Source organism: Calliphora vicina, chromosome 3 (assembly GCF_958450345.1).
Source record: "Calliphora vicina chromosome 3, idCalVici1.1, whole genome shotgun sequence".
NCBI lineage: Eukaryota > Metazoa > Arthropoda > Insecta > Diptera > Calliphoridae > Calliphora > Calliphora vicina.
This window is the reverse complement of record NC_088782.1, coordinates 115136865-115281043: the sequence shown is the minus strand read 5'-3', so window position 1 is coordinate 115281043 and position 144179 is coordinate 115136865. Positions and strand designations below refer to the sequence as shown.

Below are 144179 nucleotides of genomic sequence, written 5' to 3'. Positions count from 1 at the left end.
AGTCTAGTCATAGTCTAGTCATAGTCTAGTCATAGTCTAGTCATAGTCTAGTCATAGTCTAGTCATAGTCTAGTCATAGTCTAGTCATAGTCTAGTCATAGTCTAGTCATAGTCTAGTCATAGTCTAGTCATAGTCTAGTCATAGTCTAGTCATAGTCTAGTCATAGTCTAGTCATAGTCTAGTCATAGTCTAGTCATAGTCTAGTCATAGTCTAGTCATAGTCTAGTCATAGTCTAGTCATAGTCTAGTCATAGTCTAGTCATAGTCTAGTCATAGTCTAGTCATAGTCTAGTCATAGTCTAGTCATAGTCTAGTCATAGTCTAGTCATAGTCTAGTCATAGTCTAGTCATAGTCTAGTCATAGTCTAGTCATAGTCTAGTCATAGTCTAGTCATAGTCTAGTCATAGTCTAGTCATAGTCTAGTCATAGTCTAGTCATAGTCTAGTCATAGTCTAGTCATAGTCTAGTCATAGTCTAGTCATAGTCTAGTCATAGTCTAGTCATAGTCTAGTCATAGTCTAGTCATAGTCTAGTCATAGTCTAGTCATAGTCTAGTCATAGTCTAGTCATAGTCTAGTCATAGTCTAGTCATAGTCTAGTCATAGTCTAGTCATAGTCTAGTCATAGTCTAGTCATAGTCTAGTCATAGTCTAGTCATAGTCTAGTCATAGTCTAGTCATAGTCTAGTCATAGTCTAGTCATAGTCTAGTCATAGTCTAGTCATAGTCTAGTCATAGTCTAGTCATAGTCTAGTCATAGTCTAGTCATAGTCTAGTCATAGTCTAGTCATAGTCTAGTCATAGTCTAGTCATAGTCTAGTCATAGTCTAGTCATAGTCTAGTCATAGTCTAGTCATAGTCTAGTCATAGTCTAGTCATAGTCTAGTCATAGTCTAGTCATAGTCTAGTCATAGTCTAGTCATAGTCTAGTCATAGTCTAGTCATAGTCTAGTCATAGTCTAGTCATAGTCTAGTCATAGTCTAGTCATAGTCTAGTCATAGTCTAGTCATAGTCTAGTCATAGTCTAGTCATAGTCTAGTCATAGTCTAGTCATAGTCTAGTCATAGTCTAGTCATAGTCTAGTCATAGTCTAGTCATAGTCTAGTCATAGTCTAGTCATAGTCTAGTCATAGTCTAGTCATAGTCTAGTCATAGTCTAGTCATAGTCTAGTCATAGTCTAGTCATAGTCTAGTCATAGTCTAGTCATAGTCTAGTCATAGTCTAGTCATAGTCTAGTCATAGTCTAGTCATAGTCTAGTCATAGTCTAGTCATAGTCTAGTCATAGTCTAGTCATAGTCTAGTCATAGTCTAGTCATAGTCTAGTCATAGTCTAGTCATAGTCTAGTCATAGTCTAGTCATAGTCTAGTCATAGTCTAGTCATAGTCTAGTCATAGTCTAGTCATAGTCTAGTCATAGTCTAGTCATAGTCTAGTCATAGTCTAGTCATAGTCTAGTCATAGTCTAGTCATAGTCTAGTCATAGTCTAGTCATAGTCTAGTCATAGTCTAGTCATAGTCTAGTCATAGTCTAGTCATAGTCTAGTCATAGTCTAGTCATAGTCTAGTCACAGTCTTCTTGTGTTTGGATAATTTTTCGAGTGTTTAAACTTTATAAAAATATATTTTTTTGTTTATTAAACAGACAACAACAATTTAAAATCTTTTTAAATTACATATATAAACTGCTTTAAAATTTTCACAATTATTTCAATGAAAAACTATATTTTTTTTTGCTTAAAATATGTAACAATCATACATAAGCATATTTATAAGTTTTATAAGTTTGAATAAATATATATTTCGTTTGTTAATAATCAAGAAAAAAATAAATTTTGATTTGCTTTAGTTTTTTCATAAATTTTCTTACGAAAAATACACCAAACTAGCCAAAAAATAGCAACAATTTGATTTAGATTTATATCACCTGGTATGAAAAGCCAGCACCAAAAAAAGTGCGTTTAGTTGCGTGTAGTTTTAGCAAAAAATAAAAAAAAAAACAGAAAAAACCTAAATATTCAATTCAATTTGAATTCAATTTTATTATTACATTTTAAATTTTTTTGCGAGTTTTTCGCAGGGGTCTTATTCAAATACAAGTTATTGATAGTAGTAGGTCTACTTATGTTTGTTTTTGATACAGATACATACGATATTTGAGTTTACTGGTTGGTACTTTTAGATTACTGGTATTTATGTGAATGTTTTCTGTTGAGTTTACAATCGAATATTGATGCAAATAGTAGAAATATTAATAAAAAAAACTGTATTGCATGATTTGATAAAAATAAAATTTGAAGAAAAAAAAAAACTTAAACTAATATTGCAACAATTTTCAATTTGCTTATATCATATTTTGAGTTTTTATTTTTTGTTGGAATTTAATGTTGCATTCTATTAAAAGCCTTGACAAAATTTTTAAACAATACCCTATTTTTGCGTAATGAAAAGGCGTTGTTAATGTGCTGTTGCATGTGTCGGCAATTCTTTTTAATGGCCTTTTAACAAAATAAGCCTTTTTAGCTTTAATACATTCAACCAAATAAAATGGCATATTAACACTTTTTAATGTTTTGCTAACGTGCTAATAATGTGTTAATAAATGTTAACGTTTTGTTGGCCATTGTTTCCTTAAAGACAATAGAAATGTTGGCTGTTTATTTGTTTTCAAAGTAACAGGTACTTTTTATGTATTTTCAAATTTGTATGGACATTTCAGATAATGGTGGCTATTGGAAAATTGCATGTTTTATTTTCGAAATTGACAGCAGAAAAGTATGACATTTGACAGCTTTAGATTTATAGTTTAAAGTCAGTGTTGCTGGCAAAAGTTTACTTAACAAGCCTAATCAAAAACTTGAAATAATCATCTCAACATTGAAATCCTTTTACAAATCAAACATATTATTAATGGTTATTAAAAATAACATAAAATCAAAGTCTATAGCTTAAAATAGGAGGTACATGTATTAATGAGAAGCGCATAGTAAGCACTAATGAATACTACAGTTGATTTGGAGATAATAATTAGTATTTTATTTATTATAGGGTTTATTTTGTATACAAATCTGTATAAAAAAGTCATGTAACTTATGACAAGGCACTAATTACTTAACTTCTTTGCTTCTATTTTTTTCTTAGTTTTCAAAACCATTAAACACAATAAAAACTCATATGCAATGAAAGTGAAAGGTGCGTAATTTAGTTAAATGGTTTCTTGTAATTCAATTTTCAAATTAAAAAAATTAAACAATAGTTAAAGGCATATTTTTCTCTGCAGGCAGTTTACAGCATTTAAATCAACCAATTTTTTATTTTTTTTAATTTCAGTTTAAATATTGTAAAAAAACTCATATATGTAAGTATTTTTGTGTAAATGAAACTTTACAATAACTAATATTAACACCCGATCAAAATGGTCACACGCTTATTTATTTGCAAAATCTAACAACGAAAAACCAATGCAAATCTTTTGAAATAAACTGGAGTAGTAATCCACAGAAATTGTCAAGTTAGTCATTTGAGGAATTATCTAGTTTTCAATACCCCACCAACTGGGCAGCAGGTAAATATAATTAGTTTCTTTAGGTGATTGGTAACGTTGCAATATTAATTGCATAAGAGTTAGTGTAGAGTTAGAGTTGAGTTGGACTGGAGTTAGACTAGAGTAAGACTAAAGTTAGACTAGAGTTAAAATTGAGTTAATTGCTTAAGACTAAGTGTAGAGTTGAGATTGACTGGAGTTAGACTAGAGTTAGACTAGAGTTAGACTAGAGTTAGACTAGAGATAGACTAGAGTTAGACTAGAGTTAGACTAGAGTTAGATTAGAGTTAGATTAGAGTCAGACTAGAGTCGGACTAGAGTTAGACTAAAGTTAGACTAGAGTTAGACTTGAGTTGGACTAGAGTTACAATAGAGTTAGATTAGAGTCAGACTAGAGTCGGACTAGAATTATACTAGAGTAAGACTTGAGTTGGACTAGAGTTGCAATAGAGTTAGACTAGAGTTAGACCTGAGTTAGACTAGAGTTACAATAGAGTTTGATTAGAGTCAGACTAGAGTCGGACAAGAGTTGGACTAGAGTTAGACTAGAGTTAGACTAGAGTTAAACTAGAGTAAGACTTGAGAGTCAGACTAGAATCCGACTAGAGTTAGACTACAGTTAGACTAAAGTTAGACTAAAGTTAGACTAAAGTTAGACTAAAGTTAGACTAGAGTTACAATAGAGTTAGACAAGAGTTAGACTAGAGTTACACTATAGTTAGACCAGAGTTACACTATAGTTAGACCAGAGTTAGACTAGAATTAGACTAGAGTAAAACTAGAGTTAGACTAGATTTGGGCTAAGGTTAGACTAGAGTTAGATTAGAGTTAGACCAGAGTCAGACTAGAGTTAGACTAAAGTTAAACTAGAGTCGGACTAGAGTTAGCCTAGAGTAAGACTAGAGTTAGACTTGAGTTGGACTAGAGTTACAATAGAGTTAGATTAGAGTCAGACTAGAGTCGGACTAGAGTTAGACTAGAGTTAGACTAGAGTTAGACTAGAGTTAGACTAGAGTTAGACTAGAGTTAGACTAGAGTTAGACTAGAGTTAGACTAGAGTTAGACTAGAGTTAGACAAGAGTTAGACTTGAGTTAGACTAGAGTAAGACTAGAGTAAGATTAGAGTTAGGCTAGAGTTAAACTTGAGTTGTGCTAGAGTTACAATAGAGTTAGATTAGAGTCAGACTAGAGTCGGACTAGAGTTAGACTAGAGTTAGACTAGAGTTAGACTAGAGTTAGACTAGAGTTAGACTAGATTTAGACTTGAGTTGGACTAGAGTTGCAATAGAGTTAGATTAGAGTCAGATTAGAGTCAGACAAGAGTAAGACTAGAGTAAGATTAGAGTTATACTAGAGTTAGACCAGAGTTAGACTAGAGTTAGACTAGAGTTAGATTAGAGTCAGACTAGAGTTATATCAGGGTAAAACTAGAGTTAGGCTGGAGTTAGACTAGAGTTGGTCTACAGTTAGACTAGATTTAGATTAGAGTTATCCTAGATTTAGACTGGAGCTAGGCTAGAGTTAAACTAGAGTTGGACTGGAGTTAGACTAGAGTTGGACTAGAGTTATATTAGAATAAGACTAGAGTTAGGCAAGAGTTAGACTAAATTTAGACTAGAGTCAGACTAGAGTTAGATAAGTGACTGGAGCTAGAATAGAGTTAGACTAGAGTTAGCCTAGAGTTAGACTAGAATTAGATTAGAGTTAGACTGGAGTTAGACTAGAGTTGGAATAGAATTAGATTAGAGTTAGACTGGAGTTAGACTAGAGTAAATTGCTTAAGAGTGAGTATAGAGTAAGAGTTGATTTAGGCTAAAGTCAGACTGGAGTTAGACTGAAGTTGGACTAGAGTTAGACTAGAATTATACTGGAATAAGATTGGAGTTAGACTAAAGTTAGACTAGAGCTAAAGGGGTTTTACACAAGATTTAAATTAATGTTTCACTTTCGTTAGCTTTAAATTAGAATTCCATTAGAGCTTCCCAAGGTTACACTTATGAAGATTATAAACATTTTATTCAGGGTGTTGGAAATTCTATTCTGCCTTTACAAATTCTTCTACTAGTTAAAGTTATAAACCAAGATTAGAAACTACTTACTTGGTCAGGGGTGTGTGGTATATTAGTTGTATGTCCTGTCAGCCAAGTGTTTGTAGTTTTATTTTTTCGCAATTTGATTAAATATTTATTTGCTTTTCATACATAAGAGCACATAAAGTCAAATAAAACTAAATTATTTAGATTTGAAAAATTTAAGCAAAATAAAAAAAAAACAAAATAAACCGAATTTATGTAAAATATGCATTGAAACTGATATTTTTTGTCCATACCTAAAACTAATTTTAACCCACTTCTTAAGACAAGTTTTAGTTATTGTATAAACTCTTTTAGGTACAAGTCTATATGTACATATGTATATCTATCTATCTCCACAACAGCCTTTTCATGATTTAATCCAGCACTCGTTAAACTACAGTCAATGTGATTTTGCGTACTCGGAACGTTATGAATTTGTTTTAGTTTTTAGGCCCAGTTGTCACATGCGCGCATGCGTGTGCAACCAATTCAAAATAACGAAAAAAAAAAACAAAAATTGTGGTAATAACAAGGCAACAAACACCAACAAGAAAACTACATCTTTTATTACGTAAGTTCTTTTTGGAATATTTAAAGTTTAATAAATACTCGTATTGGTTTAGTCTTAAGTATAATGGTCAAATCTATTTGACCACTATATACTAGCGATACTTTACTGGCTTTAGTGCAGAGTTAGAGACCAACGGGCAGACAGACAGTTAGACAGATTACCCGTTTGGGCCGCCTGCTTGCTAGCCAGCCAGCCAGCTAGGCTAAGCCTAAATGTGTGGCATGCAACAAACAAAAAAAATAAACAAAATGATGCATAACCGTAAACAACACATTCATGTCGCATATACTTGTACTGTATGCAAAAATTACAACTATAATTTTTAAATTTTTTATCAAATTCACATTTATGTGTATGTGTGTGTTTAAGTATTTGTTGAAATTATTTTTCAAAATTGTACTTTATCATTATTTGTGATACTTTATGATCTTTAGTCCATTTAGAGTGTAATAATCATTATTTTTTAAACTCCAGTAGCGGATCCTTAGAATAGATAAGCAGATTAGTCTGTTCTGTTGGAATACAAAAGCTTTTTTGGGAAATTTTTCGTAGCTAGAAAGCAATTATATCAGAGACTACTTATATCAGAGACTGAACCAGAGATCCAGAGTAGAGAATATACTGGACCATGAGACTAGACTAGAGACTAGACTAGAGACTAGACTAGAGACTAGACTAGAGACTAGACTAGAGACTAGACTAGAGACTAGACTAGAGACTAGACTAGAGACTAGACTAGAGACTAGACTAGAGACTAGACTAGAGACTAGACTAGAGACTAGACTAGAGACTAGACTAGAGACTAGACTAGAGACTAGACTAGAGACTAGACTAGAGACTAGACTAGAGACTAGACTAGAGACTAGACTAGAGACTAGACTAGAGACTAGACTAGAGACTAGACTAGAGACTAGACTAGAGACTAGACTAGAGACTAGACTAGAGACTAGACTAGAGACTAGACTAGAGACTAGACTAGAGACTAGACTAGAGACTAGACTAGATACTAGACTAGAGACTAGAGACTAGAGACTAGACTAGAGACTAGACTAGAGACTAGACTAGAGACTAGACTAGAGACTAGACTAGACTAGAGACTAGACTAGAGACTAGACTAGAGACTAGACTAGAGACTAGACAAGAGACTAGACTAGAGACTAGACTAGAGACTAGACTAGAGACTAGACTAGACTAGAGACTAGACTAGAGACTAGACTAGAGACTAGACTAGAGACTAGACTAGAGACTAGACTAGAGACTAGACTAGATACTAGACTAGAGACTAGACTAGAGACTAGACTAGAGACTAGACTAGAGACTAGACTAGACTAGAGACTAGACTAGAGACTAGACTAGAGACTAGACTAGACTAGAGACTAGACTAGAGACTAGACTAGAGACTAGACTAGAGACTAGACTAGAGACTAGACTAGAGACTAGACTAGAGACTAGACTAGAGACTAGACTAGAGACTAGACTAGAGACTAGACTAGACTAGAGACTAGACTAGAGACTAGACTAGAGACTAGACTAGAGACTAGACTAGAGACTAGACTAGAGACTAGACTAGAGACTAGACTAGAGACTAGACTAGAGACTAGACTAGAGACTAGACTAGACTAGATACTAGACTAGAGACTAGACTAGAGACTAGACTAGAGACTAGACTAGAGACTAGACTAGAGACTAGACTAGAGACTAGACTAGAGACTAGACTAGAGACTAGACTAGAGACTAGACTAGAGACTAGACTAGAGACTAGACTAGAGACTAGACTAGAGACTAGACTAGAGACTAGACTAGAGACTAGACTAGAGACTAGACTAGAGACTAGACTAGAGACTAGACTAGAGACTAGACTAGAGACTAGACTAGAGACTAGACTAGAGACTAGACTAGAGACTAGACTAGAGACTAGACTAGAGACTAGACTAGAGACTAGACTAGAGACTAGACTAGAGACTAGACTAGAGACTAGACTAGAGACTAGACTAGAGACTAGACTAGAGACTAGACTAGAGACTAGACTAGAGACTAGACTAGAGACTAGACTAGAGACTAGACTAGAGACTAGACTAGAGACTAGACTAGAGACTAGACTAGAGACTAGACTAGAGACTAGACTAGAGACTAGACTAGAGACTAGATTAGAAACTAGACTAGAGACTAGATTCAGACTAGAGTTATACTAGAGTTAGTCTAGAGGTAGACTAGAGTTAGACTAAAGTTAGACTAGAGCAAGACTAGAGTTAGACTAGAGTTAAACTAGGATATGTCTAGAGTTAGACTAAATTTAGACTAGAGTCAGACTAGAGTTAGACAAGTGAATGGAGCTAGAATATAGTTGGACTAGAGTTAGACTAGAGCTAGAAGGGAGTTAGATTAAAGTTAGACTAGAGTTAGACTAGAGTTAGACTAGAGTTAGACTAGAGTTAGACTAGAGTAAGATTAGAGTTAGATTAGAGTTGGACTAGATTCGGACTAGAGTTAGACTAGTGTTAGACTAGAGATAGATTAGAGTTAGACTAGAGTTAGACTAGAGTTAGACTAGAGACTAGACTAGAGACTAGACTAGAAACTAGACTAGAGACTAGACTAGAGACTAGTCTAGAGACTAGACTAGAAACTAGACTAGAGACTAGACTAGTAACTAGACTAGAGACTAGACTAGAGACTAGTCTAGAGACTAGACTAGAAACTAGACTAGAGACTAGACTAGAGACTAGACCAGAAACTAGACTAGAAACTAGACTTGAGACTAGACTAGAGACTAGACTAGAGACTACACTAGAGACTAGGAACTAGACTAAAGATTAGACTAGAGACTAGACTAGAGATTTGACTAGAGACTAGACTAGTGAATGGACTAGTGACTAGACTAGGGACTAGACTTGTCTAGAGACTAGGCTAGAGAATAGACTAGAGATTAGACTTGTCTAGAGACTAGATCGGAGCCTAGACCAGACACTATATCAGAGACAAGACACTAGATCAGAGACCTGATCGGAGACTAGAACAGAGCCTAGATCAGAGACAAAACCAGAGCCTAGATCGGAGACTAGACCAGGCACTATTTAAAGAACATAGACTAGACTAGGGGATACCCTCAAGAGGGATGGATAAAGAACCAGAATCTAGATCAGAGACAATATTATGAACTATAACATGGACTAGACTTGATCAGAGACTAGATCAAAGACCAGATCAAAGACTATACTGGAAACTATACCAGATATTAGATCCGAGACTTCACCTGAGTCTAGAGCAGAAACAAGAGACTTGACCTGAGACTAGATCGGACTAGACATTAGACTATATTAAAAACATTTTATAGTATTATTGCATCTCTGCTCCGCTACTGTTTTCAAATTTCCTATTTTATCGCTACTAAATTCATTCATTTTATCACTATCGGAAATTTTTTGTTAATTTTCCGTTAAGATTTTGTCGCAACCATTTGTGGCAGCTGTTTGAGGGGGGTACTTTTTATACATTTAAGAAGTTTAATTTCTAAGTGGCAACTGCAAACATTAATTACAGTCGTTTATATTCATTAACGTTTTAGTGATACAGAAAATGAGTTAGAAAGAAAAAAAAAGAAACGATATAGACAAAACTTTTGGCAACAAAAACAATGTGTGCTGGTATAATTTTATGGCGATGGTTTAATAAAATATAATTTTTAATAAGTCTCATTGATAACAGACAAATTACTAAACAACAAAAAAAAAAAGAATTAAAAGAAATAGAAAAACTAAACAAAATCGAAATAAAAATGAAACTAAAGTACATAATTTCATATTTAGTTGTAAGTATATAATGTTTAGTAGACACGCAACATGTTGATACACTAACAAACAAACAAACACACACATGCACCAGAATGCAGTTTTCATTTTTCAACAGTATTTAGCAATATTTGAATTTTGAATTTAGAATGTAACGTATGTATATCTACGTACCTACATTCATAGGTATTTTATTGATAACTAGTGTTATAATGTTGTACACTGCATTAAGTTGTTGAAATTATTACAATATTTTTTTTTATTTTTTGTTTGTTTACAAATGTACATCTAATTCAATATTTTACATAGATATTTTACATATTATACATGTATGTAGTTGGAATTATGAAAAAATAAAATAAAATTAAATAAAATAATGTAATAAACAACATGATTTTTCCATGTACTCGTAAATATGTGGCTATATGTTGAATTGAAAATAAAAAAACCTTTTGCAACTTTTTTATGATTTATTTGATAATATAGTGCGATTAGTGGTGAACTACATTCTTTGGAGTAGTAAAGGTCAGTTTGGTTTGTAGAAAGTTTAAATGTTTCCTGTTTGGGTTTTGTAGTTTGTAATGAAAATATTTTGCACTTTGTTATATGGGAATTGAAAGCTTATATTAATAAATAATTAAAGCTGAATCTTTATTAGAAGTGTCAAAGACAAATATTGTATTTCGTCTCCTATTTATACAATACACCACCATAGTGGGGAGGGTATTATGCGTTTCTGCAGATGTTTGTAACGCCCAAAAATATTAGTCTAACACCCACCTTAAAGTATACCGATCGACTTAGAATCACTTTCTGAGTCGATTAAGCGGTGTCCGTCCGTCCGTCTGGTCGGCTGGCTGGCTGTCCATGTAAACCTTGTGCGCAGAGTACAGGTCGCAATTTTGAAGATATTTCGATGAAATTTGATACATATTATTTTTTCGGCTCAAGGACCAAGCCTATTGAAACTGGCTGAAATCGGTCCATTATTTCACCTAGCCCCCATACAAATGTCCTCCGAAATTGGACTTTATCGGTCATAAATGTTTAATTTATATATGTTTCTCCACAAATTCCGCTCCAAATAAGTTTTATATACACAAAATTCATGTCACCAAATTTTGTTACGATCGGTCCATAATTAGTCATAGCTCCCATATAGACCTTCTTCCGAAAATCACTTTAACGTGCATAAATCGCTTAAAAATGTTGGTAAACACACAAAATTCAACATAGTTAACTTTAATATAGACATAAATCACACGACCTAATTTCATGGTGATCGGTCCATAATTGGTCATAGCCCCCATATAAATCCACTTCCGAAAATCACTCAAAAATATAAATTATTGAAATTTTAAAAGAAAAATTTTTTTTGCTCTTTTACTTAGTGTAGGGTATTATATACTTTCTTACTTGTTTTTCTATACAACTGTGTGTCGCTTACGATAAAATTTGTTTACTGTAAAATTTAAACATTGACTTACGATAAAATCTTAGCCCCTATAATTTTGAAGTTAATAACAATTTTGATATTCTGAGAACGCTAAACATCAGTCGGTCCATAAAATTTTAATTTTTGCAATAAAAAAAAAATTTAGAAAATGTCCCTTACGATAATTTGGCGCTAAGGGCTCGATATATGTATACTTTGTGGGGTCGCAAATGAAAAATGTAGAAATTACAATCGTAATGACAAACCTATATATACCCTTGTAACTCATGGTGAAGGGTATAATTACAAGGCATACAATAAAATTATATTAAAGAACAAAATAATAGAAAATAAGTAACAAAACTAGAAAGTTATGAGTTAAATATGCTAAACACGTAAAATATTCTGTGCACAAGGTTTACATGGACGGCCAGCCAGCCAGACGGACGGACGGACATCGTTTAATCGACTCAGAAAGTGATTCTAAGTCGATCTAAGTCGATACTTTAAGGTGGGTGTTAGACTAATATTTTTTCGGGCGTCACAAACATCTGCACAAACGCATTATACCCTCCCCACTATGGTGGTGTAGGGTATAAAAATGTCAACATTTTTTTTTATATAGATTGAATCTTCAAATTAATCTGCTTTAAATCTAGTTATATTTTCAATATTTCTTAACAGTTTGTTATGGGAAAACTTTTAATAATTTTAAATTATTTACAGATCATACAATTATCGCTTGTCTATCAACAGCATTGAATTTGGCTTAAAAGTAGAAATCTTAAAGAATTAAACGCTCATTGATAAATTCAATGAGTTTCATAGTAAATTGAACATTAGCTAGAGTTTAAGATTTATCTATTTTTGAAAAATTGCATGACTGCCAATCACTTGACTCGATTTAAACATTCATTTAACATATTGCACTGGATCAAATTTACAAACAAACAAACAACATTGTTAGAATATTGAAAAAAAAGAAACGTTACGTAATTTTGAAAAAAAAAATTGAAACTGTTTAAAACAAATGAAAATGTTGGCATATTTTATAAGACAAGTTTGTTGCACATATTTGAGAAAATAAATAAATTATTCTAGGTGATATTTGTAGCTATTTTTTAAAATTTTTTTCTTAAAGGGGAAACGCCTCTCAATTAAGCTGGTTGACATGTTAAATTGAACAAACACTTGATTTTTGAATACATTTTTTTTGTTGGAAATTTTTTTTCATATTCATAATTTAAGGCAAAAAACTGTGTAAAAGACTTAAAATAAGGCGTGCATGACAAAAGACAAGGTTTCACAAAGACAAACAATTTCAAACCAAATAAAATTTGAAATGATTAAGTGACACAACTGCAACATGTGGGCTTTTAATTACAAACGGATGGATGAGAGTAACAGCACAACAACAAAAAAAAGGTGAGTAATATTAATTATAATGTGTAATTTATTTGATATATTTATACAAAAAAAATCTAACTTTCAAAACTAAGAACATAATAGCTAAGATTTGTTTTATTTTTTTTTTTAGATTTTGTCAAGCTAATCAATTCAAATTTCAGACTTTTTGGGGTTAAATGTAATTAAAAACATGAATTGTTAACTAAATATAAAATCAAAAATAAAAAAAAAGAATTATAAAAATATAACAAATTTTTTTTTTCTTAAATTTAGAGTGGTGGCTGTTTAAAGCATATTTGTCATACGCTTGAATTACGTTCAGCAATTTGAAGGAGAACGACATGCGTGTGGAGTATTTCTACCACTGCTCTAAACTCCACCATTTGTGACACTTTTTTTTGTTTAATGCTGCTGCAATGCGTTCCTTGTGTTTCTGTTTGTCTAATATTAGGTTTTTTTTAAACGAGTATTATTTAATATTAGATAATGCGACTATGACTACTTTTAAATCTAGATAAATTATGTATGAACTAAACAATAATACCGCCATCATATTGTGTATTTTTTAGGCAATAATTCATTGTATCTCTCTGTCTTTCTCTCTTGAAAACCGTAAATAAAAAAAATTAAATAAATTATAAAACAGAAAATTATAGCTGACAAAAAAAAAAACAAAGAAAATGTACAAGATCATTTGGCTGGTGGTCTCAAATGTTATAATTGTATAATTTTAACCAGGCGTCTAACAGTGGGTTGCTGACAGGTCAACATCAATCAAATTTATTAGTGCCTACTTGGGAGCCATGACACAAGATAAATTAAGACATTATAAAGACTACAAAAAGATACATGATAAAAGTTAGTTTGGCTATTAAAATAGCTACAGCTGAATTGAAGCTGAACTTATACTATAAAAATAGCCAAAGTTGAAGCTAAATTATGACTACAAAAACAGCTGAAATGTAAGCTAAACTAAGATTATAAAAAGAGTGAAGATTAAAGTCTCAGTTTAGAGTTTGAATCTAAACTAAGACTATAAAAAGAGCCAGGCTTGTAGCTAAACTAAGCTTTTCTATATCAAATGGTTCCTATTTCATGCTTTTCTATATCAAATGGTTCCTATTTCATGCTATTCTTAACAAATGGTTCCTGTTTCATGCTTTTCTATATCGAATGGTTCCTGTTTAATGCCTTTCTATATCAAATGGTTCCTGATTCATGTTATTCTATATCATACGGTTCCTGTTTCTTGCTTTTCTATATCAAATTGTCCCTGTTTCATGCTATTCTATATCGAATGGTTCCTGTTTCATACTTTCTATATCAAACGGTTCCTGTTTAATGCTTTTCTATATCAAATGGTTCCTATGTCATGCTATTCTTAACAAATGGTTCCTGGTTCATGCTTTTCTATATCAAATGGTTCCTGATTCATGTTATTCTATATCATACGGTTCCTGTTTCATGCTATTCTATATCAAATGGTTCCTGTTTCATGCTATTCTATATCAAACCGTTCCTGTTTCATGCTCTTCTATATCAAATGGTTCATATTTAATGCTTTTCTATATCAAATGGTTCCTGTTTCATGCTTTTCTATATCAAATGGTTCCTGATTCATGCTATTCTTAACAAATGTTTCTTGTTTTATGCTATTCTATATCGAATGGTTCCTGTTTAATGCTTTTCTATATCAAATGGTTCCTGATTCATGCTATTCTATATCAAATGGTTCCTGTTTCATGCTATTCTATATCAAACCGTTCCTGTTTCATGCTCTTCTATATCAAATGGTTCATATTTAATGCTTTTCTATATCAAATGGTTCCTGTTTCATGCTTTTCTATATCAAATGGTTCCTGTTTCATACTTTCTATATCAAACGGTCCCTGTTTAATGCTTTTCTATATCAAATGGTTCCTGTTTCATGCTTTTCTATATCAAATGGTTCCTGTTTAATGCTTTTCTATATCAAACGGTTCCTGTTTCATACTTTCTATATCAAACGGTTCCTGTTTTATGATACTCTATATCAAAAGGTTCCTGTTCATGATATTCTATATCAAACGGTTCCTGATTCATGCTATTATATATCAAACGGTGCATTTTTCATGCTATGCTACATCAAACGGTTCCTGTTTCATGATTTTCTATATCAAATGGTTCCTGTTTCATGCTTTTCTATATCAAATGGTTCCTGTTTCATGCTATTCTATATCGAGTGGTTCCTGTTTCATGCTTTTTTATATTAAATGGTTCCTATTTCATGCTATTCTATATCGAATGGTTCCTGTTTCATGCTATTCTTAACGAATGGTGCCTGTTTCATGCTATTCTATATCAAATGGTTCCTAATTCATGCTATTCTATATCAAATGGTTCCTATTTCATGCTATTCTTAACAAATGGTTCCTGTTTCATGCTATTCTATATCAAATGGTTCCTGTTTCATGCTATTCTATATCAAATGGTTCCTGATTCATGCTATTCTATATCATACGGTTCCTGTTTCATGCTTTTCTATATCAAATTGTCCCTGTTTCATGCTATTCTATATCGAATGGTTCCTGTTTCATGCCTTTCTATATCAAATGGTTCTTGTTTCATGCTATTCTATATCAAATGGTTCCTGTTTCATGCTTTTCTATATCAAATGGTTCCTGTTTAATGATTTTCTATATCAAATTGTCCCTGTTTCATGCTATTCTATATCGAATGGTTCCTGTTTCATGCTATTCTATATCAAACCGTTCCTGTTTAATGCTTTTCTATATCAAATGGTTCCTGTTTCATGCTATTCTATATCAAACGGTTCCTGTTTCATGATTTTCTATATCAAATGGTTTCTGTTTAATGCTTTTCTATATCAAATGGTTCCTGTTTCATGCTATTCTATATCAAACCGTTCCTGTTTAAGGCTTTTCTATATCAAATGATTCCTGTTTCATGCTATTCTGTATCAAATGGTTCTTGTTCCATGCTATTCTATATCGAATGGTTCCTGTTTAATGCTTTTCTATATCAAATGGTTCCTGTTGCATGCAGTCAAATGTAATAAAGAAGTAGAAGTAGTGAAGAGGAAGGAGGTCAGAAGAAGAGAGGAGAACATTATGCACCAGAGACAGCCAATCCGTGCAGAGAGACGGATTGGCTTGATTACCCAATTGCTATTCCTGATAAAGGCATTGCTGCACTCTAACTTCATGTGCGAAAGCTCAGAAATACTATTTTAGGAACGATGCCTTGAGCGTAGATCTCTAAAGAAGACAACTTCCACAGAAGTCGTAATAGGGCAGGCTAAGTCTACTCGCATGGTTGCCAAATATGCACTGTTCGGTACATTATTTAATTGTGAACGCATCAGGCCAAGAAGATATGTTGTCAGCCCTCGGTTTAGTCGTGGCCACATCAATCAGGTTATCGTACAGGTTGGTTCAAATCCCCATCTTGTCTGGGCGAGCTCATAGTAAATTTTACTAATTTGTAGCTTGCAATTAGAAAAATTAATCTCGCATAGGAAGTCTATTGTTTCCGCCAGGCATCATGAAGCTTTTTTTCGCCAAAGCTTCAGCAACACAGTTACCCATAATATCTCCGAGACCACGTCCGCACATGAGTACGACTGTTGAATGTCTCGCCATCCTGTTTAAGGATGCCCGGCATTCCTGGACTTTGATGTCGGAAGTTTGATGTTGTGTACACACCAATCAGATATTTTATTGCTCCCTTACTGTCAGTATATATACGAATATCCCTTCCTGATATCTAGTTATAACTGAGCCAGTTAGCCGCCCTTTTAATGACCGATATTTCAGCTTGAATAATGCTACATTCATTTGGAATTCTAAAAGATAGCCTAATTTTGAATTTTGGAATATAGTCAACTACACCAACTCGATCTACCTTTCTAGAACCGTCTGTATTAACTGAGAGATTCGTTGAGTTATGTAAAGGTCCGTCAATTTGGTCCGCGTTGTTTCGAATTGAGTAATCAAAGTTCCTCGATAGGAAGGGAGATGCATTAATCAATATTATCTGGTAGATTCTGTATACTTCAGTTTATACTGGCGTGGCCATATGGATCATCATTCCATGTACCAATCGCATTCAGCCAGAAGGAGAATGCCATTTTCCTGGCTATTAGATCCACACATATCCAGTTTAATATTTTAAAGAGCGACTTTTTTGCAGTCTTTCTTAAGGCTCCTGTTATCAGTATTGTCATTCTCATTAAAAACCTCTCGACTAGCATACAAATTGAGCCTTTGTCTAGTGCCTTCCACCATACAGAGACTCCATAGAATAAAATCGGCTTAATGATCATATCGACTAGCTCTGGCTCTGGCAAATCTCATATACAATTCATAAAAATATACTTTAGGATAAATAAAGAGTGATTTTTTAAAGCATGATATAACTTATGAAAGCGTTGACTGTTAAACGAACTGTCATGACCTGTTTCATGCTACTCTATATCAAACAGTTCCTGTTTCATGCTATTCTATATTAAATGGTTCCTGTTTTATGCTTGTATATATCAAATGGTTCATATTTCATGCTATTTTATATCTAACCGTTCCTGTTTCATGCTATTATATATCAAATGGTTCCTGTTTCATGCTATTCTATATCAAACGGTTCCTGTTTTATGCTTTTCTATATCAAATGGTTCATATTTCATGCTATTCTTAACAAATGTTTCTTGTTTCATGCTATTCTATATCCAGTGGTTCCTGTTTCATGCTTTTATATAGCAAGTCGTTCTTGTTTCATGCTATTCTATATCAAATGGTTCCTATTTCATGCTATTCTTAACAAATGGTTCCTGTTTCACGCTATTCTATATCAAATTGTCCCTGTTTCATGGTATTCTATATCAAATGGTTCCTGTTTCATGCTATTCTATATCAAACGGTTCCTGTTTCATGCTTTTCTATATTAAGTGGTTCCTCTTTCATGCTATTCTATATCAAATGATTCCTATTTCATGCTATTCTTAACAAATGGTTCTTGTTTCATGCTATTCTTAACAAGTGGTTCTTGATTCATGCTATTCTGTATCAAACGGTTCCTGTTTCATGCTTTTGTATAGCAAATAGTTCCTGTTTCATGGTATTCTATATCAAATGGTTCCTGTTTCATGCTATTCTATATCAAACGGTTCCTGTTTCATGCTTTTATATAGCAAGTCGTTCTTGTTTCATGCTATTCTATATCAAATGGTTTCTATTTCATGCTATTCTTAACAAATGGTTCTTGTTTCATGCTTTTCTTTATCAAATGGTTCCTGTTTCATGCTATTCCATACCAAACCGTTCGTGTTTCATGTTTTTATATATCAAATCGTTCCTGTTTCATGCTATTCTATATCAAATTGTTCCTGTTTCAAGCTATTCTATATCAAACGGTTCCTCTTTCATGCTTTTCTATATCAAATGGTTCATATTTCATGCTATTCTTAACAAGTGGTTCTTGATTCATGCTATTCTGTATCAAACGGTTCCTGTTTCATGCTTTTGTATAGCAAATGGTTTCTGTTTCATGCTATTCTATATCGAATGGTTCTTGTTTCATGCTATTCTTAACAAGTGGTTCTTGATTCATGCTATTCTGTATCAAACGGTTCCTGTTTCATGCTTTTGTATAGCAAATGGTTCCTGTTTCATGGTATTCTATATCAAATGGTTCCTGTTTCATGCTATTCTATATCAAACGGTTCCTGTTTCATGCTTTTATATAGCAAGTCGTTCTTGTTTCATGCTATTCTATATCAAATGGTTTCTATTTTATGCTATTCTTAACAAATGGTTCTTGTTTCATGCTTTTCTTTATCAAATGGTTCCTGTTTCATGCTATTCCATACCAAACCGTTCGTGTTTCATGTTTTTATATATCAAATCGTTCCTGTTTCATGCTTTTCTATATCAAATGGTTTCTATTTCATGCTATTCTATATCAAATTGTTCCTGTTTCAAGCTATTCTATATCAAACGGTTCCTGTTTCATGCTTTTCTATGTCAAGTGGTTCCTGTTTCATTCTATTCTATATCAAATGGTTCCTGTTTCAAGCTATTCTATATCAAAGTGTTCCTGTTTCATGCTATTCCATATCAAACGGTTCCTGTTTCATGCTATTCTATATCAAACGGTTCCTCTTTCATGCTATTCTATATCAAATCGTTCCTGTTTCATGCTATTTTATATCTAATGGTTCCTGTTTCATACCTTTCTATATCAAACGGTTACTGTTTCATGTTTTTATATATAAAAACTGTTCATATATGTTGTTTCATGCTATTCTATATTAAACAGTTCCTTTTTCTATAAAAACAGTTGCCTGTTTCTACAGAAGATGAGAATGATTTAGAAAATCCAAATTTAAAACATATGGTTGGACATAGGTGCAGTATTTTTTTACTGAGAATTCTTCGATGAAGTTCAGATGTTTAATAAAAACATCTTGAAGTTGTTCAAGGAAATACTTACCTTTGCGTCACATTATATATCGTAAATTGTGAGGGGTTCTTTCAATAAATGCACTACGTGCTTAATGGAGATTCCATCTTGAATTCGAATCCAAATGAACGTCACTGTGTTCTACAATACGGTCTAAGAATTATGAGTCGAGTCTTTCCACTAAATTCAGCACAATTAACTGCTACTTTAGAGGTCGATACCCGGGATTATTTAGATAGTCTCTTGTTATGTGGCTGCATAGGAAATGCGAAATAATAATTTCAGAAGAAGTAAACATTAGCAAATACACAATAGAACTGATCTAGGATTTGTTCTAGAATATTCCTAATTCTTTTTAATGGGATATGAGCATTTGATGTTATAATATAATTATTTCGTTGTAAAGCGTCTTCCAATAAGGACTTCCCAACCTTGACAGTTGCTAGCGGTCATACTGTTAAAGCTACATCTGTTGAATTGTCTGTCATTTAATAAATTTGTTTTGTCAAATCACCTGCAACGGATACATCGTTCAACAACACGTGCAAATGATAAAATTGTTTTATCAAAATCCGTGTTCTGTTCGGGCAACGATTTCATTAACATCTTAAGCGAGCCAAAATAAAAATGTTCGAATTTTGGACGATACCAATCCACATGAGCTCCAAGAGCATTCGTCGCATCCTGAAAAAGTCAGTATTTGCTGTGAATTTTGGAATGGCGGCGTCATCGATCCATATTTTCTTAAGAACGGCGTTGGCTATAGCTAGATCATTACCAACTTCTTTTGGCCTGTATTGGATGATATGGACTCCAACGACATGCTATACTACGATTAAAGCTTGACAGAGACTATAGAAATTCCTAGGATTGAAGCAAATCCAAGATTATTTATATCTTTTGGATAGGTTTGATGTTTCTTCTAACACCACTGTACTCCATTAATTATTGTGTACAGGGCATGATTGTGCGTGCCTTTTTAATCCAAAATCTAAACAATTTCATGCTGCCGCAAAAAATACTTTTTTTTAATTTGATATTTTTTTTTCTAATTCTTGTGTTAGAAACATTAGTATCTGCAGATTTGTTTGTTCGTGCTGTGTTGTTTCTAATAACTGGGCTCATGTGTACCATTCCCATAATCAAATTGTTACAATTAAACGCAATTTTCATTTCATACTTGAATTAGTTGTTTTGTGCCTGAATTCATTTGGTGTGATTTTTGTCATTTGCGTTAAATTCAATGGTTTAATCTGCAGTTGTAGTTTTTGGGTGTGTTTTCTCTTTTTTGTTTTTTTTTGTCTAAAGGTTCATTCAATTTGTTTATTCTAATTGGCCGCGGTGTTTTGTGTTGTTAATGTTTTTTTCTAACTTTTATTTTTTTTTTTTGGTGGGATTTATTTAATAAATATGTGTCTGCAACAATTATCACTTAAAAGTGCTGGCTAGTTTGACGAAAAAGGCAAATTTTAGTTGCCAACTAACCGGACCTAAAATTTTCAATTTAATATAAATGTTTATTTCGTTTTTTTTTTTTGCTTTTAAGATACAGATTTTAATGGCTATAGTATGAATGTATTTGTAATTGTTGTTTATTTTTGTGGATTAATTTCATATTTATTTTTGTTGTTTCAATGAAAACCAGACAGACTCACTGTTAGAATTAGCAACGCAGCAGCTTTAACTGATGCAGTAGCTGCCTATAGCAGCTTCAGCAGCTGTTTTAGCAGTGTCAGTTCTCGGCAGTCATAGTTAGTTTGTGTCAATGACTGTGAAGTGTGTGAGTGTGCGCTCATACACACTTCCACTTTATTTGAAGCTAATTGAATAATTATGACTTAAATGGCGTTAAACACAAAAAAACTGGGGGACCCTATAGGAAAATGGAGGTTGGAGATTTTTTTAGAACTTTTAAAAAAAAATTACGATTGAAGATAAACTGGGACTACAACAGGAGCTACAATTGAAGATCAACTACGACTACGAAAGGAGCAATGACTGAAGTTAAATTAGGACTGTAAAAGGAGCCACGACTGAAGCTAAAGTAGGACTATAAAAGGAGCCAAGATTGAAGCTAAACTAGGACTATAAAAGGAGTCACGATTGAAGCTAAATCCGGACTATAAATGGAGCCAAGATTGAGGTTAAATTAGGACTACAAAAGGAGCCATGACTGAAGCTAAACTAGACTATAAAAGTAGCAACGATTGAAGCTAAAGTAGGACTATAAAAGGAGCCACGATTGATGCTAAACTAGGACTATAAAAGGAGCCATGATTGAAGTTAAACTAGAATTATAAATGGAGCCATAATTGAATCTAAACAAGGACTCTAAATGGAGCGAAGACTGAAGCTAAATTAGGACTATAAAAGGAGCCACGATCGAAGCTAATCCAGGACTACAAAAGTAGCCATGACTGAAGCTAAACTAGGACTATAAAAGGAGCAACGATTGAAGCTAAAATAAGAATATAAAGGCGCGATGATTGAAGCTAAACTAGGACTACAGAAGCAGCCACTACTGAAGCCAAACTAGTACTATAAATATTGCCACGATTGAATATAAACTAGGACTATAAATGGAGCCATGATTGAAGATCAACTAGGACTATAAATGGAGCCATGATTGAAGATCAACTAGGACTATAAATGGATCCAGAATTGAAGCTAAATTAGGTCTATAAAAGGAGCCAAGATTGAAGTTAAACTAGGACTATAAAAGGAGTCACTATTGATGCTAAACTAAGATTATAAAAGGAACCACTATTAAAGCTAAAGTAGGACTACAAATGTAGCCACGATTGAAGACAAACTTGGACTATAAATGTAGCCACGATTGAAGACAAACTTGGACTATAAATGGAACTACGATTGAAGCTAAACTAGGACTATAAAAGGAGCCATGATTGAAGCTAAATCCGGACTATAAATGGAGCCAAGATAGAGGCTAAATTAGGTCTTTAAAAGGAGCCACGATTGAAGCTAAACTAAGACTATAAAAGGAGCCACTATTAAAGCTAAACTAGGACTATAGAAGGAGCCACGATTGAAGCTAAACTAGGACTATAAAAGGAGCCATGATTGAAGCTAAATCCGGACTATAAATGCAGCCAAGATAGAAGCTAAATTAGGTCTTTAAAAGGAGCCACGATTGAAGCTAAACTAAGACCATAAAAGGAGCCACTATTAAAGCTAAACTAGGACTATAGAAGGAGCCACGATTGAAGCTAAACTAGGACTATAAAAGGAGCCATGATTGAAGCTAAATCCGGACTATAAATGGAGCCAAGATAGAGGCTAAATTAGGTCTTTAAAAGGAGCCACGATTGAAGCTAAATCCGGACTATAAATGGAGCCAAGATTTAGCATAAATTAGGACTTTAAAAGGAGCCATGATTGAAGTAAAACCATGAGCCACAATTGATCCTAACCTACGATTATAAAAGGAGTCAGGTTTGAAGCTAAACTAGGATTATAAAATAAGCCACGATTGATGCTATATTAGGACTATGAAACAGCCATAATTGAAGCTAATCTAGGACTATAAAAGGAAGCACGATTGAAGCTAAACTATGACTGAAAAAGGAGCCATGATTGAAACTAAACTAGGACTGAAAAAGAAGCTAAGATTGAAGCTAAACTAGGACTATAAAAGGAGCCGCGATTGAAGCTAAACCAGGACTAAAAAAGAAGTTACGACTGAAGCTAAACTAGGACTATAAAAGGAGCCACGATTGAAGCTTAATTAGGACTATAAAAGAAGCCGCGATTGAAGCTAAACTTGGAATATAAGGGTCTACGATTGAAGCTAAAACAGTGTTATAAATCCGGACTATAAATGGAGCCATGATTGAGGCTTTATTAGGACTTTAAAAGGAGTCACGATTGAAGTTGAATTAGTTTTAAATTTTTCCCCCTGGGTCATTTAGAACAATCTCATAGTTTAACTATGCGAGTGAATTAATAACTAAATAATCCCTCCCTGTCACAAAAACTGTATATAAAACATGAATTATATAGTTCAACATTGTCAAAGTATTATTCAGCAATCAGTATTTTTGCCAATTTTTTTTGATTTTGTTGCTAAAGCTTTTCAATCTATCTGTAACTGCTCATGTGAGCTTGTTTGAAATGTTGAGAATGTTTTTGTTTTTGTTGGCTTTTGCTTTTAGCGTTGGAGTTGATTATATTGTGACGTGTGGGAGACAAAACAACAACAACAACAAAAATCCCATATAGACAGAAAAACAAAGCAAACAACAAAAAAAAATCTCTAAATAGATTGAATCACCCATAAACTTTTGTTATTAATCGCAATACATGTTGAACTCGTACAAGAATTTTAAGGTATGAGTTTTTAATGTTTTTTGAATGTTGCACGCAACAAAATTTATGGAAAAGTTGCTTAATAAAGCAGCAAAAAATAAAACGCTTAATGTTTGAACATAAATAAGTGAAAAATTAAGGTGACAATTTGCCAGAATTAATAAAATAAAAATAAGAAAAAAGGTTTATAAAATAATATTAATGTTTAGTTTTTCTAAGTAAAATAAAAAGTCATTTGCTGTTAGAGTTTGGTGTTAGAGAAAAAAAATGCCTTAAAGCAAAAACATTATAATATTTTTTTTACATAAAATTCGATTTTATTTGTCATGTAAATTTTATTTAATATCATTTATTTTATTTATTTTTATCTATACAAATATAACCAAGTCAATGTCATTATAGTTGAAATATTATAAATTACATTTAAATATATGTAGCAGAGAAATAATTAATAATGTAAGACTAATTTGGGACGCTACTGTATTTATAATATTAGTTTGAAAAACTATTGGTTTGAAATAAAATTATTAATTGAATTTTAATTAGTTTAGCAGGCTTTTAAGTAATTTAAGTTCGAAATTTAGCTAGATAGCTGAAAATAAAATATTTATTTTAATATTTAATAACTTTTTGTTTATCAGCTAAAATTTTCAGAAATTTCAAAAACTCGAACTTGAAATTTTTGTAAAATTTCCAAACTATTTTGAAAATAAATGTTCATTATTTCTTAATGTTTTAAATGTTATATTAATAACTTTCTGTTTATCTGCATAAATTTTCAGGAATTTCGAAAATTCGAATTTGAAATTTTCGAAATTATTTAAAATTTTAAAACATTTTTCGAATTTAATGTTTCAAATAAAATTTTCATTATATCTTAAAATTATGTTGAAGTTTTAAATCTTAAATTCAGCTCTAAAATGCTAAATTTTTAATTTCTAATATTTGTTCGAATTCGAGCATAAGTTCGAAATTTTGTACGATGGAAGAAAATAAAATATTTATTTTATATTTAATAACTTAATGTTTATCTGCAATAATTTTCAGGAATTTCGAAAATTCGAATTTCCAAATTTCGAATTTTTTTTTTTCAAATTTTAATTTTTTTTAATTAATAAATTTTTTTGTCTATTTGCAATAATTTTCAGGAATTTGGAAAATTTTAACTGGAAATTTTCTATTTTTTTTTCAAAAAAAAAAAAATTATAATTATATGTAAGTTTTAAATGTTATAATAGAAGTTTCGAAAAGTTAAACTCAATTTCCAAAGTTTTGAATACTAAAAATTTAAAAATTTCTTAAAGTTTTTAACTTTTTTTTTAAGTTTTAATAATAATTGTTCGGTGTATTTCATTGGCTTTTTGAAGTTTTTCTTTAAGTTTAAAAATTCGATCTTAATTTCGAAAATGCTATATTATAAATTTTTTTTTGTTGAATAACTGTTTTTCCTAAAATTTTCATGATTTGTTTTAAGTTTATTCGAAAATTCTTAATTAATTTCGAAAATGCCAAATTATTAAATTTTTTTAAAATTTTGAAAATTCGATATTTATTTTTAATATGTTTAAATACGGAAAATTTCAAAGTTTTTTGTTGAATATTAATTTTTTCTGCATTTTTTATACCCTCCACCACCATAAGTGGTGATGAGGGTATATATAAGTTTGTCATTCCGTGTGTGTTACATTGAGAAATATTCATCTAAGACCCAACAAAGTATATATATTATTGATCCTTATGAAATTCTAAGTCGATTGAGCCATGTCCGTCTGTCTGTCTGCCTGTGTAAAACACGCTCACGTCCAAAGTAGACAAACAAAATTGGTAAACTTGCAAGAAAAATCTTTATTGTTCTCCTAAGCAGTTTGATATTGAAAATCAGCAAAATCGGTTCAGTGGAACCAGAGTTATGAACCAAAATGTGAGACAACCTAAAAAAAAACTTGATAATTTTAACATAGTTTTCGTTATTTGTGCAAATATATTGCAGATAATACCATAAAATTGTGCACACGTTATTTTTATGTTAAAGGGACTAACTCTGGTGAAAATTATAAGAATCGGTCCATGATTGCTCCTAGCCCCCATACAAATTTCTTCCCAAAAAATGGTTATATGGTCTGTAAATGCCTACAAAATTGCAGTATCCACACAAAATTCAGGAAAAATAAGTTTTGTGTCTAAAAAAATTACAACACCAAATTTTTTGTGGATCGGCCCATATTTGACCGTAGCCCCCATATAAAGTTCATTTCCGAAAATCACTTAAATAAGCATAAATGTCTTATAAATATTGCTATTAAGTTAAAATTCGTCATAAATAGTCCCCATATACATATATCAAAATCGCTGTACCTAATTCTATGAAGATCGGCCGATAATTGGTTATAGCTCCCATATAAGGACCACTTCCGAAAAACACATTAATCTACATAAATATCTATAAAATATCAATATCAAAACAAAATTTTACATATATCCATAATTTATATTTAGAAATCATACTACAGGATTCTGTGAATATCGGTCCTTATTTGACCATAGCTCCCATATAAGGTCCACTTCCGAAAATCAGTTAAGTACTCATAAATCTCTTATAAATATCTTTATCATGCTAAAATTCGACAAAAATTATACTCATATATATAGATATCACTGTACCAAATTTTATGCAGATTGGCCGATAATTGGTCATAGCTCCCCTATAAGGCCCATTTCCGAAAAAAGATATTAACCTTAAAAAGTATTAAAAACATATCGATATCAAACTGAAATTACGCACAGATCCAGTAATTTGAATCCAGTAATCATCTTCTCATACTTCTCGATTTTGTGAATATCGGTCCATATTTAACCATAGCTCCCATATAAGGTCCACTCCCGAAAATCACTAATATCCTCATAAATTTCTTACAAATATAGATATCAGGTTGAAATTCAAAACAAATTTATTCAATATATACAAAAATCGATGTACCAAATTTTATGATGATAGGCCCATAATTGGTCATAACCTCCATATAAGAACTACTTCAGGAAAACACATTACATTGCACAAATATCCATAAAAATCTACACTACTACAATATTTTTTAAATATTGGTGCATAATTCGGCATAGCTCCCACATAAGGTCCACTTTTGTTAATAGCGTTGTTTATATGAAATTCTACAAAAATAACCCTTAAATACTTAGGACCATAATAGGTCATAGCATCCATATATTAAACCAAAATAAGGAGTGAGATCGAAAAATTCTTAACATACATATATGTTTATAAAAAAGAAACCACTAAACTTACAGCTTTAATTTTTTTTTTATTTGATTGAAATTATTATTACAATTTACAAAAAAAATTATTTTTATAGTTTTAATCACTAGTGATGAAATTTTGAACCTTTTTCGGAAACCCTTCCATTAACGTTTTTATAGTGCTTTCTGTCACTTTGCTCGAACATGTAGTCCATCTCCGTTTAAAATCTACCACACTTTTGGACACCTTTTTTGTACTCTTCAATTCTCTTTTAACAAGAGCCCAATATCTCTCCACTGGCCTTAGCTCCGGGCAGTTTGGAGGATTTGCCTCTCTTGGTACAAATACCACATTATTGTTCTTGTACCACTCAAGGGCTTGTTTGCCATAGTGACAGGATGCCAAGTCAGGCCAAAAATAAGTGGACACATTATGAAGTCTTATGAATGGAAGCAGCCTTTTTTGTAAACATTCCTTGATGTAAATTTCGGTATTTATAGAGCCCGTTGTAACAAATGAGTGGCTTCTTTTGCCGCAACTGCATATTGCTTGCCATACCAAGAACTTTCTGGGAAATTTTGTCTGCTTTTGGGTCCTAAACTTTTCTTCAACATTCCCTCGAGCATCAGCAACATAAAATTTTTGACCTGGAAGTTGCGAAAAATCTGCCAGAACATACGTTTCGTCATCCATTATGCAGCAAGAATATTTTTTTATAAAACTTGACTTCAATTTCCGTGCTCTGTTTTTGGCCTCTAAATTTTTAGTAGCGTTCCTGTCAGGAACTTTTTGAGCCTTGTATGTTTTTAAACCTGCATTAGCTTTAACTTTTCGTACCAAATAGTCCGAGCACTGAGCTAACCGGGCTGCTTTCCTACCGGATGTGTTGGGAGCTCTTTTGAAAATGCGTTCTATTTTTTTGGCTTTAGAAACATCATGTGGACCATTCCTTCTACCTGAACCAGGTTTTCTATCAACTGACAAGTTCTCCCGGTACTGTTTAATAACATTGGAAACAGTTTGACGGCAGACCTTTGTATGCTTGGCCAACTTTTTGTAAGACCAAGTTGGGTTTTGTTGAAAATATTTAATAATTTCAGTACGCACTTTTTTCTGGTCACTCATTTTAATCAGATTAACAAAAAAATTAATATAATTGACATTACACATAATAACTGACATGTTTTTCAAAGGTAACTTGATCAAAAAAAAATTCAAATAATACTTGGGTTAAAAAATGTAATGAAAAACGTGTGTTAAGAATTTTTCGATCTCACTCCTTAGTACACAGATCAGTAATTTGTATTCAAAAATCATAATACTGAATTTTGTGAATATTAGTCCATAATTGGCCACAGCTCTCATATAAATACATAAAAATCACGTAAAACTATTTTATGACAATCGAATCATAATAGGTCATAGCTCCCGCATAAGTCCCACAACCAGATATTTTGAAATTTGTCTAAATATATTTGTATACCTTTTTTTATACTCTGTTTCTTGTGGTTAAAAGGGAAAAATGTTGATCCAAACGTATTAACTAATTATTAAGTATATAAATTGTTAAATTTCATTTCATGAGGTCCAGACTTAAACTCGACAACACTTCCCCTTTGCGCATGTGAAATTTCATTAAAATCGGACTAAGGGTTTAGAAGTTACATATTTATTTCCCTCTTTTTTTATCATACCACTATGCGCCACTTTGACATTCAGATATTGTAGATCGTTTAACCCAGTTCCAACCAACCTATGTAAGAAAATAATAATTTACACAAAGATTTAGAAAAATTAAATTTAGACGACAATTCCTCAATTAAGAGACAATAATTAACTGTGTCAAACGTTCTAATAGGAATTTCAGTTATAAATTGCTGAATTAGATACAATTTTTTGTACATTTGAAATAAAATATCTTCTGCGTAAACTAGTCTTTCTAACAATTGTTATATTATTTCAGCTTTTATACCATCATATTTAGGTGGAGGGTATTTAAGATTCGGCATGGCCGAATATAGTACTCTTACTTGTTTTTTTTTTAATTTCTAATAATTTTTGTAATGTTCGAAAAATCGATCTTAATTTTTTTTAATTCAAAAAAAAATTCTCTAATTTGCTACATTATTTTGTTGGTTTATGTTCGAACGATCGAATTTATAAAAAATTTTAAAAATTTAAACAAAAAAGTTCGAAAAAGTACCTTTTGTACTGCGGCTCCTCAAATATTTTCTGCAATGTCCCAAAAATTCGAACTTTAAAATTTTGTATTTCGACTTGAAAAAATGTTGATATATTTCATTTGTAATTTTATATAATTTTGCGTTTGTTTAAGTTTTAAAGACAATTTTAGTTGTGTTTCAAAATTCGAATTTAAAATTTTCTCATATTTTGAAAGAATTTTAGGATTTTCCGATCGATAATAGTTTATTTTGAAATTTTTAATATTTCTGGCAATGTTCGAAAAGTCGTAGTTCAAAATATAGAAATTTTTGTAATTTTTCGTTCTTTTATTTAAGTTTAAAACTTAATAAGGTATGTTGAAAAATTCGAATTCAATTTTGACTTTAAAAATTTTATCTAATTTAATAGAAAATTTAAATTTTCTTGAAACACTAATTTGCTTAAATATTAGGAAAAATGTTGGCTATGTTTAAAACTTCGAAATTGAAAATTAATTTTTTTTTTTGAAAAATGTTTATTTTAAAAATATTTTTATAATTTTTAAATTTTGTCTTTAATTTTATAGACATTTAAAATTTTATTGAAACAATAATTTATTTTACATGTTTTAAAAAATTTTTCAAATATTCGAAAACTCGAACTTCAAAATAGTGAAATTTTTATTATTTTTGTTTATTTAAATTTTATGTTCGAAAATTCGAAAAAATATAAAAATTTTAAAAAAATAAAAACTTTATTTAAAATTCCGAATTTCAAAAATAATTTTTTTGAATTTCGAAAATTAACAAATATAATATTAATTTTTATAATTATAAAAATTTAAGATTTTCTTGTAACGTTAGTTTATTTTAATTTCTAATAATTTTTTAAATTTTCGAAAATTCAAAATTCAAAAAAATTATTTTTAAAATTCGGAATTTTAAATAATTTTTTTAATTTTTATAATTTTCGTTTGTTTTTATAAGTTTTAAACTCAATACGATTTGTTGGAAAATTCGAACTAAATTTCGAATTGAAAATTTTTACATATTTTTATAGAAAATTTTAAATTTTCTTGAAATTAAACTTTTTTTACCTGTATATTCAAATATTAATTATATTCAAATTTGAATTAAGATCTAAGTTTCGCTTAATAGTTCTACGAGTTTTCAAACTTGAACTTTCAACACTTTTTGTAAAATTAACAAAATTTCCTTAAAACTATTGTTATCGGTTTTATGTTCACTAAATTCTTCCTTTTGTTTTAATAATGTTTGAAAATTCGAATTTATTTTTGAAATTTCCTTAAATATTAGAAACTTGTTTTGAAAGTATATTTGTAACTTACCTTCAATATTTTCATAATATTTAAATGATTTTCACACCAAAAATTCCTCTTATAACATGATTGACATTCTTCGGCCAAATGAACTCAATTAAATAATGAATTAAATACTGCCAATATCATACTTACCTACTAGTCTAGTGCATTTCACAGCTGCCAAAAGCTAATACACATAAATCACTGATGAGAATAAAATGTAGGGTATGCAAATACTTACATTCATACTAAATACAATTTGTATGTAAATTGTTTTTAATTAGTATTGAATCAGCATCTGTATTTCAATCTATGTATCTATCTATAGATATAAAAGAGTAATGTTACTGAGTGATTGAGTGATTTAACATGAGCCCAGCCAAAGCGCCAAAAAGGTAGAGACATGACAATTGGAATATACGTACCCCTCTCCCTATGTAGATCCACCAAGGAGCTACGATTGGATTTTTGAAAATTCTAAGGGTTAAAGGGTAAATTCGGTAACTTTGGTACTTTTTTGAAATTCGAACACTTTTGGGACAAAAATTTACCAAAAAGAGCCACGATTGAAGCTAAACTAGGACTATAAAAGGAGCCACGATTGAAGCTAAAATCGGATTATAAAAGGAGCCATGATTGGAACTAAACTAGGACTATAAAAGGAGCCACGATTGAAGCTAAACTAGGACTGAAAAAGGAGCCATGATTGAAACTAAACTAGGACTATAAAAAGAGCCACGATTGAAGCTAAAATCGGATTATAAAAGGAGCCACGATTGAAGCTAAACTAGGACTATAAAAGTAGCCATAATTGAAGCTAAACTAGGACTGAAAAGGGAGCCATGACTGAACCTAAACTAGGACTGAAAAGGGAGCCATGATTGAAGCTCAAATAGGACTATAAAAGTAGCCATAATTGAAACTAAACTAGGACTGAAAAAGGAGCCATGGTTGAACCTAAACAAGGACAGAAAAAGGAGCCATGATTGAAACTAAACTAGGACTATAAAAGGAGCCACGATTGAAGCTAAACTAGGACTATAAAAGTAGCCACGATTGAAGCTAAACTAGGACTGAAAAAGGAGCCATGATTGAACCTAAACTAGGACTGAAAAAGGAGCCATGATTGAAACTAAACTAGGACTATAAAAGCAGCCACGATTGAAGCTAAACTAGGACTGAAAAAGGAGCCATGATTGAAACTAAACTAGGACTATAAAAGGAGCCACGATTGAAGCTAAACTAGGACTATAAAAGGAGCCACGAATAAAGCTAAGCTAGGACTATAAAAGGAGCCATGATTGAAACTAAACTAGGACTGAAAAAGGAGCCATGATTGAAACTAAACTAGGACTATAAAAGGAGCCACGATTGAAGCTAAACTAGGACTATAAAAGGAGACACGAATAAAGCTAAACTAGGATAATAAAAGGAGCCATGATTGAAACTAAACTAGGACTATAAAAGGAGCCACGATTGAAGCTAAACTAGGACTATAAAAGTAGCCATAATTGAATCTAAACTAGGACTGAAAAAGGAGCCATGATTGAAACTAAACTAGGACTATAAAAGGAGCCACGATTGAAGCTAAACTAGGATTATAAAAAGAGCCATGATTGAAACTAAACTAGGACTATAAAAGGAGCCATGACTGAACCTAAACTAGGACTGAAAAGGGAGCCATGATTGAAGCTCAAATAGGACTCTAAAAGTAGCCATAATTGAAACTAAACTAGGACTGAAAAAGGAGCCACGAATGAAGCTAAACTAGGACTATAAAAGGAGCCACGATTGAAGCTAAACTAGGACTGAAAAAGGAGCCATGGTTGAACCTAAACAAGGACAGAAAAAGGAGCCATGATTGAAATTAAACTAGGACTATAAAAGGAGCCATGATTGAAGGTAAACTAGGACTGAAAAGGGAGCCACGATTGAAACTAAACTAGGACTATAAAAGTAGCCATAATTGAACCTAAACTAGGACGGAAAAAGGAGCCACGATTGAAGCTAAACTAGGACTATAAAAGGAGTCACGATTGAAGCTCAACTAGAATTATAAAAGGAGCCATGAATGAAACTAAACTAGGATTATAAGAGGAGCCATGATTGAAGCTAAACTAGGACTGAAAAAGGAGCCATGATTGAAACTAAACTAGGACTATAAAAGGAGCCACGATTGAAGCTAAACTAGGACTATAAAAGGAGCCATGATTGAAGCTAAACTAGGACTGAAAAGGGAGCCACGATTGTGATTAAACTAGGACTGAAAAAGGAGCCATGATTGACACTAAACTAAGACTATAAAAGGAGCCACGATTGATGCTAAACTAGGACTATAAAATGATCCTCGATTGAAGCTAAACTGGGACTATAAAAGGAGTCACGAATGAAGCTAAACTAGGACTACAAAAGGAGCCACGAATGAAGCTAAACTAGGTCTGAAAAAGGAGCCACGATTGAAACTAAACTAGGATTATAAAAGGAGTCATGATTGAAACTAAACTAGGATTATAAAAGGAGCCACGATTGAAGCTAAACTAGGTCTGAAAAAGGAGCCATGAATGAAACTAAGCCAGGATTATAAAAGGAGCCACGATTGAAGCTAAACTAGAACTGAAAAAGGAGCCACGATTGAAGCTAAACTAGGACTGAAAAAGAAGCTACTATTGAAGCTAAACAAATACTGAAAAAGGAGCCATGGTTGAAACTAAACTGGGTTATAAAAGGAGCCATGATTGAAACTAAACTAGGACTATAAAAGGAGCCACGATTGAAGTTAAACTAGGATTGTAAAAGGAGTCATGATTGAAACTAAACTAGGACTATAAAAGGAGCCACAATGTAAGCAAAACTAGGACTATAAAATGAGTCACGATTGAAGCTAAATTAGGACTATAAAAGAAGCTAAACCATGACTAAAAAAGTAGTCACGATTTAATCTAAACTAGGACTATAAAAGGAGCCATGATTGAAGCTAAAGTAGGACTATTAAAGGAGTCATGATTGAAGCTAAACTAGGACTATGAAAGGAGCCACGATTGAGTGCAAACTAGGATTATGAAAGCAACAATGATTGAAGCTAAACTAGGGTTATAAAAGCAGCCACGATTGAAGCAGAACTAGAATTATAAAAGGAGCTACGATTGAAGCTAAACTAGGACTATAAAATCAGGCACGATTAGTGCTTTATTATGACTATAAAAGGAACTTCGATTGCAGCTAAACTGGGACTATAAAAGGAGCTAAACTAGGCTTATAAAAGGGGCCACAATTGAAGCTCGGAATCTATATGTTGCCAGAAAGATTTGCAAAGGTCATAGCTAACAATAGCCAATACTTTAAATAAATGCACCCAGAGTCTCTGGCGGGAATCGAACCCACAAAGTCCAGCACACTATCGCCTAGTCTATCTGGGCAGTCATTGGTGAAGCGAAGAGAACCGGGTTCGTTAGTTATAATATATGAGTGTTTGTATGATCATATTTAAGACTATTTCTTAGCTGCTGTGGCAGTAGCACACATACTTTAAGTTGAAGAACAAATTTATAAAAATCAACATAAAAAAATAGTTGATCTTGTTTTGATAAACTTACAGTTTTTTTGCATGTAGTTAGAGGTGTTTTTTGTTACTAGTTTTTTTTGTTTCTAAAAAAAAAACATATTTTAACGATAAAGTAATTAGATTAGTTTTTAGAATTTAACAAAAACAAATATAACCAGCAAATAGCATTCTAAAGGTAACCAAGTTTTTCTAGCACCTTTACTAAGATGTAAAAGATGTTTGTGTTTTTTTGTTCTTTAAAGAAATACTTTAAATTAATTTAAAAAAAAATTCTTAGATTTTAAAAATTCAAATAAATTTATATTTAATATTCAAAATGTTCTAGTTCTAGTTCTAGTTAAAGTTGTTAGTTTGTTCATTCATTGATTGAATCATTTTAGTTGAATTTAAAATTTCTACAGCATGTGGGGTGTTCTTTTTTATTTATGTTCTACAATTAATACAATTAATTAATTATGCATATTCTTTGTGATGCATATTTTTCCCATTAATTTTGTCAGATAAGTTGTCTCTAATGTCATATTTTCCCAGAGTTTACGATTATTATGTGGTGTGGCAGGCAGCATTAGGTTTTGAAGGTCTCTCTCTTTAACTTTTGTGTGTGTGTGTGACAAGGTTGTATGCTGTCACCAGCATCTTTTCATTATTTTCTGGCCTTTGCAGACCTTGTCTCTCTGAGTTTGAATGGCAGCCATGGCTTTGATATGCCGCACTAAATTATTCAATTTATTTTTTTTTTTTTTTTATTTTAATTTTGTTTTCTTAGAAGAAAAAGTTTCCATTAAATTGAACCTTGATCACGCATACGGATTTTGTGTGGAATGATCGTAAAGTGTTTTGATGTTATTTAAAAAAGTGGGAAAATTTGATTTTATGCTCATGATATAAATTCAATGAATTTGGTTTCAAAAATTCTCAATTTGGCTGATAATGGTGGGTAAACCTCCGGCCTCGTGAACTACATAGCTCACAAAGCCTTGGGCAGTCACTCTAAATGACAACCAGATTTTGAGTTCCAAAACTGGTACACTCCCACCATAATTGGGCAGTTCAAATCTTGCACCATATGCAATAGCTTCCCAAAACAAGCTGAGTCACTTAAGGAGATCAATAAGTCTTCCCTAATATGGGGGTAAATAATGGAGAAAAAACTGCTCTCCTCGGCTGACAACGCCTAAATGATAACGTTGGAAGGATACAATACCTGAAACTATCACTACAAAAGTGAGTTTGTTTAAAGAAACAGTGATGGGCCAATGACCAAAATACTTAAAATGAGACTTAGTCTGCTAAAAGTTCTCTAAGAGTTCAAAAAGAGTACCCCGAACTCCCCTTCAATTCTATAATGCCTTATTTGGATTCTACGTCGACCTAGACCTTCAGCCAAATAGGTAGGTGGTGAAAGATTCCAAGGGAGAAAACTTAAAGAAGGATATATGTCAGTCTGAACCAGGTTTCACTGACGTCTCTTAGAGGAAGACGTGGGAAGCTCTACTACGGTCTTGATTTGAACTTTCTATTGGCTCTGAATCGTGATGAATAAGTTCTAATTCATATCACTGCCCTTTGAAGCGACTGTTATTTCGGTGGGCCAAAGTGGGACTCAAAAAATTTCAGAATTGGTTGGTCAATTCATTGATTGACTTTACGAAGCACTAGGATGCTTTCCTTGGCTCTGACCGAGGTGACATTAATGTCATTGTTTAGCATAACAACATTAGAGATGGGAATAGAAACAGGTTAATCTCCATCACACATAAGTAACTACGAATGCCCTACTGTTTTGGTGAGTATTTGTATGGAGTAGCTTGCATTGCTCCAAGATTGACTTAGGTTAGGTTACCAGGTAGCCGTCCAAAGATTTCCGTCTTATGTAGAGCTCACATGGGTCAATTTGATTTTCCATTTGTGTTAACTGAAAAGGAAGAAAATAAAGAACAAAAGAGAGCGAGGAGTTAAAGAAGAGGGAGAGCGATAAGCTAGACAAGAATCGAATTTATAAAAGAAATTGTATGTAGAAGTTAAGGTTTAGAGATATCAGAGGAGAGGAATTCGAAGAGCGAAAACCATCATGCAACGGATAAGGGGTCACTCTGAGGTGCTATTTGCATTTACGGTCTTACAAACCAACTACTTTTCCTAATAAAGGCATCTATGCATCTTAGTTCCTTCCCAAATAATTCGGACAGGGTGCTAAATGGTTGCGTTTCTCTAAATACCTGGAACGCACATCTCCTAGTGCCCAAATTCTAGAATGTAGACACCTCCACCCACTCAGTCCTCTTTTTTTAACCCATCCGTATAGATGGATAACAATCCGCCCAAGGGTGAAACAATCAACTAGTTCCATACTGGACATGATTGAAAAACCGAAGTTCCTCAAGAAAAGTGGTCTAGAATACTTCCAATTATACTAATATGTCCATAGGATCTGTAATTTCATGAGTTAAGCCTAAAGGCCGTGTTCAGTGCCAACTACTTGGTCATTAGATCTACTGGTAATCTCTTAATTCAATAGTGGGAAAAGCGACAATACTCCTGTTATCAAGATTGTCATACTTCTTAATACCTTTGCAAAGAGTATACGGTTAGAGGCCCTGTCCATTGCCCTCCATCAGGCAGAGGCCCCATAGAATAGTATGGGTTTAGTAACCTCGTCGATTAGCCAGTTCACGTTCCAGGGTTTAATACCCCATCTTGCTCTTGCGCCGTATTGAGTTTCCAGGATAATTTCCTATCAAGTACTATGCCCAAGTATTTTGCGCTATCCGAGAACGTCAATTCTATTCAGTTCAGTCGGGGTAGCGGAAAGTTGGGACTCTTAATCTTCAGTACAAGTTCAGTTTAGCTTGGATTTACACTCAATCCACTATAGATGCTCCATCGACTTAGTATTAAGGGTGCCGTCTCCAGTCGTTGCGATATCGTATCCAGATGAATCCCAGAAACTGCCACCACTACGTCATCCATATAGGCGAACGTTTTGTAGTTTGGGAATCTAACTTCCCAAGCAGACTGTTAAAAGCCAAGTTCCACAGGAGTGGAGATAGGACACCTGCCTGAGGAGAGCCTCTTCTGAAAGATCTAGAGATAGTTCAGGATGTACCTAATGAACCTAACAATAAATTGATCAAGTCCTAAATCATATAGGGCTGATACTATGGTTATTATTGTAATTGCTGAATTCGATGGATCTCTCGATCCTGAAGTCCTTTGTCTTACTATGTGAAGCTTTACCTTCTTTCGGATTGAAAGGTTACATTATATGGGATTGATTTCCATTAGATATGGGAGAAGGAAACAATTAGCGACGCAACACGACATTGAGGCTGCAGCAAATGTATTGAGAGATACATTTGAGAATGAAACCTTATTATCATGCAGTCGAACGGTTTGTAGAGGTAGGATGAAACCACAAATGCTGTCGAATAGCAAAGACTTGAAAAGATAAATGTAAACTTTCCCAGGAGGCAAGTACTATAGGAAACTGAATTCCCTATAAGACCTTGTTGCACATGTTCTCTTCTGCAGCTATGCAGAAGGATCTTCTGAGTCTAGATAAAATCCAACCAACTGTATCAAATGTCCCAAGCTACACACTGAAACATTGTGACAGCTGGTTGATATGCAACCATAGAAAATGTTCCTGTTCTCATTTGCAAATAAATGCAGAACTGGGTAGTTTTGAACATTTCAAAAACCCGGGTCCGCTGTCCTGATTATGCCCTGGCTTATTCTGATATATACGAAATGTCATGAATATTTTTATATTCCGGAATCATGGTCTAGAAGAAATATGGTGTTCAACCTAGAAGATATAAAGGGGGTTGAAGAAATTTTCAAAACTCTGGAGAGAGCTTGATGTTCATCAAATATTCTATCCGCCTCTTAACATGCCTATATGAAAGGCAAATCTGTCAAGACAACACTTTGCATGGTTATGAATTATTTTGAGAAAACTTTCGAGCATGGGGTAATGAATCCACTTGTGCCATTACCAGAATGAATTGACCTGTGTTGGTCTATAAACGCACGCCTTACCTACTTCGTGCACTTTCAGTACCAATGTTACAAGACTTGGAAAGCCTCTCCACGACTTCTGAAGGCATTGTCAAAATGAGGAGGAGGATGAAACCATCTTACACTTCTTTTGCAATTGTCCGGCACTGGGCTTTTATCTGCATGCCAGGCTTTTAGGCGAATGATCCTTTAGCCTATGACTATCTGGGAAGGAAAAGCAGATGATTAATAAGACCGAGCATGCCAATAGCACCACATAGTGACCCCGTAACTGTCGCATTATGGTCTGCGCTCTTTGAATTCTTCTCTTCTCTAACTCCTCTAACTTCTGTCTATATTTTCTCTTGCTAACTTTACTCTCAATTAACTTACAGCTCTTTCTAATGACTCTTCTTTTACTTCTCTCCCTTATTTTCTCTTCCTCAGGTAACACAAAGGGAACAATCAATGGACCCATGTAAGCTCTATAAGACGAAAGGCTTTGGACGGCCACCTGTGATTTGCACTTGAGTCTTTCTTGGATATAAAGGAAACCTTCATTAATGGTTTATATCTTCAAGGACTTGGTATTTGTCAGTTCACTACTGCCATTATAGAACGATTTATAATATACGGGTAATTTCTTCTTCTATAGGTGCATCTACTATCTTGATGAAGACAAACTGCTGTACTCCACATGCAATAAATGCACTTCTCTTAGAACATAATTCTATGGTTTATTAGACTATGCGGATGGCGTTTTCATGGCAGTGTCTGGAAAATATCTGGGTACTATTTCGCATAGAATGTTGTCGGAATTTCGTATACTCTTCGCATAAAGGACTAGGAGTAGGCATAGTATGAACCCAGGAAATACAAAATCTCAATCTTTCCACTTCCCTGTCTATAGGGAGAACCTCGGGCATTACACCTAGGAATACTAAATAACTTTTTGTCATTCTGTTTAAGCCCATACTAAAGTATTCTTGTTTGGTGGTTGACTTTTGGTAAATCCACCTATTGTAGGACCGCTAGGGATCACAAGTGCTACACATGACATTCAATCTTGTCTTGGAATGTTGGAAATCTATAAACTATATGGTGAAATATTCGAAAATTGTTTGGTGTTCCTGCAAACTGTATTGTGGATTAATTGGACAAAAGGATAGCCTTGCTCTTGGCAATGTTCATTTATCACTGTCTGTTCGGTGAGTACGCTAGGAGATTAAGAATCCCATACATTCTGTAGATGTTGCTATACTGGATGAGAGGAGAAAATGGTCCCGGAAAACTGTATTACAAATTTATTGGCCGAAAGGGGAGTCACGCTCTAGGCAGTGATCATTGGTCACTGTGCATTCGATGAGCACGCTAGAAGGTTGAGACGCCCATACATTCTGTAGAAGTTGTTATCATTAAGGAGAGGAGGAAACGGTGGGGCACCTCCTCGGTCAATTTCCAGTTCTGGCTGACGAGATTGTTAAGGCTGGACGACACTTCCTTATATGGCCCGACATTTTTATGGGTTTAGCTTCAATCGTAGATGATTCCATAGTCTGAGTTTAGCTTCAAATGTAGATCTTTTTATAGTCTTAATTCTAGTTTTCTGATAGATTTTATTTTAGTATTAATCGTAGATCATTGTATAGTCTTGGTTTAGCTTCAATCGTTAATATTTTCGCAGCCTGAAATAATACAAAACTTACCTCTTCCAAATTCCATCTAAGAAATAACTTACATTTCAGTTTATTTTATTAATTCATTATAATTTATTTAAAACTCAAATACAAAACTCTTAAAAAATAGAAACTGTTCTTAAAAACTAACTTAAATTTAATGCAAATAAATAAATTATTAAAACAAAATTGAAAGAATCGTCTAAACTCTACTCCCAAGGCAACACTCAAAGCCTACGATATGAACGATAAGGTTTCGCTGAGTTGATACCATAATGGCGAGCATACATGGGTGACATGTGCTTTTTGTCCCGCTTAACCATAGACTGTATTAAACTGGCCGAAGCAGCTGATTGTACTTCCTCTTCGGGAAATATTAAGTCCTCAAGTTTGGTTGTTTCAAATTTGCGAGGCTTCTTAGATTTGCTGCGTTGGAAATAATTGGAATAATCATGACGTGGTTTGTTGTTGAGATATTTATTGGGCAGAGAAGCATAATGCTTAAGACCGGGTGTGGTTGGTAAAACAGTTTTCTTATTGTGGAAGGGTATAATATTGCTATTGGGATCCGGATGGGAACCTGGAGCGGTATGGCGTTGAGAGTGTAGAGGTTTGGAAGCTATGAAATCGGTATGGAGATTATTGTTAGAATTTGTATTCTTGTGGCTAGTGTGCTTGTGATGATTTTTAATTTCATAATGCTGGGATTGGGCCGTAGGGACCTGATAATCATCCGATTGTTGATAATAACCCGGACTTAGACCATAGCTTTGATGGGTAGCATAATCAGTATTTTCATTTACCACTGCCTTCCATTCGTTGTCTTCATTTTCATAGGTGGAAAATGAACCTGTTGAAGGTTTGAAATCCTTAATTTTGATAATACTCCTCGCGGGCCTCTTTCAAACGATCCCTCATGCCTGGTTCCAATTCCATGGGTACTTGCCTTATGCGAGCATGAGGTTTAAACTCTATTAAACTAGGTATTTTCGGATGTGAATGTGTTAAATCTTCTATGGGTTTCTTAATTTGCTTTATATCCGAACTTAACACTATATGCTCTTGATCCAAACTATAATGATTGATCTTAGATTGAGATGTATCATCGCTTTTGCTCTCTGCTCCATGAGGCGTATCGGTAACTGGATGAGAATTTGCACCCACTGTCTTAACTACCGCATTGAAACCCGATTTGGCATCTGCAGTATAGGTTACTGTCCTAATGGAGCCATCTGGTTCCAGCACACTATAATGACCCTTAACTCCATCACCCTCACGGGATTCCCACTGTGACTTTACATCACCGGTATGTAGATCTTTGACACCATAACTGAATGCATATTCTGGGTGTTCCTAAATACAAATAAACAAAAGAAACATAAAATAAAAAAGTGAAAAACAAACAATGCAAATAAATTAAAAAAAAACTTGTATAAATCAGTCAGTTGTTTAGAATTTTGTTGGTGTTGCTGTTCATGTTTGTGGTTGTGTGACTAGAGTTCATTTTTACAACCTGTTCACACTATTTGACATTATGTACGCTTCATTGAACGGTTTAATGTTTGGCTTTTTTTGACGTCAATTTTGTCAACTTTAATAATTTGCACTTCAATTGTTTAGAAGTGGGTATTAATGTAGAGATTTTAACTTAAGACAACTAAAACAGAACTAGAACAGAACTAGAATAGAACTAGAACAGAACTAGAACAGAACTAGAACAGAACTAGAACAGAACTAGAACAGAACTAGAACAGAACTAGAACAGAACTAGAACAGAACTAGAACAGAACTAGAACAGAACTAGAACAGAACTAGAACAGAACTAGAACAGAACTAGAACAGAACTAGAACAGAACTAGAACAGAACTAGAACAGAACTAAAACAGAACTAGAACAGAACAGAACTAGAACAGAACTAGAACAGAACTAGAACAGAACTAGAACAGAACAGAACTAGAACAGAACAGAACTAGAACAGAACTAGAACAGAACTAGAACAGAACTAGAACAGAACTAGAACAGAACTAGAACAGAACTAGAACAGAACTAGAACAGAACTAGAACAGAACTAGAACAGAACTAGAACAGAACTAGAACAGAACTAGAACAGAACTAGAACAGAACTAGAACAGAACTAGAACAGAACTAGAACAGAACTAGAACAGAACTAGAACAGAACTAGAACAGAACTAGAACAGAACTAGAACAGAACTAGAACAGAACTAGAACAGAACTAGAACAGAACTAGAACAGAACTAGAACAGAACTAGAACAGAACTAGAACAGAACTAGAACAGAACTAGAACAGAACTAGAACAGAACTAGAACAGAACTAGAACAGAACTAGAACAGAACTAGAACAGAACTAGAACAGAACTAGAACAGAACTAGAACAGAACTAGAACAGAACTAGAACAGAACTAGAACAGAACTAGAACAGAACTAGAACAGAACTAGAACAGAACTAGAACAGAACTAGAACAGAACTAGAACAGAACTAGAACAGAACAGAACTAGAACAGAACTAGAACAGAACTAGAACAGAACAGAACTGGAACAGAACAGAACAGAACTAGAACAGAACTAGAACAGAACTAGAACAGAACTAGAACAGAACTAGAACAGAACTAGAACAGAACTAGAACAGAACTAGAACAGAACTAGAACAGAACTAGAACAGAACTAGAACAGAACTAGAACAGAACTAGAACAGAACTAGAACAGAACTAGAACAGAACTAGAACAGAACTAGAACAGAACTAGAACAGAACTAGAACAGAACTAGAACAGAACTAGAACAGAACTAGAACAGAACTAGAACAGAACTAGAACAGAACTAGAACAGAACTAGAACAGAACTAGAACAGAACTAGAACAGAACTAGAACAGAACTAGAACAGAACTAGAACAGAACTAGAACAGAACTAGAACAGAACTAGAACAGAACTAGAACAGAACTAGAACAGAACTAGAACAGAACTAGAACAGAACTAGAACAGAACTAGAACAGAACTAGAACAGAACTAGAACAGAACTAGAACAGAACTAGAACAGAACTAGAACAGAACTAGAACAGAACTAGAACAGAACTAGAACAGAACTAGAACAGAACTAGAACAGAACTAGAACAGAACTAGAACAGAACTAGAACAGAACTAGAACAGAACTAGAACAGAACTAGAACAGAACTAGAACAGAACTAGAACAGAACTAGAACAGAACTAGAACAGAACTAGAACAGAACTAGAACAGAACTAGAACAGAACTAGAACAGAACTAGAACAGAACTAGAACAGAACTAGAACAGAACTAGAACAGAACTAGAACAGAACTAGAACAGAACTAGAACAGAACTAGAACAGAACTAGAACAGAACTAGAACAGAACTAGAACAGAACTAGAACAGAACTAGAACAGAACTAGAACAGAACTAGAACAGAACTAGAACAGAACTAGAACAGAACTAGAACAGAACTAGAACAGAACTAGAACAGAACTAGAACAGAACTAGAACAGAACTAGAACAGAACTAGAACAGAACTAGAACAGAACTAGAACAGAACTAGAACAGAACTAGAACAGAACTAGAACAGAACTAGAACAGAACTAGAACAGAACTAGAACAGAACTAGAACAGAACTAGAACAGAACTAGAACAGAACTAGAACAGAACTAGAACAGAACTAGAACAGAACTAGAACAGAACTAGAACAGAACTAGAACAGAACTAGAACAGAACTAGAACAGAACTAGAACAGAACTAGAACAGAACTAGAACAGAACTAGAACAGAACTAGAACAGAACTAGAACAGAACTAGAACAGAACTAGAACAGAACTAGAACAGAACTAGAACAGAACTAGAACAGAACTAGAACAGAACTAGAACAGAACTAGAACAGAACTAGAACAGAACTAGAACAGAACTAGAACAGAACTAGAACAGAACTAGAACAGAACTAGAACAGAACTAGAACAGAACTAGAACAGAACTAGAACAGAACTAGAACAGAACTAGAACAGAACTAGAACAGAACTAGAACAGAACTAGAACAGAACTAGAACAGAACTAGAACAGAACTAGAACAGAACTAGAACAGAACTAGAACAGAACTAGAACAGAACTAGAACAGAACTAGAACAGAACTAGAACAGAACTAGAACAGAACTAGAACAGAACTAGAACAGAACTAGAACAGAACTAGAACAGAACTAGAACAGAACTAGAACAGAACTAGAACAGAACTAGAACAGAACTAGAACAGAACTAGAACAGAACTAGAACAGAACTAGAACAGAACTAGAACAGAACTAGAACAGAACTAGAACAGAACTAGAACAGAACTAGAACAGAAATAGAACAGAACTAGAACAGAACTAGAACAGAACTAGAACAGAACTAGAACAGAACTAGAACAGAACTAGAACAGAACTAGAACAGAACTAGAACAGAACTAGAACAGAACTAGAACAGAACTAGAACAGAACTAGAACAGAACTAGAACAGAACTAGAACAGAACTAGAACAGAACTAGAACAGAACTAGAACAGAACTAGAACAGAACTAGAACAGAACTAGAACAGAACTAGAACAGAACTAGAACAGAACTAGAACAGAACTAGAACAGAACTAGAACAGAACTAGAACAGAACTAGAACAGAACTAGAACAGAACTAGAACTAGAACAGATCTCGAGTCCTCCAGTGTAAACACTTTAATTACGCAATTTTATTTTTTTGCTTTAATCCCCTCAATTTACAACAATATTAAATAAGAAAACAAGCCACAAAAAAAGGCACACATAGAAAACTTATTCTTACAACTTGAAGTTTATCTTATGAACGACGACGCACTTTGCTCTCTCGCAGCTTGAAGCTTGTACCACACCTTGTTGCAATATGCAATAGCTATTGTTGCTGCTATTATATGTATCTTAATACCACAGGTTTTACTTTAGAATTGAAGTTTGGAGAGTCAGTCATATCATACATACATTTTCATTTTGGCGAGATACTTAGAATCGCGAGTTACAAAAAATTAGGCCAAGGCAATCTTCCAAAATGGACATTTTAATTAAATCAATGGGAAAATATTTTTATTTAGTTTTTATTTTTATCTGCTTGTATTTTTTGCTGTTTGTGTTTTTTTTTTGCTCAAGATTTATATTGTTCTGGCTGTTTTAGCATTGTTTTCTATTCAACACATGTCAGAAAATCATGTTATTGGATAAATTTCTATTGACGGAAAATTAGGAGAGGTTGGAGATTTAAAAAAAAAAAAAAAACTAAAACATGATTTATATGATGGTAGATTAAAAAGTGACAAGTATTCTAATTTGGTGTGTATTTTAAATTGAAATAGGATTATATGTATGGATATTTGTAAAGGCTTTCATTGATTGTCAAGAAGAATTATGGGTAATAAATAGAGTTTGTCAAAAAGTGGTTATAAAAAATAGCAAAGTTTAGTCTTAATTTTAGAGATTATTAGTCCGTTAAATGAGCAAATCTTTGGAATTATAAGACATTTTGTAACAATAACAACTATGGAAAGCTTGCTGTAAAAGTATAAGCTGTAGTAGTGGTAAATATCAGCAGCATTATATTAAGTAAAGGCTATTATAATAGCATTATTATTATTAGCAGCTTTACTATTTAGCATTTGTTCTCATTACCCTTTTAAGCCATCATTAATCAAACAGTCTTTTGGCTACTTTATGCAAATTAATTTGCCATATCTACTTTTCCAAATCGCTAATTAATACAATCAGTTCATTTTGCTTAAATCAAAAAATATGCACCTGATTTACAGTCTGAGAATATTTGCTTTACACAGATATTGCTGTATTTTGTGTCCACATAAGTATAATTAATCTCTTTTCGTATGTCTAATTTTTTCAATTCAAACATTTATTAAATTATTTTAATGAACTGTCAACTAAAACAGCCCCCACAATTTTGAATGGGTCACAAAAAAAAAAAAAAAAACCAGCCAACCAAACAGCAAACAAATGAAAATATTGTCATATTTAAGTGTGAAATTATTGAAAAAAAAACAAAATATTATAAAAAAAACTTGAGAGAGAAAAAAACTACAAGATTAATAACAAATAGGTCTCTTGATACCATTTAAATTAAACGTGATATGCATACGGGTATTGAAAAAAAAGAACTGCAAATTCATGGAAAATAAAAAAAACTAAGTGTCAATTAAGTGTCAATTAACAATCACTAAATATGTGTGTTTAATTTAAATACTTGTATGAACGGGGGTCTAGAGATAAGTTTGAAGTAGTGAAAATAAAGTAATTTTTAACATGAATTAGATTCTGAACTAGAACTGACACTAGAAGTGACACTCGAATTGACACTAGAACTGAAATGGATCTGAACTAGAACTGAACTAGAACTGACAATAGAACTGAACTAGAAGTTCTAGTTCAGTTCTATTGTCAGTTCTAGTGTCAGTTCTAGTCTAGAACTGAACTAGAACTGAACTAGAACTGAACTAGAACTGAACTAGAACTGAACTAGAACTGAACTAGAACTGAACTAGAACTGAACTAGAACTGAACTAGAACTGAACTAGAACTGAACTAGAACTGAACTAGAACTGAACTAGAACTGAACTAGAACTGAACTAGAACTGAACTAGAACTGAACTAGAACTGAACTAGAACTGAACTAGAACTGAACTAGAACTGAACTAGAACTGAACTAGAACTGAACTAGAACTGAACTAGAACTGAACTAGAACTGAACTAGAACTGAACTAGAACTGAAATAGAACTGAACTAGAACTGAACTAGAACTGAACTAGAACTGAACTAGAACTGAACTAGAACTGAACTAGAACTGAACTAGAACTGAACTAGAACTGAACTAGAACTGAACTAGAACTGAACTAGAACTGAACTAGAACTGAACTAGAACTGAACTAGAACTGAACTAGAACTGAACTAGAACTGAACTAGAACTGAACTAGAACTGAACTAGAACTGAACTAGAACTGAACTAGAACTGAACTAGAACTGAACTAGAACTGAACTAGAACTGAACTAGAACTGAACTAGAACTGAACTAGAACTGAACTAGAACTGAACTAGAACTGAACTAGAACTGAACTAGAACTGAACTAGAACTGAACTAGAACTGAACTAGAACTGAACTAGAACTGAACTAGAACTGAACTAGAACTGAACTAGAACTGAACTAGAACTGAACTAGAACTGAACTAGAACTGAACTAGAACTGAACTAGAACTGAACTAGAACTGAACTAGAACTGAACTAGAACTGAACTAGAACTGAACTAGAACTGAACTAGAACTGAACTAGAACTAAACTAGAACTGAACTAGAACTGAACTAGAACTGAACTAGAACTGAACTAGAACTGAACTAGAACTGAACTAGAACTGAACTAGAACTGAACTAGAACTGAACTAGAACTGAACTAGAACTGAACTAGAACTGAACTAGAACTGAACTAGAACTGAACTAGAACTGAACTAGAACTGAACTAGAACTGAACTAGAACTGAAATAGAACTGAACTAGAACTGAACTAGAACTAGAACTAGAACTGAACTAGAACTGAACTAGAACTGAACTAGAACTGAACTAGAACTGAACTAGAACTGAACTAGAACTGAACTAGAACTGAACTAGAACTGAACTAGAACTGAACTAGAACTGAACTAGAACTGAACTAGAACTGAACTAGAACTGAACTAGAACTGAACTAGAACTGAACTAGAACTGAACTAGAACTGAACTAGAACTGAACTAGAACTGAACTAGAACTGAAATAGAACTGAACTAGAACTGAACTAGAACTGAACTAGAACTGAACTAGAACTGAACTAGAACTGAACTAGAACTGAACTAGAACTGAACTAGAACTGAACTAGAACTGAACTAGAACTGAACTAGAACTGAACTAGAACTGAACTAGAACTGAACTAGAACTGAACTAGAACTGAACTAGAACTGAACTAGAACTGAACTAGAACTGAACTAGAACTGAACTAGAACTGAACTAGAACTGAACTAGAACTGAACTAGAACTGAACTAGAACTGAACTAGAACTGAACTAGAACTGAACTAGAACTGAACTAGAACTGAACTAGAACTGAACTAGAACTGAACTAGAACTGAACTAGAACTGAACTAGAACTGAACTAGAACTGAACTAGAACTGAACTAGAACTGAACTAGAACTGAACTAGAACTGAACTAGAACTGAACTAGAACTGAACTAGAACTGAACTAGAACTGAACTAGAACTGAACTAGAACTGAACTAGAACTGAACTAGAACTGAACTAGAACTGAACTAGAACTGAACTAGAACTGAACTAGAACTGAACTAGAACTAAACTAGAACTGAACTAGAACTGAACTAGAACTGAACTAGAACTGAACTAGAACTGAACTAGAACTGAACTAGAACTGAACTAGAACTGAACTAGAACTGAACTAGAACTGAACTAGAACTGAACTAGAACTGAACTAGAACTGAACTAGAACTGAACTAGAACTGAACTAGAACTGAACTAGAACTGAACTAGAACTGAAATAGAACTGAACTAGAACTGAACTAGAACTGAACTAGAACTGAACTAGAACTGAACTAGAACTGAACTAGAACTGAACTAGAACTGAACTAGAACTGAACTAGAACTGAACTAGAACTGAACTAGAACTGAACTAGAACTGAACTAGAACTGAACTAGAACTGAACTAGAACTGAACTAGAACTGAACTAGAACTGAACTAGAACTGAACTAGAACTGAACTAGAACTGAACTAGAACTGAACTAGAACTGAACTAGAACTGAACTAGAACTGAACTAGAACTGAACTAGAACTGAACTAGAACTGAACTAGAACTGAACTAGAACTGAACTAGAACTGAACTAGAACTGAACTAGAACTGAACTAGAACTGAACTAGAACTGAACTAGAACTGAACTAGAACTGAACTAGAACTGAACTAGAACTGAACTAGAACTGAACTAGAACTGAACTAGAACTGAACTAGAACTGAACTAGAACTGAACTAGAACTGAACTAGAACTGAACTAGAACTGAACTAGAACTGAACTAGAACTGAACTAGAACTGAACTAGAACTGAACTAGAACTGAACTAGAACTGAACTAGAACTGAACTAGAACTGAACTAGAACTGAACTAGAACTGAACTAGAACTGAACTAGAACTGAACTAGAACTGAACTAGAACTGAACTAGAACTGAACTAGAACTGAACTAGAACTGAACTAGAACTGAACTAGAACTGAACTAGAACTGAACTAGAACTGAACTAGAACTGAACTAGAACTGAACTAGAACTGAACTAGAACTGAACTAGAACTGAACTAGAACTGAACTAGAACTGAACTAGAACTGAACTAGAACTGAACTAGAACTGAACTAGAACTGAACTAGAACTGAACTAGAACTGAACTAGAACTGAACTAGAACTGAGCTAGAACCTGAACTAGAACCTGAACTAGAACCTGAGCTAGAATCTGAACTATACTATTGGTTAAATAGTAACTTTTGTTATTTGAAACTTCAACTTTTATTTACTTTAACTGCTCTTAATATAACTATTGTTATTATTATCATTATGCTACTAGTATTACTACTTTTACTTGTTACTTCTACAACTACTTTTGACACAACCCTCTCTCTTTTGTAACCATTTGATACTTGGGGAATGCTACAATAAAAACTCTGCAAAAAAAAACCATCAAATCATTTTATTATTTGTGTATTTATTTATATAAATTGTTTTGCTATTTCTACTTAATTGGTTGGGCTGTAAATATGGGTGTGTATACAAAAAAAAACAAAAAAAAAAAAAATGTTAATTGCCAACATTAATTTCAAACCTCTGAACACACTCGCATTCTCACACACAATCCAACAAATGTAGCAATTGAAGACAAAAAGTTGTATCTACATAAATTTTAACATATAAATACAATCCAAATTGCTGGCAAATGAATAAATTTATCAAAAAAAAAAATAAATAACATAATGTAATTAATTTTAATTAGTATGTTATTAAACATAATGTGGTTACATTAATAATTGTATTGATATATTATTTATAATGCTTGTAGCTACAGGCTGAGATTAATTTAAGGAAACACAAATGAAGTAAGCAAAAATTAGACCATAAAACAGTCAAATGATTTCAGTATTTCTTTCGAGAAATTCCTCAAAATAGCTCAATTTGTATCACTTCATATCTGTTACCCTGTTTCTATTCTATGACATTGCCACTAGGTATAAATTCATTTTATTTACCTTTCTCCCTCACGCTGTCCTTTACCTGTAATCAATTTTGGTTTCATATTGTTTTTCCCAAAATATTATTTAAACAAATCAATATGATAATAATTATTACTGTGTCTATGAAAGCATTTGAACAGGAATTTATTGAATACAGAAGTATTTTCAATAAATTAACTTTACAGTTGTGCAAAAACAATGCTAAAGACACAAATACTTAATTGAATTATTTGAATTTGGAATTTAAGCAAAATTCAATTAAAATTAATGTATGAAAGTATATTACTTAATTAAAATGGAGGCAGTTAATGTGATATACAATTTTGATTTGTCATAAATAATAAAGTACACTGAGGGTGAATGACTTTTAAACTTTAAATAAGATTTACTGAGTTCTTTTTCAGTTCTAGTTCAGTTCCAGTTCAGTTCTAGTTCAGTTCTAGTTCAGTTCTAGTTCAGTTCTAGTTCAGTTCTAGTTCAGTTCTAGTTCAGTTCTAGTTCAGTTCTAGTTCAGTTCTAGTTCAGTTCTAGTTCAGTTCTAGTTCAGTTCTAGTTCAGTTCTAGTTCAGTTCTAGTTCAGTTCTAGTTCAGTTCTAGTTCAGTTCTAGTTCAGTTCTAGTTCAGTTCTAGTTCAGTTCTAGTTCAGTTCTAGTTCAGTTCTAGTTCAGTTCTAGTTCAGTTCTAGTTCAGTTCTAGTTCAGTTCTAGTTCAGTTCTAGTTCAGTTCTAGTTCAGTTCTAGTTCAGTTCTAGTTCAGTTCTAGTTCAGTTCTAGTTCAGTTCTAGTTCAGTTCTAGTTCAGTTCTAGTTCAGTTCTAGTTCAGTTCTAGTTCAGTTCTAGTTCAGTTCTAGTTCAGTTCTAGTTCAGTTCTAGTTCAGTTCTAGTTCAGTTCTAGTTCAGTTCTAGTTCAGTTCTAGTTCTAGTTCTAGTTCTAGTTCAGTTCTAGTTCAGTTCTAGTTCAGTTCTAGTTCAGTTCTAGTTCAGTTCTAGTTCAGTTCAGTTCTAGTTCAGTTCTAGTTCTAGTTCAGTTCTAGTTCAGTTCTAGTTCAGTTCTAGTTCAGTTCTAGTTCAGTTCTAGTTCAGTTCTAGTTCAGTTCTAGTTCAGTTCTAGTTCAGTTCTAGTTCAGTTCTAGTTCAGTTCTAGTTCAGTTCTAGTTCAGTTCTAGTTCAGTTCTAGTTCAGTTCTAGTTCAGTTCTAGTTCAGTTCTAGTTCAGTTCTAGTTCAGTTCTAGTTCAGTTCTAGTTCAGTTCTAGTTCAGTTCTAGTTCAGTTCTAGTTCAGTTCTAGTTCAGTTCAGTTCTAGTTCAGTTCTAGTTCAGTTCTAGTTCAGTTCTAGTTCAGTTCTAGTTCAGTTCTAGTTCAGTTCTAGTTCAGTTCTAGTTCAGTTCTAGTTCAGTTCTAGTTCAGTTCTAGTTCTAGTTCTAGTTCTAGTTCTAGTTCTAGTTCTAGTTCTAGTTCTAGTTCTAGTTCTAGTTCTAGTTCTAGTTCTAGTTCTAGTTCAGTTCTAGTTGAGTTCTAGTTGAGTTCTAGTTCTAGTTCAGTTCTAGTTCAGTTCTAGTTCAGTTCTAGTTCAGTTCTAGTTCAGTTCTAGTTCAGTTCTAGTTCAGTTCTAGTTCAGTTCTAGTTCAGTTCTAGTTCAGTTCTAGTTCAGTTCTAGTTCAGTTCTAGTTCAGTTCTAGTTCAGTTCTAGTTCAGTTCTAGTTCAGTTCTAGTTCAGTTCTAGTTCAGTTCTAGTTCAGTTCTAGTTCAGTTCTAGTTCAGTTCTAGTTCAGTTCTAGTTCAGTTCTAGTTCAGTTCTAGTTCAGTTCTAGTTCAGTTCTAGTTCTAGTTCTAGTTCAGTTCTAGTTCAGTTCTAGTTCAGTTCTAGTTCAGTTCTAGTTCAGTTCTAGTTCAGTTCTAGTTCAGTTCTAGTTCAGTTCTAGTTCAGTTCAGTTCTAGTTCAGTTCTAGTTCTAGTTCAGTTCTAGTTCAGTTCTAGTTCAGTTCTAGTTCAGTTCTAGTTCAGTTCTAGTTCAGTTCTAGTTCAGTTCTAGTTCAGTTCTAGTTCAGTTCTAGTTCAGTTCTAGTTCAGTTCTAGTTCAGTTCTAGTTCAGTTCTAGTTCAGTTCTAGTTCAGTTCTAGTTCAGTTCTAGTTCAGTTCTAGTTCAGTTCTAGTTCAGTTCTAGTTCAGTTCTAGTTCAGTTCTAGTTCAGTTCTAGTTCAGTTCTAGTTCAGTTCTAGTTCAGTTCTAGTTCAGTTCTAGTTCAGTTCTAGTTCAGTTCTAGTTCAGTTCTAGTTCAGTTCTAGTTCAGTTCTAGTTCAGTTCTAGTTCAGTTCTAGTTCAGTTCTAGTTCAGTTCTAGTTCAGTTCTAGTTCAGTTCTAGTTCTAGTTCTAGTTCAGTTCTAGTTCAGTTCTAGTTCAGTTCTAGTTCAGTTCAGTTCTAGTTCAGTTCTAGTTCTAGTTCAGTTCTAGTTCAGTTCTAGTTCAGTTCTAGTTCAGTTCTAGTTCAGTTCTAGTTCAGTTCTAGTTCAGTTCTAGTTCAGTTCTAGTTCAGTTCTAGTTCAGTTCTAGTTCAGTTCTAGTTCAGTTCTAGTTCAGTTCTAGTTCAGTTCTAGTTCAGTTCTAGTTCAGTTCTAGTTCAGTTCTAGTTCAGTTCAGTTCTAGTTCTAGTTCTAGTTCTAGTTCTAGTTCTAGTTCAGTTCTAGTTCAGTTCTAGTTCAGTTCTAGTTCAGTTCTAGTTCAGTTCTAGTTCAGTTCTAGTTCAGTTCTAGTTCAGTTCTAGTTCAGTTCTAGTTCAGTTCTAGTTCAGTTCTAGTTCAGTTCTAGTTCAGTTCTAGTTCAGTTCTAGTTCAGTTCTAGTTCAGTTCTAGTTCAGTTCTAGTTCAGTTCTAGTTCAGTTCTAGTTCAGTTCTAGTTCAGTTCTAGTTCAGTTCTAGTTCAGTTCTAGTTCAGTTCTAGTTCAGTTCTAGTTCAGTTCTAGTTCAGTTCTAGTTCAGTTCTAGTTCAGTTCTAGTTCAGTTCTAGTTCAGTTCTAGTTCAGTTCTAGTTCAGTTCTAGTTCAGTTCTAGTTCAGTTCTAGTTCAGTTCTAGTTCAGTTCTAGTTCAGTTCTAGTTCAGTTCTAGTTCAGTTCTAGTTCAGTTCTAGTTCAGTTCTAGTTCAGTTCTAGTTCAGTTCTAGTTCAGTTCTAGTTCAGTTCTAGTTCTAGTTCAGTTCTAGTTCTAGTTCTAGTTCTAGTTCTAGTTCTAGTTCTAGTTCTAGTTCTAGTTCTAGTTCTAGTTCTAGTTCTAGTTCTAGTTCTAGTTCTAGTTCTAGTTCTAGTTCTAGTTCTAGTTCAGTTCTAGTTGAGTTCTAGTTCAGTTCTAGTTCTAGTTCAGTTCTAGTTCAGTTCTAGTTCAGTTCTAGTTCAGTTCTAGTTCAGTTCTAGTTCAGTTCTAGTTCAGTTCTAGTTCAGTTCTAGTTCAGTTCTAGTTCAGTTCTAGTTCAGTTCTAGTTCAGTTCTAGTTCAGTTCTAGTTCAGTTCTAGTTCAGTTCTAGTTCAGTTCTAGTTCAGTTCTAGTTCAGTTCTAGTTCAGTTCTAGTTCAGTTCTAGTTCAGTTCTAGTTCAGTTCTAGTTCAGTTCTAGTTCAGTTCTAGTTCAGTTCTAGTTCAGTTCTAGTTCAGTTCTAGTTCAGTTCTAGTTCAGTTCTAGTTCAGTTCTAGTTCAGTTCTAGTTCAGTTCTAGTTCAGTTCTAGTTCAGTTCTAGTTCAGTTCTAGTTCAGTTCTAGTTCAGTTCTAGTTCAGTTCTAGTTCAGTTCTAGTTCAGTTCTAGTTCAGTTCTAGTTCAGTTCTAGTTCAGTTCTAGTTCAGTTCTAGTTCAGTTCTAGTTCAGTTCTAGTTCAGTTCTAGTTCAGTTCTAGTTCAGTTCTAGTTCAGTTCTAGTTCAGTTCTAGTTCAGTTCTAGTTCAGTTCTAGTTCAGTTCTAGTTCAGTTCTAGTTCAGTTCAGTTCTAGTTCAGTTCTAGTTCAGTTCTAGTTCAGTTCTAGTTCAGTTCTAGTTCAGTTCTAGTTCAGTTCTAGTTCAGTTGTAGTTCAGTTGTAGTTCAGTTCTAGTTCTAGTTCAGTTCTAGTTCAGTTCTAGTTCAGTTCTAGTTCAGTTCTAGTTCAGTTCTAGTTCAGTTCTAGTTCAGTTCTAGTTCAGTTCTAGTTCAGTTCTAGTTCAGTTCTAGTTCAGTTCTAGTTCAGTTCTAGTTCAGTTCTAGTTCAGTTCTAGTTCAGTTCTAGTTCAGTTCTAGTTCAGTTCTAGTTCAGTTCTAGTTCAGTTCTAGTTCAGTTCTAGTTCAGTTCTAGTTCAGTTCTAGTTCAGTTCTAGTTCAGTTCTAGTTCAGTTCTAGTTCTGTTTTAATATTTTAACTTCTAAAACCCTTCTGTTAATTTTGTTTAATTTGAATCTAAAATTTTGTAAATTCAGTCATGAAGTATTTTCAATTTTGTTTAACCATTTTTGGTAAAAATAAATAAAATTTACCCATGACCGATTCCAAAAATGACAAACTGCTGATTTCTTCCTAATTTTAATACTTCTTGTAAAATCGTTTTGAAATCCTTGATCTTATGACCAAAATTGTCTGCAGAAAATCTGTATTAAGTTGTCTTTTGGTGGTAAAAACCATGAAATCACCTGTCTAAGCAAACATGGAAACACATGGCTAGAAGTTGAATTTTAACACGTTTATAAAGTAAGAAAACAAATGTTCATTATCCGAGACCAAATAAGTATAATTTTACAACTTAAAAATCAATTGTAGAAACTATTGTTTAAATTGTGTTTTTTGCTTGTCTCTTGAAGCAGTGATTGAGTTACGTGCAGTGTTTTAAATTATTTTTAAACACTATTTAAGACAGGTTTGTCTAAAAAGAATTTAAGCAATAAGTTTTGAGCTTAAACAGAGTTAGTAGCTGAGGAGTGTGTACATAAAAATGGAAACGTTTTAAGAATTAAGGAAAATCTAGACAAGTGAAACAAAAAGATGCAAAATAGTTTGAGATGTTAAAGAATTTTAGGGGAGATTTTTAAATAAAAGTTGTGGTGCTTTGAATAGTTTAGATTTAACCAAAACCGCTAACTAATATGATCGAGAGAGATCTCTGTTTATAACTTAATGGAACAATCTTGTGCTTTGCCAAATATGTCTTAAACTTAAAGAAAAACATTGTATTTTTTTTAGTTTCTGTCTTAAGCTCCATTTTAGGCCAACATTTTCCATTAGCTTGTTCATTGCTTCCATTTTCATTTCTAATAGAATATTATGTCTGTTGTATATAACAAATGAACAAAATTATACAGAAAACCAGTTGGTTTTTTTTTGATATATTTAAGATTTCACTAAATATAGTCAAGTTAAGGTTAATAATCATTAATTTATGATTGATTTGTTGTCTACATTTTGTTAAATATGTAGCAGAAAACATAAGGCTTTTGCAGCACCTGCTGACTTACGGGTTTTCTCATGGTGGCTACCATCAGTCAGTCAGTCAGTCAGTCAGTCAGTTAATAGAGGAGTACTATTATATAAATATTAAATTTATACAATTGTTTTCTATTGTCAGTTCTAGTTCAGTTTGAAAACACACACTCCTGGTTGTGTTGGGACTGGAACTGGGGATGGCGGCCAGGTAGACATTGTGCCTGAGAGTATTCGATACATGGGCGGCTTTGAATATAATCCTGAACCTACTACATATTGCGATCTTTAACTTTGGTGCTTCACCCATTCATTCCTAATGGAATGGATTGGATACGATCAATTGTTCGAAGGCGGTGCAGTTTTCACTGATGGATCCAATATGGACTCTGGTACAGGGGCCGGGGTTTATATGATCGACAACTGTATTAAACGGTCATACACACAGGCAGAGATCTTCACGCTCTGGAAAGCCATGGAGTTGATGATAGCACAGAGGTCTCTAGTGACAATTTATGTAGACAGTGAGGCGGCACTTAGAGCTCTGAAATGTCATATAATACATTCCCGAATATTGGCAGGAGAAGAGTTGAAGAGTTATTAGTACACTACTCAATCAGATCATGTTAGGTACCAGGATACTTAACATACAGTGAAATGTGGTAGCAGATGAACTGGACAGACATGGCTCAGGTCTGGAACTTAGTATTAGGGACCGGAGAATGAGACTCTTATTTGTCTCTACTACATGCTAATTTTTGAAATATGCCATGACTTCACCAAGCAATTGTGGAGTATGACGGATTATCAAGTGTCCATAGTCTTTTGGTCAACATTGGATACAAAGGCAACCAAAATACTAAATACTGGATAGGTGTAGTTTCAGAACTCCAGTAGGAGTAATAGCCCGTCACTGTTCAATTGCAGCCTTTATGAGTAAATGCGATTATAGCACACAAGATTTTTGTAGAGTATGTGGGGATCTAGAGGAGTTGGAGCCAGTAGAGCATATTATGTGCAATCACCTACAGAGTCATAGATGTAAATGGCTAGGTACTAGATTTCTAGATGAACTTGTGATTGTTGTTGATTGTAAATTGGGTAACATAATAGGTTTTTATCAGTGGAATAGGTTGGCTACATAAAAGATATTCTACGGTGAATCCAAATCTTTATGCAGATTTTGATTTTTCTTTTTTTTACTCCTTTTGTTATCTCTAAAACACAAACTTTCTTCTGTTCAAGTTCAGTTCTAGTTCAGGTTCCAGTTCAGGTTCTTGTTGAGGTTCTACTTCAGATTCCAGTCCAGTTCAAGTGCCAGTTCTAGTGTCAGTTCTAGTGCCAGTTCTAGTGTCAGTTCTAGTTCTGTTCTAGTTCTGTTCTAGTTCTGTTCTAGTTCTGTTCTAGTTCTGTTCTAGTTCTGTTCTAGTTCTGTTCTAGTTCTGTTCTAGTTCTGTTCTAGTTCTGTTCTAGTTCTGTTCTAGTTCTGTTCTAGTTCTGTTCTAGTTCTGTTCTAGTTCTGTTCTAGTTCTGTTCTAGTTCTGTTCTAGTTCTGTTCTAGTTCTGTTCTAGTTCTGTTCTAGTTCTGTTCTAGTTCTGTTCTAGTTCTGTTCTAGTTCTGTTCTAGTTCTGTTCTAGTTCTGTTCTAGTTCTGTTCTAGTTCTGTTCTAGTTCTGTTCTAGTTCTGTTCTAGTTCTGTTCTAGTTCTGTTCTAGTTCTGTTCTAGTTCTGTTCTAGTTCTGTTCTAGTTCTGTTCTAGTTCTGTTCTAGTTCTGTTCTAGTTCTGTTCTAGTTCTGTTCTAGTTCTGTTCTAGTTCTGTTCTAGTTCTGTTCTAGTTCTGTTCTAGTTCTGTTCTAGTTCTGTTCTAGTTCTGTTCTAGTTCTGTTCTAGTTCTGTTCTAGTTCTGTTCTGTTCTAGTTCTGTTCTAGTTCTGTTCTAGTTCTGTTCTAGTTCTGTTCTAGTTCTGTTCTAGTTCTAGTTCTGTTCTAGTTCTGTTCTAGTTCTGTTCTAGTTCTAGTTCTGTTCTAGTTCTAGTTCTGTTCTAGTTCTGTTCTAGTTCTGTTCTAGTTCTGTTCTAGTTCTGTTCTAGTTCTGTTCTAGTTCTGTTCTAGTTCTGTTCTAGTTCTGTTCTAGTTCTGTTCTAGTTCTGTTCTAGTTCTGTTCTAGTTCTGTTCTAGTTCTGTTCTAGTTCTGTTCTAGTTCTGTTCTAGTTCTGTTCTAGTTCTGTTCTAGTTCTGTTCTAGTTCTGTTCTAGTTCTGTTCTAGTTCTGTTCTAGTTCTGTTCTAGTTCTGTTCTAGTTCTGTTCTAGTTCTGTTCTAGTTCTGTTCTAGTTCTGTTCTAGTTCTGTTCTAGTTCTGTTCTAGTTCTGTTCTAGTTCTGTTCTAGTTCTGTTCTAGTTCTGTTCTAGTTCTGTTCTAGTTCTGTTCTAGTTCTGTTCTAGTTCTGTTCTAGTTCTGTTCTAGTTCTGTTCTAGTTCTGTTCTAGTTCTGTTCTAGTTCTGTTCTAGTTCTAGTTCTGTTCTAGTTCTGTTCTAGTTCTGTTCTAGTTCTAGTTCTGTTCTAGTTCTGTTCTAGTTCTGTTCTAGTTCTGTTCTAGTTCTAGTTCTGTTCTAGTTCTGTTCTAGTTCTGTTCTAGTTCTGTTCTAGTTCTGTTCTAGTTCTAGTTCTGTTCTAGTTCTGTTCTAGTTCTGTTCTAGTTCTGTTCTAGTTCTGTTCTAGTTCTGTTCTAGTTCTGTTCTAGTTCTGTTCTAGTTCTGTTCTAGTTCTGTTCTAGTTCTAGTTCTGTTCTAGTTCTGTTCTAGTTCTGTTCTAGTTCTGTTCTAGTTCTGTTCTAGTTCTGTTCTAGTTCTGTTCTAGTTCTGTTCTAGTTCTGTTCTAGTTCTGTTCTAGTTCTGTTCTAGTTCTGTTCTAGTTCTGTTCTAGTTCTGTTCTAGTTCTGTTCTAGTTCTGTTCTAGTTCTGTTCTAGTTCTGTTCTAGTTCTGTTCTAGTTCTGTTCTAGTTCTGTTCTAGTTCTGTTCTAGTTCTGTTCTAGTTCTGTTCTAGTTCTGTTCTAGTTCTGTTCTAGTTCTGTTCTAGTTCTGTTCTAGTTCTGTTCTAGTTCTGTTCTAGTTCTGTTCTAGTTCTGTTCTAGTTCTGTTCTAGTTCTGTTCTAGTTCTGTTCTAGTTCTGTTCTAGTTCTGTTCTAGTTCTGTTCTAGTTCTGTTCTAGTTCTGTTCTAGTTCTGTTCTAGTTCTGTTCTAGTTCTGTTCTAGTTCTGTTCTAGTTCTGTTCTAGTTCTGTTCTAGTTCTGTTCTAGTTCTGTTCTAGTTCTGTTCTAGTTCTGTTCTAGTTCTGTTCTAGTTCTGTTCTAGTTCTGTTCTAGTTCTGTTCTAGTTCTGTTCTAGTTCTGTTCTAGTTCTGTTCTAGTTCTGTTCTAGTTCTGTTCTAGTTCTGTTCTAGTTCTGTTCTAGTTCTGTTCTAGTTCTGTTCTAGTTCTGTTCTAGTTCTGTTCTAGTTCTGTTCTAGTTCTGTTCTAGTTCTGTTCTAGTTCTGTTCTAGTTCTGTTCTAGTTCTGTTCTAGTTCTGTTCTAGTTCTGTTCTAGTTCTGTTCTAGTTCTGTTCTAGTTCTGTTCTAGTTCTGTTCTAGTTCTGTTCTAGTTCTGTTCTAGTTCTGTTCTAGTTCTGTTCTAGTTCTGTTCTAGTTCTGTTCTAGTTCTGTTCTAGTTCTGTTCTAGTTCTGTTCTAGTTCTGTTCTAGTTCTGTTCTAGTTCTGTTCTAGTTCTGTTCTAGTTCTGTTCTAGTTCTGTTCTAGTTCTGTTCTAGTTCTGTTCTAGTTCTGTTCTAGTTCTGTTCTAGTTCTGTTCTAGTTCTGTTCTAGTTCTGTTCTAGTTCTGTTCTAGTTCTGTTCTAGTTCTGTTCTAGTTCTGTTCTAGTTCTGTTCTAGTTCTGTTCTAGTTCTGTTCTAGTTCTGTTCTAGTTCTGTTCTAGTTCTGTTCTAGTTCTGTTCTAGTTCTGTTCTAGTTCTGTTCTAGTTCTGTTCTAGTTCTGTTCTAGTTCTGTTCTAGTTCTGTTCTAGTTCTGTTCTAGTTCTGTTCTAGTTCTGTTCTAGTTCTGTTCTAGTTCTGTTCTAGTTCTGTTCTAGTTCTGTTCTAGTTCTGTTCTAGTTCTGTTCTAGTTCTGTTCTAGTTCTGTTCTAGTTCTGTTCTAGTTCTGTTCTAGTTCTGTTCTAGTTCTGTTCTAGTTCTGTTCTAGTTCTGTTCTAGTTCTGTTCTAGTTCTGTTCTAGTTCTGTTCTAGTTCTGTTCTAGTTCTGTTCTAGTTCTGTTCTAGTTCTGTTCTAGTTCTGTTCTAGTTCTGTTCTAGTTCTGTTCTAGTTCTGTTCTAGTTCTGTTCTAGTTCTGTTCTAGTTCTGTTCTAGTTCTGTTCTAGTTCTGTTCTAGTTCTGTTCTAGTTCTGTTCTAGTTCTGTTCTAGTTCTGTTCTAGTTCTGTTCTAGTTCTGTTCTAGTTCTGTGCTAGTTCTGTTCTAGTTCTGTTCTAGTTCTGTTCTAGTTCTGTTCTAGTTCTGTTCTAGTTCTGTTCTAGTTCTTTTCTAGTTCTGTTCTAGTTCTGGTTTAGTTCTTTTCTAGTAATTTTTCTTTCAATATTTAGTATGGTTTCATTTCTCACCTCAAATTTAGTTGGTCACCTTAATCAATATTGATTTTGTCTATAGAGTGCAGCCAAATATTTAAAATATTCATTTAATGAATGAATTAAATTGTTTTTCTGATAACAGTGATATATTGCAACACAACCACTACAAGTTTCGAAAACTTATATGCAATACTTATTTAATACAATTTTTTTCTGTAAATAATTAAACAAGAATTTAAGATCTTTTTTGCAAAATAGAAACAAAAAATCATATTTGCTGTCAGAAAATGTCTAAATATTTATAATTTCTTAATTATGCTTTTATGGCGAAATAAAAAAATCAATAAATATTTATTAACGACAGTAATTTGAACAAATTTAAATAAAATATTGACAAGATTATGAAATCAAATAGTTCGATAAAAATAAATAGAATTTCGAAAAAAAAAATTTAAGTTCAAATTTTTAGTTGTCACTTTGCATCAATTTTGCTTTAATTCAAATCTTTTACAATTGAGAAGTTTTGTTCAGAAAATGATTGATATTTCGTGTCATTTTCTAAAATAAATCAATTTAAGAATTTATTCGATTTACTGTTATTTGAAAGGTGTAAATGAACTATTTGATATTGTGTTAACACAATCATTTACATTTATAACAATTTATACAATTTACTTAAATTACTTTTTATTATAATAAAATATAATAGTATGAATTGTACAGTAGATACAATTTGTACGTATATGTCTATATTGTACAGTGCAAAACTATAAATAAATGTGTCTTTAGTTTGTGTCAAAAACATGTTAACAGACATAATAGGATCAAGACATTGACATAATGTGGGATTGAAATAAATATGTAGCTACATACACATATCTATTTCATAGATGGCAGTCACTCAGAGTCAGCTCAGTTAGTTCATATTTCTGAACAAAAAAATAAAAATCGATTGAACTAGAACTGAACTAGAACTGAACTAGAACTGAACTAGAACTGAACTAGAACTGAACTAGAACTGAACTAGAACTGAACTAGAACTGAACTAGAACTGAACTAGAACTGAACTAGAACTGAACTAGAACTGAACTAGAACTGAACTAGAACTGAACTAGAACTGAACTAGAACTGAACTAGAACTGAACTAGAACTAGAACTGAACTAGAACTGAACTAGAACTGAACTAGAACTGAACTAGAACTGAACTAGAACTGAACTAGAACTGAACTAGAACTGAACTAGAACTGAACTAGAACTGAACTAGAACAGAACTAGAACTGAACTAGAACTGAACTAGAACTGAACTAGAACAGAACTAGAACTGAACTAGAACTGAACTAGAACTGAACTAGAACTGAACTAGAACTGAACTAGAACTGAACTAGAACTGAACTAGAACTGAACTAGAACTGAACTAGAACTGAACTAGAACTGAACTAGAACTGAACTAGAACTGAACTAGAACTGAACTAGAACTGAACTAGAACTGAACTAGAACTGAACTAGAACTGAACTAGAACTGAACTAGAACTGAACTAGAACTGAACTAGAACTGAACTAGAACTGAACTAGAACTGAACTAGAACAGAACTACAACAGAACTAGAACTGAACTAGAACTGAACTAGAACTGAACTAGAACAGAACTACAACAGAACTAGAACTGAACTAGAACTGAACTAGAACTGAACTAGAACTGAAATAGAACTGAACTAGAACTGAACTAGAACTGAACTAGAACTGAACTAGAACTGAACTAGAACTGAACTAGAACTGAACTAGAACTGAACTAGAACTGAACTAGAACTGAACTTGAACTGAACTAGAACTGAACTAGAACTGAACTAGAACTGAACTAGAACTGAACTAGAACTGAACTAGAACTGAACTAGAACTGAACTAGAACTGAACTAGAACTGAACTAGAACTGAACTAGAACTGAACTAGAACTGAACTAGAACTGAACTAGAACTGAACTAGAACTGAACTAGAACTGAACTAGAACTGAACTAGAACTGAACTAGAACTGAACTAGAACTGAACTAGAACTGAACTAGAACTGAACTAGAACTGAACTAGAACTGAACTAGAACTGAACTAGAACTGAACTAGAACTGAACTAGAACTGAACTAGAACTGAACTAGAACTGAACTAGAACTGAACTAGAACTGAACTAGAACTGAACTAGAACTGAACTAGAACTGAACTAGAACTGAACTAGAACTGAACTAGAACTGAACTAGAACTGAACTAGAACTGAACTAGAACTGAACTAGAACTAGAACTGAACTAGAACTGAACTAGAACTGAACTAGAACTGAACTAGAACTGAACTAGAACTGAACTAGAACTGAACTAGAACTGAACTAGAACTGAACTAGAACTGAACTAGAACTGAACTAGAACTGAACTAGAACTGAACTAGAACTGAACTAGAACTGAACTAGAACAGAACTACAACAGAACTAGAACTAGAACTGAACTAGAACTGAACTAGAACTGAACTAGAACAGAACTACAACAGAACTAGAACTGAACTAGAACTGAACTAGAACTGAACTAGAACTGAAATAGAACTGAACTAAAACTGAACTAGAACTGAACTAGAACTGAACTAGAACTGAACTAGAACTGAACTAGAACTGAACTAGAACTGAACTAGAACTGAACTAGAACTGAACTAGAACTGAACTAGAACTGAACTAGAACTGAACTAGAACTGAACTAGAACTGAACTAGAACTGAACTAGAACTGAACTAGAACTGAACTAGAACTGAACTAGAACTGAACTAGAACTGAACTAGAACTGAACTAGAACTGAACTAGAACTGAACTAGAACTAGAACTGAACTAGAACTAGAACTGAACTAGAACTGAACTAGAACTGAACTAGAACTGAACTAGAACTGAACTAGAACTGAACTAGAACTGAACTAGAACTGAACTAGAACTGAACTAGAACTGAACTAGAACTGAACTAGAACTGAACTAGAACTGAACTAGAACTGAACTAGAACTGAACTAGAACTGAACTAGAACTGAACTAGAACTGAACTAGAACTGAACTAGAACTGAACTAGAACTGAACTAGAACTGAACTAGAACTGAACTAGAACTGAACTAGAACTGAACTAGAACTGAACTAGAACTGAACTAGAACTGAACTAGAACTGAACTAGAACTGAACTAGAACTGAACTAGAACTGAACTAGAACTGAACTAGAACTGAACTAGAACTGAACTAGAACTGAACTAGAACTGAACTAGAACTGAACTAGAACTGAACTAGAACTGAACTAGAACTGAACTAGAACTGAACTAGAACTGAACTAGAACTGAACTAGAACTGAACTAGAACTGAACTAGAACTGAACTAGAACTGAACTAGAACTGAACTAGAACTAGAACTGAACTAGAATTGAACTAGAACTAGAAGTCAAATAGTTAAACCATAATTTACGATTAAAAAATTTCATACTTCAAATTACCAAAAGACAGAATGTAGATTCTTAATTAATGCTTTATAAGATTACTTGTAGCTAGTAAAGTAGTTAGTCCATTATTAAAAATATTCGATTGTTTACTCACCAATTTATTAAAGGCCTTCTTAGTTGAACTGAAGACAGATTTCGTTGAGTTCCGTAAAGAAGTTTTTCCCTAAATTGAGAAGTACAATAATAAATTTGTAACTAGCCACACTGTGTATTACAAAGAGACAGTAAGGTGACTATGGGACCTTAAAATGATTATATAGGAATATAAAAGTTGCAGTTAGGGGCCAGTAAAGGATTTATGAATTAAAATTTCAAACTAGCTACTCTATTGATTACTAAGGATCAGATAAGTGTTAATACATAACAGTAGATATGAAAGTTACAAAACTGTTACTGGGATCACTCGATTTTCTTCATAATTCAAAAGTTTTTGGGCAAATTATTAAAGATTTTGTCATTCTTTGGACACCTCTGTTAAAATAATAAATATTTATTTCAATTTTCCAAATAAAATCTAACTTAAATGAAAATAAAAGGAATTTATATTGACATGTTAGGACACAATTGTTAACAATTTGTTAAAGATTGATAGACAATATTTAAAACCAAAATCAAATAAAAAAACTGCTGGCATGTGTTAGCAAAATTTGTTCCATTTTATTTTTAAAAAAGAGTTCGTTACTCTTGCGGGTTATTTATAGTATTTTCAAATATAATTTGGAGGTAAATTAATTAAAATATATATGTTTCTGTTTAATTTGTGAGAGTTTAAATTAGTTACAGAAAATGTTATAGAAAAATACTTACAAATTGTGGTGCATATTCCATCATTTCGTCGGCCTCCTCCTCATCGCCGCCTTCATCTTCAGCCACATGTATGGGTTGCAAATTAACCGTTTTGGCATAGATGGCAAATGTTAGTGAAATTATTAGCAGACTATTTAACCACTTGCGCGGTATCGGTATCTGTTGGGAATATATGGTGAGAATGAATAAAATTTTAAATGATTTTTCTCGTAAATGTGAATGAGTTTGAGAAAATTATACAAAATGTGTTTCATAAATTGTTGCCAGGCAAATATGTTTCTGTTTTTTTTTTTAGCTTCAGGCGTAGAATTCATAATATGAAGGCAAATAATGTCTGTGTGTATGAGAGTGTTTATCTTATTACTTTTTTTTTTGGTGGTATTTGAGGATTTCATAAATGTTTCGTTATCGTTTTGAGAAAAAATGAAAGATTTAAATACCATAAATAGTTACATGAATGCAATGTGTTAGATTAAGGAAAATATGTATACCCTACAGTAAGTAATTAATTAAGAAGTACTACTAATCGATCTAGGTCTTTATTTAGCCCGACCATATGATACTTTACACCGCGAATATGCTTATAAACAGTTTTTTTTTAATATTTATATCGGAGCTATGACTAATTGTGGACCGATCGTTACAAAATTTGGTCCCATGACTTTTGTATATGAGAGATTTCATGTCAAGTGAACCAAGTTTTGAAATCGATGTCTACCGATGAAATTTGTTAATCATATTGGATAGTAATTCAGACACAATTTTTCAATAAGATCGCTCAGGAACTTTCTGAGTTAGATGGGGTCATTCTGGCCAAACAGGTGTTTTTTTTTGTCATTCATGTAACTTATTACCTATAATGTTACCCAAATAGTTTAAATAGCTATTTCTTCAATCTTTCGAAAAAAAATTTTTTTTAAAAAAGTAAAAAAAATTTTGATATTTTTTTTCCAAAATCAAAAATATTTTTTTTTTTTTTTTTCAAAATGGGCCTTTTTTTGTTAAAAGAATGCTTAGGTCTTCTTGATGAACTTTTTAGTCACTTAGTGGGATGCGACTTGGATATCTCTCAAAATAAATGTTTTATAACTCAGGCCATACAATCTTGACTTTTTGTCAAAATGGACCAAGAAATCTTAGGTCTTTTTCTTTAAGAGCTTTTTGGTCGTTTAGTGGGATGCTCAGTGATCCTGAGCAGATTGGTATACTTTAACTTGGGTTAGGACAAATTTATCTAATATTTCACATGAGTACCTGCCACAAGGACCTAAACCGCACGGTAGTCTTAATACCGGATAAAAACAATGAGTCTATTAGCGCTATTGAGTGACTTACAAGGAACACTCAATTTGCACAGATCAAATCACAAACCCCTTGCTCGAGAGCTCGGGCTATCTAATCCCTGCCATCCATAGGCAGATAGTCAACTAACAAGTCTAGGAAAATTATCAAAGCAGCAGCATCCCGTCAGTCCGATATATGGTCTCTGCCAAAAAAACTCCCAGCCGATAAAAGTCAACGTGAGTGTTCTTATACCACACACTATTGACGTTGACCGAGAATCAAGCCCAACAACCAGTATATCACGAATGCCACTACAATAATACATTTCCTGAGGACAATTGCTATCTGCTAATTTCAATGGCTCTGTTGCTTCGGCAAACAGCAACGAGTAAGATTCATTTGGTGTCCCGAAGTTTGTCACTAGCCCAAACATCAGTACTTACCAGGAATGTGGCCCGTGCAACCTCGGAGCCCCGGTTTCACTTCATATTTCCCCTTGAGGCATAACATCAAGGTGTGTAGCATCACCAACATGTACAACCATGCCTCAATGTGGGGTGGGTTAGGACAATAGTGGCTTACAAACACGTTACAAACATCATCACTAACCCAGTATCTCCTTCCCACTATGGTGGTGTAGGGGTTAAAAAGTGCTGCTAAGGACACCGATTGCTCACACAAGCTTATGGTGAATATGTTCCAACTGTTTTAACGTGCGAGAGATGGTTTGTTCGGCTCAGAAGTGGAAGTGATTTTGACACGGTAAACAAAGGTCGCCCAGGCCAGCCAAAACAGTTTGAGGACCAAGAAATGGAAGCTGTATTCTATGAAGAGTGTTGTAAAACACAACAAGAGTTTGTGAAATCATTGGAAACTACTAGCAGGATTCATGCAAAACCAAGGAAATTATGTACCATAGGAATTGAAGCCGCTAGACCTTGAAAGACGATTTTTCATGTCCGAAATTATGCTTGAACGCTATTAATGAAAATAATGTTTTCACCGAATCATTACTTGCGATGAAAAATGGATCCCTTACGATAAACCGAAGCGTAAGAGGTCGTACCCAAAGCCAAATATCCGTGGCGCGAAGGTAATGTTCTGTATTTGGTGGGAAGAAAAGAGATATATTATGAGCTGCTGAAATCTAACCAGATCATCACAGGGAAACTGAACTGAATGTAACTGATTCGTTTGAAGCGAGCATTGACCGAAAAATCAGCAGGCATGAAACCGTAATATTCCATCATGACAACGCTAGGCCACATTTAGCAATTCCTGTTAAAACCTATTTTGAATGAAGTGATTGGGAAGTTTTGCATCACCCTCTTTAAAGTCCTGCCTTTGCCTCGTCCCACTACTATTTGTTTCGATCGATGTAGAACTCTCTCTCTCTCTGAGATACGCTTTACTTTGAAACAGAGTATCCGATATTGGCTAGATTTGTCTTGGGTGCATCATTGTACATAATAAATTCAAACATCCACAGGGACTTGGAACTACCACTAGTGAAGAATAAGTTTAAGAAAGTCCATGATGAATATATACAAAAGTCAATCCATCAATTTAACACAATTAATACTAATACAATTGCCCAATTCACAATTGGTGTTGTAGCGTTGTATATCGTAATTTTTTTTTATTAATGTTTTGTTTTTGTTTCGAAAAATTTGTTTGAAAAATATTTACGACATACAACGCTACAACACTACAACATCAATTGTGAATTGGGCAAATATATTGTTACGAAATTGTACTTGAATTCAAATATAACGATTTTAACGGCTGATTCAAAAGTAGCTTAATGCTTTCAAATAACAGTGCTGTAATAGCAAATGTGTAACATATCTGTGGGCATTTTATTAACATTGAATAAAAGCTTTCAGTTGACCATTGATCGTAAGTTGGCAACGCTATTTGCTGCGACCGTATATTCGAATTCGAATATTCAGTTAAAGAACATTGTAGAAAGTACACCACAGATGGCGTATGTATTAGAAAGCTCTAGTCAGTTAAAGTGCAATCTAGAGTGTAGATGGCAGTGTTATAAATAGTGGCAGAGGTTGCAGTCGTTAGTGAGTTTATCAGAGACGCTTTTCGAATAAACATCAACAGAGTGCCTTAAAGAGTGCTGTGTTTTTCAAGTGAATTCGTGTACATTATAAAGTGTGTCAGTATTTCTGAGAATTTATAAACGTGTATAAAAAACATTGAGTGACTATTTAAAACTGTGGTTGTTGTACATTTTAAATAAATAAAGAGTTGTTACAATTTTTAAACTACTAAACGGCTTTTATTTGCAATCAAAAGTATCCGGTTTATTTAAAGGAAATAAACCAGCGTTTTGAAAAGGTTAAAACGTAACAATATATTAGTATATTGTTGTTAATAATTCCCAAATAGTTTATGTGAATTTTAATATAAGACATATAAGAAAAACATGAACAAGGAAATCTAGAATCGAAGTCCCGATTTGCTGCCGGTAACAAAGCATAATTAGACGAGGCTAAAATGTTTACTTCCTATTAATACCGTAATTAGCTGACCGAGACCCTAAGCTTTTATGTCGTTGGCTTGTACTCATTAGCTAGTCAAAAGCAATAAGTCGTAGTTAGCCGATGAGAGCTGAAGAATTTATTTTCTCGGATTGCATCCATAAGCTGTATTTAACAATAATTATTCGTTAGCCGACCGAGAGCCGAAGCATTTATCTCGTCGGATTGTTCTCATTAATACGACGTAGTTAGCCGATGAGAACAGAAGAATTTACATATCTCCTAGCATTGCATCCATTATCCATAATTAGTCGTTAGCCGACCGAGAGCCGAAGTATTTATCTCGTCGGATTATACTCAGTAGCTAGTCATAACTTATAGAGCCAACGAATTCATCTCTTTGAATTATGTACATCCATTGCATTTGCTTTATAATAATAATAATAATAATAATAATAATAATAATAATAATAATAATAATAATAATAATAATAATAATAATAATAATAATAATAATAATAATAATAATAATAATAATAATAATAATAATAATAATAATAATAATAATAATAATAATAATAATAATAATAATAATAATAATAATAATAATAATAATAATAATAATAATAATAATAATAATAATAATAATAATAATAATAATAATAATAATAATAATAATAATAATAATAATAATAATAATAATAATAATAATAATAATAATAATAATAATAATAATAATAATAATAATAATAATAATAATAATAATAATAATAATAATAATAATAATAATAATAATAATAATAATAATAATAATAATAATAATAATAATAATAATAATAATAATAATAATAATAATAATAATAATAATAATAATAATAATAATAATAATAATAATAATAATAATAATAATAATAATAATAATAATAATAATAATAATAATAATAATAATAATAATAATAATAATAATAATAATAATAATAATAATAATAATAATAATAATAATAATAATAATAATAATAATAATAATAATAATAATAATAATAATAATAATAATAATAATAATAATAATAATAATAATAATAATAATAATAATAATAATAATAATAATAATAATAATAATAATAATAATAATAATAATAATAATAATAATAATAATAATAATAATAATAATAATAATAATAATAATAATAATAATAATAATAATAATAATAATAATAATAATAATAATAATAATAATAATAATAATAATAATAATAATAATAATAATAATAATAATAATAATAATAATAATAATAATAATAATAATAATAATAATAATAATAATAATAATAATAATAATAATAATAATAATAATAATAATAATAATAATAATAATAATAATAATAATAATAATAACAAGTAAGAGTGCTATATTCGGCTGTGCCGAATCTTATATACCCTTCACCAAATTATACTTCAAAATTTTAAATATTTTTAGGTAAACAAAATTTAATTTTTTTTTAGTTGTTTTTTTTCATTTTTTGGAAAAAAATTTATTTTAAATTTTTTTTTTTAAATTTAAATTTTTTTTTTTTTTAAATTTTAAAAAATTTTTTTTGGTTTTTTAAATTTTTTTTTTTTGAAAAAAAAATTCGGGTTAAAAATTTTTTTTCCCGATTTTGACCCATTGTAGGTCCAACTTAATATGGTCTTATATACGTCGTTGCAAATGTCTTTGAAATATCTATCATTAGATATCCATATTGTCTATATTAATGTCTTAGTAATCCAGATATAGGTCAAAAATTGGTCAAAAATCGAGGTTGTCTTGGTTTTTTCCTCATATCTCAGCCATTTGTGGACCGATTTTGCTGATTTTAAATAGCAAAATTCTCGAAAGCATGTCTGACAGAATTATTGAAGATTTGGATCCCGAAGATATCTGGGGTCTTCAGAAAACTGATTTCAACAGACAGACAGACAGACAGACGGACAGACAGACAGACAGACAGACAGACAGACAGACAGACAGACAGACAGACAGACAGACAGACAGACAGACAGACAGACAGACAGACAGACAGACAGACAGACAGACAGACAGACAGACAGACAGACAGACAGACAGACAGACAGACAGACAGACAGACAGACAGACAGACAGACAGACAGACAGACAGACAGACAGACAGACAGACAGACAGACAGACAGACAGACAGACAGACAGACAGACAGACAGACAGACAGACAGACAGACAGACAGACAGACAGACAGACAGACAGACAGACAGACAGACAGACAGACAGACAGACAGACAGACAGACAGACAGACAGACAGACAGACAGACAGACAGACAGACAGACAGACAGACGGACATGGCTTAATCGACTCCGCTATCTATAAGGATCCAGAATATATATACTTTATAGGGTCGGAAATGAAAAATGTAGAAATTACAAACTGAAGGGTATAATAATAATAATAATAATAATAATAATAATAATAATAATAATAATAATAATAATAATAATAATAATAATAATAATAATAATAATAATAATAATAATAATAATAATAATAATAATAATAATAATAATAATAATAATAATAATAATAATAATAATAATAATAATAATAATAATAATAATAATAATAATAATAATAATAATAATAATAATAATAATAATAATAATAATAATAATAATAATAATAATAATAATAATAATAATAATAATAATAATAATAATAATAATAATAATAATAATAATAATAATAATAATAATAATAATAATAATAATAATAATAATAATAATAATAATAATAATAATAATAATAATAATAATAATAATAATAATAATAATAATAATAATAATAATAATAATAATAATAATAATAATAATAATAATAATAATAATAATAATAATAATAATAATAATAATAATAATAATAATAACAAGTAAGAGTGCTATATTCGGCTATGCCGAATCTTATATACCCTTCACCTTTGTTGTGGATGCATTATTTTTTATAATTAGTATATATGTATGTACATTGCCCACTTTCAGCGTACAGCATCCTAAATTTATCAAGAACACAAAAAACAACAACAACGCCAAACGAAACAAAACACCAAAAGAAAAAACAAAATACGCAAGGCAATGAAACCAACACACATCCAAACATACGTTTAATTGTATAAAAAACAACAACAACGCCAAAAGAAACAAAATACGCAAAGCATGCACATTCAAACATACGATTTGTTGATTTTTTGTCAAAAAAACCAACACACAACCAAACAAACGTTTAGTTGTATAAAAAACAACAACAACGCCAAAAGAAACAAAACACAAAAAAAAACAAAATACGCAAAGCATGCACATCCAAAAACATACGTTTTGTTGCTTTTTTGTCAAAAAAACCAACACACAACCAAACAAACGTTTAGTTGTATAAAAAACAACAACAACGCCAAATGAAACAAAAAACAAAAAAAAAACCAAATACACAAAGCTTGCACACCCAAGCATACGTTTTGTTGTTTTTTGTCAAAGCATGCAATACATTGTGTTTTTTGATGAAATTTTCAGAGGTTGTCTCGGATTTTTGCTCATATCTCCGTTATTTATGGACGGATTTTGCTGATTTTAAATAGCAAAATTCTCGAAAGTATGTCTGACAGAATTGTTGAAGGTTTGGATCCCGGAGATATCTGGGGCCTTCAGAAAATTGATTTCAACAGACAGACAGACAGACAGACGGACAGACAGACAGACAGACGGACATGGCTTAATCGACTCCGCTATCTATAAGGATCCAGAATATATATACTTTATAGGGTCGGAAATGAAAAATGTAGAAATTACAAACGGAATGACAAACTTATATATACCCTTCTCACGAAGCTGAAGGGTATAATAATAATAATAATAATAATAATAATAATAATAATAATAATAATAATAATAATAATAATAATAATAATAATAATAATAATAATAATAATAATAATAATAATAATAATAATAATAATAATAATAATAATAATAATAATAATAATAATAATAATAATAATAATAATAATAATAATAATAATAATAATAATAATAATAATAATAATAATAATAATAATAATAATAATAATAATAATAATAATAATAATAATAATAATAATAATAATAATAATAATAATAATAATAATAATAATAATAATAATAATAATAATAATAATAATAATAATAATAATAATAATAATAATAATAATAATAATAATAATAATAATAATAATAATAATAATAATAATAATAATAATAATAATAATAATAATAATAATATGTCTTTTGAATATTCGTCAAAACTTAGTAGAGCCGATCAAATTTATCTTCAAGCATTAATTTAGTTTCACGTCTTTATAGTTTAGCTTCAATCGAAGGTCTTGGAGTAGTATAAGATTAATTCCAATAGTGGTCTAAATTTAGATTCAATTAAATGTCTTTTCAGAGTCTTAGTTTAGCCTCAATCGAAGGTCTTTTTTTGTTCTTAATTTATCTATATATATAAAAGAGTAACGTTACTGACTGACTGATTCATCATCCCGACTGAAGCTAGAATCATGAAATTTCAACTGTGGGTTCCTCCCTCCCCAAAACAATCCACTAAGAATGAATTTTTGGAAATTCGAACGTTTAGGGGGTAAAAAAGGGTAAATCCGGTAATCTTATATCTTCAAAACTAATAAAGACACAAAAAAACTTGAAATTGCATGTTACTCCATTTAAAAAATAAGCTAACAGGTGTTTCGTACTTTTTCGAAATTCGAAACTTTTAGGGGAGAAAACGGTTAAAAACTGTATTTTGGTACTTTTTTTGGCATCCTATGTATCTTTTAAACAAATAAACATAGAAACAAAATTTAAATCGTATTCTTTACTTATCAAAAAATAAAAAATATAAGTTTGGTACTTTTTACAAATTCGAACCCTTAAGGGATAAAAATTGTGTTTATTTTTGGTACTTTTTCATAAAATATATTTTTCTATAATTTGACATAGACATTCGAATATTTTACTATGAGCTCCCACCACGATACAGAAAATTATTTTAATAATATTTTACCACCGCAATGGGGATAAAAAAAGGTACCAAAAAGGGGATAAAATCGGAAAAATAAATTTTATTGCAAATTGTTAAGCCGATTTTGATAAATTTTTTTTAACATTGGTTTCTGGATTCATACAAAAATTAACTAACAGGTTGTTATTTGGAACTCGAGTGCCATGGTGTATTTTAGGCCAAATCCGGGTAAACAGTTTGGTACTTTTTTTAAAACATATTTATTAATGGGCACATTAACACAGATTTTAATCGATTGAGACATGTCTGTAGCATAAACAACTTTTGCCAAATGGAATATTTTTAAATTTCAAACTTGAGGGGTGTTCAAGGAGGAAAAGGGAAATTGGTACTTTTCTCCTAATGGTACCTTTTTAATATTTTAAATTATTTCACTTATCGACATTAAAGTTAGCTGATATGTAACTGAGTGAAGTTAGTGTTAGAAATAAGGGATTATATTTAGGTACCAAAATGTGAGAACTGAACTATAGGTACTTTTTCATTCCTCTAATGGTACTTTTTGAATTTTGTATTACAATGGACTTAGAAACATGAAATTAAGCATATATAGTCCTAAGTGAGTGAGAATTCTAGGGGGAGACTTTTTGGTACTTTTTCTTTATTCGAATGGTACTTTTTGTAATTTCTTCACCAATGAATTTAGAAACATGAAATAAAGCTTACATGGGCCCGAATGGCTGCTTTTTGGTACTTTTTCTATATTCTAATGGTACTTTTTTAATTTTCTATAATAATGGATATGAAATTAAGCGTAGATGGTCCTAAGTGAGTGAAAATTCAAGCGTGGTACTTTTCATTCCTTCATAGTACTTTTTCATTCCTCTAATGGTACTTTTTTAATTTTCTATAATAATGGACTTAGAATCATGAAATTAAGCATATATGGTCCTAAGTGATTTAGGATTCTAAGGGTAGACTTTGGTACTATTTCTTTATTCGAATGGTACTTTTAGTAATTTCTTCACCAATGAATTTAGAAACATGAAATAAAGATTATATGGACCCGAGTGAGCGGGAGACTTAATAGTACTATTTCTTTCTTCTAATTGGGGTAGCGAAGCGCACCGGGTCAGCTAGTATTTAATATAAACAAAGTCCCCAAAACGCACATGAATTAAGGCCCCAAAATTTTATATAGAAAAAACCAACAACGAAATTTAGGGACTTAGTTAATTTTTTGGAGATTTATTTCATTTCTAAAATTGGGGATTTAATTCATAATGAAATTACTCTGGTGTGTATCAAAAATTGGCTTCTCTCAAAAAAGTTGTTTCCTCCTCTGGGGTGTATCAAAAATTTGCTTCGCTCAGAGAAGTTGTTTTGCATTGGCGGCCTTCGGCCGGTCGCAAAGGTTTCCTACGCTCAGAAAAGTTTTTTTTGCATTGCGCATTCTGGGCGAAGCCGGTTTTTGATACACCCAGAGGAGAAAACCGGTTTCTTTTTCATTTTGGTTGGGGGTTTAGTTCCTTTGGTTGGGGATTTATTTCATTTAGAACTTTTGGGTTTTAATTCATATTGAATTAAGCCCCCAATTTTGAGGTTTTAATTCGTTTGTCTTCTATAGCCTCATTCTAGTTTTAATAATATGTCATGGGAAACTATTCAAACCTTTATATATCAAACCAATATCAAACCTTTGTCCTATTTAAGGCTTTTCGATGTCGGCTTCTTTGTCATTGAAACCTCAAATATTTGTTACATATTTTCCAGTTGTCTTGGTTAAAATAAGTTAATAAATTAATATACGATTTTGCCACATTTAAATTTACTACAACATTTATACATCCATATGAAATTAAGCTAAGAGATACTTAGTTAAGACTAGCTATGGAAAGGTATATAGTCAGAGTTATATACAATAAATATATGTAGAAAAACGCATATAAATAAATATTTAACGCAATGATACAAATTGAGTATGTAGTAATAACGTACAATTTACAATTTACAAACGTCGTTAATGCTGTTAAAGTTGTAACGCAATTAATTTGTTTTGAGATGTTTTCTTGGATAACAGGCTGTAGTTTTGCAAACGCAACTAGAAAAGACTGACTAGATTTTTGAAAAATCAAGAAACCCAACATAAAAAAAAATAGTTAGTAACTAATAATTTAGCTTAAAATTGCTTACGTATCTCCTATATGTTTTACAATGCAGCTTAAATCTTAAAATTTTAAAACTTAAAACCATATTACTAGTTTTCTTTACTAGCAGATATTTGGATATTTTGTTTTTCAATTTTCAAAACTTTATAATTGTATTTATGTCAATTAAATCCAGTAGCTTAATAACTGTGCGGCACTATGCTGGACTAGGCATTTAGCTTTAGCAGTAAGTGTCTCTTACAGTATGTGGGATATGTTTAGAAATCAATCACTCTCCTGCCTCAAATGGTTGTTTAATGACTGCAGTTTGGTTTCTTTTCCTTTCATGTAGTGTTTAATTTCTTGTTGTATTTTTTGGGTTTGGTTGTTGGTTTATTTTTTTTTTCAATTAAACACATGTTTTACAAGTTTATAAATTATAATTTTTAAATATTTTCCCAGCTATTTGTTAATGTGAAAAATAAAGAAATTTTCTATATCTTAACTAATTATTATGGCTTTTCTACAACAGCTTTATCTCAATCAATTTCCATAACAGTTATTTTCCATATAAAAAAAATTTAATCTGCTCAAATGGTTTTAATATTTAAGCTTGTTTTTAAATGTAGTTAGTTTTGATGGAAAATTGTTTTTAGTATGACAATTAAAATTGTTTAACACATGGTTTAAATAATTAAAATTTTAAGCGCTTTATGCTGTGGGAAAATAAACAGGATAGATGTGAAATGAGATGAAAAAAAATTGGGAATTTATAAAGAGCTATAAATTCATTGAATATTTTCGATAAACTGAGATATTACAGTGAATTTATTGGAATATTTTCTGGGCAGAAGAGTCATATTAAAAGTTTAAATAGAAACTTTCTTCGAATTTAAACGAAAATCAAAATTAGGCCTTCAATCGTAGGTTATTTCTGTTCTCAGTTTAGCTTCAATCATGGGTCATTTCTGGTCTCAGTTTAGCTTCAATCATGGGTCATTTCTGGTCTCAGTTTAAGTACAATCGTGGGTCACTTCAGGTCTTAGATTAGCTTCAATCGTAGGTCGTTATACAGTCTTAGATTAGCTAAAATCGTAGGTCATTTCTAGTCTCAGCTTAACTTCAATAATAGGTCATTTCTGGTTTAAGTTTAAAATCAATCGTAGCTCATTTTTGATCTCAGTTTAGCTTCAATCATAGGTCATTTCCAGTCTCAGTTTAGCTTCAATCGTGCGACATTTCTGGGCTCAGTTTAAGTTCAATCGTGGGTCATTTCAGGTCTTAGATTAGCTTCGATCGTAGGTCGTTATACAGGCTTAGATTAGTGTCAATCGTAGTTCATTTCTGGTCACAGTTTAAGTTCAATCGTGGGTCATTTCTGGTCACAGTTTAAGTTAAATCATGGGTAATTTCAGGTCTTAGATTAGCTTCAATCATAGGTCGCTATACAGTCTTAGATTAACTTCAATCGTAGATCATTGCTAGTCTCAGTTTAGCATCAATCAAAGGTCATTTCTGGTCACAGTATAGCTTCAATCGAAGGTCGTTGTACAGGCTTAGATTAGCTTCAATCGTAGGTCATTACTGGTCTCAGTTTAGCTTCAATCGTGGGTAATTTCTGGGCTCAGTTTAAGTCAAATCGTGGGTCATTTCAGGTCTTAGATTAGCTTCAATCGTAGGTCCTTATACAGGCTTAGATTAGTTTCAATCGTAGGCCATTTCTGGTCTCAGTTTAGCTTCAATCGTTAGTCATTTCTGGTCTCAGTTTAAGTTCAATCGTGGGTCATTTCAGGTCTTAGGTTAGCTTCAATCGTAGGTCGCTATACTGTCTTAGATTAGCTTCAATCGTAGGTTGTTATACAGTCTTCGATTAGCTTCGATTGTAGGTCATTTCTAGTCTCAGTTTAGCTTCAATCATTGGTCATTCTAGTCTAAGTTTAAAATCAATCGTAGCTCATTTTTGATCTCTGTTTAGCATCAATCATAGGTCATTTCTGGTCTCAGTATAGCTTCAATCGAAGGTCGTTATACAGTCTTAGATTAGCTAAAATCGTAGGTCATTTCTACTCTCAGTTTAGCTTCAATCATAGGTCATTTCTGGTCTCAGTATTGTTTTAATCGTAGGTCATTATACAGGTTTAGATTAGCTTCAATCGTAGGTCATTTCTGGTCTCAGTTTAGCTTCAATCATAGGTAATTTCTGGTCTAAGTTTAAAATCAATCGTAGCTCATTTTTGATATCAGTTTAGCTTCAATCGGTGGTCAATTTAGTTAGGTTAGGTCATTTCTGGTGTCAATTTATCTTCAATCGTAGGTCATTTCTGGTCTCAGTTTAGATTCAATCGTGGGTCATTTCTGGTCTCAGTTTAAGTTCATTCGTGGATCTTTTCAGGTCTTAGATTAGCTTCAATCTTAGGTCGTTATACAGTCTTAGACTAGCTAAAATCGTAGGTTATTTCTAGTCTCAGTTTAGCTTCAATCGTGGGTAATTTCTAGTCTCAGTTTAGCTTCAATCGTGGGTAATTTCTGGTATCAGTTTAAGTTCATTCCAGGTCTTAGATTAGCTTCAATTGCAGGTCGTTATACAGTCTTAGACTAGCTAAAATCGTAGCTCATTTCTAGTCTCAGTTTAAAATCAATTGATCTAAGTTTAAAATCAATTGTAGGTCGTTGTACAGTCTTAGATTCGCTTCAATCGTAGGTTATTTCTTTTGAAACGAAATTGAAACGAACTTTCCAGCAGTTCTGGGAGACTATCCCGAACTTGTGATTTTACCTACCATTTAGGGTGACAAATATTTATATAACTGGCTACGTGACTAGTTATTTTAATACATGGGTATTCTAGGCAGGGGGTCAATTGATTATTTTTGATTACAATGAGACTGTCTGATAGCTGGTTCAAAGTAGTCAACCCATTGGATACTCATACCGGTTTAATAGAGTCAGTTATCTTACTAGTTACCTAACTGGTTACTTGATCAGCTACATAACTAGTTATTTTAACATTTGGCCTCAAATAGACAGTCTAATATAGGATTGCTTGTAATCAAAACTTCATCTGACAGCTCTCCAATAGATGACTTATGGTGGGTAAAATAATTTCTTTCTAAAGTTCAGTACACAATAAATGTTTAAAGTGACTACGTTCCAGGTTACTTAGGGACACTAAAGTGACAATTAGCTTAACGCTATGTTACCCGGGATCTAAGTATACTTAAACAAAAATAAAATAAACTGTATGAGAATTATATTAGCACAATTTGTATAAAACCAGTTTTTACGAATTACTAACAAAAAAGTGTAGTACAAAATAGACGTTTAAATTGACTACACTTTAGATTACCTAGAGACACTTAAGTGACAATTGTCTTCACGCGAGACTACCTGGGATGTATAAAGTAACCAATTGACTTTGGCACAAACGTGACAAATGACCCAAAATATTTCAATTGGAGTCAGCCAAGTGATCATATATTAGTGAAAATTACTGTATATAAGGCATACATTGACTACTTGCTGAACTGTTGGCTTGCTTTCAATTTCTATTTCAATTTACAATCAAGAAAACAGCTGGTTACAATGATATGATTACCATAGTATAATCATTAACAACTTACTGTTTATAATAAATTTTACCAATCCTTTTGCTCATAAAAAAAAATTATCAAACAATGACGCATTAAATTAACAAATAATATTAAACGAAAGGTAATTTGCTATTGTTAATTTTTAATAATCTAAATAATAGAATGTTCAATAAACGCAAACATTAAAAATCAATTATAAGTTTAGTATAAATAAAGCAATTAATTGGGCAAAACTGTAGCAGTTCTGATTGATTTTTAGCAAATTAACAAGATAAACACGCAAACCTTAACTTTAGCTACTACTCGTACAACTTTTAGAAATTTGAAATTTTTAAGGCTTTAGCTCATTTGACCATTAGTGGCTGGACAGCTATATTACATTATCATGATAGAGGACGAGGTATTTACTGAACTCGAAGAAGCCTTGAATGAGTTTTATGATCATGTTGAAATAAACACACCAAATATCAGTTTGATTATGAAAGAGTTTCAAACAGATATTTTTCAAGGAATAAAGTTTATTTTTCTACAATATTTTCAAGGAATTGGAAGTAATGTTCCATTTCATAACTAACTAGCAAACAAGTTGGTTTCGTTTTAAAACATATTTTTAATGAATTTGGAGTAAAGTTTCTTTTCATTTCCACGAATTCAAAGTATAATTCATAATTCGGGAAATTCTCCACAAATTCGAAGTTTTTTCAGAAAAATTTCCAACAAATTTACAAAAGTTTCAGGATAAAGTATTTTTGTATATAAAATTTGCAGCGAACTCGATTTCCCCAATTCAATATAAAATTTAATACAAATTCGGAGTAAAGTTTTCTAAATTTTATCATTCTTATAGGAAATTATTCACAAATTTGAAGTTTTTTCAGAAAAATGTCCAACAAATTTGCAAAAGTTTCAGGATAAAACATTTTTGTATATAAAATTTGCAGCGAATTCGATTCTCCCCTAATTCAAAAGTAAAGCTTCTTTCAATAGACAATTAAATACAAATTCGGTGTAAACTTTTTAAAATTATTAATCTTTTCTTAATTCAAATTGATAACAAACTATTTTGTGATGATTTTTAAAATTTCGAACTCAAGTTCGAATTTTCGAAATTTCCAAAAAAAAATTTCATTTATTTCAAAGCAAAGCTTTAAAATGTTTATATTGTAAATTTAAGACAAATTTAGACTTTTTAAAATTCTTAATCTTTTCTTAATTCAAATTGATATCGAACTATTTTGTGATTATTTTTAGAATTTCGAAATCAAGTTCAATTTTCGAAATTCCCCAAAAAATTTCATTTATTTCAAAGCAAAGCTTTAAAATGTTTATGTTGTCTTAAGCTAAATTACTTGAGTTCGAATATTCAAAATGAATTAAAATTTATGAATTTCGAAATAAATCTTTATTTAAATATTTATCTGTTTTCTTAATAAAAATCAATAGAAAACTATTTTTTTATAGTTTTTAGAATTTCGAACATGAGTTCGAATTTTCGTAATTCTAAAAAAATGCAAATTTTCATTTATTTCATAAAAAAAAACTTGAACAATTTTAATTTTTCTTAAGAAAAATCAATAAAAAAATATGTTTTTAATGATTTTTGAAATTTCGAACTCAAGTTCGAATTCTCGAAATACAGAAAAACATGAGCATTAAGTATTTTCTTATAAAAGTTACTAGAAAATTATTTTGTGATGACTTTTAGAATTTCGAACTCAAATTCGAATTTTCGAAATAAAGCAAAAAAAATTATAAATTTCAAAGTTTTATTTTTTTCACTTTTGAAGAAATTTCATTAGTTCGAACAAAAATATCGAAAGAAATAAGAAAGTAAATATTTAAAATTTGAAGGCTTTCGAAATAAAAAAGCAAAGAAAATAATTTTTTGACACAGTTTAAAATTATGAACTTATAAACTATGTTCGAATTTTCGAAATTAATTTGTAATATTTTTAATTCATCAAAAATTTAACAATTTTATGTTTTCTTAAGAAAATTTAATAAAAAATATTCTTTGATAATTTTTGAAAATTCGAACTCAAATTCGAATTCTCGAAATACAGAAAAACATGAGCATTAAGTATTTGCTTATAAAATATACTAGAAAATTATTTTGTGATGATTTTTAGAATTTCGAACTCAAATTCGAATTTTCGAAATAAAGCAAAAACATTATAAATATCAAAGTAAAAAGTGAAAAGATTTATTTTTTTCACTTTTGAAAAAATTTCATTAATTCGAACAACAATTTCGAAAGAATTAGGAAGTAACCATTAAAAATATGAATGATTTCGTAATAAAAAAGCAAAGAAAATAATTTTTTGACACATTTTAAAATTATGAACTTATAAACTATGTTCGGATTTTCGAATTCTTTTAATTCAACAAAAATTTTACAATTTTAAGTTTTCTTAAGAAAAATCAATAAAAAAATATTTTTTTTATGATTTTTTGAAATTTCGAACTCAAATTCGAATTCTAGAAATACAGAAATACATGAGCATTAAGTATTTTCTTATAAAAGTTACTAGAAAATTATTTTGTGAAGACTTTTTGAATTTCGAACTTATATTCGAATTTTCGAAATTAAGCAAAAAAATTATAAATTTCAAAGTTAAAATTTAATTTTTATTTTTTTCACTTTTGAAAAAATTTCATTAGTTCGAACAACAATTTCGAAAGAATTAGAAAGTAAACATTTAAATTTTGCATGCTTTCGTAATAAAAAAGCAAAGAAAATTATTTTGTGACATATTTTAAAATTATGAACTTATAAACTACGTTAGAATTTTCGAAATTAATTTGTAATATTTTTAATTCATCAAAAATTTAACAATTTTATGTTTTCTTAAGAAAATTTAATAAAATAGATATTTTTTGATGATTTTTGGAATTTCGAATTCTAGAAAAAATATAGAAAAACATTAGCATTGAGTATTTTCTTATAAAAGTTACTATAAAATTATTTTGTTTAGACTTTTAGAATTTCGAACTTATATTCGAATTTTCGAAATTAAGCAAAAAGTTATAAATTTCAAAGTAAAAATTTTAAAGTTTTATTTTTTTCACTTTGAAAAAATTTCATTAGTTCGAACAACAATTTCGAAAGAATTAGGAGTAAACATTTAAATTTTGAATGCTTTCGTAAAATTATGAATTTATAAACTATGTTCGAAATTAATTTCGAATTTTTTTAATTCAACAAAAATTAAAAATTTTTCATTTCTTTCAACAAAATAAACTTGAATAAAACAATGTTTTAAAAATTTTCTTAGGAATTCATAAATATGAACATAAATTTCAATGAAATTTGAGAACAAAATTTCAAAAATTTTGATGTTGTCTTAATAATAATCAATGGGGAATGATTTGCGATACTTTTAAGAATTTTAGAACCTAATTTCGAATTTTCGAAAAAAAACTAAAATTGCAAATTCGAATTTTTTGATTTTTTTAATTCAACAAAAATTAAAAAAATTTAATTTCTATCATCGAAATAAACTGAAATAAAATAAATTTTTTTAATTCTTAGGAATCCATAAATTTGAACATAAATTTCGAAGAAATTTGGGAACAAAATTTCTAAAATTTTGATATTTTCTTAATAATAATCAATGGGAAATAATTTGCGATACTTTTAAGAATTTTAGAACTTAAGTTCGAATTTTCGAAATTAAATTCGAATTTTCGAAAATAAGCTAAAATTGCAAAAATTCAAAATAAACTCATATAAAACTAAATTTTGACATTTTCGTAAAGATTCATAAATTCGAAATTATTGAATTTCGAACTTAGTATACCATTTACACAATCTCAAAACTTGTAGTAGTTGGCTTTATTCTGTTTTTTATTGAAAAACTTCTAAGATTTCTTAAGTTTTTCCAATAGTTTTTAATGAATTAGGAATAAAGTTCCATTATTTTCCAAAAATATCAATGAATTCCGAGTAAAGTATTAAAATTGTTAATGAATTCGGAATCAAATGAGGTTTATTTAAAATTTTGCGAAGAGAGAAATCAGAGAGAAATTATTGTTTTTCTTAAAGAATTAAAATGATTTTTAATTGAGTATTGTCCAAAAATTTTAAAAGAAGATTCTTTTATTAAAAAAAAATTTCAATAAATTTGAGTAAAGTATTAATATTTTGCGAAGAATTGGGAATGAAATGATTCTTTTTCAATGAGAATTCAAAGTAAAGCTTATTTTTATAGAGAATTTTCAATGTTTTCATAGTAAACATACTTTTCATAGAAAATTTTAAATGAATTCGAACTGAAGTTCTTTTTTATAAAGAATTCTTATAGAATTTTGAAAAATTATCAATCTTATTTAAAAAATATTAATATATTTTGAGTATGTATTAAAATTTGCCAAGAATTCGAAGTCAAATATCGCACTTGATCAACAAGAGGGTATTAACTCAAAATTTTGAAAATTTCACTTTTTTCAAGAAATCAACTAACAACATCAATATCTATCTACTGTAAACATTTCAACGTATTCCGATTACTCTTTCATCTCGAAAACAACATTTGAGACCATTTTCGTGATAATGTAGTGACTACTTTTATACAACAAAAAGGTATTATTTTGAGTTAATACAAAAGTTGAAATAGAAATGCATCGTATATTTTCATAAAAAAGGTATTATTTTGAGTTGAGCCTTTATTCCAGTTAAAAATAATCAAATTGTTTTATTTATATTTGGTTGTATTTTGAGTTGATACTGTTTTGTTGATAAAATTTGTTTTACTTTATGATTTTAATTCGAAATGTGACTCTTTTTATAATAAAATTGTTCACATTTTTTCAGAAAAAAGGTATTAACTCAAAAAACAGATTTTTTTTGCAATAATTGGAAAAATTTAAAAGAAAAACAATGTAATTATATTTTTAAATGGAATTTATATACTATTATGTATTCAGATTTTCAAATTCTCTTAAAATGTAACAACAAACAGTTTTTAACCTCTACTGAAAATTTTAAAATTTTGAGTTAATACCCTCTTGTTGATCAAGTGCGATATGTTTTATTGAAAATTTTTCGAAGAATTTTGAAAAAAAAAATTCGCAGTAAAATTAAAATTATAAAAAACAAAATTTGAGAAAATTTTCGACCAAAATTCACAAATACAATTCCAATAGATTCTTGTATAAGAGAGTGCTTAGGATTTCAAACATCTCAAAGTCCTTTTTCAATAAAAATCCTTAACAAATAAAATCTGATTATTCAAACTTTACTTTCACTTAAGTGAAAGTGATATAAAAACAAAAACTCACTCAATACAAATCACTTTCGCTTTCTTTGCATTTCACATTCGCATAATAATGAAAAATAAACACTCTCGCATCCACCACAATCCATATTTGCCGTTATTAATAGAAAATACACACACTTACATCTATCGACATTATGAAAATCGATTTGAACAAATAATACAAAAAATAATCGATTTGAAAAACTCGTTTTATTCTCTTTATTATTATTTAACCCACGATCACTAATAAATTTTACGCGATGAAGACGTTTACAGCAATATAATATAAAACACTTAATACGTTAATAATCTTTTTAGCAACGTTTAAACCACTACAACACGAGATGTCAATGTCAAGGACAAATTTACAATTAAACATGCATTGTGTTGAATGCAACGTATTTATACAGTTATAGACACTGCCAAAGACCACAACAACAACAACGAGGAGACTTGTTAGAAAGAAAAAAAAAATATGAAAAATATATAGAAAAACAAGTCAGCAACATGCATGTGTTTAAAAGATCTTCATCAATTTTAATGGCAACCGGCATAATACCCGTATTGGAGAGGTAACCAACCAATGTTGTCTTGACTACACATATTGCATGTATAGATGAACTTTGAGCAAGATGAAGATTTTCAATGTCTAGGAGTTTTAGTTGTGTTAAATGTGATTTTTCAATATTGTAGTAGCTGTTTTAAGCTACTAAGGAAAATAGTTTTCAGAAAGGAAAAGGAAAATTGTGAAGTCAAACAAGATTCCAGATTGAAGCTAAATAAACATCTGAGATTGAGGCTAAGTAAAGTTTATAAATATTCAGGATTCAAGCTAAACTTAGACTGTATAACGATCTGTATAACTTATGATAACTTATATACCAAAGCTATTCAAAACCTGTGATTTAAGCCAAGCTAAGACTATAACAAGTAAGAGAGCTATATTCGGCTGTGTCGAATTTTATATACCATTCACCAAATTATACTTCAAAATACAAAATTTTTTTTTTCCAAAATTGCTTTTTGTTGGTTATTTTTTGGAAAAAAAAATTTTCCAATTGTTATTTTAATTTTTTTAAATATTAAATTTTTTTTTTAAAATTTTCAATTTTTTTTTATATTTTCAAATTTTTTTTTAAATTAATTTGGTTACTATGATCTTATATACGTCCTTGCAAAAAGGTCTTTGAAATATCTATCATTAGACTTTGAAATATCTATCATTAGATATCCATATTGTCTATATTAATGACTTCGTAATCCAGATATAGGTCAAAAATAGGTCAAAAATCGAGGTTGTCCAGGTTTTTTCCTCATATCTCCGTTATTTATGGACGGATTTTGCTGATTTTGAATAGAAAACTTCTCGAAAGCATGTCCGACAGAATTATTTAAGATTTGGATCCCGAAGATATCTGGAGTCTTCAGAAAATTGATTTCAACAAACAGACGGACAGACAGACAGACAGACAGACAGACAGACAGACAGACAGACAGACAGACAGACAGACAGACAGACAGACAGACAGACAGACGGACCTGGCTTAATCGAATCGGATCCAGAATATATATATTTTATAGGGTCGGAAAATTATACTGTGGAAATTACAAACGGAATGACAAACTTATTTATACCCTTCTCACGAAGGTGAAGGGTATAAAAAGCCTTGAATGAAGCTAAACTAATCGATTTAAAAAATATTTTTCCCGATTTTGACCCATTGTAGGTCCGAATTACTATGACGTTACATACGCCGCGACCTTGAATAATTACTACAATCTTTTGGCCTTAATTGGAGGATATGTACACTAACGACAAGTAGTTTCAATAGGACTGCCACATTGGAGATTCTGCATGTGCGATTTGAGGGCAAGGTCATCTCATGTGGTGGTGATGTGTGCGATTTGACCCCGTTTGACTTTTTCTTGTGGGGTTTTCTTAACTTGAAGGTCTATGCGAATCATTTAAATTGAAAAATAGTAGCGAACCGAGGCAGGGAGGTATTTCAGCGCCACTACTGTGCAATATTGCCATTAACTTCCTTCTCGTGGAATTGGGCTCCATGACGTGACAGTTGCGTATGCTAATGAAGTTGCTGTCTCCGAAAAACACCAGGCGGCTCTATATCAATGCCTAAAAATCAATAATAGTGGACTTTGTTTGAATTTTGCGAAAAAGGAACTCTTGCTTCTGGAAGGTGAAAAATACCTATTTCCCTTTACCGCTACTCAATGGAGTGTAACTGTTGTTCTCGGATATATATATATTTGTTCCTTTTAACTCCTACAAGGAGCATAGGTTCTCGGATAGTGCGAAATATTTGGAAATCATTCTAGATCCCAAACTATTCTGGAACTTGAGTATCCAAGTGAGGTCTGTTTTAGATGCTATTGCCATATATGCTTACAAAATGGCCATACATACATATCTGGGGCATAATCCCAAAGAACGTGAAATGGCTTTTCAACTTGGTGGTTAAGCCCATACTTATTTATGGTGTACATGTTCTGTGGACAGCTTTTGACAAATCCATCTTTTGCTGGACCATCGAAACAAACCATCTTGTGCATTGGTTTTTATGATATACTGGCTACCAGCTGATCTCATGGCCAAACAGTTGGTCATAAATTCAGAGGTCAGGTTCACGGCTATGGGGTATGGAGGTGTGGACTTAACGGTCATGCCATTATTTTGAAATGCCTTTCTAATATCCTTGGAAACACCGACTGCTGCACACTTATACCCTTCTTTGACCAACGATTTTCTGTATCGATCGTCTGAGGTCACCTGCTTTTAAGGACATGTTCGACATCTATACGGGTGATTCCAAGTTTGCGTTGTGTTTATAAAGTAAAAACTTTTATGAAGGGTCTTTGTCTATAGAGGCGGAGAATTTTAAATTGAAATAAAACAGAGAAAAACGTTTTTAATATCCATCCAAATGGCTTTATTAATTAGATCATTTCATTTCATTAATGTTAAAATATGATTATATAATTGTAGGTCTAACTTTCATACATCCTTATTTGAAAATTTTGTTCAGTGATGAGGTACATTTTGGGTTAAATGGCTATGTCTCAACCCATTGTGGAAACAGTTTTACATCCAGAAAAACTCACTGTTTGGTGGGCTTTATGGGCCGGTCGAATCATTCACGTTATCATTCTCGTACCGCAATTGAAAGACATTAGAAATTCACTGAGAGAAACATTTAGCAAACGAATAATTTCTTGAAATGGACCTGTTAGCTGGCTACTGGGGGTATGTAAAGTCCCAGGTCTATGAAGATGAAACAGAAACGATCGAGCATTTGCCCAAAATCATATTTAAATATTAATGTCATACAATTATTAACTTAATAAAGCTAATTGGATGGATAATAAGAACATTATTCTCTATTATATTTTAATTTATAGTTCTCCGCCTCATTAAAAACACCCCTTTATTACACGATTTCTTTTACGACATTCAGATTTATTCATGAATACCGGGTGTCTCTTAAGGAGGACATTCTAACCTTGAGTTATTCTGATGTACCTGGCACAAGATCAATCATTTGATTAATGTTCTGCTTTCATGCTGGGTCAGATAGCCTACTTTGACAACTTGCTTGATACCGAAGCTTACATGGCCCGTATACGATTTCTTTGACAGGTCTCTTACAAGATCGACTACTGATTATGATATTCGTGCTTAAAGGGAACTGTTTAATTGGTGCTCATGAATGGATATTAAATATTCCTTACATTGGCTTTTGTAGAAATTTTCATAATGAAGGTGTGTTTTAGACTTTTCAATACCTTTCTCGTCTTTGCCCTGCTTTATGGAAAACTAGGAAGGCGACAATGGGTAGTCAATTTCATGCGGATATATCGAGACTCTATAAAGACATATGTCTTTAAAAGCCAAACTAAACTAAGTAAAGACCTCTGATGGAAGCTTAACAATGATTGAGGATAGACTAAAGCTAAGGAGTGAGATCGAAAAATTCTTAACACACGTTTTTCATTACATTTTTTAACCCAAGTATTATTTGAATTTTTTTTTGATCAAGTTACCTTTGAAAAACATGTCAGTTATTATGTGTAATGTCAATTATATTAATTTTTTTGTTAATCTGATTAAAATGAGTGACCAGAAAAAAGTGCGTACTGAAATTATTAAATATTTTCAACAAAACCCAACTTGGTCTTACAAAAAGTTGGCCAAGCATACAAAGGTCTGCCGTCAAACTGTTTCCAATGTTATTAAACAGTACCGGGAGAACTTGTCAGTTGATAGAAAACCTGGTTCAGGTAGAAGGAATGGTCCACATGATGTTTCTAAAGCCAAAAAAATAGAACGCATTTTCAAAAGAGCTCCCAACACATCCGGTAGGAAAGCAGCCCGGTTAGCTCAGTGCTCGGACTATTTGGTACGAAAAGTTAAAGCTAATGCAGGTTTAAAAACATACAAGGCTCAAAAAGTTCCTGACAGGAACGCTACTAAAAATTTAGAGGCCAAAAACAGAGCACGGAAATTGAAGTCAAGTTTTATAAAAAAATATTCTTGCTGTATAATGGATGACGAAACGTATGTTCTGGCAGATTTTTCGCAACTTCCAGGTCAAAAATTTTATGTTGCTGATGCTCGAGGGAATGTTGAAGAAAAGTTTAGGACCCAAAAGCAGACAAAATTTCCCAGAAAGTTCTTGGTATGGCAAGCAATATGCAGTTGCGGCAAAAGAAGCCACTCATTTGTTACAACGGGCTCTATAAATACCGAAATTTACATCAAGGAATGTTTACAAAAAAGGCTGCTTCCATTCATAAGACTTCATAATGTGTCCACTTATTTTTGGCCTGACTTGGCATCCTGTCACTATGGCAAACAAGCCCTTGAGTGGTACAAGAACAATAATGTGGTATTTGTACCAAGAGAGGCAAATCCTCCAAACTGCCCGGAGCTAAGGCCAGTGGAGAGATATTGGGCTCTTGTTAAAAGAGAATTGAAGAGTACAAAAAAGGTGTCCAAAAGTGTGGTAGATTTTAAACGGAGATGGACTACATGTTCGAGCAAAGTGACAGAAAGCACTATAAAAACGTTAATGGAAGGGTTTCCGAAAAAGGTTCAAAATTTCATCACTAGTGATTAAAACTATAAAAATAATTTTTTTTGTAAATTGTAATAATAATTTCAATCAAATAAAAAAAAAATTAAAGCTGTAAGTTTAGTGGTTTCTTTTTTATAAACATATATGTATGTTAAGAATTTTTCGATCTCACTCCTTATATAAAGACTACCAAACTGCGATTGAAGTTAAAGTAAGACTGAATAAAGACCTAACATTAAAGCCAATCTAAGTCTGTACCATGAATGTATTGGATGTATGACATAAAAATGCGGGATATATAATAGAAGTCGTATCTTTTGAACGAGGTTCTTGTTTCTAACAATTTATATGTCATTGTGAAGGATACATATCTGTCATTTATTATCAATTATTTACTGAACATTATAGTGTAAACCAAAGTTTGTTTTGCTTCGAAAATGTCGAATTTTGTACCAGCGAATCGACATTGCACACCAGAGCTTATGGTGAATCGGTTTCAATGTGCGGGAGATGGCTTATGGAATTCAGAAGTGATGATTTTGACATGGAAGACAAAGATCGCCCAGGCCAGACATAAAAAATTTTGGAGACCAAGAATTAGAGGCATTACTCTATGATGATTGCTGTAAAACTCAACCAGAGTTTGGAAGCTATTGGAATGGAAGTTATTGGAAGCCACTCAAACAGCAATTTCAAAATGTTTGCGAGCATTAGGATTAATCCAAAAGTAGGGAAACTGGGTAATATGCGAATTTCAGCCAAGATACCTTGAAATTATGCTTAAACGCTATATTTGCGATATTACCTGCGATGAAACATGTATCCATTACGATAAGCGTTAGAGATCATGTGTGAAGCCCGGCCAACTAGTCGAATCGATAACAAAGCCAAATAGCCATGGGGCTTAGGTAATGCTCTGCATATGGTTGGAGCAAAAGGCCGATCTGTTATGAACAGCTTAGCATTGGCCGAAAAATGCCCAAAATGTGCGACCAAACATGAAACCGTAATCTTCCATCATGACAATGTTGATTAAGGCTAAACAAAGATAAAATATATAAAGAGTTTCGATTGAATCTAACCTAAGATTATAAAAATGCTGCACTTGAAGCTAAACTAAGCTTATTTAGAGTCCTGCGATTGAAGCTATACTAGACAATATAAAGTATAAAACATTGAAATTAAACTAAAAACTAGGACTATCTGAAGACCTGCGATTGAAGCTAAACTATAATTTTAAAATATCTGCTATTGAAGGCAAATAACTACTTTATACCTAAAATGGAAGATAAACTACGACTGTGTAAAGAAGCTAAACTGAGACTATAAAGACGGTATAAAGGCTACTTTTGGAGCTAAACTGAGACTGGATAAAGAACTACAATTGAAGCTAAACTAAGACTGTAGAAGATTGAATCGAAATTAAGACAGCTTAAAGACCCGAACTAAGACTGTATAAAGACCTAAAATTTAAGATAAACTAAAGAATTGCGATTGAAGTTAAACTGAGATTATATAATGAGCAAAACTAGGACTATATAAAGAATTACGATTGAAGCTAAACTGAAACTACATAATCAACTGAACTAATACTGTATAAGGATTTACGATTGAAGCTAAACTAAGACTTTATAAAGAAACCTACGATTGAAGCTGAACTAGTACAATACGATTTAAGCTAAACTAGGACTATGTGAGTACCTACGATGGGAGCAAAACTAAGACTATAGAAAGAATTTCGATTGAAGCAATTAGGGTGGGCACTAGTTACTTCAATAGCTACGTGACCAGTTATTTTAATGAAAATTTGATTACAATGGGACTGTCCAAAGTAGTCAACTCATTGGATTCACATACTGGTTACATAACGTCAGTTACTTACTAGCTACCTAACTGGTTACTTGATCAGGTACATTATTAGTTATTTTAACACGTTCGGGTGCTAATTGACCACAAATAGTCATCTAATAAGATATATCACAGACAATCCAATAAACGATTGCTTGTAAACAAACCTTCCTCCGACAACTCTCCAATAGATTGCTTCTGGTTATTAAAATAACTACTTTCTAAAGTGCAGTACAAAATAAATGTTTAATATGACTTTACTATAGGTTACTAAGAGACACTAAAGTGACTATAGACTTCATGCTATGTTAAATGGGATATCAGTATGCTTAGCAAAAATAAAAAGTAAACTGTATGAGAATTATATCAACACAATTTGCATAAAGTTTAAAGTGACTACACTCTTGATTACTTAGAGACCATCAGTGACAATTGTCTTCACACTAGATTACCTGGGCTATATAAAGTAACCAATTGTCTTCTCTCTGCACAAAAAAATAGCACAAACGTGTCAAATGATCCAAAATATATATTGGAGTCAGCCAAGTGATAAGACATTAAGGTCAATTTCTGTCTATGTATAAGGGATACATTGATTACTTGCTTAACTGCTGGGCGGTTTAAAATAAAAAATAACTACAATTTCTAAGTTTCTCTTGTTTAAAAATCGCTACATTTTCATTACCAAACAAGATGACCACTTACTTCATCGCTACAAATCGAAATCTTCAAAATTGTTTTGCATTCATGTAAAATGTTTGTTGCTCTTATCATTGCGGGCTGTTGTTTTTGTTGTTGCTATTGAAAATCTTGTTAATTGCTCATTGAACTCCCGTTTATGGCTTAAACTGGTGTAACCGGGTGAAAACATAAATGTTGCATCAACATTTCAAATGTTTCAAAAGTTAAATGGCAACATTCTATTTTTAAATTCATCAACATTTCGATTTAGCCTACAATTGAACAATTATTGCTTATAGGTGCTCGTATACAAAACTAGATAAAGATGATTTTTATTATAAATAAATAACATATTGTCACAGATATTTTTTTCTTGCTAACGGTAAAACATGTTGTTTTGAAATGAATTTCTGAGATTTTCTTCTTATCAATTTGACAGATGGCTCAGATGGGGAGTGAGTAGTAGCAGTAGTTGTTTATGGTTTGGCCAATTGCCTAAGTGAGTGGGAAATTCAAGTTTTTTTTTATGTTTATGGCTTGAATTTCATTGTAACTTAACTAGTTTTGCTAAAGTTGCATCGTTTTAATTTATTTTGTTGCATGAATGAATGCAAAAGTGTTGTGGCATTCGAAAGAAAGTAAAAGTTGTTGCTCATATTGCTTCAATTTAGCTGTAACATTTAGTTGTAATTCCTCTCTATTTGCGTTGTTTTTTTTTGGCAATTTGATTAGCTTAGCTTTTGTTTTTATTTATTTCTTTGAATTAAATAAAAATTTTTGGCGGGAGTTGTTTTATTTTTGTTAATTTTGAAATTTATTTGAAGTGTCATTTCATTTAAATTGAGTTACTTTTTTATATTTGTTAGCAGCATGAACAGTTTTTGGTGAATAACCGTCTGAAAATGAAAGTTGGATTGATGGATGTGAAATTAATAAAAATTTTATTGATATAACGGAAATTTAGAGGTAATTGAATAAAGAGTCTTAATTATGTGGATTTTTAAATTGAGATTGACCTCGTTAGAGTTCATTTTAAATTGTATTATACTGGTTTTATAAGCTAATTTCAAAGGTAATTATTGATAGTTGAAGAGTTTTTTTTGGCCAAAATATAACCGATTACTTAAAATTTTGTATTAAATAATTTAACGAATTTTAAACTAACATTAAAACAGGATTAAAAAATTTTTAAGAAAATCTCGTTTTTCAAATGAATTTCTAAAAAAATATTAAATAGAAATCGACTGCGTACAATTTTCTATAGAAAATTGTGTCTTGTCTGGGTTAAAGACAAAATTTTCTATAGAAAATTGTGTCTAGTCTGGGTTAAAGACAAAATTTTCTATAGAAAATTGGGTCTGAAGTGTTTCAGAGAAAAATTTTTTATAGGAAATTGTGTGTGAATTGGTTCACATACAATTTTCTATAGAAAATTTGTCTCTGAAACATGTGAATTGGTTCACAGAAAAATTTTCTATAGAAAATTGTATGTGAATTGGTTCACAGAAAAATTTTCTATCTCAAACTACAATGAATAATGCTGAGCTATACTAATGGGTGAAATTGTTAGCCAATCTAATTCTGAATTGGTGATGGAGTTCTTTGATCAAATTGAGGAGAAAAGCCTTCTATATTTTGACCAAAATTATGGTGTATGGCTATAGTTAAGAACTCCTGTATTCACGGTTAAAACGAACAATGATGGATTCCAAGGCATCAATTGTTACTGGTTTATCAGTATAAACCAGTGAATTCATGTGGACCCACAGGTAATAATTGCGAGGTGTAAAATCGCACGACTTTGGAGGCCAATTTACAGGTTAATTTCTCAAAATCAAGTTATTGGCCAAATTTTGATTTCAATAAATCGATGGCTGCGCATGCCGTATTGTACGTAGCGTCATCCGGCTTCAAGCACACCTCGCCCGGATCAATGTCATCCAAATTTTCCAACCAAATGTCATTGATGATGGTGCGGTAACGATATCGACTGACTGTAACGTTCGAAGATGCCACTAGCTTGTACACCGCATCAAACGGATTTAGTGGGGTCTGTGGGTGCTGTTGTGGATTGGTCTCACTCCATATGCGTCAATTTCGAAAAGTGAGTCTTATCGTAGAAACCAACTTTGAGATAAAACAGTCGTCTATAAATTGCCCAAATCGATAACTGATTTTCAAAGTAAATTTGGATAATTTGGTAGCGTTGTTCAAGCGTCAATCTATACATGATGATTTAACAGAGAATACTGATCATATATGGCAAAAAGTGAGCGCAATATGACAGTTCGTTTGGCAGTTAACCCATTCGTTAGTTCTATAGGGCTTTAGTTGAATATAACGCCTTTCTCGGCTCTTATCGATATGACAGTATCGTCGCAATATTACAATATTAGAGAGATGTCTGTCTGTCTGTCTGTCTGTCTGTCTGTCTGTCTGTCTGTCTGTCTGTCTGTCTGTCTGTCTGTCTGTCTGTCTGTCTGTCTGTCTGTCTGTCTGTCTGTCTGTCTGTCTGTCTGTCTGTCTGTCTGTCTGTCTGTCTGTCTGTCTGTCTGTCTGTCTGTCTGTCTGTCTGTCTGTCTGTCTGTCTGTCTGTCTGTCTGTCTGTCTGTCTGTCTGTCTGTCTGTCTGTCTGTCTGTCTGTCTGTCTGTCTGTCTGTCTGTCTGTCTGTCTGTCTGTCTGTCTGTCTGTCTGTCTGTCTGTCTGTCTGTCTGTCTGTCTGTCTGTCTGTCTGTCTGTCTGTCTGTCTGTCTGTCTGTCTGTCTGTCTGTCTGTCTGTCTGTCTGTCTGTCTGTCTGTCTGTCTGTCTGTCTGTCTGTCTGTCTGTCTGTCTGTCTGTCTGTCTGTCTGTCTGTCTGTCTGTCTGTCTGTCTGTCTGTCTGTCTGTCTGTCTGTCTGTCTGTCTGTCTGTCTGTCTGTCTGTCTGTCTGTCTGTCTGTCTGTCTGTCTGTCTGTCTGTCTGTCTGTCTGTCTGTCTGTCTGTCTGTCTGTCTGTCTGTCTGTCTGTCTGTCTGTCTGTCTGTCTGTCTGTCTGTCTGTCTGTCTGTCTGTCTGTCTGTCTGTCTGTCTGTCTGTCTGTCTGTCTGTCTGTCTGTCTGTCTGTCTGTCTGTCTGTCTGTCTGTCTGTCTGTCTGTCTGTCTGTCTGTCTGTCTGTCTGTCTGTCTGTCTGTCTGTCTGTCTGTCTGTCTGTCTGTCTGTCTGTCTGTCTGTCTGTCTGTCTGTCTGTCTGTCTGTCTGTCTGTCTGTCTGTCTGTCTGTCTGTCTGTCTGTCTGTCTGTCTGTCTGTCTGTCTGTCTGTCTGTCTGTCTGTCTGTCTGTCTGTCTGTCTGTCTGTCTGTCTGTCTGTCTGTCTGTCTGTCTGTCTGTCTGTCTGTCTGTCTGTCTGTCTGTCTGTCTGTCTGTCTGTCTGTCTGTCTGTCTGTCTGTCTGTCTGTCTGTCTGTCTGTCTGTCTGTCTGTCTGTCTGTCTGTCTGTCTGTCTGTCTGTCTGTCTGTCTGTCTGTCTGTCTGTCTGTCTGTCTGTCTGTCTGTCTGTCTGTCTGTCTGTCTGTCTGTCTGTCTGTCTGTCTGTCTGTCTGTCTGTCTGTCTGTCTGTCTGTCTGTCTGTCTGTCTGTCTGTCTGTCTGTCTGTCTGTCTGTCTGTCTGTCTGTCTGTCTGTCTGTCTGTCTGTCTGTCTGTCTGTCTGTCTGTCTGTCTGTCTGTCTGTCTGTCTGTCTGTCTGTCTGTCTGTCTGTCTGTCTGTCTGTCTGTCTGTCTGTCTGTCTGTCTGTCTGTCTGTCTGTCTGTCTGTCTGTCTGTCTGTCTGTCTGTCTGTCTGTCTGTCTGTCTGTCTGTCTGTCTGTCTGTCTGTCTGTCTGTCTGTCTGTCTGTCTGTCTGTCTGTCTGTCTGTCTGTCTGTCTGTCTGTCTGTCTGTCTGTCTGTCTGTCTGTCTGTCTGTCTGTCTGTCTGTCTGTCTGTCTGTCTGTCTGTCTGAACCTAAATATGGCAGTTCAGGGGCAACCAAACTTCAACACAACCTAGGAACCAGACTTTTCATAGCATATTTATAGGAGATGCCCTTTTGTTCAAACATTCGGCTCATTTATGGCCATTTATCTAATACTATATCAATTTATTATACATCTACAGTTCATCCAAAACAATTCCGTATCTTACATCATAAGTAAGGCCCTTAGCGAATACTAACTTAACCTTCTCTTAAAACATTCTGATCCATCTATAACAAAACAGTTGTATATAGCTCTTGTAAGACCTATCATCGAATATGGATCAATCATTTGGGATCCATATTATAACATCCATAGTGATCGTATTGAGTCTGTCCAAAAACAATTTCTGCTATTCGTTTTAAGGAGATCTTACCCAAATCCATCTATATATCTTCCTCCATACAGTACCAGGTTATTGGAACTCAATTTACCAACTTTAAAAAGTCGCCGAACAATGTTGAATGTCATATTTCTTATCAACCTTATTAATGGCAATATTAGCTCAGAGTTCCTTTTAAGCAACTTACATTTTAATGTCCCTCAACGCCCTACACGTTATTACCATCCGTTAAAAATTCCATATTTTCAACAAAATTATGCTAATGCTGACTCTTTTCGTCGAATCTGTTTAAATTTTAATGATTTGTACAATATTATCGATACAACTTTGAGTATTAATATTATTAAACGTAATTTAATTTTATATTTAAATAGATTACATTAAATTTGTTTGTAATATTTATAATATTTTAATTTTTTGTCTGAACGGAGTTAATCCATAGACTAAATAAATAAATAAATAAATAAAATTCTGTTGCGAAGATGTAATTTAATAATACATTAGCGTTTTATTGAAAATGCAGTTAATGCTGTAGAAACTGAGCTTGATAATGCCATTTTCATTTTCATTTTCATTGAAGAAAGTAGAACAGGCAACTGTGCTTCTTTTATTGGGATGCTGTAAGCATATCCGATAGATGTTAAAGTAAATTCACTTTCTGCTTAAGGACACACTAAGAACTTTAAGGACTAAACCTCTCAATGACACCTCTCGAGACTGAAAGACATAAAATGAATTTATTGTCAGATAATAATGAATTAGGTTTATATGGAAATGGCAGTTCATGCTCTAGAAACTGAGCTTTAGAATGACACTTTTCGACACTGAAAACATATAATGTTCACAGACTTTTCATTTAAGAAAGTAGAACTGAGCTTCTTGTATGAGGATCCTGTAAGATAGATTTTAATGTAAACTCAGTTCCTGGCTGAGGTAGGACACACTAAGAACTTTGATTGAGGAAGAAACCTCTCGGGTCTGTATACATATCATTTATTGAGGCATCAGCAAGCAAATAAGGTGCAACTTCAGGATGTTTTCAAAACTTTCAACTAGACAAGGATAGCTGGAATTTGGTATTTTAGCCAAAAACTGTGGGCTTGAATGAGTTTACTGTGAGCAATGTTTCTTCATTGTTAACTCAAGAGATTTTAATGGATATACACTTTTTAGATCATACTCTCAAAATTTCTTCAAAAAGGGAGTTTTCTGACCTAATGACATTCGAATTGTGAAGGTCATTGCCAGACATTTCAACTGGACTACTTGTAGGAGAATGTGTGACATGCAAAAATTATATAAGGTTTCTGTAAGCAAAGTTCTCTCTCATCCCTATCTCACCCAATAGATCTTAATAGACGACCATATTTCTAGCTATGAGTGCAACAAAGTGGTACTTCGTGACATTGGAGAATCGTAAGTATTTTCTTAACCAGGCAAGGTCAACATGCAACTGGACTCTACATAAGTCATCTGGGACATATTAAAAAAGATTATTAAAAGCAGTAAGCGAATGTCCCGAAAATTATTCTGCAGGTGCTTTGAAGGATTCTGTATGACCAGCATTGTAAACATTTGTTCTATAATTTCTAGCTCTCCTAATAGATCTTTATGGACACCCGCATACCGGGATTTTTCTTCATGATATTGAGCTTGCAGTTGCATTATTGATATCACCTAGTTTGTAAATATACCAATTGTACAGGAAGGTGCAAATTGCCATATATATCAAATAATGCACTAAAAATATAGCTTCAGAATAGAACTACCCAAACTTGAAAGCAGAGCTTTTGAAGTGGCAGTATTCCTTTGTTAGACACTTGCGTATAATGCCACTGAATTTTTTACAAGTTACGGAGAACATGCAAATGTACAGACTTAGATTTTTTCCTGGAAGTCCACTTAATTGCTGAAATTCCTCTTATTATCACAGCCTTATCTTTATGATTACATACGAAAATAATTGAAAATATTGCCTGTGAGTTGTTGACGAGTCAAGGAAAAGCGGATGAGGCAAAACTTCCCAACCACATCATTCTAAATACTCTTTAACAGTTATTGCTACATGTGGCCGAGTGTTGTCATTATGGAATATTACAGTTTCATGTATGGCCTCTTATTCTGGGCATTTTTCGGCCAATGCCTGATTCAAATGAATCAGTTGTGTTCGCAGCTCATAATAGATAGGGCGTTTTTGGTCTCACCAAATACAGAGTATTACCTAAGCGCCATGGATATTTGGCTTTGGTGACGATTTGGTTTTAGATTGTTTTAGATTGATTTTTCACATACGATCTCTTACGCTTCGGATTATCATAATGGATCCATGATTTGGTGCAAAAATTATTATCTTTTATAACGTTCAAGACAAATCGTTTTGAAAGGTCTCTAAGCTTCAAAATTATGCTGCTCCAAAACCTTTTGAAATCGCTGCATGAGTTGCTCCCAATGATTTTGCAAGCTCTTGTTGAGTTTTACAAAAATCTTAATGGCTGGCCTGGGCAATCTCACTTACTCTATAACCACGTTTTTCCTACCTTATTTCAGATGGGATAAAGCAAACTTCACACGATTACTAGGAACCTCGAATAAGTCAATTGGGCTCTTTACATGAGATCATTCGCTTGGCATTTAGTGCTTGACTATAATTAAAGGCTTGAATTACACTTGCATTCAACTTGAATTCCAGTAAAAATGCTTATTGGGAAGCAATTAAACAAATCAATGTTGGATTGGAATTGTCTTAGTCATTAAAAAAGCTATACAATAAATATGTGCGGTAGGCTTAAGCAGTCTTAAAATCCAGCAGACCACAGCTAATGATAGATGCTAATTCGAGAATCTATATTAGTTTATGTTGTGATGGAGTCATTAGGAGAATTATTCTTCCTTTGTTTAGAAGATAGAGATTCGGATGGTAGTCTATGATCACTTCTTTTTGATGCACAGGAGATTTCTTAATAGGTAGACTAAGAATCTTAGATGTACCAATTGTTCTCTTTAAACAAGATCGTTAGCGATTCTTGAATAAGGGAATTACTTAGTTTGTTGCGGTTAAAATGACCAGGCTAGGGTCAATAATAAGCAAGGTCGGTGGAATGGAATAGAACGGAAATTTACTAGAATTGTTTTAGATTGATTTTTTAAAAGGTAAAGTCAACGAAATTGGATCAGATGACTTCAGCTAAGCCGCAGTGACGTTAAGGAATAATAAAGACTATATATATCAAAGGGTAAATCGAAAAGATACTACAGAGATTTACATTGTTAATAAACTATCCTAATAAACTATCTAACTAAATACCTAATAAACTATCTTCTATTTAAAATAAAACTTCTCATTTTTCATTTTCTATTTCTTGTGTATTTGCATACAAATATTATTCTTTTATTTTTTTGTCATATTTTTTTTTTCAACATTATTTTTTTTTTCTTCATAACTTTAATTTACAGCTAAAACGTATATTAATGATTAGTATTTGGTCGGTTTAAGTCCTGGAACAAGCATTTAACAATAACACTCATGAGGGGCGGCAGTCAGTATAAACAGCAATGGCAACAATTTACAATTGTTTAACATTCACGTAACTGGTAGCATGACCATGGCCATGACCATGATCATAACCATAACCACCACCATATAGACCATGTTCCAAACCATTGGCATAACCATGATGTTTAGCATAGACTTGGGGATGATGAGCATGACCGATCTTCTTGACAACGGCATTGAAACCATTATGATCATCAGCAGAGTATTCAACCACACGAGTAGTGCCATCAGATTCTTTTAGGGAGTAGCCACCTGGAAATTTATATAAAAATTAATTAAAACTTTTGTTAACAGCTTAAAAAAAACTTACCTTTGACAAGACCTCCATCTCTGTGTTCCCATTGATTCTTAATATCGCCTGTTTTCAAATCCTTTACACCATAATCAAATTGATATTTGGGATATTTGTGAGGATAATCATGTTTGTCGATATGAGCATAACCATGAACAAGACCCTGGTCCAAGTGGCCACCATAATGGCCAACTACGCCCAAACCACCTCCACCCAAATGACCCAAATGTCCGCCATCCAATTTAATCGTGTGTATGGGTACTTCATATTTAATGGAATGTATGGGTTCTTCATGTTTGGTTACCACGGTATAACTGCTGCCTCCACCTAGGCCAAGACCACCATGGGCATAACCAGCCAATGATACACTGCAGGCAGCCAACAAAACACAGCAAATACTTAAGACACGCATTTTTATGTATTTAAAACAATTGAAATTCTATTGTATTTAAATGAAGAAAGTTATTTTATTTTGATTTTATTATTTTTGGAAGTAGAAAAGCTAAAGTTGATTGAATACTCAAACTAAACTGATATCGTTTTGCTTTAATTTTTTACTATTTATAGTTAAAAGTTTGTTTGCAAAAAGGTTCTTGAAAATTCTCTAAAAGAATAAAAATTATTTGCAGCAGTTGTGCAATTGCGTGTTCTTGTTGTTTTGTGTTAAATATAAAGAGCATTTTCGAAGTCATAATTTTATAATTAATTAAAGCTTTTTAGCATTTTTTTGTAGTTTAAAATTTTGTTTAATAATAAATATAATAAAAACTAATTAGTTTTACATTAACATTCCCTTCATAACACAACCGGACAATGAATAATGTTGGTCAGTGTTGTGTTTTTGGTTGATTGAATAGAAATTTTTTTAGAATTTAAAATATGATAAATGGTAGTAGTCGACTGTAGGTTTACACTAGCCAGCAGTTAAGCAAGTAGTCAATATACTTATGTTTTATCACTTGGCTGACTCTAATATATATTTTGGATCATTTGGCACGTACTATGTGCTCTTTGTACTGCAGAGAGAAGACAATTGGTTACCTTATATATCCTAGGTAATCTAGTGTGAAGACAATTCTCACTTATGTGTCTCTAAGTAATCTAGAGTATATGTAAAACCTTTTGCGCAGAGTACAGGTCGCAATTTTGAAGATATTTCGACCAAATTTGGTCCATATTATTTTTTCGGCCTATTGAAACTGGCTGAAATCGGTCCATTATTTCACCTAGCCCCCATACAAATGTCCTTCCGAAATTGGACTTTATCGGTCATAAATGTTTAATTTATAAATGTATCTCCACAAATTGCGCTCCAAATAAGTTTTATATATACAAAATTCATGTCACCAAATTTTGTTACGATCGGTCCATAGTTAGTCATAGCTCCCATATAGACCCGCTTCCGAAAATCACTTTAACGTGCATAAATCGCTTAAAAATGTTGGTAAACACACAAAATTCAACATAGTAAACTTTCATAGAGACATAAATCACACCTAACCTAATTTCATGGTGATCGTTCCATAATTGGTCATAGCCCCCATATAAGGCCAACTTCCGAAAATCACTCAAAAATATAAATTATTGAAATTTTAAAAGAAAAATATTATTGCTCTTTTACTTAGTGTAGGGTATTATATGGTCGGGCTTGACCGACCATACTTTCTTACTTGTTTTTGCTTAAGTATAGGTACTGATATCCCATTTAACATAGCGTCAAGTCAATAGTCACTTTAGTGTCTCTTAGTAACCTATTGTGAAGTCACTTTATTTTGTACTGCACTTTAGAAAGTAGTTACTTTAGCCACCAGAAGCAATCTATTTGAGAGTTATCGGAGGAAGGTTTGTTTACAAGCAATCGTTTATTGGACTGCACAGTGGGGCAGAATCAATTTTTTTTTTGAATAAATCTGGCATTTCTAAACGGCTGGTCGGATCGGAATAAAATTCGACATGGGACTGAGGACTGAGTTTTAAAAGTGACGTAAATTTTGAATCTAATTGAGATATTGGCTTGCAATTTTTAGCAAGCAATGCCGATTTATTTCCAAAAAATTTCGATACTGCCCCACTGTAGACTGTCTGTGATATGTCTTTTTAAATGACTATTTGTGGTCAATTAGCACCCGTACATGTTAAAATAACTAGTTATGTAGCTGACCAAGTAACCAGTTATGTAGCTAGTAAAGTAACTGACACTATGTAACCACTATGTGAATCCAATCCACTGATTTTGGACCAGTTATCGGAGTTATCCCATTGTAATCAAAAAGGGTCAATATTTTAACACGTGCATATCCTAAGCAGAGGGTCAGCTAGTTCGGGACTGTCTCCTAGAACTGCTGGGTATGTTTAGATTTTTTGTCTTTGATGACTTAAATATGAGATTTCAATTTTTCAAGGCATATTTAAATCAAAGCCAAATGTGAGATTTTATCCGATGGTGGATAACTGGTGGTCTTTTAAGTAATCAAAAAATTAGTCATTAATTTACTGAACTCAACTTATCTATAAAGGGACCAATTCACAATATTAAAGTTAATTTTGTACCATCATATCAGATGAAAACTCTAACTGTGTAAATGTAGTTTATGGAACAGTCAAGTTTGAATAAGCTCAATGAAAAGTTTCGAGAATAACTACGGAGTATAGGAAAGTCAATCTTGGGAAAGTGGACACCTTAAAAATTTCGTACACTGTCATTTGCTAGATACTTTAATATTGGAGCCAGATATGGGTGGAATTCAAACTCTATCCATTAAATTATTGCAACTTCGGTCTTCAGTGATGTCTCTAAGACAGATATAGACACCGTTTCAGTAATTATCTACAATAACCTTGAACATTTGGTCAATAAGTCCGTGAGTTTATGAATTTCCTGCATCTTAACTGAAAGGGCAACATTGCTCCTCTCAACAGGCATCTGTCAGTTGACTCATATAAAAATTTGAACAAGCTTAGTTTGTATTTGACAGGCGTTAATAGAAGTCTGCCTATGCTAAGCTTGTTAAATACTAGTGGATCTCCCAACCAACACTTTGACTGAAAAGTGGTACACTGAATTTCGTTGTGTTCGTACAAGCATGGAAGATGCCGAATGTTCTAGACGCCCAGTTGAGGTCTCTACATCCGAAACAATCGAAAAAATTCATGATATGGTTTTGAAAGATCGGAAATTGAAAGTGGGGGAGATTGTGGATAAGGTAGGCATCTCAAATGGCTGAGTGGATACAATTTTGAACGATCACTTGGGTATGAGAAAGTTTTCCGCAAGATGGTTGCTGCGTTTGCACACAATCGAACAAAAACGCATTTCAAACATCATTTCGTAACCATGTACGAAACACTGATCCACCACAATTCACTAGAGACCAAGGAGCAGTCAAAACAGTGAGTTTGTCAAGGTGAATAGGTGCTAAAGTAGGTCAAGGGATACGCGCGGTATAATGCACAAAAGGGTAAAATAATCAATGGCGAATATTGTGCCAAATGCCAGGACAATTCAAGGGTGCTCACATGTGCAGTTTCCATGGCAATGAATCAATGAATTAGATTACGAATTGCCGCCTCATCTGCCCTATTCTCCGGATTTAGCCCCGAGTGACTATTACTTGACGACGAATGGCTCGACGGAAGGAGATTTGACTGCAATGATGAAATCATCTCACAAAAAATATCTCTTTTGATGACCTCGACAAATCTTAATTGGAGAAAAGTGTATAAAACTCAAAGGAGACTATGTTGAAAAATAAAATGAGTTTTTCTCCAAAACCCTGTATCACTGACTTATTGACTGCCCTCGTATTACCTAGTAAACCTGCAAACATTTTCAGCAAAATTCTTTGTCATTGAACTTGATATGAAGATGAAACTTTGTGGACAAGTGCTATGTAGTTACACTAGGGTGGCCCTTAATAAACGAAAGTTGGATTTTGGCCATTCTCACCCCCCAGTTTGGTGAACATTAGTAACAAAATCATCGTGAAAAAATTTTAGGTAACTCGGTTGGGGTTAAACGTGCCGCAAGCCCTCTGAAGTTTTGAGATGCATTTACAAGGGGGAAAAATGCATTTTTTTCAGTTTTTGTAAAAATTTTGCCATTAAAAAATTACTTTCGCAATTTAATTTAAAAGAATCGAAATGTGTACGTAATTATCGTTCTAATGAGACATAAAAAACAGAAATTGGTCCAAAAATGTTAATGTTATTAAAAATTCGCCAGGCCATTAACGTGTCTCAGGCAACTAGAATAAGAAAGGTAGGAACAAAATTAACATATTTAGATAAATATTAAAATTAAAGCTAATTTTTACTTAAAATATATCCATATTTACTTGTATATGAGTTTTTGTCTTCGTAGGATATCGCTAACCTATTCTTAGGTATGAACAAAAAAATAAATTTTTTTTAAAGGCAGTTTCAAAACTGCATTTTCAAATTTTTAAAAATTTTGTTAAACAAATTTCAGAATTTTTTGATCATCTCATTGGGATTTATTAAGAATATAATAGGGAATAAAAATGTGAAAAAATTATGAAAATATCTCTTATAGTTTTTCCGTACCTGCGATATAAATTTTGAAATTTTCGAGAAAAACCAATTATTTTGCAATTTTTAGGCGAATGAGCTCTATTTCCTTACTCTTATGAATTTTATACAAAATTTATTCAGAATATTATAGTGCAGATAATTCTAAATATATTCTGAAACTTTTACTAAAATCGGAAAACGTTAACCCTTAAATCGTGAAGGTCAAAGGTCAAATTTTTCAATATTTGGAATTTCTCTTGGAAAGATAGCGAAATATTATATACTTTTGGGCCGATTTTGATGAAACTTAAGAAAAATATAACATAAACTCTAGGGTTTATAATAACAGCACAAGAATGGAAATTAACACTTAATGGCACTTGGGATTAAAATGACCCCAAACTTTTAAAATCATAATTTTTTTATGGTTTTAGTAGTTTGGGGTCATTTTAACCCCAAGTGCTATATAGGGTTAATTTTAATTTTTCTGCTGTTTTTGTAAATACTAAGCTTTGTGTTATATTTTTGTTAAATTTCATCAAAATCGGCCCAAAAATATACAACATTTCGAACATTTCGAAATCTTTGCAAGAGAAATTCTAAATATTGAAAAACTATTTCATTGTATCAAATTTCGGTCAAGTGAGACTTAATGGTTTCGATCAATACATGAGAGTGTAACTCTGTAAATGAATTATTGGACATAGCGTTTAAAGACATGAACTTTTTGTAATTTTTTGTCACAGACTTGGGCTAAATAAGTATTCAAGAGAAATGATAGAATCTTTATGAAAGCCTTACAGTATTCATTTTAGAACACTCAAATAGAACACTTCCAATATTCCTCCAATTGCCTGGGTTCCCAGAGTAAAGCTTTCTACATGAGATTTTACATTTCTTAATGTTAAGTTTCATATCGTTCTACTTCCTTCTACATCTCATGATGAAGTATCATACCGGGCCAACAAGCTTTTACAGTGGTCGAATGCGTCTGTGGAAAGATTTTTTTTGACACGGAAGATAAAGATCGCCCAGGCATTACTGAAGGTAGAATCTTGTAAAACTCAACAAGAGCTTGCAAAATGATTGGAAGCTACTCAAGCAGTAATTTCAAAATCTTTGACAGCAGCAGGATTCATCCAAAAGTAGAGAAATTGAGTACCGTATGAATTGAAGCCGAGAGACCTTGAAAGACGATTTTGTATGTTCGAAATCATGTTTGAATGCTGTAAAAGGAAACCATTTTTGCACCGAATCATTGATTGCGATGAAAACTGGATCCATTACGATAACCCGAGGCGAAAGAGATCGTACGTGAAACTCTTCAAACCAGCCGAAATGAAACCAAAGCCAAATATCTATGGCGCTAAGGTAATGCTCTGTATTTGGTGAGATTAATTATTATGAGCTTCAGAAATCTGGCCAGACCATCGCAGTGAACCTATACCGAACACAACTGATTAGTTTCAAGCAAGCATTGGACGAAAAACTCCCTGAATATGCAACCAAACATGAAACGGTAATATTCCATCATGACAACACTCGGCCACATGTTGTAATACCTCATAAAAAATTATTTAGAATGAAGTTGAGAGGTTTTCTCTCACCCGCTTTATAGTCTACAACGTGTCCGAACAATGCAGAACGCTCTCTCTGGGATACGATTCAATTTGGAACAGAGTATACGATGTTGGCTTGAATCGTTCTTGGCCTCAAAATATGAGCAGTTATTTTGGATCGGAATCCATATGTTGCCAGAAAGATGGGAAAAGGTCATAGAAAACAATGGCCAATACTTTGAATAAATTTATATTGTACAAGTGTTTCAAAATAAAGGCTAAAAATTTAAAAAAACCCGTACAATATTTCAGAATTTTCCAATTATATTTCCGAAAATTCTAATATCAATACCAATGGAAGTTTCTGAAAAACAACTGGAAAATTCTGAAATACAAAAAATTTTTAATTATAAATGAAAAATTCTGAAAAAAAATAGAAAATTCTGAAATATAATTAGATGATGCTGAAATATAATTGGAAATCTAAAATTTTTTTTAGTTTTTTTTTTAATATTTCGTTTAAAAAAATTGAAAATGTAAAATTTGGGATTTGAAATATGCATCATAATTTATAATGGGAGCATCGAAAATCACAAAAGGGCAAGATAAGAGCAACCCTAATGTTCACTTCCTGCTGGCTATGAGTCCCCATCACTACATTAGAGCAACGGCTAATATTCATTAGATTTGAAACACCAGTTTTTTTAATCCAGCTATTATTGATCAATAAGAATCATTTTATAATAATATGCCCTAAAAATTTCAATTTTCCTAACTGTTACAAATTTATTCCCCAACCTATTAAACCATTTTATTTATCCACCTAAAATATTCAATTAAAATCTATAAATACATTATTTTTTTTTTGGTTTGTTTGTTCTTTTAACCAACTAATTTATTATTTATTGTTATTGTTGTTATTGTTTGTTGTCTCAAGGTCATTGCAGTTCTACTTAAATAATTTATTACCATTGTTATTTACAACTCTCCTTTTCATTAGGTTTTTGGCCAAACACACAAACAATCCAAAGTAACAAATTCTTTTTTTTTTTTTTTGTTATTCTATAAAAAAAAACTCACCCAAAAAGCCACCCATTTGAACAATAGAGTTCGTTGTTGTTGGGTTTTTTTTTCATTCTTTTTTTCAATTTTACCAAAAAAATGTTTTTAACCAGCTCGTGTGTTGCCATACTTTTGTATTGTTTGTGTGTTTTTTATGGCGGTTTTGTTTAATTTCATGTTCTTTGCAACCACAGCAGGTGCTATTTGTTGCTGTTGAATGTTATTATTGTTTTTTGCTGTTTAAGCTTTTGGTTTTCGGCTTCATTGGTTTTTCAGTTTGTTTATAAGTACTTAGTAGGGAGAGCGAAAAAAAGAGGTAGCAGAAAAAAAGCAACAAAAAATGTTAAATACAAATAATAATTATTGAAATAACATTCATCACATTTACATGATTGGTATGGAGTTTAGTTGGTGGTTGAATAATAGAAGGATTCGGAACAAAAAAAAATATTATTAAAAATTGGATTTGACATCTTCGAGTTCAATGATATTTACAGCAGATACAGGTGTACAATTAGTAATCTATTGAAATCGTAAATTTTTCTACTGCTCAATTAATTGAAAATCTAGCTAATTTAAGGGAGACGATTTTTTATTTAATGGAATGATTGATGTAGGTTAACTAAAAATTTTTATATCAACATTAAACGGGAAGATGTGATAAAGAGTTTTTGCCCAATAAAAAATATGTTAAACAACACTGCTATACTACTAAATATCAGAAAAAAAATAAAAACTTTTTAGATTTCTAAACACAAGATGTAATTTCCTATTCACTAATATATAATATCTATTTATTTAGCTTTATTTCAACTTAGTTTTGAAACCAAAAATTATGATAATAAAATTTCTAAATAAAACAACTTTTTAATAGGCTATGTTCTGCTATAAAGATAAACATATTAAAAAACTTGTTATATTTCTAAAAACTAGACATAATTACCTATCCATTGATATATAATACTTTATATGACGCTTTATTGTACTTAAAGATATTCACTGTTCAAATTAGGCCTACTAAAAATTTTACTTTTTGCATGTACACAGTGCTTACTATGCACTTCTCATTTTAACAAGGGACATATGTAATTGAGCAATTGAAGCTTTGTTGTTGTTTTTTGTAATTTTTAGCTTAAGTACATATTTGTTGACGCAACTTTATCTTTTTTTGCAACCAATCCAACGTTAGGTAAAATGTAGACTGCAGCGTTCATAGAATTTGTATATTTGACAAAAATGGAAAAAAAATCAAAAATTTTACAAGAAAAAAAAAATTTCACCAAAAAATAAATTTTCACGAAAATAAAAAAAAAAAATTATTAAAAATTCTAAAATTATATTTTCAAAAAAAAAAAAACGCTTATTTGAAAAAAAATTTTAAATTTTACAAAAAAATCGCTATTTTTAGAAAAATTAAATTTTGTAACCAAAAATTTTAAATTTTATTATAAATTCAAGAACAAAAAAAAAAAAAACGCCAAAAAATAAATTTTCAGGAAAATAAGAAAATTTAAATTTTACCAAAAATCGCTATTTTTAGCAACCAAATATTTTAAATTTTATTAAAAATTCAAGAACAAAAAAAAAAACGCCAAAAAATAAATTTTCATGAAAATAAGAAAATTTAAATTTTTCAAAAATTAAAAAAATTATAAAAATTCCAAAACATTATATAGTCGTATTTTGGAAAAATAAACGTCAACACACATAAAAATAAAAACAGTAATTTTACGAAAAAAAACACTAAAATTAAAATTTTATTGAAAATTCTAGAATTATATTTTCAAAACGTTATATGAACAAAATTGCCAATTTTACCAAAAATCGCTAATTTTAAAAATGAAATTTTTTAACAAAAAAATCAAATAAATAAAAATAATCGCTTTTTTGAAAAATTAACGTCAATTACACACATAAAAATAAAAACAAGAATTTTACAAAAAAGCACTAAAAGTAAAATTTCATTAAAAATTCTATGTATGAAAATTAAAAAAAAATCGTCAATTTTACAATTTTTTTTTTTACAAATTACACACATAAAAATGAAAACAGCAATTTTTAAAAAAAGCTCTAGAATTAAATTTTTTTTGGAAAATTCTGGAAATATATTAAAAAACGCTAATTTTATTAAAAATCCAAAAACAAAAAAAAACAAAAAATCGCAAATATTAAACATAAAACCAAAAACAAATTAAATTTTCAGAAAAATTTTGCAAAATTTATTTTATTATTTCTTAAAATTATATAAAAATAATTACTTATTTTAAATATAATTAAATATTGTATTTTCACTCTAGTTTCACAAAAAAAAAACGTAAATTTTGTAAAAGTTTTACTAATTTAAAGAAAAACGCCTATTTCAAACAAATATTTTTTTGCAGATTTTTAGTTAAATTTGCTAAAATTTAATTTTAGTGATTATCTTTGAAAAATTTATGGTTTTATGTGTGAATTTTTTGTTTTGGTTTTTAATAAAATTTCAAATTTTTTGCTAAAAATATCGATTTTTTTTTTCAAATAAGCGTCTTTGAATAAAAAATCTGCTGCATTTTTTCCCTTATCCCATTTTTTCTATTCAAATTCAATGTTGAAAATGGGGAAAAACTCACTCGGATTTTTTATTCATGATTGGGCTGAAATTCTCGAATTTTTGATGAAATTTTAATTTTAATGCTTTTTTGTAATTTTTTTCAAATAAGCATTTTTTTTGGTTTTTGGATTTTTAATCAAATTTAATATTTTTTTGTTTAAAAATTTCATTTTCCTAAAAGTAGAGATTTTTAGTAAAATTGGCGTTTTTTTCAAATAAGCGATTTTTAAATATAATTTTGGATTTTTTTTCATTTTTATGAAAATTTAATTTTAGTAATTTTTTCGTCGTTTTTTTTTGTGTTTTTGGATTTTTAATAAAATATTAAATTTTTTTGTTAAAAAATTTCATTTAATACAATTAAGCAATTTTTTGGTTTTTGGATTTTTAATCAAATTTAATATTTTTTTGTTTAAAAATTTCATTTTCCTAAAAGTAGAGATTTGTAGTAAAATTGGCGTTTTTTCAAATAAGCGTTTTTTAATTTTAGATTTTTTTTATTTTCATGAAAATTTAATTTTAGTGATTTTTTAGTAATATTTATTGGCGTTTTTTTTTTTGTGTTTTTGGATTTTTAATAAAATATTCAATTTTTTTGTTAAAAAATTTCATTTTGCTACAATTGGCGATTTTTTCAAATAAGCGTTTTTTAATATAATTCTAGAATTTTCAATGAAATTTTAATTTTAGTGCTTTTTTTTGTAATTTTTTTTTTTTTTGAAAATGGGGAAAAAAAACTCACTCGGATTTTTTATTCATGATTGGGCTGAAATTCTAGAATTTTCAATGAAATTTTAATTTTAGTGCTTTTTTAATTGGCGTTTTTTCAAATAAGCGTTTTTTAAATATAATTTTAGATTTTTTTTATTTTCATGAAAATTTAATTTTAGTGATTTTTTTTGTAAAATTTATTGGCGTTTTTTTTGTGTTTTTGGATTTTTAATAAAAAATTAAATTTTTTTGTTAAATAATTTAATTTTGCTAAAAGTAAAGATTTTTTCAAATAAGCGTTTTTTAATTTAGTGCTTTTTTGTATTTTTTTTTTCAAATAAGCGATTATTTTTTGTTTTTGGATTTTTAATAAAATTTAAGATTTTTTGGTTAAAAAATTTCACGTTGCTAAAAGTAGCGATTTTTTTTTAAAATTGCTGATTTTTTTTTCAATTTTCATTGAAATTTGAATATTAGTGCTTTTTTTTGTTAAAAATTTAATTTGGAAAAAGTAGCGATTTTTGGTAAAATTGGCGATTTTTTTTTTGAAATATAATTCTGGAATTTTTATTGAAATTTAAATTTTAGTGATATTTTGTTATTTTTGGTAAAATTGGCGATTTTTCTTTTCATATAAGCGTTTTTTTTTTTGAAAATATAATTCCAAAATTTGTTTTGAAATTTTTTTTATTTTCGTGAAATTTTTTTTTTTTCTAAATTATTTTCAAGTTTTGATAAATATACGAAATCTATGAACGCTGCAGTCTACATTTTAACTAACGTTGGATTGGTTACAAAAAAAGATAAAGTTGCGTCAACAAATATGTACTTAAGCTAAAAATCAATTACATATGTCCCTTGATAAAATGAGAAGTGCATAGTAAGCACTGTGTACTTGCAAAAAGTAAAATTTTTAGTAGGCCTAATTTGAACAGTGAATATTTTTAAGTACAATAAAGCTACATATAAAGTATTATATATCAATGGATAGGTAATTGAGTCTAGTTTTTAGACATATAACAAATTTTTTAATATTTTTAGCCTTATAACAGTATATAGCCTATTTAAAAATTGGTTTATTTAGAAATTTTATTATCATAATTTTTGGTTACAAAACTAAGTTGAAATAAAGCTAAATAAATAGCTATTATATATTAATGGATGTGTAATTATATTTTGTGTTTAGAAGTCTAAAAAGTTTATATTTTTTCTGATATTTAGTAGTATAGCAGTGTTGTTTAACATACTTTTTATTGGGCAAAAACTCTTTATCACTTCTTCCCGTTTAATGTTGATATAAATATTTTTAGTTTCCCTATTTCAATCATTCCCTTAAATAAGAAATCGTCTCCAAATAAAGTTAAGGTTTATTTACCTCATTTAAAGGTAGCGCCTACCTTTGAAACTGAAACAGCACATTCCATGTTATTCTTTTTTTTGTATTTTGCCGATTTTTGTTAAAATTGGTAATTTTTTTCTTTTTTCAAATAAGCGTTTTTTTAAATATAATTTGGAATTTTCAATGAAATTTTATTTTTGGTGCTTTTTTTTGGTATTTTTTATTTTCAAATAAGAGATTTATTTTTGTTTTTGGATTTTTAATAAAATTTAAAATTTTTTTGGTAAAAAATTTCATTTTGCTAAAAATAACGATTTTTTTTTGTTTTTGGATTTTTAGTAAAATTTTAAATTTCTGGTTAAAAAAAAATTTAATTTTGCTAATGTAGCGATTTTTGGTAAAATTGGCGATTTTTTTTCAAATAACCGTTTTTTTAATATACATACATAAATTCTAGAATTTCAATTAAATATTCTGAAATTTTAGTTTTAGTGCTTTTTTTCAAATAAGCGATTATTTTTTGTTTTAGGATTTTTAATAAAACTTTTAAATTTTTTGATTAAAAATTTCATGCTGCTAAAGTAGAGATTTTTGGTAAAATTGGCGATTTTTTTTAAATACAATTCTGGAATTTTTATTGAAATTTGAATTTTAGTGCTTTTTTTTGTTGAAAATTTAATTTTGAAAAAAGTAGAGATTTTTGGTAAATTGGCGATTTTCTTTTCAAATAAGCGTTTTTTTTTGAAAATATAATTCTAGAATTTTTTCTGAAATTTTTGTATTTTATTGAAAATTTATTTTTTGGCGATTTTTTTTTCTGAAATTTTTTTTCCATTTTTGACAAATATACAAATTCTATGAACGCTGCAGTCTACATTTTAACTGACTTTGCATTGGTGAAAAAAAGATAAAGTTGCGTCAACAAATAAGTACTTAAGCTGAAAGTGACAAAAAAACAACAACAAAGCTTCAATTGCTCAATTACATATGTCCCTTGCAAAAATGAGAAGTGCATAGTAAGCACTGTGTACAAGCAAAAAGTAAAATTTTTAGTAGGCCTAATTTGAACAGTGAATATTTTTAAGTACAATAAAGCTACATATAAAGTGTTATATATCAATGGATAGGTAATTGAGTCTAATTTTTGGAATTATAGCAAGTTTTTTAATATTGTTAGCTTTATAACAGTATATAGCCTATTTAAAAATTGATTTATTTAGAAATTTTATTATCATAATTTTTGGTTACAAAACTAAGTTGAAATAAAGCTAAATAAATAAAAATTATATATCAATGGATAGGTAATTAATAAGGTTTTGTGTTTAGAAGTTCCTGTTTCATGCAATTCTATATTAAACGGTAACTGTTTCTTGCAATTCTATATCAAAAGCTTATGATTTATAATGGATTCTTTCTTTTGCTTTATTAAAAGAAATTTATTCAAATTAGTTTAATCTTAAACTCCTTCAATTTGAATACCCCTACTATTGGTCTAATCACAGAAATACCATGTATTTAATCTTAAGCAACCATTTATTTATTTTTATTATACTGTCTCGACTAGCTTTTCATTTCATTATTCGTGCGCCTGAGTATGAATGAATGTGTGTCTGAATTTAATAAATATTGTTTTTTCCTAAATACATTAAAGTTGATTGTTTATATTTTCATAATAATAAGCTTAAACAGTTTTAGTTTGTTGTTCAAAAATTTTAGTTTATAGGCTTTATTTTGTTATTGTTAATAATAGTATGTATTTGGTTTTTAAAGCAGCCAGCCATTCTGTTTGTGTTATTTTAGCCACAATTACCCCATTAAATAGTTGTTAAACATTTTCATTATTATTATTTTCATAAAATTACTGGTCATAGTCGCTGCTATTCATTGAACGCCATGCAATTATACAATACATATTGACTTTATGCAGACTTACTTAGTGGCCAACTTATAGCCATAAATATGTAAGTATTTGTTGTTGAATTTAGTCATTTTTGTTTTCATTTTAAAGTTTATAGTTTTTTTTTCTTGTTGCCGAGCAGTTAATAACTCAATTGCTGTTTAAGTTAGATTATCGCCTTAAAGGCTAATATTTTGGTAGCTTTGAATTTGTTACGCTAATAATGGTTATTTCTATACTTTTTTTTTTCTCGTCCAAAAAGAGGTGTGATAATTAATGTTCTTTTCTGGGCGTTGCAGACAAAAAAAAAGTCTATATAAATTGTATTTAACTACAATTGATTTAGTAGCATTTAGCATAAAATTCATGGTAATTTGTTTGATTTAGTATGTGTGATAAACTTGTGGCTAAATTTTATGGTTGACTGAGGGTGTAGTGTGAAGAAAAAAAAACAATAATTGGAAACACAATTTTCAAATTATAAAAAAAATAGATTAAGGCAAAAATTAGTTGGTTCTATACCCGCGATCGGCAGACATATACTACTACATTTTGCACTTGTATAAGTGTATGAGCGAAAAAACAAGAAATGAGAAATAGTTGTACTCTCATCTTCCCTACAAAACAGGAATGGAAAACTGAACATGTTAACTAACCTATTTGTCTAGCAATTATTGTGTATTAAAAAATAATAATTTACAAGAAACTTCTAAAAACCGAATTAAGCATCAAAAGGTGAGAGAAAAAATATTTAAAATAGTTTATAATTCTAAAAACTACTTAATATGTAGTGTAGATGCTAAATAAGGTACAACAATAATATGAATTATCCACCTCTGCATTAACATTTATTCATAAACAAAAGCAAGAAACGAGCGACAACACAACCTTCTTCTGTGACAACTCATATGAGACTGAATTGTGTTTTCTATGCGTGTGAGAAGTCTGTGTAACTTTAGTAACGCCCACAATGCACAGTGCATAGGAGTTGCCGATCCCGGTTCTATACCTACACGCAGATGGAAGATTATTAAACGACTTGAATAATGTCATTCTTGTTATTATTAAGATTTTGATGGATTTTAGATACATATATACCACCTTGAATGAAACACTGATATTCTTTTAGGTTTTTCAAAATCTTAAGGTTCTTTGTGTTATTCTCAGATAATAAGACACTACTGAGTGCTGAAGAGACCTAGGAATAAATTCACTATTTTCTTTATCTTATCAATGATATTAAGTGCCATAATTTAGTTTCTGTTTCATGCTATTCTATATTAAACGGTTCCTTTTTCATGCTATTCAGTATCAAACGGTTTCTTTTTCATGCTATTCTATATTAAACGGTTCCTGTTTCATGCTATTCTATATTATATGATTTCAATGTCATGCTATTCTATATCAAACGGTGCCTTTTTCATGCTATTCTATATGAAACGGTTACTGTTTCATGCTATTCTATATAAAATGGTTCCTGTTTCATATATCAAACGGTGCATTTTTCTTGCTATTCTACATCAAACGGTTCCTTTTTCATGCTATTCTATATTAAACGGTTCCTGTTTCATGCTATTCTATATTAAACGATTTATTTTTCATGCTATTCTATATGCAACGGTGCCTTTTTCATGCTATTCTATATCAAGCGGTTCCTATTTCATGCTATTCTACGTCAAACGGTTCCTGTTTTATGTTACTCTATATCAAACGGTTCCTGTTCATGATATTCTATATCAAATGGTTCCTGTTTCAAGCTATTCTATAGTAAACGGTTCCTGTTTCATTCTATTCTACATCAAAGGGTTCCTTTTTCAGGCTATTCTATATCAAAAATTTCCTGTTTCATTCTATTCTATATTAAACGGTTCTTGTTTATTGCTATTCTACGTCAAACGGTTCCTGTTTATTTTTCATGCTATTCTATATCAAGCGGTTCCTGTTCACTGTTACTGTTTCATGTTACTCTATATCAAATGGTTCCTGTTTCAAGCTATTCTATAGTAAACGGTTCCTGTTTCATGCTATTATATATGAAACGGTGCATTTTTCATGCTATTCTACATCAAACGGTTACTTTTTTATGCTATTCTATATTAAATGATTTCTGTTTCATGCTATTCTATATCAAACGGTGCATTTTTCATGCTATTCTACATCAAACGGTGCCTTTTTCATGCTATTCTACATAAAAGGGTTCTTGTTTCATGCTATTCTATATCAAACGGTTCCTTTTTCATGCTATTCTATATCAAGCGGTTCCTATTTCGTGCTATTCTACGTCAAACGGTTCCTGTTTCATGTTACTCTATATCAAACGGTTCATGTTCATGATATTCTATATCAAATGGTTCCTGTTTCAAGCTATTCTATAGTAAACGGTTTCTGTTTCATGCTATTCTATATCAAACGGTGCATTTTTCATGCTATTCTACATCAAACGGTTACTTTTTTATGCTATTCTATATTAAATGATTTCTGTTTCATGCTATTCTATATCAAACGGTTCCTTTTTCATGCTATTCTATATCAAGCGGTTCCTATTTCGTGCTATTCTACGTCAAACGGTTCCTGTTTCATGTTACTCTATATCAAACGTTTCATGTTCATGATATTCTATATCAAATGGTTCCTGTTTCAAGCTATTCTATAGTAAACGGTTTCTGTTTCATGCTATTATATATCAAACGGTACATTTTTCATGCTATTCTACATCAAACGGTTCCTTTTTTAGGCTATTCTATATCAAAAATTTCCTGTTTCATTCTATTCTATATTAAACGGTTCTTGTTTATTGCTATTCTACGTCAAACGGTTCCTGTTTATTGCTATTCTACGTCAAACGGTTCCTGTTTCATGCTATTATTTATCAAACGGTTACTGTTTTATACTATTTTATGTCAAAAAGTTCCTGTTTCATGTTACTCTATATCAAACGGTTCCTGTTCATGATATTCTATATCAAATGGTTCCTGTTTCAAGCTATTCTATAGTAAACGGTTCCTGTTTCATGCTGTTATATATGAAACGGTGCATTTTTCATACTATTCTACATCAAACGGTTACTATTTCATACTATTCTATGTCAAAAAGTTCCTTTTTCATGCTATTATTTATCAAACGGTTACTGTTTCATGCTATTCTATATTAAATGATTACTGTTGCATGCTATTCTACATCAAACGGTGCCTTTTTCATGCTATTCTATATAAAAGGGTTCTTGTTTCATGCTATTCTATATCAAGCAGTTCCTGTTTCATGCTATTCTATATCAAACGGTTCGTGACTCATAATGTTTCATATCAATTGGTTCCCATATCATGCTATTCTACATTAAACGGTTCCAGTTTCATGCCATTACATATTAAACGCTTCCTGCTTCATGCTATTCTGCGTCAAATGGGTACTGTTTCATGCTATTCTACATCAGTTGGATCCTATTTCATGCTATTTTCTATTAAAAGGTTCCTGTTTCTATAAAAACAGTTGCCTTTCTCATGCTATTCTTTATAAAACGATTCTTGTTTCATGCTGTGCAGTGTGAAATGGCTACCTCTGCGTTGCAAATAAATCTCATCATTGTGTCATTGGATGAATTATGGCAGAGTGTTTGACTCTCTATGTGAGATACTATAAATATCTAGATCCAGGTGTGAGAAGAAATTGTGGATAAGTCTCTGATTCTAGAAGGTGGGAATGATTTAGAAAACCCAAATTTAAATCGTATACTTAAAAATTGTCCAGTATGTACTTACTGAATATTCATCAAAGAAATTGATTGTTGTCCTTAATAAGAAATCCTTGAAGTTATTCAAGGAAAGCAAAAGCAAAGATTTACCATGGATTTGTGTCACATTCTGTATCTCAAATTATGAGGAGTACTTGCAGTAAATGCATGCAGTGATTAATGGAGATTTCAATTTGAATACGAATCTAAATGATGTCAATAGAGTGTCCAAAAACCGGTTTCCGGTTTAACCGAAAAAGTGTGTTTTTGAAAAAAACAGGTTTTGATTATTGTTTTTTAATAAAACCGCTTAAACGGTTTCGGTTTTGTCTTCAAAAAAACCGGTTTATATTCAATTTGTATTCAATGTGAAAAAGGTCTCCTTAAATTTATTTTTATTTGTTGACTTTAATAGGAAATGTGTTAAGAATTGTGTACTAAATCTTCGGAAATTTAGCATCTTTATGCAATTATTTTATATCTTTTACGTAATATTGTATAATTTTTAAAAATGTTATCAACGTTTTTCATAAATTTGTTTGTATGAGCTTTAGAAAATATATTTCTTTCGGTTTGTCAAAAAACCGAAAGCGGTGGAGTTTACAAAGATGAAAAAAACCGGTTTACCGGTTTTCGGTTTCTGTTTTGGATACTCTAAATGTCAACGTCACTGTCATGTGCAATATGGAAAGAAATAGAGTCTTTTCTCTAAATACAGCTTATTTAACTAAATTGAGACTGATTTTGTTGATGAAGAAACAGAGTAGATTAGGATTTACTTATAAAAAGTGGATGGATTGCTAAATAATTCATTGTGTAAAGGGAGAAAGGAGCAGATAGTTCTGATGCAAGAACTAATCCGCAAGATCGGGGTTTTTCCACAAAATTCAGCTTTAATAGCAAACTCATTCTGTTTTCGTTGATGACTGCTATTTTAGGTCTCTTATTATATGGCTTCGTAGTAAAAATTAACAAATACACGAAAACTGAACTGAAAAATATGTGAAAGATTTTATAAACTATTTTTTTTAATCAGGTTACACCGCCCATTTTGAAACAAATTAGGTAAAATTATAAAAAATAAATTTTCAGACAAAGTCTGAAGAATCGCGCAATTTTAGTTATCCAGATATTCAAAGTTGACAGTGTACTTTGTATGGAAAGTGCCAGAACCACCGTTCGGATCCAGACCATTTTTAGCTAAAATCCATACAGTGATAAGAATTTGATTCATACGAAGTTTAATACATTACAATTATAGTACTCCAGATATTTTAAATTAACTATTTACTTCGTATGGGAGGTGTCACGCCCACTAATCCAACACAACCATTTTTATTCAAACTATGTAAAATGATAAGAGAGCAATTCGGACAAAGTTTGAAAAATCTCGTAATTATAGTTCTGAAGATATTTATTTTACTTTGTGTGGTAGGTGACTTTGTGTGGTAGATTTCCAAAGTGGCTATTTCAATTTATCATTCGCTTGTAACTTGTAAAAATTTTTCTGACCCTAAGCTTTTTTTCTACAATTCTACAAGTTTACAAGTGCAAATTAGTTTAGTGAAACAAAATCACATGTAGAAGTATGACTTGTGACTTGTAAAATTCACTTTTAGCTACAAACTTGTAATTGTATTTTGATGAAACGCAATTATTTACAAGTACACAACTTTACAGGCAAAAACACTTGTAATTGTGAACTTGTAGCTTAGTGAAATAGGCCCCAGATATTTGAAAATAACTATTTACTTTCAAAAAGTCCAATCCTGCTCATTTTCAGCCAAACTCCGTATAGTGATAAGAAATTGATTCATAAAAAGTTTAAATACTTTTATTATACTTAGTTCGATTATAGTACTTTAGATATTCGAAGTTAAAAGTTTACATTGTATAGAATAGAAAGGGTGATATTAGGCAAAATTTTAAGACTTCCACAATTATAGTTCTCCAGATATTCGAAAAGAAACTATTTACTCTCTACGGAAGATGCCACACCCTCTATTCCGATCAGTCCCATATTTGGTTAGATAAGAAATTGGCTCGTATAAAGTTGGAAGACTTTCACAGTGATAGTTCTCTAGATATTCAAAAATAACTATTTACTTTGTATATCGACCCCTTTACGCGAAATTATCATATGTTACATTTTTATATAGTAAAATGTTATAAAGATATTCTCTATATTTATGGAAATATAACTAAGTTATTTTTTTTATCGTATGTGAAATTTATTTTACTAAATCGGTTATTGTATCGAATTTAAAATTTGGTATTGATAATAGCATCTGAAGCAAAGAAATTATAATAATAACGCTCTCCTGTACAATTTGGTTTTTGAAACATACGATAATTTGTCGTAAAGGGGTCGATATGTCACGCCCATTTTTAACCAAGATACACACAATGATACCGAAGTAAATTCACCAGATATTCCATAATAACTATTTACTTTGTATAGGAAGTGCGACGCCCGCTTGAAATTTCAAAATAGCCTATTTGTCCTTCCATATATAGGGGAATATACAGAACAAATTTCAAGATCATCGTTCCAGTGGTTTATTCTGCAAATAAACATACATTAATTTTGTTCCTATTAATATTAATATTAACTATTCCTATTTTAATTACGTTTTTGTTTTGTTAAAGTTTTATGAGTAGATTTTACACAATTAAAATAAATGTATTATAGTTGATTTTAATAAATAAAATAGGATAATAATTATAAACGAATTTGTTTGAATATTTCTCTGATCTGACCGATTTGTCAAAATCGGTGTTATGTTCGGGCAACATTTTCATAGCATTAAAATTTTCGAATTTGGGATGATACCAATGTACATGAGTTACAAGAGCATCCCGAAAAAATTCAGTGTTTGCTGTGGATTTTGTGTTGTTCATATTTCTTAGAGAACGACGTTGGCCAGGCCATGATTACCAACATCATTTGCCATCCCAAAAAAAACGGTCTTTATGACTTTATTTGCTGACAAACCTACCTTGACGTTCTGTGGCACAGATTTAACCCGAGAAACCCACTGTTTGGTTTACGGTTATGAAGCTATTCAAAAACTCGTCCATATTGCTGTTGAACAACGCCAAATACTCCTGCGAAGTTTTCACACGATTGCGTTCGTGGTCGATTGTGAGCAATCGAAACCACTGAGTCATGTGAAATACCTATGGCTTCCACAATCTCTAGGAATTTCAATCTCCGATCTGTCAACACGATATCGTGATTTTTTTCAATTGTTTCGGGTTTACAGATCTCTATTGGGAATCCAGAACGTTAGATATCTTCCGAGCTTGTACGTCCACAACGCAATTCAGTAAACCATTTTTTACCATTGAAATTGATGGTGCAGTGCAGTATTTATCAATATTAGTCTTGATTTGAATGATGGTTTTTTTACGCAAAAAATAATGCTAATCAGCATATGAAATTCATTTTTTCAATATTCTCCTCAACTCACGAGGTAGCCTGCTATCAATGGCTGTTCCAATTTTTGAAAGGAGTCAACAGACAGAGGCAGGAAATTGAAAACGACCTTGACCCGCTGTCGTACTTTAAAGCCCTTTAGTTTTTTAAGCCCGATAGAACATACGAAATGGTTAACTGTCTTAATGCGCTCACATTTTTGACATTTATGATCAATGAAATCTGGTAAATCATCACGAATAGATTGAAGCTTGAACAATGCTACCAAATTATCCAAATTTATTTTGAAAATTTTTAATTAAAAACAAGTAAGAAAGTATGGTCGGTTAAGCCCGACCATATAACACCCTGCACTAAGTAAAAGAGCAAAAACAGTTTTCTTTTAAAATTTCAATCTATATATATAAAAGAGTAACGTTACTGACTGACTGATTCATCATCGCACAGCCCAAACGACTGAAGCTAGAATCATTTAACTGTGGGTTCCTCCCTCCCCAAAGCGATCCGATAAGAAGGGATTTTTGGAAATTCGAACGTTTATGAGGTAAAAAAGGGTAAATTCGGTAACCTTATATCTTCAAAACTAATAAAGATACCAAAAAACTTAAAATAGCATGTTACTCCATTTAAAAAATAAGCTGACAGGTGTTTCGTACTTTTTCGAAATTCGAAACATTTAGGGGTTTAAAATGTATCTTTTAAACCAATAAACATAGAATCAAATTTTAAATCGTATTCTTTACTTATCAAAAAATAAAAAAATATAAGTTTGGTACTTTTTGGAAATTCGAACCCTTAAGGTATAAAAATTATGTTTATTTTTGATACTTTTTCATAAAATATGTTTTTCTATAATTTGACATAGACATATGAATATTTTATTATCAGCTCCCACCACGTTCCAGAAATTTATTTGAATAAAATTGTACCACCTCAATGGGGATAAAAAAGGTACCAAAAAGGGGATAAAGTCGGGAAAATACATTATATTTGAAATTATTAAGCCAATTTTGATAATTTCTTTAACGTTGGTTCCTGGATTCAAACAAAAATTAACTAACAGGGTGTTATTTGGAACTCGAGTGCCAAGGTGTGTGTATATTGGTCCAAATCCGGGTAAACAGTTTGGTACTCTTTTTAAAACATATTTATTCTTGGTCACATAAACACAGATTTTAATATTTTGAGACATGCCTGTAGCATAAACAATTTTGGCAAAATGGAATATTTTTTAAATTTCAAACTTGAGGGGTGTTCAAGGAAGAAAAGGGAAATTGGTACTTTTCTCCTAATGGTACTTTTTTAACATTTTAAATTATTTCAGTTATCAACATTAAAGTTAGCTGATATGTATCTGAGTGAAGTTAGTGTTAGGAATAGGGGATAATATTTAGGTACCAAAATGTGTGAACTGAACTATAGGTACTTTTTTGTTCTTCTAATGGTACTTTTTTGAAATTTCTATAACTATGGACTTAGAAACATGAAATTAAACATATATGGTCTTAAGTGAGTGAGAATTCTAGGGGGAGACTTTTTGGTACTTTTTCTTTATTCGATTGGTACTTTTTGTAATTCCTTCACCAATGAACCTAAAGCCATGAAATTAAGCTTATATGAACCCAAGTGACTGGGAAACCACAAGTGTGGGTTTTTTGGTACTTTTTCTATATTCTAATGGTACTTTTATGAATTTTCTATAACTATGGACTTAGAAACATGAAATTAAACATATATGGTCCTAGGTGAGTGAGAGTTCTAGGGGGAGACTTTTTGGTACTTTTTCTTTATTCTAATGGTACTTTTTTGAATTTTTTATAACAATGAACTTAGAAATATGAAATTAAACATATATGGTCCTAAGTAAGTGATAATTCTAGGGGGAGACTTTTTGGTACTTTTTCTTTATTCGAATGGTACTTTTTGTAATTTCTTCACCAATGAACCTAGAAACATGAAATAAAGCTTATATGGAACCGAGTGAGTGGGAAACCACAAGTGTGGGTTTTATGGTACTTTTTCTATATTCTAATGGTACTTTTTGAATTTTCTTTAACAATGGACTTAGAGACATGAAATTAAGCATATATGGTCCTAGGTGAGTGAGAATTCTAGGGTGAGACTTTTTGGTACTTTTTCTTCATTCGAATGGTACTTTTTGTAATTTCTTCACCAATGAACCTAAAGCCATGAAATTAAGCTTATATGGACCCGAATGAGTGGGAAACCACAAGTGTGGGATTTTTGGTAGTTTTTATATATTCTAATGCTACTTTTTTGAATTTCCTATAATAATGGACCTAGAGTTTCCAAAAAATCGAAGAATTTCAAAACCGCGGTTTCGGTTTTAAAAAATTAAAAACCGATCGGTTTCGATTTTGTGATAATTTATTAAATATTAAGTATTATAGAAACACAATGAGTTGATAATATAGGAAATGATATACAAATCTAAAATTCAAACTTGACGGGTTATGGTTTAGTGAATGCGAATTTAAAAGTGATAATCAATGGTGCTATTTCCTTATTGCAGTGGTACTTTTTGAATATTTTATAATAATAATAAACCTAAAAATTTAAAATTAGGAACACATTTTGCATTTTCTATAATAATGGACCCAGAAATATGAAATTAGACATTTACAGTTAGATTCACAAAGTGAGACTTGATAGTACTATTTATTTCTTCTAATTGGGGTGGCGAAGCGCACCGGGTCAGCTAGTAATTTATATTTTTGAGTGATTTTCGGAAATGGGCCTTATATGGGAGCTATGACCAATTATGGACCAATCACCATAAAATTAGATCGTGTGATTTACGTCTATATGAGAGTTATTTATGGTGAATTTTGTGTGTATACCAACATTTTTAAGATTCTTATGCACGTTAAAGTGATTTTCGGAAGCGGGTCTATATGGGAGTTATGACTAATTATTAACCGATCGTAACAAAATTTGGTGACATGAAGTTGGAGCGGAATTTGTGGGGATACATATATAAATTAAACATTTATGACCGATAAAGTCCAATTTCGGAAGGACATTTGTATGCGGGCAAGGTGAATTTCAGCCAGTTTCAATAGGCTTGGTCCTTGGGCCGAAAAAATAATATGTACCAAATTTGATCGAAATATCTTCAAAATTGCGACCTGTACTCTGCACACATGGTTTACATGGACAGCCAGCCAGCCAGACGGACGGACGGACATCGTTTAATCGCCTCAGAAAGTGATTCTAAGTCGATCGGTATACTTTAAGGTGGATGTTAGACTAATATTTCCCCAGTATAATATCCGATTTATTCATGTGTCGTTCTGTTTGGTAAGTCAATTTAGTTTGATGATAAAGATTGCTATAGAAGACGGACATCACTAGGATGGAAACCAGAATATTTATTTTTCATATCTTTTCGTAAACAGCTGAGAAACCAGTTCAAAACTGTGTTGTATTCCGCTTTGGTTCAATCGCTAAAAGGTTCCTAATAAATAATAACATTAAAACAACGCACTTGATTTTTAATTTTACTTTAATTGGCATTATTTCAATTATTAAAGTTAAAGTTTATAGTTAAAGAAAACAATATTGTCTAGATTAGCCTTAGAAAATACAAGTTAATTAAAGAGGAAAAAAATACCGTTTAATAAGTCTTTGGAAACTGACAAGAGCACTCTCTTAAATTAATGACTATAATGAGAATGATCATGACTCTCATGTTCGGAATGGGCATGGCCCACAGTCTTGACGATAGCATTGAAACCATTCTTATGATCAGCAGTGTATTCTACAATGCGAGTGGTGCCATCGGCCTCCTTAATGGTGTAGCTACCTAAAAGTTAAGAAAAAGTAGAGGAAGTTAGTAAGTTTAAAGTGGTTAAGAGAGCTTAAACCCACCTTTAACTTTATCACCATCTCTGGTCTCCCAATGTTGCTTGGAGTCACCGGTTTTCTCATCCTTTACAGCATAATCATATTGATATTTGGGATGGGCATAGTATTCTTCTTCATGGGCATGACCACCCTCATAATCCTCATGAGCATCTTCCTCATGATCGGATTTATGGGCATAATGAGCCAATTCATGACCACTACTACCAACACCATTATCCGACTGATGTTCTTCCCAGGCTTTGTGTGAAAATTCATGCTTAACAATGGGGTGTTCATGTTTACTAACCACCGAATAACTACTGACATGATGACCGTGATGCTGCTGCTGCTGCTGCTGATGATGATGCTGTTGATGATGATGAGGCAAAACTCCTGCAGCAGCCAAACCACAAATGGCCAACAAAACTATAACAACCGATGATGTTAGGAAACGCATTGTGTAACGCTTTTGTTGTTTGGTTGTAAGAAGGTTGCACTAAATAAAGAGAACTGTGTAAAACAATTGAATGTAGTCCAAACACTGATATCAATTGGTGGTTTAACTTGGTTATTTATACTTAACAATATTACTGTAGCTAATTAGTGTTCATTTTCGGGTTACGCTGCGATGTTGTTTTTGGTTTCTTTTGTATTTTTTAGTGTAACCATTTCATATAGTTTATTTTAATTTTTTCTTGTTGTTGCTCTCTTTTTCGTGTTGGACTTTTGGTATGTTCATTTAGAAATTTACATTCTATTTTTACTGTGGCGAAAAAGCCAGGCAGGCAGGCTGTTGTATTGTAAATTTTTGTTCAAAACAAAATATAAAATAGTTTTTATATGTTGCTTAAATGAAATTCTCTGTTAAAATTGAAAAAAAAAAACTTACGAATTTTTGAAACACTAATTTTGTATTTTTCGTTGTTTGGCCAATAAATTGAACTTCAACTTGTGTAATAGAAAAATAGGTCATATGTAATGGGATGATGGTGAGAAAGTAAGTATTGATAGTGGAATTACATGTTCTAGTTTTGGGAGAATTAGATATATTCAAAGCTTTTTAGGATCTTATTTTTGTGTTTATTTAAAACACATCTATATATATAAACAAGTAAGAAAGTATGGTCGGTCAAGCCCGACCATATAATACCCTACACTAAGTAAAAGAGCAAAACAAATTTTTCTTTTAAAATTTCAATAATTTATATTTTTGAGTGATTTTCGGAAGTGGGGTTATATGGGGGCTATGACCAATTATGGACCGATCACCATGAAATTAGGTCGTGTGATTTATGTCTATATTAAAGTTAACTATGTTGAATTTTGTGTGTTTACCAAAATTTTTAAGCGATTTATGCACGTTAAAGTGATTTTCGGAAGCGGGTCTATATGGGAGCTATGACTAATTATGGACCGATCGTAACAAAATTTGGTGACATGAATTTTGTGTATATAAAACTTATTTGGAGCGGAATTTGTGGAGATACATATATAAATTAAACATTTATGACCGATAAAGTCCAATTTCGGGAGGACATTTGTATGGGGGCTAGGTGAAATAGTGGACCGATTTCAGCCAGTTTCAATAGGCTTGGTCCTTGAGCCGAAAAAATAATATGGACCAAATTTGATCGAAATATCTTCAAAATTGCGACCTGTACTCTGCGCACAAGGTTTACATGGACAGCCAGCCAACCAGACGGACGGACGGACGGACGGACATCGCTTAATCGACTCAGAAAGTGATTCTAAGTCGATCGGTATACTTTAAGGTGGGTGTTAGACTAATATTTTTGGGCGTTACAAACATCTGCACAAACGCATAATACCCTCCCCACTATGGTGGTGTAGGGTATAATAAGCCGACAGGTGTTTCGTACTTTTTCGAAATTCGAAACTTTTAGGAGAGAAAACGGCTAAAAACTGTATTTTGGTACTTTTTTGACACCCTATGTATCTTTTAAACCAATAAACATAGAAACAATTTTAAATCGTATTCTTTAATTAACAAAAAATAAAAAATATAAGTTTGGTACTTTTTGGAAATTCGAACCTTTAAGGGATAAAAATTGTGTTTATTTTTGGTACTTTTTCATAAAATATGTTTTTCTATAATTTGACATAGACATTCGAATATTTTATTATGATCTCCCACCAGATACAGAAATTTATTTGAATAAAATAAAAAAGGTACCAAAAAGGGTATAAAATCGGGAAAATACATTTTATTGCAAATTATTAAGCCGATTTTGATAATTTTTTGAACATTGGTTCCTGGATTCATACAAAAATTAACTAACAGGTTGTTATTTGGAACTCGAGTGCCATGGTGTATTTTAGGCCAAATCCGGGTAAACAGTTTGGTACTTTTTTTAAAACATATTTATTAATGGGCACATTAACACAGATTTTAATCGATTGAGACATGTCTGTAGCATAAAGAACTTTTGCAAAATGGAATATTTTTAAATTTCAAACTTGAGGGGTGTTCAGGGAAGAAAAGGGAAATTGGTACTTTTCTCCTAATGGTACCTTTTTAATATTTTAAATTATTTCACTTATTGACATTAAAGTTAGCTGATATGTAACTGAGTGAAGTTAATGTTAGAAATAAGGGATTATATTTAGGTACCAAAATATGAGAACTGAACTATAGATACTTTTTCATTCTTCTAATGGTACTTTTTTGAAATTTCTATTACAATGGACTTAGAAACATGAAATTAAGCATATATGGTCCTAAGTGAGTGAGAATTCTAGGGGTAGACTTTTTGGTACTATTTCTTTATTCGAATGGTACTTTTAGTAATTTCTTCACCAATGAATTTAGAAACATGAAATAAAGATTATATGGACCCGAGTGAGCGGGAGATTTAATAGTACTTATTCATTCTTCTAATTGGGGTGGCGAAGCGCACCGGGTCAGCTAGTTAAATTATAAAGCGCTTCCTATCGTTAAATGTGTGTGAGATATCTATGGCTGTCATTATGTATGGAGTATAACATCGTGCAAATGTCCACTGGGTATTTACTGGTTGGCACGCATCTGTTAAATTTTCCATGACTCTGGCTCATAAATCAAGCTTAATTTCACCGATGACATATGTTATGAATGCTTTGAGGTTCGCTATGGTTTGTAGCTTATTCGCTTAGACCTGTGACTTGAGAAAACACCACAAGAAAAAGTCTAATGGGGTTGAACCACACGATCTCAGTGGCCAGTTCACATCAACTCCACATGTGATGACCATGCCCTCAAATTGCTCGTGTTCATCGACCTATAGCGCTCGCCGTTGACGGTGATGGACTGACCAACATCCAGCCAAAAATCCACAACAAACAGTGACTTTTTTGGTATGCATTTGATTCTCTTGGATTTCATGTGGTTTGGTATCGTCCCAACTTCGGCAATTTTGTTTGTTGATATATCCAGTTTTTTGTTGGAAATTATAGTAAATTTCCAACTCCCGAGGACGCATTCAGCGAACACACGTCGTTGTCTATGGTCATTTACCTTCCGCTCCTAAGTCAGTTGACTTAGGAGCGTCAACTGACTTAGGAGCGGTCAGTTGACACTCTTACGGATAGCGGTGATGTTTTCGATATATCTTCATTGATTACTAAACCAGTGGACTCAAATTTATCCATCACACTGTGAACAGTCCTCTCGGTAGAATGATTATGATTTATGACGTAAAATGAGCGAAGCGTACGGAACGTTGCCTTAATACAACACCCATTTTGATAAAACAATTTTATCATTTGCACGTGTTGTTGAACGATATAGCCGTTCATGGTGATTTGGCAAAACAATCTGAACAAATGGCAGTCAATTTGACAAATGTGGCTTCAACAATATGGCCGTTATCAACTGTTAAAGTTCGGAAACTTTATTATAATCAAACTCGTTAATGATTGTAATATTCTCCAGCTTACATAGGACAGTGTTTAGATCTCAGGTTTAAGATAACATCAAACAATTTATTGAAAAAGAAGTTTTTAAAAGAATATTTTTCGAAAATTCATCCATAAAAAGTATGTAGAAATCTTTTTATTAAAAATTTACCTCTGTGGTTAAATGTTAAATAAGTGTTCTTTTATTCAGTTAATATCAATTGATTATTTTTTTTAAAGTTTTACTTTTTATTCATGCTGCTTAAAATCTAATATTTATTTACAAAAATTCAAAGAAAAGAGAAAGAGAAATCAACAACGTCTTATCAATAAAACCACAAAGTATTGCTTTTTAGATAAACAGTGCTTAATGTTGCCAAACCTTAGCATAACTAGTGGCATGACCATGACCATAACCAAGATCATGACCTTGATGACCATAATCACCTTCCCATCCACCATGATAATGAACAGGCTTAGCATATACTACAGGATGTTGGGCATGACCAATTTTCTTGACCACGGCATTGAAACCACTATGATCATCGGCCGTATATTCAACAAGGCGGGTAGTGCCATCGGATTCTTTCAAAGAGTAGCTGCCTAAAATAGAACATTTTTGTAAATATTTTTTTGATTAATTTATTATATGAAAATTTTAATTTACCCTTAACATGATCACCATCTCTGCTCTCCCATTGATTTTTAATATCACCTGTCTTCAAATCCTTGACACCATAATCAAACTGATATTTGGCATGTTTGTTGTCATAGTCGTGTTGATGCCAATCACCACCCTGGTCATAATGATTAACAGCCACAATGTCATAGCTTTTATGTTCAATACCATGAGGCAACCATTCCTTGGCTTGCCATTCATGATGCTGTGGTGCAGCTTCATGTTTTGTTACTACGGCATAACTGGTGGCATGTCCTTTATCGTGGTGGTAGGAAGGAGCTGCCTTGGCCAAACCACAAACGATTAAAAATGTTCCAACTGCTAAAAATTTCATTTTATTGTATTATTCTTTTTATTCGCGCTTGATTAAATTTAGCTGCTAATATGTTTATTAATGTTTGTTGTTTCGAAAAGAACTGTTATAGTTTTACTTAATTATTTAGGGTATTTATAGCAAAATTAATTTTATTATTAATTTTAAGTTTTATAGCTAAAAATTAATTAACATTCTTTATTTATATGAGAAATAAAGCAATATTTAATGCACATTTTAAAATAATAATAGAATTTTGCTGTTTAACATTCCCTTTACAAATACCATTTCATTAATAAGGTTATTACGCTTAACCTGGCTAATGGACTGCGTCATACAAGTATTTAACTCCAAAGAATTCACATGCAATTTAATGGTTAAGAAGTGTTAAATAAATAAATTTGGGTGAATGATTGAGTTTCTTTTATGGTTTAAAGTACATTGTACAAAATGTCTAAAGGAATTTATGAAATTTAAAGTATTTTTAATTAATATTTTGAATGCTTCAGTTACCAGTTGAATCTATTTAAATTTTTATGCTAAAACACAGGTGCTTAAATTTTTATATGAATTTATATGAAAAAAACGTACTTCTAATAACGTTTTTATACCCTCCACCACCATAAGTGGTGAATGAGGGTATATATAAGTTTGTCATTCCGTGTGTAACATTGAGAAATATTCATCTGAGACCCAACAAAGTATATATATTATTGATCCTTATGAAATTCTAAGTCGATTGAGCCATGTCCGTCTGTCCGTCTGTCTGTCTGTCTGTCCGTCTGTCTGTCCATCTGTCCGTCTGCCTGTCTGTCTGTGTAAAACACGCTCACGTCCAAAATAGCCAAACAAAATTGGTAGACTTGCAAGAAAAATTTTTATTGTTCTCCTAAGCCGTTTGGTATTGAAAATCAACCAAATCGGTTCAGCGGAACCAGAGTTATGAACAAAAATGTGAGACAACCTAAAAAAAAACTTGATAATTTTAACATAGTTTTCGTTATTTGTACAAATATATTGCAGATAATACCATAAAATTCTACACACGTTATTTTTATGTTAAAGGGACTAACTCTGGCGAAAATTATAAGAATCGGTCCATGATTTCTCCTAGCCCCCATACAAATTTCTTCCCGAAATATGGTTATATGGTCTGTAAATACCTACAAAATTGCAGTATCCACACAAAATTCAGGAAAAATAAGTTTCGTGCTTAAAAAAATTACAACCCCAAATTTTTTGTGGATCCGCCCATATTTGACCGTAGCCCACATATGAAGTTCATTTCCGAAAATCACTTAAATAAGCATAAATGTCTTATAAATATCGCTATTAAGTTGAAATTCGTCATAAATAGTCCCCATATATACCAAAATAGCTATACCTAATTCTATGAAGATCGGCCGATAATTGGTTATAGCTCCCATATAAGGACCACTTCGAAAAACACATTAATCTACATAAATATCTAAAAAATATCAATATCAAAACAAAATTCTACTCAGATCCATAATTTATATTTAGAAATCATACTACAGGATTTTGTCAATATCGGTCCATATTTAACCATAGCTCCCATATAAGGTCCACTTCCGAAAATCAGTTAAGTACTCATAAATCACTTATAAACATCTTTATCATGCTAAAATTCTACAAAAATAATACTCATATACATATAAATCACTGTACTAAATTGTATGCAAATTGCCCGATAATTGGTCATAGCTCCCCTATAAGACCCATTTCCGAAAAAGATATTAACCTTAAAAAATATTTAAAACATATCGATATCAAAATGAAATAACGCACAGATGAGTAATTTGTGTCCAGTAATCATACTTCTGAATTTTTTGAATATCGGTCCATATTTAACCATAGCTCCCATATAAGGTTCACTCCCGAAAATCACTAAAATCCTCATAAATTTCTTACAAATATAGTTATCAGGTTGAAATGCGAAACAAATTTAGTCAATATATACAAAAATCAATGTACCAAATTTTATGATGATAGGCCCATAATTGGTCATAGCGTCCATATAAGAACCACTTCAGGAAAACACATTAACCTGCATAAATATCCATAAAAATCTATACTGAACCAAAATTTTACACCGATCAGTAATTTGTATCCACGAATCGTACTACACGATTTTTTAAATATTGGTCCATAATTCGGCATAGATCCCATATAAGGTCCACTTTTGTTAATAGCGTTGTTTATATGAAATTCTACAAAAATAGCCCTCAAATACTTAGGACCATAATAGGTCATAGCCTCTATATATTGAACCAAAATAGTACACAGATCAGTAATTTGTATTCAAAAATCATAATACTGAATTTTGTGAATATCGGCACATAATTGGCCACAGCACCCATATAAGTACATAAAAATCACGTTAAAATATTTTATGATAATCAAATCATAATAGGTCATAGCTCTCATATACTAAGTCCCACAACCAAATATTTTGAAATTTGACCAAATACATTTGTATACCCTTTTTATACCCTACACCACCATAGTGGGGAGGGTATTATGCGTTTGTGCAGATGTTTGTAACGCCCAAAAATATTAGTCTAACACCCACCTTAAAGTATACCGATCGACTTAGAATCACTTTCTGAGTCGATTAAACGATGTCCGTCTGTCCGTCCGTCCGTCCGTCTGGTTGGCTGGCTGTCCATGTAAACCTTGTGCGCAGAGTACAGGTCGCAATTTTGAAGATATTTCAATCAAATTTGGTACATATTACTTTTTCGGCCCCAGGACCAAGCCTATTGAAACTGGATGAAATCGGTCTATTATTTCACCTAGCCCCCATACAAATGTCCCCTCGAAATTGGACTTTATCGGTCATAAATGTTTAATTTATCTATGTATCTACACAAATTTCGCTCCAAATAAGTTTTATATATACAAAATTCATGTCACCAAATTTTGTTACGATCGGTCCATAATTAGTCATAGCTCCCATATAGACCCGCTTCCGAAAATCACTTTAACGTGCATAAATCGCTTAAAAATGTTGGTATACACACAAAATTCAACATAGTTAACTTTAATATAGACATAAATCACACGACCTAATTTTATGGTGATCGGTTCATAATTGGTCATAGCTCCCATATAAGGTCCACTTCCGAAAATCACTTACGAATATAAATTATTGATATTTTAAAAGAAAAATATTTTTACTCATTTACTTGGTGTAGGGTATTATATGGTCGGGCTTGACCGACCATACTTTTTACTGGTTTTATTTTAAATATTTTTTGCGACTGAAAAAACAAAAACCCTTGAAACTTTTTTTCAAGATGATTTGAATAGAAGAAAATAATAAAATGTTACTATGTGAATGTACTTAGTTCATATAAAGAAAACAGTTCGAAAATTTTTTTTCCAAAAAATTAAAAAAACTGCAAAGAAAAATTTTTTTTTGCACAACCGAATATAGTTGTCTTATTTGTTTTTATTTTAAATCCTTTCATAGTTTGCTTGTTTTTTATTATTTATGTAGTTCGATTATTTTCTTATTTCTTACTAAAGACAGAGCTGTTTACGTTCTACACAAAAATATAAAGAAATAAAATAATACTCAAGTATTTCCCTATTGTTCTGTCTGATTGGAGTGTGCGACAGTCACGCATGTCCTATTTATTTTCTTGTCTTTTCTATTGAAAATTGTCTGTATCTATTTATACCGAACCAATAATTCATTTTCCATTCCTGGTGGCAACGTTTGACTTAATTTTCGAATAGGTTTCAAGATCCAAATGACTCCGTATAATAACTAGAAAAATGCAACATTCTACTACAGTTAATATCAAAGTGTGTTCTTAATTTTCCAATAATTGTTTTAAAGACTTTATGAAATACATTACTTACGAATTTAGCTTATATATAGTAAATAACAATTAATTATTTTTTATTAAAGTTTTACTTTTTATTCATGCTGCTTAAAATCTAATATTTATTTACAAAATTTCCAGAAAAGAGTATCAACGTCATCTTATCATTTAAATCACAAAATATTGCTTTATTAGATAAACAGTGATTAATGTTGCCAAACCTTAGCATAACTAGTGGCATGACCATGACCATAACCATGATCGTAGCCAAGATCATGACCTTGATGACTATAATCAGCTTCCCAACCACCATGATGATGAACTGGCTTAGCATATACTACAGGATGATGGGCATGACCAATTTTCTTGACCACGGCATTGAAACCATTATGATCATCGGCGGTATATTCAACAAGGCGGGTAGTGCCATCGGATTCCTTCAAAGAGTAGCTGCCTAAAAGAGAACATTTATGTAAATGTTATTTTGATTAATTTATTATATTAAAATTTAAATTTACCCTTAACATGATCACCATCTCTGCTCTCCCATTGATTTTTAATATCGCCTGTCTTCAAATCCTTGACACCATAATCAAACTGATATTTGGCATGTTTGTTGTCATAGTCGTGTTGATGCCAATCACCACCCTGGTCATAATGATTAACAGCCACAATGTCATAGCTTTTATGTTCAATACCATGAGGCAACCATTCCTTGGCCTGCCATTCATGATGCTGTGGTGCAGCTTCATGTTTTGTTACTACGGCATAACTGGTGGCATGTCCTTTATCGTGGTGGTAGGAAGGAGCTGCCTTGGCCAAACCACAAACGATTAAAAATGTTCCAACTGCTAAAAATTTCATTTTATTGTATTATTCTTTTTATTCGCGCTTGATTAAATTTAGCTGCTAATATGTTTATTAATGTTTGTTGTTTCGAAAAGAACTGTTATAGTTTTACTTAATTATTTAGGGTATTTATAGCAAAATTAATTTTATTATTAATTTTCAGTTTTATAGCTAAAAATTAATTAACATTCTTTATTTATATGAGAAATAAAGCAATATTTAATGCACATTTTAAAATAATAATAGAATTTTGCTGTTTAACATTCCCTTTACAAGTAACATTTCATTAATAAGGTTATTACGCTTAACCTGGCTAATGGACTGCGTCATACAAGTATTTAACTCAAAAGAATTCACATGCAATTTAATGGTTAAGAAGTGTTAAATAAATAAATTTGGTTGAATGATTGAGTTTCTTTTATGGTTTAAAGTACATTGTACAAAATGTCTAATGGAATTTATGGTTTTTATTAAAACTCAAATATGGGTCATTCAATTTTTGATAAAGTTTAAGTGTTTGCTAATGTTTGAGTTATCAAGGAAACCTATTTTTGAATTTGACCCCATTACGGTTACTAAGATGATTGAAACTAATGCAAGACTATAAAAATACCTACGTTTGAAGCGATACTAAGACTGTTGAAAACCTAGGATTGAAGCTAAAGTAAGCCTTATAATTTAATCTAATGTATGACTAGAAAATATCTAAAATTGAAGATTTAAAAATTATGATTGAAGATCAACTAAAACTGTATAAAGACCTAAGCAGAAGCTAAACTTAGAGTTTTTAAATTCGAAGATTGAAGCTTAACTAAGACTATATATAACCTATGATTGAAGCCAAATTAAGACTATTTACAACCAACGATTAAATATTTCGATTGAAGCCTTACTAAGTTTATAGAAAACCCTACGATTGAAGCTAAACTAGGCCTCTTTAAAAGTAACGTTTGAAGCTAGAAATTGACTTTAGAAAGACCTATGATTGAACCTAAACTGAGACTGTTTAAAACATTCGATTAAAGCTAAACTAACGATTGAAGCTTGACAATGGCTTTAGAAAGACCTAAGATTGAAGCTACACCAAGACTGTGAAAAGCCTACGATTGAAACGAAATTTTGTTTACAACCTACAATTGAAGCTAATACAGTATAATGATGTATGATTGAAGCTTAACTATGACTGCATAAAGACTTGTGATTGTACCTAAACTGTTTAAAGACAGTTTAAAAACTTCCAACTGAAGCTAAGACAGTTTAAGGAAATACAATTGAGGTTAATCTTAGATTGCTTTAAACCTGTGATTAAAGCTAAATTGAGGCTCTAGAAAGACTTAAGACTGAAACCAATTAAATATTGCTTAAACCTTAAAGCGAAAGTGTATAAAGACCTAAAATTGAAGTTGAACTATGACTGTTAAAACCCATGATTGAAGCCAAACTAAGACCTATGATTGAAGCTAATCTGATACAGTTTAAAGCCAACGATTGAGACTTTATAAAGACCAACGATTGAAGCTAATCTAACACTGTTTAAAGCCAACGATTGAAGCATGACTGAGACTTTATAAATACCTACGATTGAAGCCTAACTAAGAATGTAAAGACCTAATATTTAAGCTAATCTAACACTGTTTAAAGTCAACGATTGAAGTATGACTGAGATTTTATAAAGACCTACGATTGAAGCTAATCTGTCATTGTTTAATGCCAATGATTGAAGCATAACTGAGACTTTATAAAGGCCTATGATTGAAGCATAACTGAGACTTTATAAAGACCTATGATTGAAGCTAATCTGACGCTATTTAAGGCCAACGATTGAAGCACGACTGTGACTTTACAAAGACCTACTATTGAAGCCTGTTTAAAGCCAACGTTTTAAGCATGACTGAGACTTTATAAAGACCTACGATTGAAGCCTAACTAAGAATGTAAAGACCTAAGATTGAAGCTAATCTGACACTGTTTAAAGCCAACGATTAAAGCATAACTGAGACTTTCTAATGCCAATGATTGAAGCATAACTGAGACTTTAGAAAGGCCCACGATTGAAGCTAATCTGACACTATTTAATGCCAATGATTGAAGCATAATCAAGACAGTATAATTATGACTTTATAATGTGAATGATTGAAGCATAACTGAGACTTTATAAAGGTCTACGATTGAAGTTAATCTGACACTATTTAAAGCCAATGATTGAAGCATTTTCAAGACAGTATAAAGACCAACGATTGAATCTAATCTGACGCTGTTTAACGCCAATGATTGAAGCATAACTGAGACTTTATAATGCCAATGATTGAAGTATAACCGAGACTTTATAAAGGCCTACGATTGAAGCTAATCTGACACTGTTTAAAGCCAACGATTGAAGCATAACTGAGACTTTATAAAGACCATCGATTGAAGCCTAACTAAGAATGTAAAGACCTAAGATTGAAGCTAATCTGACACTGTTTAAAGCCAACGATTGAAGCATAACTGAGACTTTATAAACACCAACGATTGAAGCTAATCTGACATTGTTTAATGCCAATGATTGAAGCATAACTGAGACTTTATAATGCCAAGGATTGAAGCATAACTGAGACCTTATAAAGGCCTACGATTGAAGCTAATCTGACACTGTTTAAAGCCAATGGTTGAAGCATAACTGAGACCTTATAAAGACCTTCGATTGAAGCTAATCTGACATTGTTTAATGCCAATGATTGAAGCATAACTGAGACTTTCTAATGCCAATGATTGAAGCATAACTGAGACTTTATAAAGGCCTACGATTGAAGCTAATCTGACACTATTTAAATCCAATGATTGAAGCATAACTGAGACTTTATAAAGACCTACGATTGAAGCCTAACTAAGAATGTAAAGACCTAAGATTGAAGCTAATGTAAAACTGTTTAAAGTCAATGATTGAAGCATAACTGAGACTTTATAAAGACCTGTGCTTGAAGCTAATCTGACACTGTTTAATGCCAATGATTGAAGCATAACTAAGACTTTATAAAGCCAATGATTGAAGCATAACTGAGACCTTATAAAGACCTTCGATTGAAGCTAATCTGACATTGTTTAATGCCAATGATTGAAGCATAACTGAGACTTTCTAATGCCAATGATTGAAGCATAACTGAGACTTTATAAAGGCCTACGATTGAAGCTAATCTGACACTATTTAAATCCAATGATTGAAGCATAACTGAGACCTTATAAAGGCCTACGATTGAAGCTAATCTGACACTGTTTAAAGCCAATGGTTGAAGCATAACTGAGACCTTATAAAGACCTTCGATTGAAGCTAATCTGACATTGTTTAATGCCAATGATTGAAGCATAACTGAGAGTTTCTAATGCCAATGATTGAAGCATAACTGAGACTTTATAAAGGCCTACGATTGAAGCTAATCTGGCACTATTTAAATCCAATGATTGAAGCATAACTGAGACTTTATAAAGACCTACGATTGAAGCCTAACTAAGAATGTAAAGACCTAAGATTGAAGCTAATGTAAAACTGTTTAAAGTCAATGATTGAAGCATAACTGAGACTTTATAAAGACCTGTGCTTGAAGCTAATCTGACACTGTTTAATGCCAATGATTGAAGCATAACTAAGACTTTATAAAGCCAATGATTGAAGCATAACTGAGACTTTATAAAGGCCTACGATTGAAGCTAATCTGACACTGTTTAAAGCCAATGGTTGAAGCATAACTGTGACTTTATAAAGCCCTTCGATTGAAGCTAATCTGACATTGTTTAATCCAATGATTGAAGCATAACTGAGACTTTCTAATGCCAATGATTGAAGCATAACTGAGACTTTATAAAAGCCTACGATTGAAGCTAATCTGACACTATTTAAAGGCAATGATTGAAGCATTATCAAGACAGTATAAAGACCGACGATTGAAGCTAATCTGACACTGTTTAATGCCAATGATTGAAGCATAACTAAGACTTTATAAAGCCAATGATTGAAGCATAACTGAGACTTTATAAAGGACTATGATTGAAGCTAATCTGACACTGTTAAAAGCCAACTTAGCTAAGACTATATAAAGATCTATTATTGAAGCTAGTTTGAAACTGTTTAAAGCCAATGATTGAAGCTGAGCTATGACTTTATAAAGACCTGTGATTGATGCTAAACTGAGGCAACAATTCAAACTGAATTAAGACAGCATAAAGAGCTACGATTAAAGCTTTAGTAAGACTGTTTAACTCCTAGGATTTAAGCTAAGCTAAGATTGTTTGAAACCTATGATTGAAGCTAAACTAAAACAGTGTAGAAGCTATGATTGAGTCTAAATTTGAACTGTTTAAAGCTTACGATTGAAGCTAATCAAGACTATGATTGAAACCTAAATTGAATCTAAACTAAGTAAATTGGAAACATGTGATTGAAGTTAAACTAAGACGGTATAAAATCTACAATAGAAGTTAAACTGACACTGTTGGAAAACTACGATTGATGTTAGATCTAGAATTGAATCTTAGTTATGTCTTTTGAAATCCAGGAATTGTATATATAACTTTGCAATGGAAATTTTTCTTAAACAAAAATGATCTCACTTTTTACTTATAGTACTTAATTTTGTGTTTTAGTTAAAACCGTGAGTAATTATTTAAAATAATATGAATTAAATTTATTACCAAAAAATTTGTTATCAGTTTAAAATCACATTTTAAATTATTTTGAGTTTGTTTACAGCTAATTCACACAACTTTAGAATAATTTGTTTAACACAATTTAGTATTGATTACAATTCTATACATATTTTCGGTTGTGACGAATTAAATTGGCCAAGTTAAGGGTGCAAGCCACACCAGCACAATTGGACTAATATAAATTTCATTTAATTAAATAAAATTTTTATAGCATTTTATAAAGAATGTTTAATTAAATTGAAATTTAGAAATAAATTTATTAAAAATATTTAGTATAAATACTGTTAAAAATAAAATAAAACTAAACAAATCTTGTAATCAAAGCAAGTTAAACAAAACGACTTCAATCAAAACCTAACAGAGCAAAAATACTAAAAATATTTTAGCAAAATGAAATTTTTAGCTGTTGCTGTCTTTTTAATCATTTGTGGTTCAGCTTTGGCAGGTACAACCTATCATTATCCAGATAAAGGACAAGCCACCAGTTATTAGTTTATAACAAGACATGAAAAAGCCTATCCACAACATTTTTGGGAAGCCAAAGAAAGATCAGCTCATGATCATGATTGGAAAAACCACAAATGGAATACTCATGGTAGTGATCATAGCATAGTTGCTAATCATCATGATTACAATGACGGTCACTATCATTCCAATGACAAACCTGCCAACTATCAGTTTGATTATGGTGTCAGGGATTTGGAGACGGGTGATATTAAAAATCAATGGGAAACCAGAGATGGTGATCATGTTAAGGGTGAGTTCTATAAGTAAAACAAACATTTGGAAATTCTACAATACTTTTTTTATGATCCTTAGGCAGCTACTCTTTAAAAGAAGCCGATGGCACTATTCGTATTGTTGAATATACGGCCGATGATCATAATGGTTTTAATGCTAAGGTCAAGAAAATTGGTTATGCCCAACATCCCGAAGTATATGCTAAGAATGTTCATCAACATGGTGGTTGGGAAGGTGATTATGGTTATCAGGGTCATGATCTTGTCTACGATCATGATAAAAATTATGCTAATGATCATGTTCATGAACATAGTTTTGATCTTAATAATTATCATGGTAATAGTTATGATCATGCTAGCAGTGGTTATGATCATGCTAATGATCATAACAGTTATGCCAAGTTTAAACCATACTAAAACACACTAAAACTAAGTAATTTCTGATGTTTACGATTTCCAGCTACTATTTATAACATTTTCTTTTCGAATGCTTTTCTGAATTTTTTTTTATTTTAAAAACTTATCAATAAAATATGTCCGCATTATATTAATTGTTTTTTTAATGGCTGTAACTCAAATTATTTTGGGTTAATTTATGCTCAATAAAATAATACCACTAAAGCTCTCGCTATGATCAATATTTTCACTACTGCAGGTAATATTCTTAAAGCCTAGAATCTTATCTATTAATATAGCAAGTTTGAAACGAATCGTTCAATAAGTTTCGAAGTTGTGCAAAACAAACCAATTTGTCTGACTTCATTGACTACCATGCGATTCTCATGTTGCTAATGTAGGCTAAACAAATTACTGAAGCACACTGACACACACGCTGCACAGTGGGGGTTCTGAAAAAAAGTGGAAATAAATCTGTAACTTCTAAATAAATTGCCCAATTTTAATGGCTATAGAGGAGGTGTTGATAAGTTTAAGTTTTGAATTTGGGCTTATAACATCAAGGGGGGCCGAGCCACAATGCCGCAAAGTGGGGCACCTCGGGTATATTAAAAATGATTTTTGTTTGAGATTGCGATCCGATTTGAAAGATTTTTATATATATGGAATCTACTAGACAAGATCTTTAGCCATATCTTAGAGTTTACGAGTTATTCGCATTTGAAAAGTAAAATTAAATTTTATTTACCTACCTTGGCCTGGTTTTTTGCTAATAACGGATCCAATTCTTTCCCGATTTTCTTGAAATAAAATTTTTTGAATTAACAAGACATGTATTAATAACAGTATGAAAGAATTCTTTAAAAATATCTACTGAGTCAAAAGTTCAAACTTTTCGCCATTTTTTTCGAAAAAAGTACTTACATTAATTTTAAATTATACAGAAAATAAGAAAAACATAAATAGTGTATTTACATTTTTCTGAAAGACAACATTTCGCGAAATATTATAAAAGCAAAATAATATCAAAATTCGTATTATTACGTGGTCCATAGCCTTCCGAAGTAGATCAATTTTTTATATAAATTTCAACTTTAGCCAATATTTTCTCAAATCGCATAGCTGCTTTCAAAAAATTAAGACCTGTTTTATATGTCCCAATATGTTCTTCAATATTGTGCAAAGGGATTTCATAGCCCCGAGCTTGGTGCCTTCAATAAATCAAGAAATCTAATAAATTCCAGTTTTGGGTTTTTTGGAAAGTTTTTTGGGAATTGTGGGATTGTCATTAACAATTCACAAATATCTGTTTATACCCTCCACCACCATAAGTGGTGAATGAGGGTATATATAAGTTTGTCATTCCGTGTGTAACATTGAGAAATATTCATCTGAGACCCAACAAAGTGTATATATTATTGATCCTTATGAAATTCTAAGTCGATTGAGCCATGTCCGTCTGTCTGTCCGTCTGTCCGTCTGTGTAAAACACGCTGACGTCCAAAATACGCAAACAAACTTAGTAGAGTTGCAAGAAAAATGTTTAGTATTGTTCTAAGCAGTTTGGTATTGAAAATCAGCGAAATCGGTACAGTGGAACCAAAGTTATGAATGAAAATGTGGGACAACCTCAAAAAAAAATAGATAATTTTCATATATTTTTGGTCATATTTGTAAATATATTGCAGCTAATATCATAAAATTTTGCACTCGTTACTTTTATGATAAAAGGCGTATCTCTGGTGAAAATTATAAGAATCGGTTCAAGATTTCTCCTAGCTCCCATACAAATTTCTTCCTGAAATTTGGTTCTATGGTCTATAAATGCCTACAGAATAGGAATATCCATATAAAATTCAGCAAAAATAAGTTTCGTGGTAAAAAAAATTATATTACAAAATTTTTCGTGGATCGGCCCATATTTGACCATAGCTCCCATATAAAGTACACTTCCGAAAATCTCTTAAATAAGCATAAATGTCTTATCAATGTCGCTATCAAGTTGAAATTCGACATAAATAATCCTTATATATACCAAAATCGTTGTACCTAATTCTATGAAGATCGGTCGATAATTGGTTATAGCTCCCACATAAGGACCACTTCCGAAATACACAATAACCTACATAAATATCTAAAAAATATCAATATCAAAACAAAATTTCACACACATCCATATATTTATATTTAGAAATCATACTACTGGATTTTGTGAATATCGGTCCATATTTGACCATAGCTCCCCACTTCCAAAAATCAGTTAAGTACTCATAAATCTCTTATAAATACATTTATCATGCTAAAATTCGACAAAAATTATACTCATATATATAGATATCACTGTACCAAATTTTATGCAGATTGGCCGATAATTGGTCATAGCTCCCCTATAAGGCCAAATTCCGAAAAATATATTAACCTTACAAAATATTAAAATCATATCGATATCAAAATAAAATTATGCACAGATCCAGTAATTTGAATCCAGTAATCATACTTCTGGATTTTATGAATATCGGTCAATATTTAACCATAGCTCCCATATAAGGTCCACTCCCGAAAATCACTAATATCCTTATAAATTTCTTAAAAATATAGTTATCAGGTTGAAATTCAAAACAAATTTATTCAATATATACAAAAATCGATGTTCCAAATTTTATGATGATAGGCCCATAATTGGTCATAACCTCCATATAAGAACCACTTCAGGAAAACACATTAACATGCACAAGTATCCAAAAAAAATCTATACTGAACCAAAATTTTACACCGATCAGTAATTTGTATTTGTATTTGGATCGAAAGTTTCTTAATAACAAACAAAACTTTCATTGCATTTTAAAAATTAAAATTTTCCAAAAAAATCAGCTATAATATTTTATTCCCATATTTTTGAAAAAAGTCTTCCATAATTTTTTTAATTCTTAAACATTTTGTACATTTTTGAAAAGAGAACATAATTACCTACACGCTGATATATAATATGTATATCTTTTCTTTTCCCGTAGCATAATTAATGGATTTCAAATCAACAACAAACTGAGAATTTATAGAACAACCGGCGACTGCATTACCAAACATCGGAGAAAACTACAAGCTAAAGCTAATTACTGCGAGTTATGTATTTGAAAGCCATTGTGCAATATATTTGCACAAATAACGAAAACTATGTTAAAATTATCATGTTTTATTTAAGGTTGTCTTACATTTTGGTTCATAACTATGGTTCCACTGAACCGATTTTGCTGATTTTCAATATCAAACTTCTTAGGAGAACAATAAACATTTTTTGTTGCAAGTCTACCGATGTTGTTTACCTATTTTGGACGTGACCGTGTTTTACACAGACAGACGGACAGACGGACATGGCTCAATCGACTTAGAATTTCATAAGGATCAATAATATACTTTGTTGGGTCTCAGATGAATATTTCTCAATGTTACACACGGAATGACAAACTTATATGTACCCTCATTCACCACTTATGGTGGTGGAGGGTATAAAAAGGTTATACAAATGTATTTGGTCAAATTTAAAAATATTTGGTTGTGGGACTTATATGAGAGCTATGACCTATTATGATTTGATTATCATAAAATATTTTACCGTGATTTTTATGTACTTACATGGATGCTGTGGCCAATTATGTGCCGATATTCACAAAATTCAGTATTATGATTTTTGAATACAAATTACTGATCTGTGTACTATTTTGATTTAATATATGGATGCTATGACCTATTATGGTCCTAAGTATTTGAGGGCTATTTTTGTAGAATTTCATATAAACAATGCTATTAACAAGAGTGGACCTTATGTGGGAGCTATGCCGAATTATGCACCAATATTTAAAAAATCTTGTAATACGATTCTTGGATACAAATTACTCATCGGTGTAAAATTTTGGTTGAGTGTAGATTTTTATGGATATGTTTTCCTGAAGTAGTTCTTATATGGAGGTTATGACCAATTATGGGCCTACCATCATAAAATTTGGTACATCGATTTTTGTATATATTGAATACATTTGTTTTGAATTTCAACCTGATAACTATATTTGTAAGAAATTTATGAGGATATTAGTGATATTCGGGAGTGGACCTTATATGGGAGCTATGGTTAAATATGGACCGATATTCAAAAAATTCAGAAGTATGATTACTGGATACAAATTACTGATCTGTGCGTTATTTCATTTTGATATC

General features: G+C 31.8%; 6 protein-coding genes across 7 annotated transcripts; 1 reads left to right on the top strand and 5 right to left on the bottom strand.

Annotated features, from left to right (window-relative positions):
• Positions 1 to 39804: 39804 nt before the first annotated feature.
• Positions 39805 to 84199, bottom strand: Cpr76Bc (Cuticular protein 76Bc). Its single transcript, XM_065506054.1, has 4 exons — positions 84188 to 84199; positions 64217 to 64375; positions 40462 to 40930; positions 39805 to 40427 (listed from the first exon to the last, which is right to left on the bottom strand). The coding sequence occupies exons 1-4, from the start codon at positions 84197 to 84199 to the stop codon at positions 39805 to 39807; spliced, it is 1263 nt and encodes a 420-aa protein (XP_065362126.1).
• Positions 84200 to 99340: 15141 nt separating this feature from the next.
• On the bottom strand, positions 99341 to 100355 carry LOC135954478 (adult-specific cuticular protein ACP-20-like). The gene is made up of 2 exons (XM_065504657.1): positions 99863 to 100355; positions 99341 to 99804 (listed from the first exon to the last, which is right to left on the bottom strand). The coding sequence occupies exons 1-2, from the start codon at positions 100254 to 100256 to the stop codon at positions 99563 to 99565; spliced, it is 636 nt and encodes a 211-aa protein (XP_065360729.1). The 5' UTR covers positions 100257 to 100355; the 3' UTR covers positions 99341 to 99562.
• Positions 100356 to 124206: 23851 nt separating this feature from the next.
• On the bottom strand, positions 124207 to 125022 carry LOC135955695 (histidine-rich glycoprotein-like). The gene is made up of 2 exons (XM_065506053.1): positions 124590 to 125022; positions 124207 to 124524 (listed from the first exon to the last, which is right to left on the bottom strand). The coding sequence occupies exons 1-2, from the start codon at positions 125020 to 125022 to the stop codon at positions 124376 to 124378; spliced, it is 582 nt and encodes a 193-aa protein (XP_065362125.1). The 3' UTR covers positions 124207 to 124375.
• A 3662-nt stretch (positions 125023 to 128684) lies between these two features.
• Positions 128685 to 129517, bottom strand: LOC135955101 (pro-resilin-like). Its single transcript, XM_065505401.1, has 2 exons — positions 129127 to 129517; positions 128685 to 129062 (listed from the first exon to the last, which is right to left on the bottom strand). Exons 1-2 carry the CDS (start codon positions 129470 to 129472, stop codon positions 128827 to 128829), a joined length of 582 nt encoding a protein of 193 aa, XP_065361473.1. The 5' UTR covers positions 129473 to 129517; the 3' UTR covers positions 128685 to 128826.
• On the bottom strand, positions 128685 to 134214 carry LOC135955100 (uncharacterized). Of its 2 annotated transcripts, XM_065505400.1 has the most exons (3): positions 133824 to 134214; positions 133527 to 133759; positions 128685 to 128841 (listed from the first exon to the last, which is right to left on the bottom strand). In XM_065505400.1, the coding sequence occupies exons 1-3, from the start codon at positions 134167 to 134169 to the stop codon at positions 128827 to 128829; spliced, it is 594 nt and encodes a 197-aa protein (XP_065361472.1). In that variant the 5' UTR covers positions 134170 to 134214; the 3' UTR covers positions 128685 to 128826. The 2 variants fall into 2 exon arrangements, with proteins under 2 accessions (XP_065361472.1, XP_065361471.1); XM_065505399.1 differs by lacking the exon at positions 128685 to 128841 and having other exon boundaries at positions 133376 to 133759.
• Positions 134215 to 138665: 4451 nt separating this feature from the next.
• LOC135955694 (uncharacterized) lies at positions 138666 to 139991 on the top strand. The gene is made up of 3 exons (XM_065506052.1): positions 138666 to 138688; positions 139338 to 139591; positions 139654 to 139991. Exons 1-3 carry the CDS (start codon positions 138666 to 138668, stop codon positions 139989 to 139991), a joined length of 615 nt encoding a protein of 204 aa, XP_065362124.1.
• Positions 139992 to 144179: the final 4188 nt, after the last annotated feature.

Bases quoted from the DNA above. Each gene is read 5' to 3' on its own strand.
- LOC135955695 (XM_065506053.1), bottom strand. From the start codon at position 125,022: ATGCGTTTCCTAACATCATCGGTTGTTATAGTTTTGTTGGCCATTTGT. The intron at 124,525-124,589 runs GTGGGTTTAAGC...CTTAACTTTTAG, and splicing joins AGATGGTGATAAAGTTAAAG to GTAGCTACACCATTAAGGAG.
- LOC135955100 (XM_065505400.1), bottom strand. From the start codon at position 134,169: ATGAAATTTTTAGCAGTTGGAACATTTTTAATCGTTTGTGGTTTGGCC. The intron at 133,760-133,823 runs GTAAATTTAAAT...GTTCTCTTTTAG, and splicing joins AGATGGTGATCATGTTAAGG to GCAGCTACTCTTTGAAGGAA.
- LOC135954478 (XM_065504657.1), bottom strand. From the start codon at position 100,256: ATGCGTGTCTTAAGTATTTGCTGTGTTTTGTTGGCTGCCTGCAGTGTA. The intron at 99,805-99,862 runs GTAAGTTTTTTT...ATAAATTTCCAG, and splicing joins AGATGGAGGTCTTGTCAAAG to GTGGCTACTCCCTAAAAGAA.
- Cpr76Bc (XM_065506054.1), bottom strand. The intron at 40,931-64,216 runs GTAAGTATTTTT...ATTTGTATTTAG, and splicing joins TGGAATATGCACCACAATTT to GAACACCCAGAATATGCATT. The intron at 40,428-40,461 runs ATTATCAAAATT...AACCTTCAACAG, and splicing joins GAAAGAGGCCCGCGAGGAGT to GTTCATTTTCCACCTATGAA.
- LOC135955101 (XM_065505401.1), bottom strand. From the start codon at position 129,472: ATGAAATTTTTAGCAGTTGGAACATTTTTAATCGTTTGTGGTTTGGCC. The intron at 129,063-129,126 runs GTAAATTAAAAT...GTTCTATTTTAG, and splicing joins AGATGGTGATCATGTTAAGG to GCAGCTACTCTTTGAAAGAA.
- LOC135955694 (XM_065506052.1), top strand. From the start codon at position 138,666: ATGTCTTTTGAAATCCAGGAATT. The intron at 138,689-139,337 runs GTATATATAACT...GTTTATAACAAG, and splicing joins TCTTTTGAAATCCAGGAATT to ACATGAAAAAGCCTATCCAC. The intron at 139,592-139,653 runs GTGAGTTCTATA...TATGATCCTTAG, and splicing joins AGATGGTGATCATGTTAAGG to GCAGCTACTCTTTAAAAGAA.